Source organism: Oreochromis aureus, linkage group 3 (assembly GCF_013358895.1).
Source record: "Oreochromis aureus strain Israel breed Guangdong linkage group 3, ZZ_aureus, whole genome shotgun sequence".
NCBI classification, from domain to species: domain Eukaryota; kingdom Metazoa; phylum Chordata; class Actinopteri; order Cichliformes; family Cichlidae; genus Oreochromis; species Oreochromis aureus.
Window position 1 is genome coordinate 12,425,553 of NC_052944.1, and position 144,179 is coordinate 12,569,731.

The window sequence follows — 144,179 nt, forward strand, 5'->3', positions numbered from 1 at the left end:
CTCTGCTGCACTCGGCTACAGATGGTGGAACAGGAGGTCATGCATGGACCAGGGTGAATTCTTCATGCAGATGTCATGTCATGTGTGTAGGCGTGAAACAAACAAAGAATATTGATCCATTCTTGTCACTTTATTCCAGTAAAAGCTGGCATTCCAAACTACTGCAATAACCGTGCTTTTTAATTCTTTCTTTATTTTCAAAGAATGCAATAGAGAGCGGGATAGTGTGATTTTTTTTTTATCATCTACTCTTTGTCAAACACCAAAATCCAATAATGCTTTACAATGCACTGCTAAAGGGGCTGTAACATTGTAGGATTAAAGAATTAGTCTGTCTTCCCCTAAGGCGCATGCGCTCTATCTACCACTTGGTGGCAGCACAGGCACAGCTTTGACAGTCCTCTAGTCACAGGCTTGTTGCCGTGGATGAGTGGGGAGGCTGAGGGCCTCACCGTAAACACTGGTGTGTGTGTGTGTGTGTGTGTGGCCCTCAGCGGGTCCTGCCACCCGGCTCGTCCTGCAACCCATCAAGCTCAGCTGCCCGCTTTGAAGCTGCTGAGACTCTGCGCTGTCCTCCCACACAAGGAGAGCGGATTCTTTTCCCTTACACTGCGCAGATGTAGCGAGGTGATGCCGGCCCAGTGGTCATGCGCGATATCATAATTCTCTTTAAGGAGACATTTCGGTAGGAATGCAAGTTCCTGTTTTCAACTTCATCCCTGAAACTGTGCCATAACTTTGCTTTATGTATCCACGAGGCCTCATAGCGCGAGCTCCTGCTGTTCTGTGAGGCGCTTTGCGTCTGGAGTAATCACTCCTTTAGGAAGTAGCTTTGCGGGGAGATTTGAATGAAAAATCCTTGTAAAACTGCATCTGGATTGTGTTTTTCCAATACAATCCTGCCTCAGTGCCACATGTGATGCTTAGTCAATACATTGAGGGCGCTCTTGCTCTTTCATCACTTTCAGGGGCGCACGTTGGTGAGCATTTAGAGAGCTAGTGGTGGTGGAGGGGGTTCTTGTTCGGCGTTTGAAAGGAGGCAGAATAGAGTGCCAGGGAGTCCAAAGGTCCGAGTTAGAGAGGGGAGAAGGGGGGCTGAGACTCTAAAAGGAGGAGGAAAGAGGAGGTGCTGAAAGGGACTCGATACCGCCCCCACCGAAAAAGCCTGGAAGAATTGCGCTCCGTCAGTGCGCCCTGCCTGCCAGTCGGAGGATGGGGATTTTTTTTCTCCTTTCCATTCATCCATGCCCCTTTTTTCCCTCCTCCTCCTCCTCTCAAACAAGCCAGTCGGTCTGTCAATGTGCTGCGAGCGTTAGGACAAGTCAAAGCAGTGGGATTTTGAGGCAGAGAGACGGAGGAGATAACGAATGAAGCGCTTTTCCATGACCGAGAAGCGACGCGTCCTGCTCTCCAAATGATGCGCCGCATCAGATAATTTCCAGCCGGGACTGATGCTCACAACTCGCATCTTATTATTATTAATATTATTTTTTCCTTTCTATCACTTCACAACTTTCACGTTGGCCTGTGTGTGACATTATTAGAGTGGAGATGCTTTTGTAGCGCTTTGATTTATTCCTCTCAGTTTCTTTGAATTAATTCTTGGATTTACCGTCGATTTCGGATCTTTTTTATGATTATTATTTTTCAGCGTGTCTATTAAGGATTTACAACCAGTGTGTTTGTTTTTGATTCCATAAAGAGGCCACTAAGGATTGTAACGCGCACTGACTGAACCCGCCGAGCATCAACACGTCTTTATGAGGATGGAGCTGTGGACACGAGTAACATCTTTTCCATTTTAAACGTTTCACCCTCACACTTTTGACCTGGTTTTGATTGCGCCCTTCTGCCACACTGACAGTATTTCTTTCCCCCGGTTCCTCTCTGATATGCTGGAAGCGAGATATTCTTGCGAGGAAACAAGGTAATGGGAGAGAAATCGCACAGAGTCTGCACAGAGAACAAGGGAACATTGTTCGGGGAAAAAAGACAATCAGGGCGCACCGAAAGGCTACAGAGTTAGAGGCTGGGTGGCAATCATTTTTTCTTTTAAATATTTTTGATTCCGTGGAGTTACCTTTGAGCCGAGGAGCGCTGTTTTTGGAGAAATAAAAGGGAAGGACAGATTAACGAGGAAAGCCATGGGATTGGCACAGAATTAGTGCAACTGTGGACGCGCAGAAATCGTTTTTTGGACACCCAGACGCGCGGATTGAACAAGTTTCTTTTTTCCCCTCGCACATTTCAGTGCGTGTGCTGTGATCGCTTACAATCTGCCACATTTCGGATCCATGAGGTTGTGCAGAGCGGGCTTTGGCTTCACACTTTGACTGTCTCCTACCTATAGCCTGATCGGCTGTAGCCGCACATCTATTGTTTTGAGAGAGTCCCCCCTCGTGTGCAACAGCATCGAAACCGCAGAAAAGATCGCGCTTTTAAATGGGGCCGCATATGCTGGGTGTCAGGGTTGAGATGGCGTGTCGAAGAAGTGGGAATGGATTGGGGATCCTGCTGGTATTCTTACTGGATTTACTGGGGACGACAGCCAGCAACCTGGAGCCCATCTACTGGAATTCCCTGAACGAAAGGTAAGAGCGCTCGCAGACCTCACAGTTTCACTGGCTGACTTAATTGTAGGGTTGATCTCGAAGTTCTCCAAGCCATGCTTGGGGGAAACTGATTTTTTTGTGGTTTCATTGCATGGGACGGGAGACTCATGAAACATTTTATGAATGCAAGAAACTGAGTGCACTGCTGAGCGGTAATGCGACATGACACAGGCGATAAAGAAGAAAATAAAGTTGGATAAAGGCAGAAATTCACCTCAAAGTGCAGGCCTAACTCGGAATATTGATTTTTTTTTTTTCTGTGAAGGCTCCCATTCTGACAGCTTGTTGGAGTGTCTTTAAAAAAGCACCTTCATCACTGTCTGTTGGATAAGGTCAGAAATTCGTTACAGAGTGCAGGCCTACAGCAGACTGCCCCTCTTACCGACACTGCTGATTTTTGTCAGTCAGGGTTCTTTTTGGACAGTTTTTTGCGGCAACTAAAGAAGAAAAAAATAAGACTATTCCGTCATTGTTGCATTCACTCTCAGTATTGTTTGCTCAGTCTAAACTGTGATCTGATAAATGCTGCTGCTCTGCATTTGTCACACTGATTATTGTTCCTGGTCCAGCTGCAGCTCCTCTAAAAGTCCCCGTGAGCTCTAAGGCCGTAGATGGAAGCTGTGTGTTTAGGATGATAAAGACTTGTGTGATGCTCTAATTGCTGTTGCTGGATGACCTTGATTAAAGTCCAGGGTAGCACTCCCTTCCTCCTCTTGGACCTCAGGCCTGTCAAACACCCAGTCTGCACACTTTGCCCGAGCTCATTTGCATTTTCTTTCCTCCTCCTTTTCCTCACGGAGAAGGTGTCAGGCATTAGCTGAGGAAATGCCATTTTAAACACCTCTCTGCTGTCCAGCCTTAATGACTGACACCACTTTTCTCACACCTCTGCCAATTTCCCTGTGTCTGAATGGACCTGCTGGCTGTGAGGAGGAGGAGGTGGTGGTGGAAGAGGGGAGGTGGAGAATAACAAGGCGGCTTGTATGGAAGGGAAAAGAGGGGAGTTTTTTTTTTCCTTCAGTGACACAAGGATTCATTTCTGCAAATCCTAGCTACATTTCTGTTGGCAAATTGGAACAATGATATTTTGCAGCTTGATAAACACTTCTGTGCAGGCTATCAGCATGGAGCACCGCTCCAGAATAGCTCCCATTTCTTCTAAGTACACTTTATAGAAGGGAGAAAAAAAAAACACAAGAGAAAATTGACTCACTTATGCCAACCGGGCCCCCCCGAGACAGCTTTAACTCACACCCGTGCCAGGGGCTTTTTCAGAGACTAACAGGTTTTTAATGCGTCCGTGTGCTGGAGGCTACGTCCTGCCCAGTTTCTCCACCTCTCCACAGATGTGACTGTGCGTGGGCCCCTGCTGTGGAGCCAGGCATGAAGCCCTTAATGAGGGCTTTTTGTCAGCAGTGGGTGGATTCGCCCAACAGGGAGTAGAGTTGGACACGGGAGGGTAATTTCCACAGAGAAGCTAACAGCCTGGGCTTTTCAAGCCTTACAGGTGATTCCACGCTATTGTCTCCTAATGGAGTTTAGTGTTAGGTGGGTGTCAGGGCTCAGTGAATGGGCCCGGCTCGCAATTAGACGGGCGGTGGCTTTGACGCCACACTCTGCTGTCATTTCCACAGATTTGCTCGCTCATATATCCATCCAAAATACAAAAAGCCCTTTTCTTTGTATACTATGAAGCTTATTCACGAAGCTTACTATTCATAGTTAATCAGCTTAGTCATTCCTCCAGTTTATTTTCTTGGCCCTTTTTCATGCTGTCGTGTACTTGTTTCTCCTTGCTCTCTACGTGACATGAGCAGTACTCTAGTATCAGCTGCCTCGGGGCAGAATAGGTTTTGGCCCTGGGCTGAAATATGTTAAGAGCCCACTGCTTGTCTAAATAGTCTGCTTCTTCCAAGGACACGCTTCTGGAAGCCACACACACTCACACACACACACACAGGTGGTTTCAGAAATGAGGTGAAAAGTAAGCAGAAGCTGCAGCAATCAGAGCACACGTATGGTTCACATCTTGTCTGTGTAGTAAATGGGGTGTCACATTGTTAACCTCTGGACCTTTGCTGCGTATGCCGCTTTGAAGTTTGGACCATCCACTTGCAGCTTCCCCTCCACCTCTCCTCCCATCTTTTCTTCCATCCTCTTATATTCTCTCCTTCTCACGCCTCAATATCCACTGCTTCTCTTTTTTTCTGCAGGGATGCATAAATTCTAATATCGGCCTAAAATCAGTATTGCAGGTATGGACTGATACCAGCCTAGCGAACTGTGATATTGGCACATTGTTTTTTTGCAATTATCATCTGTGCCACATCATTTGTGAGCTGGCTAAGTGTTCCAGCTGAAAGCTTTAAAGCAGGGCAGTTATTTTCTGCCGGTGCAATTTTGGTGTTTCCCTTGGAATAAACAACGAGGTAAACTAACAGGGAAAAACATGGTGGATTGTTTTAAACATCCATATTGGCCTGGAATTTTACAATCAAAGCATCTCTTCTTATTTCCCCCTCCTCTGTCCCTCTATTATTCTCTCCCTCTTTTCCCTACTGTCACTCTCCGTCTGTCTCTATCTCTTGCACCCCCGCCCCACCACCACCACCTCGGTGCAGTGACCAGACGTAGCAAATTGGAAACATGTGTCACATCCAGCCGCTAATTATGACGCTACAGCAGCCACAGACGCACCCAAAAAATGTGTGAGGGATGACAGAGGTGAGGAGGAAAAGCAGGCATCTGTGGGTGCTTTTGAGGGAGGATGGGAGGGGGGTGGGTGCTCAGCTGCCAGATTAATTCCTTAAATATAATATCAGAATGCACCAGGACATCCACCTTTTTTTTTTATAGACCCCTCCACGGGTTGATGGTACCACAGCCTGACAAGAAGCGTTCGCGGAGGAATATATACAGAGACAGGTGCTGGGAGGTGAAAGAGAAACACCGAGCGGCGGGGAGAGCAGAGCGGGGGGTGGAGACGGTCCTAACCCTAAGTAAATCAATACCAGTTAAGTCTCAAGTGCCAATACAGGTTCTGCTCGAGGAAGAGGGAACTGAACCAGAACGATCACCTTGGGAAGAGCTCCTCCTCAGACATATATTATCCTTATCTCAGCATCTCGTATTATCGGCCTTACACGGCCACACTAATGAAAGATCGAAACTTACATTACTGCTTGGGAGTTTGGGTGGGGGGAGGGGCGAAGATGGCGTGGGTGGCAGGAGGGTGGCAGGTGACCCACGCACACACAAACAGAGAGAGAGAGAGAAGAGGATGCTGGCTTCGGTCACTCGTCTGATCATGACATATGGACTTTTGTAGTTTCTGGAACCTTTTTGCAAGTCTGATTTCAGCGTCTGTTCTTAATGCCAAAAAAAAAAGGCGCTCATTCACCCCTCCTTTGCTCGCACTCTCTCCCTTTTTTCCTCTCCTCTTTCCACGCTTTCGTAAACGGCTGTAGATTATTGTAAACGGCTGCTGAGGGTGGGCGTCTCCCGGTTTGCTGCTTGCGGTGACTTGTAATACAACTATTCCCCCTAAGATCCACATTAAAATTTAATCCCCCTCCACCCCACCACCGCCACCCTTCCCGTTTCTCAATAATTCATTAATCGTTGGCTAATTGGCGCCGGATAAAAGACTAGCTAACTAGGCTAAGTGTTTCAACTGCAAAAAAAAAAAAAGCCGCCAGAGAGCGAGAGACTGGTGGAGTCACCACCACAAATGTGTTTTTGGTTGAGGAGGTTATTCTTATTATGGAATAGGTGTTAGTGGGTCATATCACAGGAGCAGCATTCCAGCACCCGTTTACAGATTGTTTGTATATTTAAAAGCCCACACCCGTTTACACCCATCCTGTAGGTTTTGACTTCATGAATAATTCATGCTCGGAGGCTTTTTTCCAGGCTGTGTGGGTAAGGAAGCAGGAGCCTGGTAAGCCTACACGTATCCTTGGGCGAAATGATTAGACAGTATCCACTGGGTATAGCGTTTTTTTATTTTTCTTATTTTTAGGAAGAAGTGCAGAAAAAAAAGGAATGTGGCAGAGAGAAGAGGCGAGATTAAAATAATATGGACCGTATTGCTCGAGCCGCCTGTTAAAGCAACGGGGCAGCAGCCCCCTTTCCCCCCCACCTCCTTGTTTCCTCCCTCCCTTGCTCTCTCTCTCTCTCTCTCTCTCTCTTCCTACCGTCACTCTTCCCCCTCAGTGAAAAAGAGGAGTGTGTGTAAGTTTACGAGCTGAGAGCAACAGGAGCTGTGAAAAGAGCTTTCAGCTGATGTGGCAGAATGGAAAGGCCAGGGGAAGGAGAAAAAGGAGGCAGCCAATCCGACCAGAGGCAGCAATCTTTTCTCCTTTTTCTTCTTTCCTTCTTCCTTTGTTCGGGCAGATGGACACACAGGTAAGGGGTTTGACTATGAAAACACAGACATGCAAACATACGGATCTATTGCGTCTGCATGCACACACACACACACACACACACACACACACACACACACACACACACACACACACACAAATGAGCCTCGGGAGGCTCGACCTCCTCCTCCCCCCATCACTGTTGGACACATGTGTAAAGAGTGTGTGGTCCTAATCTATCTCCTTTGTAGCGTGTGCTAGTGAGCAATAAACACACACCTTTACCACTAGATAGTAGACAGGAGGGCAGATGTGCGCACACACACACAGAGTAGAGGTGAGGAAATTGGCACGCGTCACGGGCTGTTGTTCCACTCGGAATTCATTCATTATTTTATCACTCGATTATAAGTTTATTTGGCAGGGGCAGTGCACATTCATCAACATCATAACAGCTATAAAGCGCTGTTGTAAATATGCTGGGGTTAGCTAAAGAACTAATTTACTTCCCCGGTCCCTTGGGCTTTTCGAAGTGACTTTGGGATTTTTGGTAATTGTTAAAAGTGCTGATGATTGGGATGAAGGAGATTAAAAGCGTGTGGCTGGCTGGGCTGGTTGAAAAATGTTGGAACACATGAGAAAACAAGCAACTTTCTTCCCTGCAAGCATGCACCAAAACACACAGACATACACACACACACACACAGGCATAGTGGTGGTAACAGTAATCCAGGCCGGAGGTCTGATGGGGTCACATGTGTCCCCAACATCACCGGGCAGAGTGCCCTGGGTGGCTGAACCCAGAACCCCTGAGCGAGGCCCGCCAACACACACACACACACACACACACACACAGGCCTTCTCATTAGCTTGCTTCACAGCACACCCTTCTAAGCAGGATCATCCAATCCTCCTGGCAGCATTTGGACTGGGCCAGGTCAATCCCCCTCTCCCTCCCCCGGGTGACACAGAGGGAGCAGGCTGGTGGATTGGGAAGCCAGTACCAAAGTGTGTGTGGATTTTAGACGCCAGAGGGGTGTGCAGTATAAGGGCAACCTCTGTCACTGTGTTGAGCAACTCCTATATCCTGCCTTTTTCTTGCCCTTGAGTCTTCCTCGAGCCCCTGTCTTCTCTTTACTCCGCCTCCCCCCCCCAACTCCTTTGCTCTTCAGTTTAGAGTCTTCCAGCTCTGCGGCTGCATCCTCACAACATTTGGGTTGGGCTCACGTTGCTGCAGCTACAGCTAGCTAAACACTATAGCGGCAGAGAGGCAGCTGACACTTGTCATTTTGTGTGCCGGGATTCTGCCGTGTGACAGAGAGGATGTGGTGGCATGTGTGCGTTTGTGCCCTGAATACTAAACTGTGTGTTGAGATTCCCGAGCTCTAGGCTGCTCTGTGGATGGCATGTACAAATCCGCTTCCTATCAAGCGGATTACGGTGGTGCTGAAATCTTTGTTTCCTCAAAAAATAATTTCTAGATACTAGTGTAGTCTTAAATTAGTGTCGGCTATGTCACACTAGCTACACGTGTGTGTGGTTTTACCTGAAAAAGATATGTTACTCTGTTAGCTGGTTAACTAGCTAACTAGCTGGCTAGCTAGCTACCATTTGAATCGCTGTAGGAGCTGACAATACTTCCTCTTTCTATTTTTGGCTAGTCTCTGCTTTTTAACAGTTAAGAGTAGCCCATCCAGGTAATTGATGTAGCTACACCTGCCACCCACAAAATACCACAGCATTGTTTACAACATGTTTCAAGTCTTGATTTCTGTTGACACCAAACTGAGTTATTCTCAGCGCGCTGGCTGACTTCATTTCCATGTTTTAAGGCTAGATTGTTAGCACTAAAATTAACTGGTAGGAAAAACATTTTTGCAACACCCGTTTGGTGCTTTTACAACTGTTCTCCCCTCAGGCAGTTGAGGTGGAGTCCTCTTTTGCATAGACCTATACAGTTACGCAGAGCTTGTAAAATGCAAAGCAAAAGACAAATGTTTTCTTTTCCCTTATCTTGCTCTCTCAACAGCCAGAATGCATTCCAGTTTCGGGCTTTACATCCTGTCACTTTCATCAACGCCGCAACTCCATCACTCTGCCCTCGCCATCTCCCGGTGGACGTCAGCGCGGCGCTTTGATTGGTCGCAGGCTCAAAATGGTTTTGTAACTGAATGCTAAGAGAGAGCGCGCGTGTGTGCTCCTGCACACAAGAGAGACAAATGAGCGGGGTTTGTCAGCGGACAGCTGTGCCTTGTCACAGCTGAGGTTTTGCCAAACATCTTCGACCGATATGAGCAGGAGGGCAAAAATAGAAGAAGTGGGTGTTGTCAGGGTGAGATGAGGCAAAGATAGAGGAGACAGGACGAGAGCAGAGAGCTGACAGGCTCGGAGAGGGAAACAAAAAAAAACAAAAAACAGGCATGAAAGACAGTGAAGAGGGAGATGGATTATTTGGCAGCACGACCAGGTCTGACAGAGGTACTGGATGATGTGACATGTCCCAGCTAGCGAGAGTGACTGATGATCTATAGGTCACCACCATGACTAGCTGCTTCCTGCTCAACTTCAACCGAGCCAGGCCCTCATTTCTCATTACTGACACGTCCCATAATATTTATCCCTGTGAAGTCCAGCGTGAAACCTGGTAAGCTTTAAAGGAATTCATTGACTTTTTGAGCAGAATAAGCTCTTTGATCAACTTAGCACGGAGCGATTAAGAGACTGGCAGCTGTTTCCCCTCCTGGTATTTACTTCTACAGTTTATATGATAAGATGCAAACACACGCAGTGGTTAAACTTCACATAAAGCATGCTCACGGAGGCAGAGATGATGCCAAATGCTTCGTAGCAGAACAACGTGTTGATGGAGTTAATTTGCCAAAAGCTAAATCAATTCCTTTTAAAATAAAGCTACTTTTCCACCGTACAATCAATACTTGAAGTTCACTTTACTCCAGGATAAAGCGCTGTAATTTACATTTAGTGGTGAACCCGCTTTGTCTCATCTTCTTTCGCCGACTTTCTGATTTTCACCATTTTACACACACGCGTTGCTTTCAGTGCCGTGTGTGGGCGAAAACAGGGATAATAATACGGCAAAGATTTTCTTAGCCGTTGTAAGAGTCATGCTTCGTATTCAAAAGTCAACTTGCATTCTGGTCTTTTGAGGCTTCAGTCAAATGATGTCTCTGCCTCGTCTTTGATGGATTTCATCCCCCACAATCGTTCCCATTCTTTGATTGAGTGAACTGTACTCGGAAACCTGACATTTACCGGGACCCTTTCCTTTTCATTGTACTCCAGGATAGCTTAGGTGGAACGCAATCTCGCCAAATCATGTCGGGGGATAACAAAAAGTACACAGTCGAACGGCGAAATGGACCCAGAAATGCGATACAGCCAGCCAGTAGCTGCAGTTGTAAATGATGAAGTGGCTACAGGTGGAGTTTTCTTTAAATATCTCATTTTACATTTATATTTTTGGCATAAGAAGCTGTTATCCGGAGATTTGCAGAAAGCACACGGAGCCGCAAAAGTAAGCAGACATGAATCACTCTGCCTGCAAGGAGCCCGGTTACAAAGCAGAACAGCTATTCAGTGCTGAGCTACAAAATGATGCATGGCTTTTATTTGTGTGTGTGTGTGTGTAGGGAGGAGGGCGATGACGGGGGTGTGGAGAGATGTTTGGTCTCTTGTGTGAGAGATGTAGGGACTTGTTACTCCAAAGCATCTTAGCTTTAAGATAATCTTTACCCTCTTCACTCACAATAGGTCAGAGATGATCTTCATGCTAAGAGGCTTTGGTGGGGGAACCCTGCGTGCTGGTATGGCCCTCTGCAATAACAGCCAGTCATCTTGAAACCCGGCCCAGTAATAAACGGCCACATTTATTACTCCACATATGCACAGTCCTGCTTCTCCTACCTCAGATCTTTTGCAATATTCTCCACGGCTGACTCCCACCACCTTGATGATTTTTCCAGCCTTCACGCTTTCTTCCTCCTCGGATGCTTGTGCGTGTGTGCGCACATATGCATACTTCTAATTAGGAGTTAAAAGACCGTACAGTAAGCGTAGTCCATCTGGCTTTGGCATTAGCCCATTGTTGCTATAGTCTATGGGGAAACTGACCTTGGCGAGCAGCGCGAGGGGGAAAAAATCACGCTCCATTTCCTGGGTTCTGTAGAACATTTAATTTAAGTGGGACTGACATTAAAAATGCATCGTTATGATGGAAATGTAAGATTAGGTTGAACTCCTCTGCTTTCAGATGCACACGGGCCTCACGTGAGGGAAGCTTAGCAGCCACTGAATGTTATCAGTGTATCTCAGTTTATAGAAATCACATGCTGAGATGGAAGTCCATATAGGCATGTCTCAGCTCTCAGGGGCCATCCTGCTGACCCCGTCCTTTGGGCTGTTACTTCATATAAATATATAAAGAGAGGCTGAGCTGTAACTTCAGTGGTCATCAGACATAAAACCTGTGTGTACAGAGTCATAATTGGAAACCTCTTAAAACTTGCTGCTGTTTTCTTCATTCTGCACATGTGTAGCAGTCTGCTGCCACTTGGGGGCAGCGTCAAAAATATGTGGATTAACCGGTAACGTGAGCTACTCTCTGCTTGTTTGTGTTGCTTTTCTTTAGTTATCCTCCTGCCATGGGAAAAAGCAAGGAGTCAGAGGTACAAAAGCTTCTTTGCAGCAGAGCGAAGCAGAGTGTTCGACAAATAAGTGTCCACTGCAACCTTTGTCTGCGCTTCTCATCTGTGCTTCTTTGATCTTTGCTGATCTTTTGCGCTTTCTGTGGCGAACTCTGATGCTCATTATTTTTTTTCCCCGCTCGAGCCACTCAGCATTGAGCCGATGCAACAAAGTTATCATAGCTTTGTTTTGTCTTTTCATTAGTTTTAAATGAACTCATTTAACTAACTTCAATGTGTTTCCAGAAAGGGGTTTACTCAGTTTTTATCTAAAAATGCAAAGTTTTAGTTGAGACGTTACTTTACTTTTAGTTTTAAAGCAATATGATTTGGTTTGTCAGGGGCAAAAATGTAAAACGTTATAAATAGTTAACACAAACACAAACAGACTGCTTTGTTAAGTCAGTTGACACAGTTGTGCAGACGTCCCAGTCTTAACAGAAAACAGACATGCTAAATCTCCTTTGTTGACACATTAGACCAAATGGTCAAAGAGCAAAACTGAAGACAGTTCACGCACATGTGCACAATGTTGAGTTCATTTGCTAGCTATTTTTTTTAGTGTTTTGTCCCAGCTAATTTTGTTTTATTTAACTAAAACAACCACACTCCCCATAACGTATCACAGGCCACGTACTTGGATGTTGTAGGGCAACGTTTTTCCCATAATCCTTTTCCCTGCGTAGTCGGAGAGGTACGCAAAGGGATATTAAAGAGAAGCAATAAGTCTGTGTCGACTTCCTGCTAAATCCTCCAAAAGCTCAGTAATTCACACCACGGATCCTGTTTGTGTGATTCAGAAGACTGGAACAATTAGTTGCAGTCATAACTGGTTATACCAGATCTAGAAAAGCTGTAGCAGCAAAATCCCAAAGTGTATTTAGCCGTGCAACGGTTCATATAATTGCTTATATGTTCTAGTTTTAATTTGCAAAAGGAAGAATGTGTTACCTTTTTTTTTTTTGGTTTGTCATCAGTTGAAGCGCTGCATTGTTCACTGAGACTGAAAAAAAAAAAATGATTCAGAGTCTCAGGTTTATGAACCCCTTTCAGACCTGCAATGAATAAACTCAAAAATGCATGGCTGTCAAACGAAAACAAGGTGGCTTCTCCCACTTCCTGAAAAGCAGACATTTTCCCGATAGAAGTATTCCACCCTGAAGCAATGATTTAAGGCCGTGTACTAAAGTAAACTAGCTGACTGCCTCCAAATGCTCTTTTTTCTTTTTTGCAGCAGCGGCATATGGAGTGCACTGCGGCGCTTTGTTGTCTAGGACAAGTAACTCTAACAAGATCCATCTTGTTACAGACAGAGTGGTGAAGTGGATTGTTGTTGCCCCTTCCACATCCCATCATCTGATACCCCAGCTCTGGCTTTAATACACCGCTGTGTGTGCGAGCTGCTTTCTAGCGTTTTTTAACTCCCTCTCTCTCGTCTTGCTTTTGTCCTCATGTCTCGCAGTCAACCTTAACACACTCCGGCATTCATTTATATACACTGGCTTACACACATCCAGGCATGCACAGTGGCGAGCTTGTACACACACACACAAACTCATGTATGCACAGATGAAAAATGTTATTGCTCCCAGTCCTGGAAAAAGTCCAAGTGGAGGGGTTGAGTTTCTTCTGAGGTACACTCCACCGCCCCTCCTCTTTCTATCAGTGGCATATCCCTCACTCCCTTCTTCTTCCAGTCCTCCTTCTCTCTCTCTCCCTCACTTCTTCCACCTCCCTCTGCTCCTCTGTGAACAAAAGAGCTCCCCTCGCAGAGCTCCCCACTGAAAGCCCTCACACACACTCTGGCTTCGCACTCTCCCACACGCACTCTCAGCCCTCTCGTCGTCTGCGAAAACCAGTCCACTTCTCCGCGCTAATCCCCCTTTCATTTCTTTTGTCTTTCCTTTTTTTTTTTTTTTTTTTTACTTTTTACTCGTTGCTTGGCTCGCCATCAGTGTAAGTTCCCTCCGCTACATATCCAAGCCGTTATCATGTTACAGCCGGTTGGCAGACAGTAAAATTTATTCCCCCTTTCCCTTTTTTTGTTTTAAATTGCTCTCATTTCTTCCTCCTCTTATTTCTCTTTTTCCTCCCAACAGCTCCTTTTGTGTCTCTTCTTCTTTGTGGGTGGTTTTTTTGATCTGTAGTCTCTGCTTCTCCTCATTCGCTCATCATTGTCCGGCAGTAAATAGGCCCTCTGTAGTAAAGACAGAATGAGTGATCATGATTGCCTATCACTGCAGTGTCAGAGTAATTCGGGGGTGACTGTGAACCAACCAGAGCGTGGCTAGCACACACACACACACACACACACACACACACACACACACACACACACACACACACACATGATGTACAACTCCCTTAAAATTCATTGCAAATCAGGAAGCCATTCCCTCATTAGCAACCCTATCTTGAAACCTCCCCTTCTAAAAATCTTTCCTCTTCTTTATCAGCCTTGCTCTCCTTTGGAGTGCAGCTGTACTGCAGGTCCCCAGCCACAGGAGGGGGAAAAACAGATGGAACGCCCTCCTTTCTATTTTTTTTTTTTTTACCCTTTCTTGATTCTTCCCTCTCTCCCTCCTTCCCTACAAAGAAAATCAAGCCAGAAGAATGCTAGTGCACAATGGTGGTGGGGGGGCGAAAGCCTCTCTCTTCCACAATCTCTCTTTTAGCCGAGCGGGTCATCGTGTCCGTACCTTGGGTGCACGCATGCTTACACGTACGGGCTCCTTATTTCGGTTACGTGGCGCCGATAACCCCCTGGCTGTGTGGTCTTGGGTTTTGCTGGCTAACGCACACAGCTGCTGTGGTGTTTGTGTTTGGTTCCCTATTTTGTGAGCTTCAGCAAAGCCACCAGTCCCAGTTAGGCCTAGCCCATCTGGAGCCTTAGTCCTGGGTGGCCGTTATATATATATATGTGTGTGTGTGTGTGTGTGTGTGCAGTGTGTGTACACAGCTGAATATTGCAACACGTCCAGTCTATGAGGTGTATTCTGGCACTTGGTAAATCGTACACATTATCTGATTTCCCAAATCCTTAATGCAGCTGCTGTAGAGCAGCCAAACATCGGCGCTATCATGCATAAGTGGCGCACTTCAACTGTATTTTTAATGTTATCTCTTTTTAATCAAAACCTTTGCTTTCTCCTTATGTTTCCTCTTAAATTTAATCACTCTTGTGACGGGCAAGCTAACTCTATTATGGCGGTACTTAGCTAGAACAAAAGAATTCACTCAAGGTCTCGTTTAAGTGCTTCTGTACCCTCATGATGCCCTTGCATGCTGAACAGAGGGAGGGTTTTTTTTTTAAAATGTGTGTGTGCGTGCGTTTCTGCCTGTGTGCAGAATGTGTGATTGTGTGGATGTCAGGCATGCGTCATGCGTAGGTGTGTATGCGCGCTTGTGTACATGCCCTGCGTGGGTTTGTGTACAACCCCCCCCTCCTCTTCCCCAAACCCCCGTGATGCTCGGTACCCCCCCTTCCCCTCCATCACCACATTAAGCATTATTTGCAAAACAACACAATCATGTGAGACAAAGCGAGGCTTCTGGGCGAGCATTAAAGAGAGAGCAGGGAAACAACAGAAACTGGCCTGTACCACTTGACCCAATGGAAAGGGAGGGGGGTGGGGGGTGTGATGAGGTGGTGATGAGGTGGTGTGGGAGGGGATTTGTAAGCCAAGGGGAGCGATAATCCCTCCAGTCATTGCGGGCCCCCTCTGCGCTTACTCTATAACGTGGCGTGCTGGGCTGTCAATCACTCAACAAAGCTGTCTGTAAGGGGATTATGAACCCACGGACCCTCCCTCCTCCTCCTCATCACCCCTTTCTTTTTTTCCTCCTTTTTGCCCCCCCTTCATTCATTTATTCCTCTTTCTCCCATCGCCATCTCTTGCATCCTGCCCCTCTCGTTCCCTACCTTCAAACCTGCCTGTCAGTTTGCTTGTCCGGTGTCCTCTCACAACAAAGTGCGCCTTTCTCCCAACACACGTTTTGCTTTGCTGTGTGAAGCTTAGTTTATCTCCAGCTTTCCATCCGGTCCTCCTCTGTCCTCCATAAGCCCCATTTCTCTCCTCTCCAAAGCCCTTTGCACTCTTTCTCTATCTCTTCGTCCCACCCGTGTTTTATTTCTCACCTGGACAAGTGACAGGTGCTTGTTAGTGTGTTATATGGATGTGTGTCTGCTGCGCACCTGCGCAAGAATAGCAAGTTTGGCAGCACAAACTGCAGAGGAAAAAGTTGCAAAAGATCAGTGCACGTGCTGTCACTGGTGGGCGATCGTTCTGAAAATGAACAAAGTTTCAATCCTAATGAGAGAAAAATTTAAATTAAGCCTCCTGTAAAGTGTTTCAGAAAGTGTTTTTTTTTTTTTTCTTGGCTCTGTATGACATCACTAAGAGTGGATGTCCCTAATATGGTCATATCAGGTCAAGCATCCAAGAGCAAAAATATTTCATACTTAAAAATGAGCTTTAAGAACATGAATCCATTCACATGTAAGCCCATTTTCACACCTTTTCATAAGTTTTTTGTGGCCTGTGCACCCTCATAATATAGACACACCAAGCTGTCGTCTGGCTAAATGTCACCTTTCCTATAAATGTGATGAATGGCTCGCAGTCCTATCTTATCTCTCTGTCCTTAACGGTGCCGTTTTAAACCCAAGCGCCGCTTCCATCGGCTGCTGCAGGTGGTGACAGCCTCTCCTCCCACAGTCACCCTCCATTAATCCATCGCTTTTCCCCGCCGACTATCTCCCCCATCTACCCGTCTGTTAAAAATGTCTGTTTAGTTTAAACGGCTGTCTGCGCCCAGATGAGCTTTCACTCCTCACCTCTTTTAACCGGTTCGACCACCTCTGTTGTCCTGTTTTATTTCCTGCTGTCTCCTTTAGTTTTTTTTTTTTTTTTTTAAAGGGGCTCTGTGTTTTGCAAGCACTGTCTCCTGTTTGCTTCTCTGATAATCTCTGAGGTTTGGCAAGCAGCGGGTCATGGTGAGTTTCTGGATCTCTTCTGGTTAATCTGCCTCAATCCTGCGAGTAATCTTGCAGCTTTAATGAAGATCGGGGTGGGGACAGCGGTGCATGGGAGAAATGAAGGTTTGTCCTTCTGCTAGCTGTGCAAAAGGGCTTTTTCAATTTCACTGAAATGAATTTAAAAATTCAATTTAATTACAGGATGGTATCTTAACCTGGTATCATCTGTTTAATGTAAGTTTAGTTTTTTTCACAGGGTAACCATGCTTGTTTCCAGCAGCCATCTTTGACTCTACGAGAGTAACTTTGCTTAATCACAGTTCAAAAAAATTTCACGCAGTTAAAGGTTACCTTTGAGCTAACTTTTACTCTGATTGGCTGCCCGTTATAAACAGAAAGTTTGAAAAGTAGGTGGGCGGGGCTTCTGTGCTCACTGTATTGACATCATGCAGATTCCACTATAGAAAAAAACCTCTCTGAAACTAAAGGTTTAAGCAAAGCAGTTTAAGCCTAAACTTTTGCCTCACAGAGATTACTTTTAGTTTTCCCGTGTTGATTTCTCTGTAACGTGATTTATATCTCATTTCAGCTGATCTGAAAGTGATTTTATTCCATGGCTAGATTTTGACTTCTTGTTAACAACAATGACCCCGAAGGAGACTATGATGCAAAGAGACTTCAATTTAGGAAAAAAAAAAAGAAATGATGAAGCGATGGAGAGAAGCTGAGATTTAACAACCATTCATTTTGCCATTAAGACAGAGAGATTAGACAACGACAGGGAGTGAAAGTCAGGGAGAGGAGACTTAATGCAGGCGACAGGGTTGTTATCTAGCAGGCAGCTGATGGTTTTAACAGCTCTGTTATCTTGTGTATCTCATATTGGATTTAACTTCATTCTCTTACACATGTCGTTCTTTGATTGACGCTCTGATTAAAGACTTCCACTGACAGAGGAACTGAAAGAAAGGAGAGAGACAAAAGATGGGTGAGGAAGAGGGTGAGGAGCGGTGCTTGAACTGGGCTGGTGCCCACTTATACTGTGCACTAGCGAAAGTCACTACTTATCAGTAAAAACAACCAATTTCCCAATTTCTGCTGGGCGAATGTGGTATTTTTTCACCTTGTTGCATTGCAAGTAGAAAAAGAAGAAAAAAAAAGGTGTTGGACATGTGCTGGTTTGCACAAGCTGCCATCGAGCCTGTTGCCTGCAGCCTAACATCTCAATTTGGCAGTTTCTGCTTGTACCATTGCTCCCTACAATATAAAAATGGTTCTGATCACACAGCACAGAATATGTCCATATCTTGTTTTGTAGACTTGTTTTTTTATTCCTTTTTATCAAAGAGTAGAGCCAACTCCAGCCCGATTTCACCACTGTGTCGAAAAAACATCCAATTAAATAGAGCTGACAATGCAGCAGGGGTGCCACTTCCACAGGAGCTCCAGATAAAAAACCCAAACCAAATAATAATAATAAAAAAAATCAGGTTTAAACAGGTGTCTCGCTACCTTGTGACAAATACAAATAGCATTACATTGTATCTCCTGCCGCTGCTTCAGCCTCCCGTTGGTTTGCGGTTATCAAACGTTTAGTGTGAAAAAACAGTAGGAAGACTGTTTGCACAGTCTTGTGAGGTATTTACACTAATGCATCTGTGCACATGTTTGCCTACACAGAGGGGTTTGCAACCTACGCAACCGTACTCGTGAGTAGTTGTTGCAGTGACTCCTATGACACTATAGGTAGGTCGTGTTGAGATTGGTTGATAAGTGGGCCAAAACAGGAAACAGAGTGACAGTGGGGTTCATCACGAACAAGAGAAGAAGTGCCAAAAAAAAAAGCACAAACAGTGACTGCAGTGGATACTTCATTGTTTTTAACACTTCAGCTCCTTGTATTTTAAAACTTTGCTCTTCTCCACGGCTGGATGACGGACCAACAACAGCACACCGCCTCAATCTGGCAACAGAGCTCACTGCAGGCAGACAGGCCATCCCCGGGATGCCAGCAGACAGCGAACGCACCACCCACACTGAACCTTAAATTCCACTTAATGGTCAGCAGGGTGTGATTCCACTGGTTATAAAAACAAGTCTGATTGTGAAGAAGTGTCTGTCTCATCTACCAGCTTTAAGTAATCTTCAGTAAAATGTGAGATTCAAAATCATATTTCCATGTAGAGTAAAAGATAATCCCGGGTATGATTTAGGACGTGGCTACTTTAATGGAAACGCTAACGTGTAGGCGTGCAGCGTCCTCGGTTTCTCGGTCGGATCCACCATTTATGCATCGTTTCTGGTTTCAAAACACCAAGACTACAAAAACTAAAGGCAATTTCCATTAGCGCTTTAAATGCGCTGCTGGAAATGAAACGTTCCATGTGGTTTAAGTGAGGGTCACATTACACCCACTTGCTAGCCTGCGCTAACGGCTCGTCTGCACATTTTACCAATACTCATGCTTTGCACTGGCAGGCTAAAGACCAGCTAACGTCCAATTTGACTCCACTGAACGTAATCACGGTTTATAGTACAGAGTAAAGTTTTATATCTGGCAAAAACACATGAAAGTGATGATGAAACTGAAATTTAGTTAGAATGGAGAGGCTTTCACTTTTTCAGCGGATTTTCACAGCTTGACCGCAACAATATGGCTCGGGGCAGCTATCCGCTGCTGCAGAAAGCCAGAGTTGAAACACGCTCACAGCTTGGCGTGCTTCGGCCCAATTAAAATGCCACAATACAAATACCGCTTGCTTAAACAGACCGCAACAGGTTAAAGGTCAGAGGAGGTGTGAGGTCCTCGAAAATCCATAAATAACCTGTACAGAAGCAGCTGGATTTGTGCACACGAGCGAGCGCTGCTTGTTAATTTGCGCACTCATGTGAAATAAATAATTCTCCTGCGTTATATATGCACGCATTATTTTTTTTGCTCCTGTTTAAGTCTGCATGAAAAACAAAGGCAGGGGAGAGATGTAGGAACAAAGGGAAGGTGGGGGAGAAAGAGGGAAGAAATAGGGTTACGAATAAAAAAGGGAAAGAAGAAGAAAAGGTAAAAGTTGAGAATGTGTCATAGCCCTTATTAGAAACTGTGACTCTGATCTGTTCAGTCTCATCTCACACCTCCGCCTTTGCACGTCGCTCTTCTCTCTCTCCCCCCCAACTCAGCGTTCCCTTTGTCGTATCTACCTCTCGCCATTTCTCACTCTTTTCCTCTTTCATACCCTGCAGTCTCTCACCAGCACAAAAACTTCTCATGCTCAGTTTGGTGCGGAGCCTGTCAAGCTTGCTTTGAATACACATGCACGCCAGCAGATACTTCTGTAACTCCAAGGGAATAATAGAATCAAGGAATACTCGGAGATAAAGCAGCGAGGGGGGGCAATAGAGGGATAAAGCAGACTGAGAGGGATAGAGAGCCTCATATTATTAATTTAGCTGGAGAAAGAGTAGGAATTTCAGCCCCCCCCTCCAACACACACACACATTCACACACCCCGCTGCCTCCATAAAGCTCTATAGTGGTGCACAATGGAGAGACTGAAACAGGAGGGGGGAGAAACAGAGGTATAGATAATCCATCCAGCTGTATAAGCCGTGGAGTTTACTGTTTCACAGCACCAACTTGGCCTGCCTTTATTCCTCCGCCATCATGACTATGGGCCTAATTTCCTCATATTGTTCCCTTGATCTAAAAATGTATTAATTCACATTTTTATTATCATCTTCTTCTTCTTCTTTATTTATTTCGGAGTTCCTCCATTTACCTCTTTGCGATCGCCCCCCCCTACATCTCTCCCAGACCTACAGATGAGAATAAACCTGCCCACACCCGGGAACAGTGTGTGTTTGTATCTCAGCACACACACCCAACGCGCACATGCACAAGACATACAGAAACTCTTTGTGTCCCATATGCGTGCGTCGCATGCCAGTGTATGATTTTGCCGTGCGGTTGCGAGTGTATGTTTGCGGTTGGCAGCCCACTCGCCCGTCGGATTTGGCAGAATATCTCCTCATCTGGCACAGGAAGAAGAGAGGGCGTCCCATAGCGAGGGATTACACTGACTTACACGAGCATACACGCGCACATGCCCGCATTTGTTGGCATGTATTTTGCACATTAAGAAATCCAAAAAACAAAAAAAAAAAACATGCTTTCCGCCACACACAGACTCATTCGAGGTGGTCTCGCTCATTCAGACATCGGGATATCGGTTTCCGTGAATTGATTAGCAAGTATTATGAGCTGGAAAAGTTTGGAGAGGAGTCCAGGGCCTTGAAGGGAGAACATATAAATGCACTGTGCACGACTCCTGGAGGCTTAATGTTTTGAAGGGAGAGTAAATATTTTTACCCACATGCAGAGAGATCTTGACGCTTCTTTATGTTGCTATAAACCAAGCTGTCTCTGCAGGGATGTGTCTGGTGTTGTGAAGCAGCCTTTCTAGCCTCCCTGCCCGACAAGAAGTGAAATGCCAATGGAATGCATTTCTGTAATGGGCCTGCTGACAGTGCAGCAGCTACGAGCGCAGAGAGGAAATAGTCTCCAGAAGCCTGTTACTGTAAAGTGTTTCTTTGTCTCGGTATAGAGATGGAGGGGGGAAACTGGGAGAGAGGGGATGGAGGGGAGCAGGCCGGGCTCTTTGTATGAACCTGATTGATAGGTGTGTGTGACCTTTAGCACCTCTTGAGAAATCCAACAAGTCATTCTCTCACCTTATATTTAGTCCCCTACGTATCTGCTCCCCCCACACACACACTAACACGCACGCACACAGACAGGCCCCTGGACAGAAACCTAATTCTGTCTTTTTCTTTCTCTTCTTTTCAAAAACCTCCCAATTATAGCCACTCCATTTTCCACCTCCCATCCGCTCTCCTTCTACACCCCCCCACTCCCTTTCTTAACGAGCAATCTCGTTAATGTCAGAGCGCCTCGTTCCTTTTCTCATTCTGTCTCTCATTCAGGCTTTTTTGGCCCATAGAGGGAGGAAAAGAGAAGGGCGATATGAAGAAGTGGAGATAGAGAAATCAGAGGCGAGCTGAAAAGAACAAGCTGCAGATGAGAGAGAGAGGCTGAGAGAAGGCACGAGGTGTGGGCAGAGCGGAGCCAGAGCCCGGCGTAATAATGGCCAGACAAGTGTGTGAGATTACTGCCCTGGTTTCAGGGGGACATAATTATATGCTGCACAGCCTGTCAGAAAGAATGAGATGAGGGGGCTGTATTTAGTGATGCACCAGTGAGAGATCGGTGAGGTGAGGGCGACGACTAAATCTGTGCCACAGCCCGGGCAGTTGCAGACCTGTGTGTGTGTGTGTGTGTGTGCACGCAGGGATGAGTAATGCTAAGCCATTGAATGCTGTAAATTATTCAGAGGCTTCATGCATGGAAACATTATAATTCCATGTCTGAGTGTGAATTACCCTCCATTTTACCCCCAGGCACATATCTCACTCTTGCCCAAGGCCTCATGGGAGATTAAAGGGAGGAAATACTGTGAAAGCTGGACCAGCATATAAAGCCACATGGAGTGGCCAGATATCCCAGCGGGATGTGGCACTTCTCCTGTACGCTCAATGAAGTTGGTTTGAATCAATCTGTCTGCTTGTTATCTCTTTATGCTTCTGCGTATCCTTAACGAGAAGAAACGCGCCAAAAACAAAAATCGTCAGGTGTTTAAAACTTTAACTTAACTACAAGGTCAAGACTGCAAAAGTTTCACTTTCTGCTGTTTTGTGTGCTATGCAGCCTTCTCCCCACTGAGATCTTATTTGTGCTTTAGTGGTAAATTAACCATTTATTATTTATGCAGGAAAATTGAGCAGGTATTAGATCAATTCTGAGACATTTCAGTATTTATTTTTGCTTCACAGTGTATCTCTGAGCATACAGCAAGACTTTATGCACTGTTGAATTTGAGAAGTTACATTGTCTCAAAATAGGGTGCCACAGTAAATGATTGCTATGTGATTTGAGGGTAAATGCACTCCAGTTGCACCTTTTTTATTAGATTTTATTTTAGTATATAAAATTTATAAAATGTACCTTTCCTGTTGAGCTATATTAAGAGTTTGCAGGACACAGCGTGTGTGTGCCCCATACACCGCACTTTTTTAGAGAAACAGAAATTTTATCAACTTTTGAACATCACAAAGTCTAAACACAAAATAACTGAAACAAGATCACAATACTACTAAATTGTGGATTTGAACTGGTAGTGTTTGCAATACAGTAGTGTTCTGCAGACAATGAAAATACCAATAACTATACTACTTAATATTTAAGTGAGACAGTATATGTAGTTAAGCTTCAGGAAATTATGCAAATTAAGCAGTTAAATGCACTGCTTTAAATTAGGTATCGACATTGTTTTCATTTACAGAGTGTAACTGTAATCTTTAATCTAAAAGGATCTGTTTGTTTTTTTATTTTAGATGATAAACTGCATATATTTGGGTTTTGGACTACAAATTAGGCAGAAACTCTTCAGTGTATTTAAAGAGAAGTTGACCTTTTGATTCAAACTCTAATGCGCTTGAGCCTCACTTACATTTTGTGACAAATTCAGTTTCTGGTTATTCATTTCTGGATGTTTGCAACTGAGATTTAGACCAGAATCTGCTGTTGGGGTTAAATCGTAGCTGTCACATAGATGCCACAATCTACTAATTGGTCAAAAAAGTTTGCGATAGTGAGATGGTTGAGATTTTTGGCTAGATGTTGTAGGCATAGACAGAATTTGTCAGGTTAATACAGACTAAGCAAAAAAAAGTTAAAAACAAAACAAAAACAAGGGCAACTGAATTCATCCATCCAGCACTTTCAAATAATAAATAGTAACTGAATGTCTGCATGCAACTTATTTCCATGTCTCATCACGGTGAGCTTGGTGAACCCAGAGCCTAAAATTTGCATGCCTTTGCATTTGTATTTGAATTTATAGCTGCTCCTAACGCATATCTTTGTCTCCACCAAAGCTTTATGTTGAACCAAATTTAATCAGATTTGAGCCCAGCCCGTGTGCCATCGACACATCTTTTACACTTCTAACCAATGCAAAACTGGCAAACGTGTAAGTGAACTGCAACAGACCACTAAAAAGACAAGAAGAGCATTACCAGAAATTTAAATCACAACATCAGACATTAAACGTGAGAGCCTCAGCATAATTAACAAAAATGTTCCTTTAATTTGCAGCTGGTGGTTCATGTTGATGCCCTCCTCCTCGCCCCGAACCGTGCTGTCAGATTAAAGCTTTCTTGTGTGTCCTGTCTCCTCCTTGCAGTGGACACAAACTAAAACAGAGTAGTACTGTTTATCGGGTGTGTCTGTATATATACATATATGTGTGTGTGTGTTTGGGAGTGTTGGGTGAGAGTGGGAGGTGAACTAGCATGCAGCATTAGTTCTGCTTGAGCTGATGTGTTAATTAGCCAGCCGGGTGCATAGATAATTAATGAGAATCATGATTAATGACTGTACAGTATGCATGGCTAAGGCGGAACGCGACTCACTGATAAGGCGGAAGGAGGAGGAGGAGGATCACTGGCTATTCACCCTCTGCTGAGTGCCCGTCAGGTTTGTGTGCCTGCGTGTGCGGGAAACATGTTTGCTTCTAAGTGTTTGCACATGTGAGTTTGTGTATCTGACCGATTTGTGTGCGCTGCCAGGCGTGGGCACTGATGCCAGTATGAGTTAGCAGGCCTGGCAGTGGGTAGGCCTAATAACAGACTGCAGCAGGTCAGGGGGGCATTTAACACTTCTAAACACACTGGCAGAGCTGACCACTGATGCCAGATCAGAAGGAGGACCTCACACTCAGATCAACTCTGAAATGAAGGACATCAAAATTGATCTGGTGTTTTACTTTTTTTTTTTTTGAGTTGACAATTGTTTTGTTTGCAAAAACCTCTCCATCAAATCCTTTTGTGTCTGCAGTCAATTCTTTAAAATTTGCCAGTGCTGCAGAAATATTCCACGCTGTTTCCAATACAGATCAGCTTGTTTGAATTATTTCCTCCAAATCAAGTCATTTTTGTTGATTTCAAACATATACCAACTCATGGAAAAGTAGTTTATTACCCCTGGAAAGGAGCTGAATTTGCTTTTGGTGCACTGGCAGATGTTCAGCCTTTGAGACAATAAGATTTTTCTGCACTAATGCAGACAGAAATTACTGTGTCTGATTCAGATTGCATGGGGATTTGTGGAGTTTCCACAACAACCTCAAACAGTAACTGAAGGACAAAAAAAATAGTCTAGTTTTTAAGCCCATGTGGACCAGAAGTCCTTGAAATATCCAGAAATGGAAATTTGAACATCCGCTTTTGCTTGACAACTGGGTTTTGCTACGATCAAAAGCCTCAGAACAGCGACTAATTTGTCTCAATAGTCAACAATAAAAAAAGAAAGGAAAAAAAGATGTTTGCAAATGAACTAATAACACATCAGAACATTTCTGAGGAACAACACTGATTCCTCACGGCAACAGAAACTATCCTCGTGCTGAGGAGATCACAGGTTGGTGAGGAGAAACAACTAATGTAACCTCTAAATTTGTCACCAGAGAGGAAGCGTATTAGACGAGTAGATCAAACACTTTCTTAGACGACATACTTCAGATTATTGCCAAGTTTAGAAGCAGAAGCAAGTTGATCTTCAGTGAAGGACAAGAGTTGTGCAATTCAGTAAACATGTCCGTCTGGGAAAAACGCACGACAAACCAAAGTATCCTTGTGCAATTTGTTTGCAATGAATACAAACCTGACAGGCGAGAGGTGGATGACCACTGACCGCAAGGACAATCAGGGTTTTGACCTCCCATTGGTGCAACCGGCAACATATGATACTATGTCACCCAATGAGAGGGGAGGCTTGTTCCCCAGCTTCCCAGAGGGGTGACATACCACAGCTCGCCCCGTATGTGTGCGTGTTAATCTGCTTTGTCTGGCTGCATGCACCATCAGCACTCAAGCATGACCCTTAACCTCCAACCTCAAATAAAGGGGGGAGGGTGAGAGTTGGAGCGATATAGGATCCGAGGGAAACGGCGTTTGAGGGTGTTTGCGTGTCTGTGCGCCGGAGAAAGAAATGTGTTGGGGAAGGAAGGGAGGCTGGGAGGGAGGGGGGGTGGAAGCGAGAGTAAGGAGGCCGGCGATAAGAAGCGAATGAGGAGAAACAGACATGAAGAACAGTATGTTCTGCACTTTCTTCTCTCTCCTTTCTCTGATGAGGAGACAAATAGCTATTGTCATCTAAGAGATGCTGGAAAAAGCGACTCGCGCTCACGCTTCCTTTGTCTCCCAGCTCTGCGCTTGAGAAGGGATGACAAAGGCCATTTTCATGCTCAAGCGTCTGTCTCTGTCACCTCCTCCTCCTCTTCTTTCTCCTCTTTTTCCTCCTCTCGCTTTTAAACCTCTGTCCTCCTTTTCCTTTCTTCCTTCTTTCTCTCACGCTGAGCCTGCCACCTCTTTAGTCATGCCTTAACCCTTCCTTTCTTCTTCGCCTTTCCCCCCTCTCCTATGTCGCCCGTCACCGCCTTCAACTCTTCCATCCATCTTTCCCCCCGCCCTGCCATTCGTCCTCTCACCTGCCACACTTCTCTGCTGGGGGTCGGCCTAATTATTCCTCATCTTTCCCATCGTTTTACTCAACCACCGTCTCCTCGACTCACACACCTGTAGCCCAGCACGCGTCTTTTCCTTTTCATCCATCCTATCTCCTTGCTAGATTTTCACCCCCCCTCCATTTTTCAATCTTGCGCAAACTTATGTAAGTTCGAGCTCTCTGCTTCTCTTGTCTAATTCCATGTTTGCTCTTCTTTTCCTGTTCCCGTTCTGTTTTCCCCCCTCTCTCCTTTCCTCTTCTCTGATTTTGCACCTGTTTATGCACCGGCTGCTCTCCTTTTCTCACCATCTTACCACTTTTAGCTGTCAATCAACAAGTCGCTAAGGCTTCTCTCTCCCTCTTTTTTTTTGGTTGCCAAGAACATAAACATGTACTCAATTTGAACCAGTTGCACTCAATCCAATTTTTGTCTTTGAAGCTAAAGCAGAGTGTTGCAATCCAGAGATTTGGGTGGCTGTGCAGGGAGATGTGCATAGAAAAGCAAAAAAAACCCCCAAAACTCTTTTTCCTTCTCACTCTTCTCCTTTTCATTGTCAGCCAGTGGTCTCTCTGGAGTTCCCACAAAACAAAGGGAGAAATAAAACAGTATTTTTAGACCCCTTTCATTTTTCATTACCATAATGATTCAGGCTTTGTAGAATCTTTTCATTTATATTTGACTGTGTGTTTGTGTGTGTGTGTGTTCAACAGGGTGTGCAGGGTGTTTCTTTTTTGCTGCACTACCGCTCTCCCCACTCGGGAGCCCAGAGGTTGAAAAAGAGAGCACACACACTCTCTCTCTCCCTCTCACACACACACACACACACACACTCTGCAAATCAGTCATACTCATCCCCAGCCGTGCCTCCTGTCTATTTATTCCTCGATTCATCCGATTCTTTATTTATTTTACACGCTGCTTCCTAATGCAAATAGGTTTGTCTGCTCCCCGCTGAACTGTGGGAGCAGCATGGGACTGGGAGTGTGTGTTTCTGTGTGTGTGTGTGTGTGTGTGTGTGTGTGTGTGTGTGTACGCTTGCAAGAGAGTTAAGTGAATCCGTGTGTGCGCGGGAAGGATGGGTGAGAGTTTGTATGTGTGTGTGTGTCTGTGGGACCCAGTGAGTAATAGAGCCAAAGTCCTTATCTGTCACCAGAGAGCTGCCTGGCTCTCTCTCAGCTGTCAATCATCCAGCCCCAGAGACAAACACTCTGCTTCAAACACTATGAGAGGCAGAGAGAGAGAGAGAGGATGAGGGATGGAGGAGGTAAAAACGGGAGGCAGGAGGGGAGGGTGGGAAGCGAAGGAGCAAAGAAGAGAACGAGGGATAAGAAAAAAGATGGAAAGAAAGTGAAGGAGGAGGCAGGTGTGGAGGGATGGGGGGAAAGTGAAGGACAAAAGGATAGAAGTTGTGATAAAAGTGGAGGGAGAAGGAGGGGAGGTGACGGTTTCAACACCTCTGTTGTGTGTGTTTTTCGGGCCCCGCAGGTAAACGGGGAATGGAACTTTTAAAACACTTCACCCGCATGAATTAGACAGGCCCCTTGAAAATACCCGGGTGACTTTTTGAAAAAGGCACTCTTTAGAAAGTAAAGAGGAGGAGAAGTGGCGAGGTACGCACACGGACGTGCTCAAGCACACGCCCACATGCAGCCACTGACACACACACACACACACACACATACACACACACACTCTCGCAGAGCTATCAGCACTGAAATATTGGCATAACAGTCTTCAATATCCCGACGGCAGTGAATGGTATTTTTTTTTTTTTGATGACCCGGAGGCTTTCTCTTTCAGTTGGTGTGCGGGCATGTGTACGCATCTTCTTGCACTCATGTGCGCCTGTTTGCAATTCAGCCAGTCATCAGCTATCCCTACGCCCATGCCTGTCCTACTTTCATCCCTCCCTGACTGCTCAGAGTCTCGCCTCTTGCAGCAGGCTAACTGTTGATTTTACCGCGGGGCTCTACAACCCCTGGGTCGAGCCGGGACTGCCGCTCCAGCGCTTTCCCCTAAGCCCTTAAATCTTCCTTCAGCTGAGAACGGGGGGAGGGAATGATGGCGAGGTTAGGAGAGCCAAGGATGAGGGTGAGAAAAGAGAGAGAGAGAGGGAGCAACAGAAGGGTTTGAGCCCCAAATCGCTTCAAGATGCGTTCCAGTGGAGTCGGAGTAGCTGAGAATCTGGGAGTTGGGGTAGCGCTGCTCGTAGCCTTTGGGGAAAACCGACTGGAAGCCAGGTTCCCATTTCCAATGGTGGATTAAGCACTGCTGCAGATACACAAGGCCCCTTTGGGGTGCACACAACAAACACACATATCCTTGGGGCACTCCTTTAGAATATTAGAGTCTACATACCATAACTACTTCCCTTGACCTTATTTCTATTATTTTAAGATTTTATGCCAAATTGTGAAACTGAAATGTCAAAATGTCACACTGTGGTTTTACAAGAGGTAACCAGATGACTTCTTGATCTGGGCCATGGGTTTTTCAGGGTCTCTGCTGACAGCCTCGCAATCTCCCAGTGACAACAAAACTCCAGGAAGTCAACGCTCTGCCAAATCAAATCAAAAGATCGGATTTCGGCCTTTTTTTTTTCTTTTCTTTTTTTTGTTCACTCATTATGTTACAGTACAAAACCTGGGGACTCCAAATGTATTAATCCAAACCTAAAAAAAATAGTCCTGTGTAAATGAAATATACTACTATTGAGTTGGGCACATGCATTATTTCCATTCCTTTGCTCGTTTTGTGAAGAAAAGACTTGGGGGTGGGGGTGAGGGGGATATGTCCCATGAGGCTTTGCATGCTTGGTGGCCCCTCGGGGGCCCCTATGGATTACCATGCACTCCTGACACTATGGCCTGACTGAGCTTAAGTTGAGTCGCCTTTAGCTAAAGTTTCAGACTCCCTGCACCCTGTGGCCTCTTTGGAGTAAAGTCGAACCTCGACACACACACAGGCACACAGAGGCACGCACACACAGAAGAGTGGCCTCACAGGTCACAGATGGGGAGAAGGGACCCTCGGGAGAATGGCTACATGCATGAGTGCATGTGGATGCGCTCAGACACATACACACACACACACACACACACGCATGCAGGGAGCTCTGGATATTTGGGCGACTGCAGCAGGTCGTGGTGTGCGCTTCTCTTTCTCTGTGTGTGCGAAGCAAAGAGAATGTGAATGAGAGCCACTGCATGCATTATAACCTTCATTCCTCCAGAGCACCGATTGACCTAATTAAATTAGTGAGGTGGATGGAGTGAAAGAGTTGAAGCTCAAAGACTGCTTCACCTCCAGCTGCTGCTGTCCACGTATATGTGTGTGTAGATATCGTCATAAGCTTTACACTTAAACACAACAAGACTTCACTGGGAAGTATCAGCTTCTGTAGTGTCGGTGTGTGCGTGTCTCAAGGGTACTCTCCAGCCTCGTCGAGGGGTAGGCGTAGGTGTATCCATTTGTGGACTATAGGGGCACTCGCGATCGCTTCCTCTCTCACACTCTTTTTCTCTCTTTCTGATACACTCGTGTGCGCGCACACAGAGCTGTCAGGGCCCGCAGCACTCTGTCACCGCACACCTCCACTAGACCACCTTAATGGGACCAATCCAGACTGCTGCAAATCATCCGGAGTATACGCTGAAAATGGAAGAGAAAGGGGAAGTGGGGAGGGGAGGTGAGAGGAAAAGAGATATAGGAGCGGGAAGAAATGGTGGTTTGAGACAGTTTAGCAGGGCGGAGACAGAAAAAAGCCAAGAAGATGGAGAATATCTGAGGAAGGAAGTAAAAAAAAGGAGTAGAGTATGATTTTAGGCTCACATGATCACCCACAGGGATGGTTAGGTTTCTTTGTGGAACAGTTCGAAAGCTTTTGGACCCCCCAAAAAAAACCTGTCTGTGGCTTTACGGTTGCTGGTTAGTCATCGAGTTCATTTTCAGAGAGAAACGAAACACTTGGGGGGAAATTGCGCCTTTCTTTATGGGATGAGAATAATCTCCAGTTTCTTAAACCAAACAAACCGTTTTATAACCTGTTAGATTTTCTCAAGCAATCGTAAAGCTGAAACTGAGCCTGTTTTTATAGAGTTAATGCTTGAGAGATAGGCGACTTTTACAGGTCGGTCAGTGCCTCGATTGGGTCTCGGTGATTTCACAGACTGTAGTGAGGAATCTTGAATGATATTAGGAAAACACGGTTTATTAAAAACACACACACACACACACATGCAATGAAATTAAATGTAAATCTAACAAAAATTAGCATGACATGTTAGTGTTTTAAAGAGGAACCATGTTTTTACTCTTGGGCACCACTAGACTAGCTTTGCATGATTCACGGCTCAAAATCATCCTTATTTGTGTTACACTGGGTCTCATACAACCTCAGTTCTTGCATTTTCTGAAACAAGGTATCGTAACTCCATTACCCTCCTCTTAAAGCAACTTTCTTCTGATTGGCTGCCCCTCAAAAACAGAAAACTTGGCCTGAAACAGCGCTGATAGATGTGGTTTAGTTTTGATTTACAAAAAGTTTTTGCAAACACAGGCGCAGCTGCTTCATTTAAATATCAACTGCAAAACAATTAGGTCAATTTTGTTTTTTTGGCATTAAATATCATCACAGTTAGCAGTAAACTGAGTGATGCAAAAGTTATTGAATCAGTTTGCGCGTTTGATTTAATTATTCTTCTCCCGGTATTTTGCACCTTGAGAAAGGAACTTCTAGAGATACATACGCAGCCGCAGTAAGTTACCGCCTCTTACACGTAATCTTGCCACTGTGTTCTCTTTGAAAACGCCAACAGTACTTTTTTTACGCCAAAACCCAGTTTGTGTTGGCGTAACGAGTTGATAAATCTGGCCCTAGAAGAGCAGCAGCTTTAGCTTTTGGCTAATCTTTCCCCGTCTCCTTCCCGTCTTGTACATGCGTAGAAATCTAATATAAAGCTTTGGCCATGTGTAATATTTACATCCACCACCAAGTGACATTTTTCTTGGTTGATAATTATGTGTGGATGTTTTTCATTGTTCCATTTTTGTTCTAGGGAGACACTTTAGAGGAAACAGCAATCGTTGTAAAGCTGCAAACGTATTAGGTGATATATACCTGGGTGAAGAGAGGGAGAGAGAAAACAAGATTTTAATGAAGAAAGGTATAGAGAGGTGGAGAGGCAGAGCAAGGAGGGGAGGCTCTTTGAGGCATGAGAGATGGAGTGCAGTACGGCGTCTAGAGCTCACTTTTAGCGAATGTTTGGAGGAGTCAAAAGACGCCACGAACAAAAGTTCTGAGCCAAAGATGCGGGAGCAGAAACATAAAAAATACAGGAACAAGGATGCAAATGAGAGGGAGAGATGACGAAGGAGAAGGGAAGGAGATGTTTGCCTGAGAAAAGTTTCTGTTGACCTGGATATGGCTGCGTTGTTCAGCTCTGTTCAAAGAGGGAAAAGAATCTTTTTCCATAGCTGCTTAGTTAGTTCTCGCTTCTCTTTATGATGCAGCTACAAGTTTCAACTTAATGCGATACGCTCATCTGCTGCATTGTATCGTATGGGATGGTATTGAGCGCAGCAGGAGCACAGCAGCATGGGAGATGAAGGGGGTGTGTGTGTGTGTGTTTATGAGGGAGACAAACATAGCGAGCGCCTCTGTGTGTGTGTACGTGCTCTTTGCAAATGCCAAGGCATCCAGCGTGCCTCCATCCTGTGTCTCTGTGGTTATCCGGGTTGTGATATGTACTGGATGTGACACCGACGCTGCAGCATTCTGGACCGCCTCCGGACAGCAGAATGAGTGTGTATGAGTGCGCGCGCGCGTGTGTAAGAGATGACAAGGACGGAGTTACCTTCAAAGTCCCACGATGCCAGCTAACTATTCAAACAAGGCTCTGCATCTCTACCTGCCTACTGCCACCTCCCGCCTCCCTCTGCCTCTCTTTTCTCTCCCCTGTAAGCCTCCTCGGTGCTGCTTTACCTTTCCCTTCACCACCTCTTCTTCTCTCGTCCCCTCCCGTTTCGCCCTCCCTCCCTCTCTTGCCATATGGAACCCATTACAACCGTTGTCGTTTCTCACCACCGACATTCCTGAGGGCTTTCCACCACTCACTGACTTTACATCAACCTTGTGCTCCTCTTTCCTTGTTCACGCTGTTCTTCATAGTCGGCTTATCTTTTGTCATTTCTCTCCTCGTTTTCTTTTTAACCTTTCAATATCCAGTTCCCCTCTTTTATTTCCCTACGTGTAGGTAAAATGTATGTGATTTTCCACTTCTGGCCCAAGAAAACATTCACTGTGCCCCGGTGTTGACACATTTTTTTTTAAATTTTACAGATTTACACGTTTAAGTTAAAACCTGCCCTTTTAGCTCTGTTTTGGCCTCCTCCAATTCCTAAAGGAATACCGGCCTTCTGTCATGCGCTCCTCTCACACTGGTGGCTCGATGTGGCAGTGTTTAACGGTACGCTTTTCAGGAGTGATGAAGTCAAGTTGGATTAATTTTGATTTGCTGATGAAGCTCATTTGGACTCACAAGGCTTTGGCACTTAAAATCTTCCGTCTGGCGGGAGAATCCTTTCAAAAGTTGCATTCACAAGCTCAGAGTGTGCGGTGGAGGCCCCAGAGGTGAGCGCAGACAGGAGATCCGTGAGCGAGGTTGTTTTGCTGGAGAGTGGGCAGGCAGGAAAACCAGATCGGACAGCAAGAGTCTGAGCTGCTGGCTGGCACGCGTAGGGAATCTGGAGCAGAACAAGAATCGGGGTTAGTAACTTGGAAAACATATTTAGAGAGAAGGCAAGTTTCACTAGAGAGCCTGAACAATATCACCGGCTATAAAGACAGCGGTCTGTAGGAGAGTGGGCGGGAGAGCTGGTCCTCATATACTGCAGGTAAGTGATGAGTGGATCGATGCACCGGCTTACAGAGGAGTGGAAATCACAGGGTAGCCACACCTGTAGGGAGGCACCATAGAGATTAACAACAAAAGTACTTGCTTATAAAAGGATGCTTACCCATATAAATTTTAATTTGGTGCAAAGAAGTCGTTTACAAGCGTTTTCGTGTGACAAGTTGGTAGCGAGAGCCTTTCCCTGTTGCCGTAAACACATTGCATCACAGCCCCGACCTTTAAGCGTACCTTCTTTGAGACGCCGGCGACTTTGACAGCGCTGCCGTATTTGATGCCCACGTTCAATCGTCGGTTTGATCTACAGAAAGCAGCCTCTTGCTGTGGCTGAAAATGACTAACATAAAGCATCCTCATTGGTGCTTCTTTGTACGACACTCAGAGCTCAAAGATGCAGTATTTTTTCCAGCATTTCTCATGTTTCTTTTGTAAAATATATTCCCAAATCAAACTCTGTCAGACGTGTTTGCTATCTTTGGAAACTTTGCGACGTCCACTAGAATTAAAGAAAGAAATGCGTTATTTTGCCGACTTGATTTACTGCCCATCATAAATCTTCGGCCATCCTGTGGGACGCTGCGAGATGAAGACGATGAGCTCGTTTTACAATGTTGAAATTACTCCCTGCTATGTATGTGATATATACCGCTAAAGATAAAACACAAGTTCTTGGAAGGAAAGCGAGCATGGGAGATTCATTCTCCCTCTCCTCCCCCCGCCTCCCCCCCTACTCCCCCGTCAAACTCACATCCATTTCACCATTTCATCCATAATAGAAATGTTCAGAGGTATCTGGGCCATGCCTTCTAGAGAGACTCAAACTCTCATCAATTTACATTATAGCTCTCTCTTCTCCCCCTCTGTCTCTTCCGAACCCTTCTCTGTCTCCCTCCACCTCGTACAAATGCGTCTCTATCTCTCTCCAGCTCTATACACACAGTCAAAGACCACTTTCTGCAGCTCTTCTCCAGGGTATATGGTTCTTTAATGAAGACAGTAATAATGATTATGGATATTTTAAAACCGTCTGTCTGCCCCGCGCACTGATGGGAGCAGAAGCTGCAGTGTCTGCATGCAAAAGGTCCTGTCAGATGATGCAGAATTTCAAACAGCTAAATCATAATCATCGGCCATTATTTCCTAACAACAGCTTAAGATGACAAATAACGTGTCAAAAGTTCAGGAATTCAATGATTTCCTTTACTTGAGAAGCTACAGCCACTGGGGTTTTTTTTTTTGCTTTAATATAAACGTGTCAGGCTGATGTTTGTGTCTGTGTGAAAACCACGAGCACGGTATTAATATATCATAAGATGACTCTGCACACGGGTGCCGCTGAAGATGATAATAGCAATTTTTTGAAGCAAGGCCTCGAGTTCAACCTGCAAAACGGTTTTCAGACATGCTCTGAAAAAGCCCCCTTTTCAGTTGCAGAAGTGATCAAAGATGAGGTCAAGATAAAAGAGCACAACACGAGTAACATTTAAAAGCTCCTGAATCATTTATCGCACGCCTATCAGACGGAGCGGCGGGCAAAAGGGATGTAGGTGAGACGTGAAGAGGACAACAGGTCAATTGGACGAAGGCGCGGCTCCCGCGAACAAGTATAAAAGAAAGATTGCGCATTGGGCCGAATTCATGTTCCATATACTCCCGACCATGTGTTTTACATTACGTGTTGTTGGTGTTTCTGGGGTTCTGATTGCTGCAGCAGAAGAGTGGAAAATGATAGCTGATCCTACTCTGTGTGGGTTCTCTGCAGAGCAGGAAAAAAAAGAAGAAGAAGAAAAAATCGCTTCACCGTAGCAAGTGATTTAATCCAGCATTGAGGCTTGAAATAATATTTTCCCTAAAGTGGGTAATGCAGTCTGTCAGCGGAGTGAGATAATTTTGCATTTCCAAATCTTTTAAATCATTTTATTCATACCTGAGGAGTAATTATTTATTCTTTCAAGACTTTAATGCTTATTTGATAGAAAATTCATTAAAGTGCACTGGAAGAAAATTAATTATGGCGCGGGATTCACCGCGCGAAGCTCCACGTGTTTTCATCGGGTTTAAAGATTCCGTGAAGGCTCGAGTGACATGTTCAAAATGGACGTTTTCCGCTCTGTGTGTGTGTGTGTGTGTGTGTGTGTTTGCTCATTGTGGCATACTTTGGAAAGCACCTCTCCAGCAAATGAGACCCAGTGGATTTACTTTAGACAGCTACTAGATGGCCTGCAGGTGTTGCAGCAGCTCAGCGGGCCTGTGTACGTGTGCGCTCGTCCTGTAGAGTGTATATTCCTCCCGTAGCTGATCGGTTTGCTACTCTTTAGTGTGCGTGCCCCCCCGCCGTGCGTCTGACAGCGTGTGTACATTAATGGTGGGTTTAGGTGCGGGGGGCTGCACTGAGGGCCCCTGTGTGTGTGATTACACTGTGTATACCATGAGATTAGTGCAGACAGCTTTATGCGCAGGGGCCGCCATAAATCTTCCCCCCTCTCCAACTCTCCAACGCCACAGAACCCAATACCGCCGTCGTTTATTATTCTCTAATAGATCGGTCCTTTGCTGTCTCTCCTTGGCTTCCCGCTCACACCAGGTTGTGGTTAGCTCAAGGACAAAACCGCCTCAGAGGACGGTAGGAGGTTAAAGTTTAGAAGAGTTTCGAGTAAATCCTCCAGACTGATTTCATTTTGGTGTGTTTTGTGTTCTCCGCCAACTCCAGTGTCCGCTCCCATTTCTTTTCTTCTCCTTCTTTTTTTTTCGCCCTAGCCTTTTATTTTTCCACATTTGTTGCAGTTGCAATCTGTCCAACTCCCTTGCTTTCTCTTTGTCCTTATGTGTTTGCTCTGATGCTTTATCACTTGGAATCCCACCTCTCTCTTTTGTCTCTCGCCTTGTTTTTTTCTGGTTTTTTCCAGCATCCAGTCTGATTTTTTTCCCCTCTCGTGGACTCGGCGCTCACACTCCTATGCCCTTCCAACATCCCCCAAACCTCACCTCCCCTAGCATATTCCTCAAGTTCACACAGACATACATTTCAAACACGTCCCATCCCTCCCCCTCCTCCGACTGCACCTGTGCGCCCGGCTTTGGTCTGGACACGGCTCAGGTTGCCTCTGTGGAATCTGGGAAATGTTCGAGCTGTCCGATATGCCACCTAGAGCAGGCAGATAGACGGAGGCGGGGAGGCCGCTCAAAAGTCCTTTTTGGTTGATTTTGAACCATCTCCTCTCGGTTTAAAATGTAAAAAAAAAGTGGCTACTGCATTAAAATAGTGGTAGAGAGTGGGACAGGGAGGAGTGGGAGAATGGGAAGCAGGAGGTGTGAGAGGTCGGAGCAGTTGGGAGGGAGGGAGGGAGGGAGGGGTCAGGGAGACTGACACTTGAGTCTTCTCAGCTCGACTCGGGAGTCGTGGCAGGGGGACGCTTGGGTTGAGAAAATGATGTTTCTGCCCTCATAAAAGAGCTCCAAAGAAGAAAAGATTGTAATGCTCACATCCCCCTCCTCCCTCCCCTCCTCTCCATCTCCTCTACTCACGGCCTTCTCCTTTCTCCTCCCCCACCCCCCTCGGTGTCACCTCTGGCCCCCTCCAACCTCCCACGCCATGTTTCAAAGTGTGGCCACATGAATGGCTCTATTGTTAATGGCCGAGAGAAAGGGGAAGGAGAGAGACTGGACGGCAAAAGAGATGAGAGCGAGCGAGAGAGGATTTAAAAAAATAGAAGCAGACAGAGAGAGAGAGAGAGAGAGAGAGGGAGAGTCTCTGTCAGAGCGAAATGTGGCCAAAAAGAAAAGAGTAAAGGGAAAACGTAATGTTGCTCAGGGCTGTCTCTGAATGGGATGATTTATTTAGATGTGGTCACAGATGAACTCTATAAAGTTGTTTATGAGTTCACCTCACTTCACTTTTCCCTCTCCGGCTCTCCATCCTCCCCTCTTGTGCCTGCTTCCCTTTTTTTCCTCTGGAAGTTTAACAGCCTTGTGGCACCTCGGAGATTCTGAGGGCTCTAAAAATTAAATGGCACTCTCTGGCTAGACGTTTTTTTTCTTCAAAGGCGGATTTAAACACATCCACCTTATAAAAAAAGAAAAAAGAAAAAAAAAGCAGAGTTTAAGTGATGTTTGAATGCAGCCCAGGTTTGTTGACACTGAAGGCCTCACACGGAGGGCATGGAAAGCATGCCTCTGAGATAAATACACAGTATTTTTCCCCTTACCACATGATTAGATTGGGACAAGGTCTCCCTAACTCCATCCTGTTTACACTGCACATAGACACTATCATTCACTCACAAACGCAGGGTTAACCCGGGTTAACTCGGCAAATCTGACACCCTGAGCATGGAGCCTATCAGAAAATTGAGTTCTGTTGGAGGAATGGGCTGGAATTCACCATCACTCTCCATCTTTCTGCCCTCCTTTCCTCCACCCTTTCTATTTTCCCCCATTTGTTTTGGCCTCCTCTTCCAGGTTATATTTTAGGACCTTGTTCTCATCCTCTGTGGGCTGTTTGTGGCCGTGTTTCCTTTCTGCTTGTTCTCCACGTCTCTTTGTTGTCGCTACATACCTCGCCTAACGTGTTCGATATTTTTTTTTATTTTTTTGTCCGCACTCCTTCCTCTCTATCGTTCACTTCACTGATTTCTCCGTCTTTCTTCCTGCCGTTCTTTTAAAGCACCGCACCTGCCCGGTGGCATTTTACCTCTCAGAGCATTCTGTGTGTGTCTGTGTGCGTTTTCCCAGCCACTCTGCAATGCAGCTCAGCTCTGACTCAGGGTACCATCAGGTAGCACTCAAAGAATGCGTCACGCAGGATGCTAAAGGTGCTTGTTGCTGTTAAGGTGTGTTCATGTGTGTGCTAGTGTTCATGTCTAGGAAAAAACAAGCCCAAGTGTGTCTGTGTGTGTTTGGATGTGGGTGGATGTGCTTGGGCAAACCTTTTGTGTTGAGCAGAAGGGCATTTGTATGGGTTTGTGTATGTGTTGAATAGATTTTTCTGATTAGGCTGTGCTACACAAGCCTCAGGAACTAACACCATGTTTACAGTTCTCGCTCTATAAATGGCATGAGTACATGTGCTCACCAGTCTAAAGCCGACAGGAAGGTGAAATAAATGTGTGCGTGTACGCGTTGAGTGAAGCTGAGTGCCTGCCTCTCCTGTCTAAGTATTGCCTGATAACCCCGAGTGACCTGGGTAATGAGAAGTGGAACAGTGGCTTCCCAGCAGGCCTCTGGGCCCGCCTCAGCTAAAGCTCCTCCGCCGCTCAGCCTGCATTATGAAGCTTCCCTCCAGTGTACGCCCGCTAGCCAAATACACCGACAGACAGAAGAGCTTACATCTCAATTTTTAGAAAGTCTAAGGCTGTTTAGATCACATTGCTAAGAGGTAGCTGTAGCCTGCTAGCTTGCATTGTGTGATTGTGAAAGAAAAACCATACAACCAAATAAAAGAAATCCTTATCGTTTGGAAAGTATAATAATTTGCATGTACACCCATGTTTTTTTTACTTTGTTAGATAGCTGCGTGTCATGAATTTTATCGGAACAACTCGTTGCTCAAAACAGCCAGCAGGACTGTGTAACATGTTTTATCTTTTCTTCACTATCTCTGTTTAGCTGTGCTAACATCACAATGTTATCTGTTGGTCATACTTACTTGACAACGACAGTGAAACACTCTTCAATTACAGCTAACAGTGTTAGCATGCTAAAATGCTAACCTCAAATGGTGAAAACATTAAACATTAGCATACCGATGCAAACATTGTGTAGTGGTCTCACTTGTGGAAGCTAGTTTTAGGGTCCATTTGTAGTTTAGTGGCGAAGGAACTACTTATCCCATAATGCATTACACATCCTAGATTACACAGCATGTGACTTCTATGTATGTAGAATTTAATACATTTTTGTATTTTTGCATGATAATAATGGTTTGTTCCTGACTGCAGTCACCACTCTTGTGGTTTCTGAAGTTTGGCGCTAACTCAGTCACCTGACATTTGCAGGTTTAATCACTTTTTGTTAGTACTATAGACATTCACCAATCAGAGATGTTTCAGTTTGGGATTGTTTGCAGAGTAGTTTGTTGAAGCTTTTCTCTTTAAACAAAGATATCATACAGGGTTGTGGTTTCTAAAGAAGCACATGTCAACATTTCTTGGTGCCAGAGCTTGTAATAAGTCTTCTTTGCATGGTGCAGCTTATGGCTCATAATCAAAACCCTTATAGAAAACATAAATGGGATTTTTGCTTTTTCAGCAGGTAGTGTCCAATGTAGAGACCAGATAATCTTAAAGCTAAGAAAACTCAGATTAGCAACAATACTTGTTTATTTTCAAGGTTCCTGGAAAAATATCAGGAAAGCCACCGCTTTACTTGTTTTGTCTCAACAGAAATCAAGGTTAGGCCATCTGAGCCTTGGTGTAGCCTCGGAAATATGTAGCTCTAACAACACTTCAACCAAATCGCGTGAGATGCGTAGACTTGAGCGTTTTTCGGAGCTTAACCCACAATTGACACTAAAAATCATTATACTTTCTCTATAGTCTTTACTGCGACTGGATTTCATTAGTATGACTTTAGCGAGCCCACAGCTGCAGAACAACAGGCAGTATTAATTTGCTGGGATACTCATTTAATCCCTACAACTGAGCTAATAAGAAGCATATTGTAAGTGAAAAAAAAGTCATGCTAGATAATTTTATTACCAAAAGTCAAACCATTTTCAGTCCTACCTAATATCATTATGGACTGGTATGATCTCTTTGTTGTCTTTTAAAGGAGGCTATGAAAGGAAAATCCTTGATAAGCAAACGATTTATGCGTTAGTGAAAAGTGTGAACAATATTTTTTTTTAATTAACAAACGAAACTGTCACTTGATGTTTATGTGAGAGCAGCAGTATGTAGCCTGTCTCCCTTTGACAGAGCAGTTATGTAACATGCTTCATTGTCTTTGTGTGCTTTGTGATCCTGTATTGTTTATTTTTAATACTCAAACGGTTGTCTGACAGCAGAACAGAGAGAATAATTAAGCAGGTTTTAGTGCTGTGACTCCCCAATGTTCTTGTGGATTTGTTGGAAACAGAAAACAGCGTTTGAGTCAGAGGTAACAGAAAATGGGCTCTTTAACATTACACGCATTTGCTTCCTCCCACATCCACATCAAAGTGACACGTAAGATTCTGTGAGAATGCTAACAGTAGAATAAATCCAGCAAATCCCCCCCCCCACCCCTCCATTTGAACTTTTACTACTATAAACACTTTCCTTCTTCCTGTCAGTGGTGACATTTATTTTAACCCGAGGTAGATGGTGCATAGTTCTGTTTTCCCACTGTTAGCCAGTCATGCTAGCATGGTGCGTTAAAGTCATCGCAGGCCTCGGGCCGAGGGGCTAAGTTGATAACTCATAGTATTTGGCCTTATCAGCAAGAGATGGCCCTGTGCTTTGAGGGGGGGATGACACAGACTTAGTCATTTGTTAAGTTTATGCCCTTGTGACTGCTGCGTTTCATGTTCTCTGCTCCGCAAAGACCTCTGGAAGCTATGCAGTCACAGTAAGCCCACCAGCCTTCAAACTGCAGCAGCTCTTTTCATGTAGGCTGAATTAATTTCAATTTTCGTTTATAAATCTTTCCTCAAAACCTGGTCAGCGTTTACCCCAGGAAAACTATTTAACTAAATTAAACACATAGCTGCACACAGAAAGCCACAAAAGTGTCATGGTAGTGATAATCAACCTCACCCGCTTCTACTTTGGTGGAATTTAGTCAGCCTGCTGGATTAGAATCGCATCAGGCTGAAGGTTTTCCATAGATGACAGGTGTCAACTCATCAGACGAAGAAGAAGCGGCACGCCGTTCATACCAAAGCAGATGAGGGAGTGATACAGAAACAGCTAATTAGCAAACTAATTAACTGTACATACCTGAGAACTGGCTTTGGCAGCTTTGTTGATCTACAGTGAAAGTTGTCTGCCTGGTTCTTCCTCAGTGGACATGCCTCAGTTCTCACATCAAGAGCTGTGGAAAAATGAAGTCGGAGAGAAAATGTGCATTGCAGATGAAGAGGGAAACAAAAATCTAAATGTTTTTCTACAGTTTTGATAGTAACATTATGCTTGTACTACATTTTTCATGCGTAGTTTCACACGCCGTGCATAGAGTGAAAAATCTTCTAGTACACATGCTCTCTCTTAAATGAATAATTAAGTAATTCAGTTCATGAGCGTTTCCTCTTCAAATATTTTACTCGTACTTTGTCACAGATAAATAACAGCAATATAGCCATCTGTCTCTGCAGTGAGTTCCACATCCTGTGGATGTTTTTTCTGCTCTGCAGAATCTGTGACCTTAAGGTAGTGGTGCATAAACTCTCTGCCTGCTGCAAGTTCTGGCTAAAAAAACCACCATTGTCAACTGCAGTATAATTCAGTTCAGTTTTATTTATATAGCACCAAATCACAGCAGCAATTGCCTCAAGGTGCTTTATATTGTAAGGTAAATACCCTATAATAATATGGAAATAAACTCCAACAACCAGGCGACCCTCTATGAGCAAGTACTTGATGAAATGGGAAGGAAGAACTCCCTTTTAACAGGAAGAAAGCTCCAGCAGAACCAGGGGGTGAGAGGGGCAGCCATCTGCTGGGACTGGCTGGGGGTGAGGGGAGGAAGACGGGACAAAAAACACACTGTGGAAGAGAGCCAGAGATTAATAATAACTAATGATTAAGTGCAGAGTGGTGTGTAAGCACACACTGAGTGGAGAATAAACACTCAGTGCATCATGGGAATCCCCAGCAGCCTAGGCGTATGACAGCACATCTAAGGGACCGATGGAGAAAGCATGAGATCAACTCTAGGCAGCCATTAATATACCTGATCAGCACATGCTAATATTAGTGACAAGGTTAGCAAGAATAATTAGCTAAAGGAACAACCGCCCCTCTATGAGAAAGTATAAAAGAATATAATATTTATTATATAAAGCTTAAAATAGAGCCACATATGAATAAAGTCATGCTACAAATGATCAGAAAAAGCACACTTCCTGTTAAAAAGATGTGTAAGAATCAAGGACATGTTTCTTTTCTCTGTCACAGCTTGCCCATTCAAGTAGATGAGATAACTTTGGCCAAAATAAGTAATTTTTTTAAGTGAAAAAGCTTCCTTTTTAATACTTTTGATTATTTTAATATCTGCTTAGTCTCAAAGGCACCAGATTTTGATTAGTTACAAATATCTGTGAACTCATGGGGATTAGTTTACAAAAGAAAATGAGTGGTTTTCTAATAACTGAATCCTTTTTGGCTTTAGCGGTGGTTATTTTCCCCGCGTGAATCATCAATTTGTGGTTATATTTCCTGCGTTTTTCTCCACCACCTTATGGGGTCAGCGGGGGATTGCGTGAGCTTGTGTGGTAAAAATTTATTTGTGCAGTTGACTGCACAGCAGTTCCTCTGCAAAGGCACCTGTTCCCTGTGAAGGACACAAAAAGCAGGATAGAAGAAGGAGAAACGGGAGCGCTAAAGGACCCATCTGTTGCTCATTCAGCAGCAAGGACAGGTGGCTCTGAACTGTTTATAAAGACTTTAATTAATGATTCTCTGCCTTTCTCTCCCTCCGTTGCCTCCTTTCTGTTTTTTCATCTTCGCCTCTCCTTCCTTTAGATTCAGAGACGACAAGGGCTACGTTCTGTACCCTCAGATCGGGGACCGGCTGGACCTCATCTGCCCTCCTCTGGACACCGCCAGGTCCACGCCGGAGTACGAGTTCTACAAGCTCTACCTCGTGTCGACGCGGGAGCAGGCGGACCGCTGCGAAGTGATGGGACCCCCCAACATCGTGCTCACTTGCGACGAGCCCACCCGCGAACGCCGCTTCACCATCAAGTTCCAGGAGTTCTCGCCCAACCTCTGGGGCCACGAGTTCAAGAGCATGCAAGACTACTACATCATCGGTGAGTGAAGGACCCTGACCAAACGCTGGGTCGATGTGTGTACGTGCGCTTACGGCCGTGTGTGTTGAGCTTATTTGCAGTGTGCGGTTGGTGTCGGTTGGAGGGCGGGGGGTTGTTATGATTGCATGGTTGATTTCTGATTGTGCCTGAGTGTGTTTGTTTATTTCAGAGATGATAGCGCTGATTGGGCGGGTGTGTTTACAATAATTAGGTTTGAGAATTGCGTGTGATCCAGCCCACAGGCGGAGATACAGTACAGGACATGCACTGCACTAAAAACAAGAAACACAATAAAACAAAACATTCATGACATTTGAGGTTTTTTTCCCCCAAATAAAGTAAGATGTTGATTTTTTAACTAATTATTTACGTCACCTAAAGTTTCACCTCTGTGGGATTAACCACGCTTCAAATGCAATCTGGGTTTTCTTGTCTCCTCTTGCAGCGGCCCTAGGTTTGCCGCATGTGTGGGATTTTGTGCTTAGCGGTTAGATTCGTATCGAGATGCTGTCGGCCATTGCGACGCCCTCTTTGTCCCACTGCGCCGGGCTCGGGCCTGTTTATTGTAACTGCCAGCCTTAGACGGTGACCACAGATGCTGAGGCGCAGTTTGTTTTGGTTTATTCAAAAGGTTTGTTTGGAGTTTAGCCGTGCGGATGACCCGATGAGGTCACCGAGGCGAGCGAGGCCAAGTGTCTGTATCAGACGGAACGATCGGCGGGTAAAGTTTGCGTCAACTGAAACGTGGGTTGTTTTTAAATGCGGACCTGGGGCCAACTGGAGCAATGCACGCACCACATAGGGATCACGCTCAAGTGCATGTACACACACACACACACACACACACACACGCCCACGAGTTTCCAGTACAAACACAGGCGCTGTAAAAACACCTCGGGAGTGAGACAGCGAGCAGGATAGACAAAGAAAGAGTGAGCGAGAGAGCGAGAGAGACCCTGATTCCCATAGCTCCCCTCCCACGCACCTGCGAGGTCTATTCACTCAGGTGTGCAAATGCTCTTTTCATTTCTTTTCGTCTGCCGGTGGAAAATAAAAACCTAAAAACGACAGAACGAGGAGAGCCAGGAGGAGGAGGAGGAAGCTGGGACAGAGCTAGAAAGGCAGACAGGGAGAGAGAGAGAGAGAGAGAGTACGGAAGAGACAAAGAGAATGTAAGATTTTTCCAAGTCTGTGAAGTCCCTCGTGCCTTTTGGTGTTCCATATTTGTTCACCTGTTTCAGGTGTGCTCGGTTTTTTACTATCAGTCCACAAAAGCGGCGTGTTTGTGAAGAGAGGCGAGGCTCTGGGCACATTTCTCCTTTACCCTGCGTCGATATCAGCTCACAAGTGTCTCTCTCTGATTAGATGTGAGGGAGCGAGATAGCGTGTCGTGGTGCAGTAAGCCATCGTGTACTGTATGTACTGTAGGGACGTGTGTATTGGCGTATGTGCGCCCAGAATCTCGCCCTGATAAGTAGGGAGGAAAATGAATGCAAGCCTCACTTCCTGTTAGATGAATCAGTAACGGACACAATATTGAGAGAACCCGAGCAGCCATCAAGTATCACAGGAATGCTGCCCTGTGGTTTCACTAATCCGGTTTTGAAGCCTCGAGTTTGGTATTCCGACTCGCAGCATCTTTGTTTTTGTAGCCACAAGTGACCATATTTGTAGAAGAAGGCGCACGCTAAGTTATTAGCTAACCTTAGAAAGCCTTAATAGGAAAAACACAATTCAAAGACTGTATGGATGCATTGCATGGCGAGTTAGTGCCAAGTAACAAACAAATGCAACAGTAGAACGTCACTAACGCCACAATGATCTGGCCAGAGCCATCCATATGGATTCTTGTGACTCCGGCCTCTTTGAAATGGTGCAGTAGGTGGTGACTTCTGACTGCAGATAAAGAAATCAAATGCAGTAACTAGTAGACAGATACTGATATCCACCTGATAGTCAAAGTGGGCGTGTCCTATGTAATACATAACTTTACAAGGGGCACGCCTTTTATAATACAATTTAAACAGATCAGTCATATAAAAAAATCCCCTCTTGCTGTTGTCCTGACGGGGGTTTATTTATAGAGACTCTCATACTTACACGACTGAACAGTTAAAGATGTCGAAAACGCCCAGTTCCCGCCACATAAGAAGAGTCAAAGTAGAATTTAGTTGTTGCCATGAAACATTTCGCGGGGCCGCGTAGGTGTAGGGTCCACATCTTTTCCTCCGACCTTTTATTTCGCTCCCCCTCTCTTCTGTACCCCAACCTGACAACCAGGTGTCCAGAGATAGAAACACCTTTATCTCCACTCACAGCCCAGACTGATCGATTGACAGCTCCAGCCCGATCGATGACGGCTGCAGCACAAGGTCACGCGTGCACTCTCGCTCTCATACGCACACGCAGAGGTTTACTCCCAGATTCGTAGAGACACTCGGATGGGTGAGGAGGAAGGGGAGTAGCCGATCGTAGAGAGCATTCGGTCCTGATAACTTATTGACGACATCGAGAGATCGCTTGTGTTTAGTGAGCAACCGGGCTTTGATCATGTGTCCTTAATGAAGAATCGCACCGAGTCTCTTACCAGAGCTTGTGTGTACTTAATGAGGTTGTGAGATAATTAATAACTGCTAATCCTGCTGCTAATTTAGTGCCACATATCTGCTGTCGCCTGTGTGCTAACCCTATAGGGAGGATATTGCACACACTGAACACAGCGTGAACTATGGCTTGTCCCTGAATTTAGTTAAATGTATGTTTGCGGGCGTGTGTAAAGGCACCGATGTATGCAGAAGCCTCAGGGAAATCTGGTTTTAATTAACCTATAGCATAGTGTGATTTAATTTGCACACTGCAGACTGGGCACAAGCGAAAAGCGTATGCGTGGTAATGCGGAGTTGCTGGCTGGTGGAACAGCAGGAGGAAACACGGCAGCAGAGGTTAATTTAAAGTTAAACCTATTACAGATTACCTGTAACTTGCTTAAAGCCCACTGGGTGATTAGTTTCCCCTGCAGTTTGGCTCTCGAGTAAACACGCGGTAAATCAAAGCAGAAGCTCCGTGATTTGATTTTCACATTGCAGTCGTCGACAAGTGCCGTCACTGATCGCCGCACGGGAAAATAACCCTTACGTGTCGACGGAAATCTCACAAGGAATCTCGAAAAAGGGGAAACTTTTCTTTGTTTTTGCAGTGTCTAACTGCTGCTTTGTAATCAAATTACTTGAATCCTATTAAATGTTATTCTTCACTTCCGTATCCTGGGGAGAGGAGCGAAGCAGCGGGGAAATTGATTTGTCATACTTATTGATTGATGTTTGCATTCGTAACATGAGGTCAGAGTTTATGTAAGCCCATTTCTCTGTCACGCTCTCCTGTCTTGTGTTTTGCCGCTTGCTCGTCTTCTCCACCGTTTCAGCTTGTCTTAACCCCTTTTACACACACACACACACACACACACACACACACACACACACACACACACAATGACAGACGTACTCAGTGCATCAACCCCAGACTGCAGATCAAGCCTTTCACTGCTTTTAATGAATCCTTTGAAATCAGGCGCCAAAGCCTTGTGTAACGCACACTTTATGCATGCATGCATGAGCAGACATAGAAAGTCTGCAGTTAAAGTGCGGTCTGGATGACGTGTATCCTAATGAGAACTTCAGGAGGAAGCCATCTCCACACAGCTCATTGGATTTACAACTTAAAAGACACTTTAGGGAAATTATTAAGAAACTTCCTTTTTTTCACTTCACTCTGGCGAACCCAAGTTATGTTGATTGTTCCTCTTTTATTTATCTGCATTTGGAATTTTCTGTTTAAAAATAAATCAACATGATCTCCAGACCGGTTGCTGTGCTTTGCTGGATAATCCGCAGACCTCACTGTGAACTGCTTTTATCTGAAGCGACAGTCCCAATAAAATCTGAGGACAGTGTGTATTATGGATTAGCCAGAGCTTTTTGTAATTTTGGCGAACATATCCTTAAGCACCCGGCTTCTTACAGATTAATTCAAAGTGACAAAGGTGCACGCTGTATTATCTTGGGATTGTTTGTTTACAGATAAGCCTTATGCGATATTGAAATGCATTTGCAGAAGGAGGACGAGGACGGAAAATGATCATGGGCTGTATATCAAAGAAGGATGAGCCCGATGCTTTGACCTGTTGGTTTTTAAACTTGAGAACATTTGAGCTTCTAGTTTAGCTTCATTTTCTGGAACCAGAAGTCACAATGAGATTGAGTGGATCGTCAATCCATCAGCTAATGCTAGCAAATATTATGTGACTTAGATCTCAGATCAGTGGAGGTAAAGCGCCCCCTGTCTTAGTACACCTCTCAATTGACTTTATCCCTTAACAAAATTCAAAAGGATTAATTATTTAAAAATTCAATCAGTCAATCAATCAACCCCAGTGCAGTTGTTATGAGTTTTTTGTATCAGGCTGTAAACATAGAAGTCTTTAAGGACTCACTCACCTTTAGAGGAAGCCTTAAGTGGTCACTGGAAGAAATGCAGTTTTTGGTATGTCTGCATTAGCTGTATTTCTAATCTGAGGTTGGCACTTGTCAAAAATGTTCACTTTCAAAACTTGTACATTGATCTCACTTAAATGTGCTTTCCTGTAATTCTTTATTGTCTTGTAATTCAATATGGCCCTGGTCCTGGGACCGCTCTCTGTCCTCTCACACGGATAAATGGAACGCCAGAAGCGAGGACAGCCACAGTAAGATCAAAAAATAGAACAGAGCAGGCGTCAGCCACAACAGACACAGCGTGAAAGAAGAGGCTGAGGCTGAAGTGGATTGCAAAGCAGCTTGCAGCACGCAAAATGACATCACCAGTATGAGTATTTGCCAACTGGATGTGTTGAAAGGTATCAGATGAGCCATCAGCTGATGTGGGCTGGCATTCAGATAACCTGATCTTCAGGCCCAGCTTGACTTTTGTGGCCAGCCTGAAGTAATGCTGTGCTTGATTTTATATCAAAACGGGCACCGCCCTTCTTCACAATAAAGCTGGCTAGAGCTCATTTCAAGTACCAGGCATGACTGGTGAGTGATGAAAGCGACTGGGAAAGATAGCTAACTCAGAACAAGGGAGACAAAAGAGGGATGGTGTCGGAAGAGACTTTGAAAGAGTATGAATATGTTGTGCATGCTGAGGGATCAAAGCTGAAGGGACAGAGCAAATAGTAAGAAGATGTCAGACAGATGTGGGCCGGTCCTGATGTGCGTGCCGTATGTGAATGGGATGTGAGTGTCAGCTGATACACCACCAGAGCACAACACTCATCTGGTGTGCGACACTGAAACAGCTCGGTCACTTCCAATCACTGCTGCTGCTGTCAAGGACATGGCAACACACGCGCGCGCACACGCATGCATGTTTGAACACACACTGACTTACAGTGAATAATCGCACTCATGCAGTTGATATGCATATGACCTTGCATGCGAGCGAACTCTTTCTGTCTCGCGCCGTCTAACACACCCACCCACACGCACGCACAGACACCCACAAATGCCAGTGATCCTCCTCGGTACCCACTCTAACATATGCACGTTCACATCAGCGTACACAGGGGCTTTTTCAGAAATGTATGCAGTCACACACTTCGGCACTACGCGCAAAGCCATGGTCATAAACACACACGAAATAGCTCAAAATAGCTCCCGCGCACCCACCCACACCCGAAGAGACACAGGAACATATGCACAAGTACGCACAAAGTTTAGTCAGATCCGCGGTGGGGAACGGGTCAGTCGCCGTGGGACTGCGGTGTTGTTGTTGCACGCCGAGACAGATGGCAGATCGTGTATGAGTGTGCGCACATTCGTGGCAGGTACAGGTATGAAAGCATGTGGACGTTTTGTGTGTGTGTGACTGTGCGGTTAGCAGGTGCATGTATGGATATGTAGCATAGGCATATTTTTCTGTGTTTGTGCAAGAGCATGAATGACTCCCAGTGGTGTGGTTACGGAGCAGGGCCCCCAGAGCACGGTGCTTGCATTTGCACAATGGCCGAGATAAACAACCTCACCCCACTAATATGAATAATAGAAGAGCTGACTGGAGCCTGCAAACCGAGAAAAAAATGTGTTTGTGCATATTTGTGTGTGTGTGTGTGTGCGCCGCGTGTCGGTTCTGATTTTTTTTTTGTGGGAAGTTTACTGATATGTTGGTGCATGTGTTTATTTGGTAGCTATTTAAATGTCACAGCTTCTCACTCTGCAAATTTGAGTTTCTCTCTCCCGCTCTCTGTTGTATTCCTTTTCTCTATCCATCGGTCATGGTTTCTGCTCTCTATCATTTTGTGATTTTTTTATATGTTCTTAAGCATATGTCAGACTTTTAGCCTTTAATGGAAAGTTTTGGACAGGGTGGGGCAGTGTGTGTGTGTTTGTGTGGTCTAATTGTTGGACAGCACTGGGTAGCGTGTGCAGACAAGAACGTCAAAGTGTTCAATAATGCAGACGTACTCGCTGGTTTATTTATCAGGGTTAAGCTGAAATAAATGACACAGAATCCAGATGGGGAAGGGAGGGGCGACAGAAAAAAGGGGGGACGTGGGGCAGGGTTGGGGAGGAGGGGGGGTTAAAGTGGAAGAGTGAGAGACAGATGAAGAGAGAGAAAGATGGAGAGTGACAGCGAAGTGGAGAGTGAAATAGAGAGGAGAGAAGAGACAACGGAGGGGAGAGGAAGCAGAGAGAAACGCTGCACTGCAGCCTAAATGAGCTGCACCTCTCTGCCACTCGACATTACTTTATGATTCCCCGTGTGCATACGTGCGTGGCTGTGCGTGGCTGCGCGAGTGTGCGGCGCACAAGTTTGTTTGTGACTGCAGTCGGGAGAGTGAAAGATTCAAGGAAAATAATGGAAGGATGGAACGCAGCTGGGTGGAAGAGGTGGGGAATCCAGGGACTGTGAGAAATCTATATCTGTTGAATATTTGATCAAGTTTAAGCCCTCTGATTTGAGCCTCCTGCCAGGCACTAAAGCAACCAAAGACATGGGGGAGAGGAGAGGAAGAGCTGCAGGAAGGAGCGAGAAACAAGATGACCACAGTGAGGGGCTTTCGGCTAGGGTAGGGGTTGTTTTTATACAGATATCCCGCTGGCATGCAAATACAGCTCTGTATATGCCGTCTTTACTTCTGTCAAAGGGCAGAAGAAGGAATAAACTTAGAGAGGACCTACCGTCATCATTTCCAGTAGTTCTAGGCGATGCTGCAAATTTTGGTACGGGGCTAGTATTGCTGATACAGATATTAATGCCAATACTTTTATCATATACAGGCAGGTTATGCCGGGGAGAACAGTGCTCAAGACTGCAAATTCTGAAAATGTTTTAATGACCACTAAATCGCTATTATTTTTACTTTCCACAGTAATTAGTTAACACAACTGAACACCCCTTTCACCTTTTCATGATTTTTGAAACTAGGTTTTTTTTGGAGACCTGGAATGTAAATGTGTTTCTCTCTAAAGGATGTGTATTCCCCGAGTTGGCGAGTGGTTGCTGGCTGTTGTTGGGTGGAATCAGCAACAAAGAGGGTGCTGTACATTTTGTCACCCATCAGACTGCTAGTAGTTCCAGTACACTCACTATCTCACCACCATTCAGTAGTTCAACTTCAAAAAGTTTGATGCAAACGGGAAATAGAGAGAATTTGCCTTTAAACAATAGTGGTGCCTTACTGATGAAGCACATTTCAAAACCACGACTGTGTGCACAACAACTGTCTCTATTTTTGGTTTGCGTTGCACTCTTTCACACGAGTTTTCCATGCAGGCTTTAGGCAACTCAGTAATCTGGTGACCAAAGCAGTTTTAATTAGGTTTTCAGTGCAGCGCTGTATACTGTACCAGTTTCACCTAACAACAGCAACCAACCTCTGCAACCACTTGCCAACCAATCAAGGAATGCACATTTTTCCATAGCAACCAGCGGTTACCAGGGGCCACTGACTGGTCTCTAGGTCTGCGTGAATGTAGTTTGAGCAATCGATTTCACAGCCTTTAGCAGCGATGTCCGGTAACCTGTTGGGCATAGTCTGCTCATTTTGCCATAGTGGGCAGTGTTTGCCACGTGGTTGATAACCAACCAACCTGTGTGACTGAGGTCTAAGTAGAAAACATTAAGCAATTAAAGCCCTCTGAGCTCCATTATTCAAAAATTTGACCATTTAATATAAGCGTCCACCATTGGAACAGTATCATGTCTTGATGATAAAACAAATTGAAAAGCATCATAGGTCTACTTTACCGACCTGCTGAGAAACTAGTCATGTATATATTGTTACATTTACGGTAACAATCAAACTTTCAACCCCAATTTGTTACACAGTTTCTTTTTAAAAGAGTAATCTTCGATAGTTTAGTAGAAAAACTGAATCGGCTTAGCTGAGAACTGAAGCAGAGTCACAGAAACGGTATGATGTCTGTTTGTCAAAGCCCCATTTGGCTTAAAACAGGTGACATCTGACCTGGTGTCCATCTCATCCCATTCAGGCCTTGAGCAGCGTGTAAGTAGATGTTTCCCATCTCTGATCAGCACTTACTTTATTTAGTTATGGCTGTCAGAGCTTCACCGAGTCGAATTCCTCATGAATCCTAATGTATATGAAGCTTTATAAAAGACGGTAAGCAAATAAAGTGAGTAAAGAGGATATCTGGTTCATTCTCAGTTAATTGCATTTTTCGACTTAAGTCCTGCGACTCGCTGGTGTGCGAAAACTCAGCTGAACTCTTCACCTATTTAATTTTTTTCCTTAGAAATTAAAAATAGGAACCTGCACACAAGCGCTCTCTGCCATTCCGACCACACAGAATAAAACCGTGTTGTACATTTTTCAACCTCAAGTGTGTTTATGCTTTCACATCTTTTGTGGCCCTCGGGGGACATGCCTCCAGTTCGCTCCGAGCCAGCCCTCGACAACTATTTTGAGGTGGACCCGAGACTGCTTTTCTAGCCTGCAACACATTTTTCACACTCTACTAAACACGTCGAATTCTTGGGGCGAACAGCCTCAGTTAAACTCTCATGTGTGAAAATAGCCTCAAATAAAGTGCAAAAGTGGAAAATGGAATAGAATAGGCCAGCAGGGGTTTGGTGCAATGGATCCAACTAATTTCCGCCCAAGAGATAAAGTTTATCTGCATCTCTAAATGGATAAGAGAAAGTGGATAGAAGGAAGAATGACTTTATTAAAAATAATAGCAGTCAACTCAAGTGTTTTAAAGGATTATGCTTGATATTCCTCGGAGGTTCTCTGCATGGGTCTTTAGTGTATTCATGGAAATATCTAAACACAATTAAATACAGTGTGCACAGTGTGTCGGGGTGCACAAAACCACTGTAAACATGCACCATATGCTGACACCTATACCGGTGGTACAAATAGGACAAAGACATTTCTGGTAAAGTAAAACGAGGAGAGGGACCAGAATGAGCTGATGTGAAGTGACACTGGGAGAGAGCGAGGGATATTTGGGCAAGAAAAAAAGAGGAGAGACAGAAGAGAAAGGGGAGGGAAAAAAAGAGAAAAAAAGATGTGTGCTGAGTGTGAGTAAGAGAAAGTGACAGATCGCCTGGCCGATTTAGGTCAGCAATCAGAGCTGCGCTACTGTCTGCGAGATTGGCTCTGCGTGTGTGTTTTGGTATGTGTGTGACGTTGGTTCAGAGCTTATGTGTGTGTGGGCGGCGGGTGCATTTGTGGGTGTTTGTGTGGGATTGCGTGATTTTGTGCGGAGGGCTGATGCTGCTGTGTGTGTACGTTTGTGTACTGGGGTAGGGGTTGATTGCATGAGTGAGTGTGAATACGTCTTTCCTGTTAAAGGTCAGACAAGAAAAATCCTTCCCTAATTGGACCGGGCCTGGTTAACGTTGTATGATTCATTTAACCTTCCTACACTGTATGTCTCAGACATACACAAATACACACACAAATACGCATACATTTCTCGTTCCCCGTCGCGACTTGATGAACAAAGGCATCATTGTGCTGCTACCTTCTGCTGAGGCAGAAGGATGTGTTTCCTGGCAATCAGGCACTGCGGAGGTGGTGAAGGGGGGTTTAAACAAGCACACCTCTCAGCTGACCTCTGCCATCAGTAGAACGTATTACCCCGCTAATATAGCCTTGATTTAGTGCCTAGGTTCACGCAAACATGACCTCTGATCAACATAATGAACATGTTCACAGAGACAGATGTGTAGCCGCGTACACAAACGTGTGTGTGTGTGTGTGTGCATTTGCTTGCACACACGCTAATGACATTTGTGTTGAAACGTTTTACGATAACCCGTCTGTCCTCCCCTTGAATGGCTCACCGTTTTGGGAACATACAGTTATTCTTTTTCTCAGTGTGGGCTAAAAATTGCCTTGAGCAAGGGCACGGTTGACCTAGCTTAACATAACAACTACAAACAGTAAAAAGCTGCTTGGTTGACTCTACTCAAAGCAGAAAGAAAGGACCTCTAATTGTTTGTTTTAATTGAATTTTTAAAAAAGTCAAATTTAAATCAATTTTGTAATTAAATGTTTAAATTCTTGCCTGGCGTTAGCATGTGTTTAGCCTAGCTTTGCATAACGGAAGGAAGTGTGGGTGTGATGACATTTTGACAATAACCATGACATTTTAAAGGCAACTGAATAACCATATGATGTCATTAATACATATTCAATAACATGTATATAAAATATCCAGCACCTTAACCTTCCAGTTAACAAGTTAGCTATAAGGTAGTAGCTAAAAAGCCAGCTAGCTAGACAAAACATGACGGAGAGATGTTTTTTTTTTTTTACTTAAAAAACTCTTTCTGAGCCTTAATTTGTATTTTGAGTGTAATTAATTTGCTAAAAATGTACAAAACACTCATCAAATAAAGTTAAAGATTTGGCTAGTAGCATTATTTTTTTTCTCAGCGTTTCTATATATTATACATTTTTCATACAGTGGTTACATCAGATCATTTTTTCACAATATTCATTAAAAACTTGTTTTGACAGACCTGACTGGAAGCTTATACACAGACAAATTTAAAAAATAAATCAAATAGAGTTGGAATTGGAATTAGAGGTCAAAGGTGTTTAATGGTGTTCGTTTAAGCTAAGGTTAACGCAAAGTTGCCTTGTCTGGACTTCAGCAATATATTTACTCTACACAGACGGAATTTTGAGGTTAATCTCTCATCAAAGTCTAAGGAAAGAAAAACTTATATTCGTGTTTCCCCAAAATATCCAATCATTCCTTTAAAAGAACAAAAGAGCGCAGACACACTGCCGGTGCTGTTTTTGAGGAGAGGAGTTTGTCTCTGGCACGTGTGAAGCAGATTACCGTGTTCTTGGAGCGTGATCGGACCCAGCAGCTGTTCAGTTGAAGAAGATGAAGAGGAAGACGTAGAGAGGGAGGAGAAAAAGTAAGGGAGCGAGGGAGAGCGAGAGAGCAAATTATAGGGAAACAGACAAGCAAGAAGAATTTGAGCACACACAAGAAGAAAGGGAGGGACTGGGAGAAGCAGAGGAAGGGTCTGCGGCGGACGGCGTGGTGAAAGAAGGGATTTTTTGTGCTCTGTGACGAGACAGTTGAAGAAGACTTTGTTGACACTCAGAGGAGCAAGAGCGCCCACGGCTCAAAGACACAAGGACAAACAATCAGCTGCAAATCCTTTTTAACCACCATTTAAGCAGCCCTAATTACCCCAAAAACTCCACAAAGAACATCATTATCATGCTGCGCTCGTGCGTGTGCGCGTTGTGTGCGTGCATGCATGTGTTCTCCACTTGTTTATTGAAGAGAGATTCATTAGCGGACTGGATGTTTACTTGTTCTCGACTAATCGTCATTGTTGTGAGATACTTTGGGTGAATTTCACAAATACAACAAGCCATTTGCTGCAGATTTTTTTTGTTTTTGCACCCCCCCCCCGCCTCTTACCATCAGAGCCCCCACCAGATCCCCAGTCAGAAACCCTCCACCTTTATTGGTCAGAGGATCTCTCTCTCTCTCGCTTGCTCTCTCTCGCCCTCAGGGTGGCTTATACTTTACTCGAGGTTCAACCGAAGCCAAAAAACAGCTTAATTTGATGCATGTTGTCCGCTCTGGAGAGCCAAGGGTTTGATAATTGTTTAGAATGCGCCGAACGTGCGAGCCAAAAAAGCCGGGGTATTGGAACGGGCGGTGGAACTAATGGTCCTGATGTTGTCATGGTCCGTGTAAGTCTTTGTGATGTGCCGCGAGGCCAGACAGGGCGAGGCGCAGTGGTCGCAAATCAGCAGCAGGGTTTGGCATCTTGAATGTCACAGGCAGCAGAGCACTGAGTAAGCGATACAGTGGAGAGTTTGAGATGAAGACGACTTGATGTAGTCCCCGTAGTTCCAGTATTAATCCTCTCTATTCCCTCTGGGAGGGTGTGTGTGTGGGGGGGCTTATCTTCCATATTAGTACCACACATCTGCTCCTGCAGTATGTGCTGATTATATATTGATGTTGAGGGGGTGGGGGGTGGATAATTGAATACCCTCGTCATTTCTCCACTTCAGACTATCTCAAGTAGATGGGGGGAGCTAGTTTTTTACCTCTGTGTGTGCACACATATATGTGTGTGTGTGTGTGTGTGCCCATTTGTCTGCACCCTTTTGTCCGCCTGCAACCCCCCCGGCTCCAGCTTCAGATCCGGGCCCTAACCACGGCTCCAGCCCTGCTAACCACTGGTTTAATATATGCAATTAAGAAGCTAATTAGAGTAATTAATTCAGCCAGGGCCAAGGCCCAGCCTGGCCCCTATTCACAGCTTTGGAACTGCCATAATCCTCCTCCCTCTGCACACACACACACACACACAGACATACTAACCACACAAAGAATAACACACACTCAGACGCTGCTATGCCCTCATTATGAGCGGGGTCTTTGTTAGCTGTGTGTGTGCGGTGCCAGAGAAGTCGGAGATGAAGAAAAGGGCGTAAATAAAGACAGAGGAAAAGTGAGGCAGTCAGTCCGCTGTAATGAGTGAAAACAGTGAACTAATTCATTGGCACCTCCAGCCGTGCTCGGCTGCTCTCTTGGTGGCGCTGCGAGGGAAGAGGGCCCCGTTGTGACAGAATAGCGTCTTACCTCATCATTTAGCAACAGTTCCGCTGCCGCCGCCACTTCAGGAGGTCGGCTCGCCTTAACGGAGAATACCCCGGCCTGTTTTTTATTGGTTTAACCTTTATTTATCCGGGTTTGTCCGTCTGAAGATTTAAGCACTGCTTTTACTACCCTGACCTCGCCAAGAAAGCACCATTACATTATTACAGATCCTGTTCAAATTATTTCAAGCCTTAATTAAGAGAAAAGACCTATTTATTTTATTTTATTTTATTTTACTGTATAACAAGGCAGGCGGGGTGGTTTGTTAGTCTTCGGTGATTCATATGCACGCCATAAACCTTTGATAGCTTGCATTTGGCTCGGCTCTCGCTGTACAGAAAGAAGAGGCAAAGTAATTCCAGGTTTGTTATTTTTGGAGTGTGATTAGGAAATGTGTGATGAATTGAAGATTAGAGGAGCGGGACAGATTTACAGCACTTGGAGCGCGCTGTTTTAAATGGATTACTGATAAAGTAATCGAAGAAGTTCTGGCGACAGCGCTCGGGAAGAAAAAGGTCGCTCAACCCACAAATATGACACCGAGTGACAAATTAGTCATAGTTTATTTAGGGTTTGCGCTTTATATGAAATGCTTACACCATTCTGCGCATTTGCTGGGATTTGGGTTGCCTGTTTTTTTCTTTTTTAACCACTTAGCAGTCCTGTGGAACTGATATTTTTAGCTAAGTACCCCTCGTTTGAAGACATTGATGTTGAAGTGCACTCTCTTTGCTCCCTGACTGCAGAGAGTACATCCCACTTATATCAATCCTTATACCAGCTAATCAGTTCTTGTTATGTGAGGTTTTTTGTCAGTCACTTGGTGAGTGGAAAATATCTTCCATCTGTCATGTTTTGGCATACTTTGGCAGCTTAAAAAAAAAATACAGGCCTTTAAAAGAGCTGCTAGCAGTCCTTGGAGGTAAGAGTAGTGGGCTTGTGATCCTGCGGGAGCTTGGTGTTCTGTGCTGTCAGTGCTGTGTGTGTGAATGGCGCGTTTAAAATATGAATTAGCCTTAGCCGTTTTTACACTAGAACCTGGCACTTGACCCCGTTAAAAGTTTAACTCAGGTGGGAAACTCTTTCTCTGCTCAGTCTTCTCTAGCTCTGTCATTTTGTATGTCTGTCACTCTGTCGCCAGCTCTTTTTCTGCACGAAACCCCCATTACTCTTTTAGACGCTCCCTCTCCCCGTCTTTCAGGTCTCTGCAGCAAGTCGAAAAGCTGCACGAAAAAGCGAGCAGAGCAGAGACATGTGCATTTTTTTGTCTCCATGAGAAAATCCAAATCTTTTCTATAGGTTGGATAGACTGAGCTCTTTGAAAAGTACACAAAGTACATGTTGTGCTAATTTTAGTGTTGCACTCTACTCGAGTAGCTTTGCATGATTCAAATTCAAGTTCAAACTGGTTATCTTGTTCAGATCTTCAGTTCAGACACTAAAAAAAAGCTGATCGGAGGCCCCAGGATTGAATGGCAGGTGGGCGGGGCTTCTCTGCTCTCACTGAGAGCACTGTCAAAGGGGTTAGTTGTACATGGCCTGATCTTATCACTATGAAACTCTGGGCCATTTCAGAATGCACGAGTCACAAAATAAAAAGCAGCACAAACTCCAAAAGGGAAACTAAATGCAAGCATCCGTCCTGCAAAAGAGCACTTAAGCAAGACGGCGAGTCTTTACTAACAAAATAAAAGCACGATAACCAGTTTGATATCATATCATATATTTTCAGGGATGTTTTTTTTTATCCTCATAGTGAGTGGGTACAGTACAGCATTTCCCTTAAGGGCACTTTGACTGAACAATGGATCCATCCCGCGACCCTTCATTTTAAGGGTCAGCGACAGATATCGATTTTTATCGAGGTCTTTAATATCTCTCTGCAACTCTGGAGCAATTTTTTAACAATCACATCTCCGTGAAATTGTTTTGGCATGTAGGAATGTTCTGAGGTGGTTCTCTTACAGCTACAGTTGCCACACGGGTTTATTTTGCACACTTGTTTTTAATCCACCTCAACGAACCTGGCGTTGTGTACTTTATTTCTGCAGCATGAGCGCGATCTTATCGGGTTAATAAAGCTTGTTGAACTTGAAAACTAAGGTGACAGGAAGAGGCAGACGGCTATCTTTCAGCTGTCAGATAAAATAAACCGTGCACCAAACAGGCAAGAATGCAAACAAACCTTAGGACAGCACTGAGTACTAATGAGCACACACACACACACACACACACACGTACTGGTTTTTCCAGCCCTACAGCAGACAACCGTGGATGATTTCACTTAAGTAAACTAGACCTGGAGACTAGATGCTAAAACATGCATTTGAGGGGAAGGGTGGGGAAGGGTGGTGGTGGTGTGGATGCACCATCTCACACACACACACAATGTTAAGCATCCACCCCAGGACATGCTCGTGACGTGCAAATAAGATTAAATGCACAAATGTAAACACACTTAAACTGAGGACAGAGTGACACATGCAGAGTGCAAATACACCCACGTTTCTGCAAAAAAAGCAGAGACAAGCACAAGCGGGAATTTGCACACGCAAACACACACAGACACAAACACACACACACATTCAGTTTTAAAGAAAAAGACAACAACAAAAAAACCAGACAGACTGCTGTACAGCTAAACACACACTTTTTAGCAGGCTGCTTTAATCACAGAGGAGCTAAACAAACCCAACTGTCATCATGCTCTTCCTCACATTGTTACACACATATCGAAACCCACTCACACACACACACACACATGCACGCAAACAGTATATAATTGCCCTATGCTTTCTGCTGTCCATCATCTTCCCCTTCATATCTCACCCTTCTTTCCACTTTCTCTCTGTCCAATCTCTCCCTCGAGCGGCACGCAGGCACAGATGTCAAGATGTATTATTTCTGGCTGGTCGGCTCTCATGTTTTGTATAAGTGTGTGTGTCTTTTTCCTGCTTTCCTCTTTTGGAAACGGGAATAATGTCGGTGGTGGTGGTGAGGGGGGAGACGGCCTGGCGAGAAAGAGGAAGGGTACCGTACTGGTAAAGATTATTTCAGAATTCCAGCAAAATGCGCTAAAGTTTACATTACCAAAAGAGCACGCACACACGCGCAGATGCACATCTCACTGTTCTGGTATTGCAGTCATGGTTCAAGGACATTTAAGGCAAGCACACACTGGCGCTTTGTATTGAATCTGTGTCGATCCATTAGAAGGACCTCCCTGCTCGTCGGGATTGCGTTATGGCCGAGTCTTGGCTGGTGCATTTAAACACTAAAGCTGAGCCAGGTTTGAAGTGCTTCTGTGTGTGTGTGTAGACAGTGTCTACAGTGCATGACATAGCCAGCCTGGTTGAAAGAATGGCATGCAATGAGAAAAGAAAACTTGAGGGAGAAAAGAAAAGAATGTTTTTCTTTGTCCTGCAAGCTTACCTATGAGTTGAGGCATTAAAATGGAGAGTCACGGTGGCCCCTCAAATGAAAAGAAATCTTAATAGTAATGCAAAAATAAATGGAATAATGTAGGGATAGTCAAACTATGGCTTTTATGTGAAGAAAATCGAGTTGTAGCTAAGCAGCAAAGCCCATTAATCAGCGGCAGACTGGTCCTGAAGCTACGACACTGCGCGCTGAAAGCAGAGAAGTCAAAACTAAGTGAGTAAGTCAGAAAAAGCAGCCTAATGCACTGATTCTGGGGCTGCCCTTTGTGGCCTAAGGGTTAATATGCCAATCATGATCATTATCATTCCTCATCTCTCTCTAACCTCATTCTCTGTGCTGTTGCTATCTAATAAAGGCACAATATGCCCCTAATAATTCCCATGGTTTCTAAGCATTTTTTTTTCTCTAGAAAATAAAATGCAGCAATATAGCATTTGGTTGCATAACCCATTTACTGAGTTTAATAAACAGCTTGCTACTGGAAATAGAATGGCCAAATTGGCCCGGGTACTCCAGAGCTACTAGAAGATGCATTAAGTGGAGGAATCTGTGGACAAAACAGTTCTGAGGATGCCCTGGAGGTAAGTCGGTAGCTATAAGGGCATTTCTGTTTGCATTTGCACACCAATAGGAAAACTAATGTAATGTTTTAAACAGTTGGGTGGTTGGCATAACAGCAACTTGACTATACCAACAACAAGTTGAAGGTTACCGGGATTAGACCTTTGAGTTTGTTATGTGTCCAACTGTTAGTGGTGAAAGCACCCATTGTATGCTATTTGAAGTTAGATAACATACCATTGCAACACACTGTTCTCTTTATATGTTGTTAGGTAGAACAGGAGTCACTGACCTTAGACCGAAGCTTATGCCAGCGTCCTGCAGATCCTGCAGAGCAGGTGATGATAACCTCAAAGAGCCGGACTAACCTATCCTTCTGTGGCAAAGCATAGAAAACAGTAAAAGTCCAGATCCACTTTGGCGCGTGTGGGCTTTGACTTTCTTGTAATTCAGCTTCATCATCAGTCTCACCACTTTGCTTTGCTGCGTGGGAGGCCTGAGGGAGCAAATTGATATATTTGACTTGATGAGTAAAAATCGGGTTATATTTCCTCCGTTGCACGTAGGCTTTATAAAGCGTGGACGTTAATGTCAGTCCAGTTCTCTGTTTGGTGTTTCATTTTTAGAACTAGCTCTGGTTTGCACAGCTGTTGCCAAAGTACCTCTGCAATGTCTCAGCTAATACATTTTTAGTTATTTTTTAATTCCTTTTTTAAATAAGGGGGTTGCTGGTGATGCTTATGTCCCTCAAAGGTTCCTTATGTGCTGGAGAGTACCAAAGCTAACAGGAAACAGCTAATAGCAAACATGTATCTGTAGCTTTATATGAATTATTTATATGAGCCTATTAACTTGCATCTTTTCATACCTTACAGCACCAATGAATCCTCTGCTTCTTTTAACCGTTCGTCAGTGCGATCCTTAACGTTTTTTTTACTTCTGTCATGTCTGGTCCATCACGTTGTTGTCTCCCCAAAAGCACTTTTGTTGTCTTTTGTGTGCTTTCTCTTGTTTTCTTTAGTTGCAGTTTGTTTGGCCAGGTGAGCTAACGTGCTAACGTGACCACATTTGTAAATTTACAGGTTGGACAGCACTGTAAATTACTGCGATTAAATAATGCGAGGCGCACAAATCCTCCAAAAAGCAGATCATATCCACAGATCTTCAAATTAAAAACCAAAACAATCTTAAGTGGCTCCGTTTTAATCACCGGAGAACACAGTAGGCATTTAACTCCAGTTTTCCTCCTTGACCAGCAACACTTCACATGAATTCCAGGGAACAGAAAAAAAACTCAATTATCTTTTGTCAGGGGAACACTGGTGACTGCATGTTCTGCATTTTCCATTTACTGAGATGAGATGTAACTGTTTAATTTTTCAGATCCAACTTTTAATGCTGCGAGCACAACAAAATCCTGCACGCTGACTTTGTATCGAGATGTTGGCAGCAACCTCAGGAACGCTGTTTCCAAACTTGGGCAAAGAAAACAGAAAACTACCCATGACATGGCATAAATAATACGTTTTACTTAAATATATTTTAACAGCTCCTTTAACAACTTCAAAGATGGAACAAGCTAAACTGGTGAACTCTACGCCATCATTACATGTAATTGAGCTTGCCCACCCACAAGCAAATGCTGTTTGATTTTTGTTATTGCTCTCTATCTGACGCTAAATCAAGACGTGGCGTTTTTCTGGTCTGCGACGGCGCTCTATTTTCTAGCGGTGGGCCGGCCAACGAGAGACTGCACCCGGGAGTTTTAGCAGCCGAGCTTAATGATGTATAATGTAGATTAAACCTCTGTTGTGAGGCACTTTAGCTAAAGCCTAAATAAAGTTTTCCTTAATGGCAAATCCAATCGTTTCAAAGGTCTTTCCTATAGGTTCAGTCACGCTTCGGCAGTGGGCCGGACTTGAACAGTTTATCAGTGTAGGAAGAGATGGGAATAATTAGTGCTGTGTGTTTGTGAGAGAGAGAGAGAGTGTGTGTGTGTTTCGGTAGATTTTGGAGAGATGAGAGAATCTTAAAGGTATGCGTGTTTATTAGATGGTGGACTTCAAAGTTGCACTCGGGCTCATTAAAATGTTTGATTGCGTTGGTGTTTATGTGCATGTTCTTCCTGGAGCGCATCATTTATCACACACACACACACACACACACAAACAAACAGTGTTGTGTTCCAGTGGCTGGCGGCTTTTGTCCTTTCCGAGCTCTCGTGGAGTTCATTAAAAGCCTTAATTAGACTGACAGTTATGTGTAATTACAGTCTTTAAGATGTACAGCTCCTCTGCAGGCCCACTCTGTCACTGCCTCCTTTCAAAAGTCATTGTTTGAAAGGAGAAACTCTGAGAAAGTGTTGGTGCGTGTTTCCGAACCCTAACCTCTGAGTTCTTAGGCTCTGGTTTGCCATTAAAAATCACCCCAGCGACATTTCTGAGGCCCCTCCCAGCCTCCTTCCACCCCACAGATTCGGTCGTTTTCCTCTCCCTTCTCTCTCACATTTTCGCCCTCACTCCTTTCTCCTCTTCGTTCACACCCTTCTGCTTCCCTTCTTCTTAATTTAGAAACCCCTCCCTTCCCTCCGCCGCCATCTTCCCACTTGCTCGCACTTTCTTTCTCTCCTGCTACATGTCACAGATCGCTGTCACATTCCTCCCTTCAGACCGTTGACCCACTTCCCTCTTTTCAGCATCATTCCGAGCTTCGTGTTTTACCAGACGTTTGTCCTTCACTCGAACAACTTCGCTTCCTATCTGCCCCCCCCCCCAAAAATCTATTTTATCAAAAAGTCTCATAACCTACATAACGAGCCCAAAAGCAAAGACAAAAAAAAAAATAGGCCCGGCATTATTTGACTGTCTGTTCCTCAGAATTTCTAAATGATCTTGGCTGGTAGTGTTTCATCATTGTGATTTTTTTTGAGTTTTTTTCTATATTTTTTTATGATTGATGTTATTAAAAGTGAACATCAGCTATTGAGTTGGATAGAAAGGAAGCAGTTCAAAGTGCTGTTTCAAATGGCTGTCACAGCCACAAGATTTCAAGGGAAAACCTGAAAAGAAATAGAAAATACATGCAGTAGTCTCATAAAAACATGGCCCAAATATACTCCAAAATAGTCATATATATGTCTTTAATAATCATGAGGATGAAGCTCTGTTCTCAGCACTCCCAGCAGTGTCTATGAGTGCAGTCAGCACCAGCTACAAAGTTGAGTCAAAGTCACTTACAATAAGGAAATCTGACTGCTGAGTGTCCCAGAGGGAAGTTTTGGCTTCAGATTCTTACACTGTTTCAAGAGTTGTTTTTTTTTTTTATTGTCGTAGGCTTTGCACCCCGTGGCAGAGCAGAAGCCACGCGGCGAGGGTCGCCTCCTTCGCGTCTTCGGCGTATTTGTGGCAAGGCGCCAAACGCTGTAATCCTCCAATGACAAACAATGTCACAGCTAGGTTCTGCCTGAGAGGATGCTCCCTACAAAGGAGGGGACGGCAGGGAGGCTGCAAACACAGAGAGGCAGTAATTGAAAGGAGAGGGGAAACGTTATGAGGGGGGTGCGGTCGTCGTCGGCCGTGTTTCTGAAAATATGACGAAAATACGACAAAGTGACAGGAGACGTGGAAGGGACGAGTTAGCTGCAGTTGTATCTTGTTTTCCTCTTCGCTGCACAGAATTCATGCTTAAATTGAGCCAGTAAATCAGACTAATGTGAGACTGCGGGCTTTTATGTGGCGATTGTGTTCTTACGCAGGTGTGCGAATGTGCAATCTCCTGCATTTATGTGGCTCTGAGAGTGGAGAGCGAAGGGGGAGGGCTAAGAGGGTGACTTGGTGTACCCAAAAAAAGATAACACGATGAATGATGGAGGTGTTAATCTAAGGAGGGGAAGAGGGACGCGCCGCTCTGCTTCAACACAATCTCGTTGCCTGTGTTGTGTCTTACTGCTTCTTAGTGCTGCTTGATAATGATTGTTTTTGTCGGTAAATAGAAGAAACTTCATCCATTTATTTACTCTTTTAAAAACTCTATCCTTCTGCTCTGGTTTGCCTTGAACTTTAAATACAGTTCAAATGAAAATGAAGTGTTAAATAGAGAAAGAAAAAGAGTCAGAGGTGTTGCCCAGAAGGGATTAAGGCCCTGATTGGTAGGTGCTTTTATTTTGAAGTCCAGTCCCTGCCTGCCTGGAGTGTCCATTATGGAAAGAGGCTCAGACAGCAATGCAAGCCCAGAGACACCTGGGGAGAGCGATGGACACCTGCAGCCAGTGGCTAAACTGGCACATGAGTTTTGTGTAGGTGGAAATGGACCAGGTGACCCTCAGAGGCTTTTAGATACAGGCTCACCTAAGAGTGGCCTGATGTGACTTTTACTTCCTCCTGCTTCCACATTCTGGCTCGAGTTCAGCTAAGATGTGAGTTAAATTTGGGTTTTACAAAGGGGCGTAAAGCATTGATTTATAACATAAGAACTGATTACCTCGTTTCCATGGCTTCAATTAATCGCCCAGCCCTACTCTCTGCAACAGGTGCGTGCGAACAAAACCACCCTGACGCGCCGCTTCATCCTGCTCGAGCCCCCTGTGAGCCTGGCCTAGAAAAAAACAAAAATTACAAGATCCAGAAGGAAAAGAGCGCTAACACTTTCAGTGTGTCTCGTTTTTAGTGCATTGCAAAGAAGCTGAAACAAAGAGGTCTGCTCAGCAATGAGATGAGGAGATTTGTTTTAATCAGAGCCTTTGTTGATCATCAGATCTTGCAGATTTGCTCGTGCTCAAACCGCTTGCGCCCACGACCTCTGTGATGTAAATGTCAGGAGACGGCGAGTGTCTCACCGCACGCCGAAGCTCGGCTTGTTTGCTTCGCAAATTGGCCGTCTTATTTTGTGTTCAGAAGCCTCTGTATCATTACGCTGTGAGGATGTCTTTATCCTCAGACAAGATACTTGAATGAAGACTTGCTCGAGTCCAAAGAAGAGAGAAAGACGCAGGAAGAAGGGAAAGAGGGGAAAATGGAGGTGGGCGGATCAATCCAAGTATCTATAGTATCGATAAAATGCTGGTACTGATATCAGATTGATAGTAGTGTGATAGGATAGGATAGGATAGGAATACTCTAGCTATGTCCAAATTCAGGGTTAGCATGCTTTGAAGGACCCGACCTACCCGGTCCACGTAGGGCGGGTCCTTCGAAGGCCGGGTAGGCCAAAAGTGGGCGGCTGTGAAATTGGACGGTCTAGACTTCAGATTTGCGTCACCGCTGTCTCAGTGGAGTTGAATAAACTCGATAGAATATAACAGGACACTGGAGTAAATTCTCGACCATCTCAAACTTCTGTTTAATCAGTTTTCTGTTTGACGTTTATTCAGCTGTGTGAAAACTATAACTGAAATCTCAGCCAAACCGATTTACTCAGGAACAAATAAAACACTGAAAAAAGCCAAAATATAACATTTTTAAGTTATCTAAGTGACTCATATATCATGTTTAACCTGAGCAGCGAAAGACCGCGGCGGGTTTGAAAATGCGTGCCCAGAGTTTGCTGTTCTCGCCGTCTCTAGTGAGCCGCGACCTTCCAGTCAGCTATCAAGCTGGTGGGTAACAGACGTCTCCACAAACGTTGGAGCACTTTTGCAAATATGTGATGTTTTAATAAATCGAACAGATATTTGAAGTTTACACAGCTACATTCTCGCCTGAAAAGATCGAAAAAGTTTATTTTGTCACCCAGAAAGAGTAATAAGAGTCATATTAAAACTAAGTAGCTGCTGCCATTGTTGGAAACTGGAATTGGCTGAGCTGTGCTATGAATTCTGGGATAGGTTGGGCCAAGAAGGATACACCCGACCCATCCTTCAAATCTGGGGAAAAGGAGGATGCATCTGTCGGCCACATTTGGAGGAGTCTTAGAATTTGGCCTTCGTCGTGTCGCTGTGACGTAATTGCCTACTAATTCAGTGTGTAGCCCATACTGTAAATTAATTATTTTTAAAACGATACCTCAAACATGCTCTATGGAAACTGTCTGAACCTTTTTGTGTTGACTTTGACGTCTATTTATTTATAGCCTACAGCACATTTAAACAACAGAAGCTGACCCACAGAGCTTTAGAGACAGCTGAAATGTGTTTTTGTTGTGTTATCTATTTATGTGGAAAGTAAAAATCTCAGTGATTAGAGGTCATCAAAATGTGTTCAAAACTTCATAAACCATGACACGCTGCTCTCCCCTACATAAGCCGCCTTTATGAGGTAAAAGTATCATTTATTGATATCGACAGTACTCGCGCTGTATTTACTTGGTATCCGATTGATACCAAAATTTGCAGTATCACACAGCACCAGGAGAAGGAAGAAGTGAGTGATGGACTTCACTTGTTTAACCCAGATCCAAGCAGCCGCAAAGGAGGAGTGGACAACCGGAGGTGTTTCGTTTTTATTCTGGGAGCGACTTGGGAATAAGAGAGGCTGGGAAAAAAAAAAACACGAGCAAAGAGCAGAAGAGACAGTGAGAAGAAACGACAAGGCTGGCGCTGACCCATTTCTCCAGGCCTCCAATCTTGTGGCTGATATAATAGAAAAACGGCTACCCACACGCACACGAGAACCTTAAAGACGGACACACGCCGCCAGACGCACCAGCAGACAAGGACACGCAGAGGCAGACATATACACCCACACCGGTGTCCGGCTAGATTTCCCCCACGATAGCTTCGAGTGTTGCTTCTTATTTATTTATTTTTTCTGTGTGACTGCAGCAAATCCAGCATCACCTCAGTCGGCACTGGAAAATATCACATTCAGACTTTCAAACGTGACCGTGAACCCGCCGGCCCGCTCTGCCAGCTCAGCCTCTTCTCTTCTGGCTCGGCAGCGGCGGAGCGTGTTACATACTGAGCCGCATCTAAAAAAAGGGGTCTCTGCGTGCCTTTTAAAGAGCTTTAAAAAAATCAGTGCTGTAGAAGTCACTCAGGGATTCACTGATAAGTATTCATTAAGTATTGATAAGTAGTCATTGAAGTATTCATTCAATATGCATGGAGGTCCACTCAGAGGTGCACTTGACTGGGATTGCAGGGATGGCAGTTTCTAGCAGCTTGGTGGAAGTTTAGCAGATAGATAGTCACACATACAGAGAGCCACACAGGATGCCCTCGCTGCCCCGGGACGGGAACATTGACCCAGTTGTAAGGAACATTGGTCGTGACTGTCCTACATGGCTAGCACTTTACTGACGTTACACAAGGCTCATCCAACCCAGTCTTTCAGCCTCTCTTTTTTTAATGACCCTGCTCTCTCTTTTCTTTTTGCTTTAGCTTTCCGCCCCCCCTCCCTCTCTGGCTTTGTCCCCTGCCTGTCTTTCCTTTGGTCCATTATGCACGTCTATGCTCTGGCGGTCACATTTATTTGGCGCTGATTATTTTCTGAACTGGGCAGACAGACTTATTACGTTTGCTCGGCCACGATTTGTTTCCCGTCATTTAATTAACGTGAGAAAGAATTGGAAGAAATCAACTTCTGCGTTTATGCCCGCTGATGACCTTATTTATGCCCGCGCCCCCGCCCCTCCTCACACCCTTATATATCTCTCTAAGCGGCTTTGAGAGGCCGTGTATTGATTGTTTTTCGACGCACGCTGATGTCGGTAAACACGTCTGACCTTTGCACACATGACGCGCGTTACGCACACATCCGGCGTGACAATACCCAACTGGATTATCAGTATGGCTCAGGCCGTACTGTCTAATAAATTCTGATGTGCGTTTAGTCAAAGGCGAGCTACAGTGTGACAGCAGACAGCGGTATTTTCAGGCCTCCGACTTTGCTTTTCCCCCCCTGAGTCCCTCAGAAGTAAGACATAAAAATGGCAGCGGGTCTGTCACAAGTAATCAGCCTTTCCCTGTCAGCGCCGCGTGTGCATGCGTGTGTTTGTCAGATGTAGCGATCAGGTGCTCTCCTCACTTTTAGTCCTCCATTTTTGGAACTATGATGGGCAATAGGAGGGAGACTTTTGAGGATGGACGCCGCTGTGCCGTGGCCCAGTTTGTTGCTTGTGTGTGTGTGTTTTGGTGCTGGAGGTTAATACGATGTGATTCTAAGTCGCCCACCCTCTGAGCGCACAGGACATTGAAAGGCACAGACGCAGAGGGAGAGAGGGGTAGAGGAGAGAGAGGGCGAATACCAAGGTGGGTGTGTGTGGGGGGGGGGTATGTGATTGTAATAGAACGGGATGGATGGGAAGAGAATAACCGCTGAGAATTAAAATGTCACACAGCACAGAGGAGAGATCAACCGCACGCAAGGGAAGACACTGAGATCATATTCCCTTGGTGGACTGCATGTGTGTGCATGAACAGATACCTGCATGTGCATTCCCATGAATTCTTAAAAACAGGGGGGCGGGGTTAGTATTGCAGACTTATTATGTGAAAAGTGGAGCTGCATGAGAATTTTAAAAAAAATCTTGTGATAGTTGCTTTGCAAAGTGCAAAGAAGTATTTTTACTATTTAATAACATGAAAGACTTTTTAGTTAGTAACTGTATATTATATATAGTTATACATTTTATTTTTAGTAAGCAAAAGTTATAGTAAGTAGCTTGATAGTTTACATATTTTACATTCAGATATATTTAAGTACCTAATGTAAATGTACTCATTTGTAACTACACTTCAGAATCATATACTTGATATTAGTGGATTATAATTATTGAATTATTGATGTGTGTATCTCTTCAATGTTGCAGCTGTTGATGAATTTAATTAGTTGTATGTTGCTCAGTAGCTTGAGCTATAATAAAACAATTAATCTGCAAAATGATAAGTAACTAATTCTGTAAAATAAGTACCAAATGCAGTAATTGCATTCACAATATAGCGAACCAAAATCAGAAAGCAGCACAGTACTAGTAAAAGTACTTGAGTAAATGTATTCTTCCTACTACTCATACCCGTGCACTCATGCAAAGTGCATGATTGTGATTTTAATAGTACACAAAGGGGGGGCAATCATATTTTAAGAGGGGGGCTAGTGCCACCCCATGCCACCCTTCTGGACACGCCCCTGGATCCCTGTGCTTTGAGGCATGTGTGTGAAACTGAGTTTGGTTTGAGTCCCTTTTTTGAGCTCATAAGCCCCTCCCACCTGCTGTTGTTTACAAGGGCAGAACATCAGAAGAAATTTGACTTAAGAGGAGGGTGGCCATAACTCAGACGATGACCCGGGGGCCTGCAGCCAGGCCCAGAATGATAAGTAAGGATTATTTTGAGCTATGAATCATGCAGAGCTACTCTAGTGGCGTTCAGGAATAAAAAAAATATGGAGCTGAAAATGAGCAAATTATGTAGGTCCACTTTAAATTTTTCATGCACTGGTAAAGTAATTTGATTTATCTTATCCAATATGGCATGGGTCATGTAAGGTCTTCTCTAATAGGAGTAGAAGATTTACTTTTTAGTCATAATAGTACTTTCCACTTCAGCTAGCATCATGCATCAGAGAGGAACATCACTCATGACAGAATACAGAGTTTCAGAGCCAAGATTTTTTTGCAATGCAAGTTTTTATCAGCACAAATCTCTTCCTTTTCTCAAAATACCTCATGTGACACAGACATATACTTATCCCGTCTCCACACCACTCACATACCATCATGTCACTGTGCGACTGAGGCGCCAAACATGCAGACGTCTTTGTGTTGTCCTTGTTTGTAGCTGATCCCATTTGTGGATCAAGCGCTACACCGCAACACAACAACGGCGCCTTTGTGTGCAACAATAAGAACAAGAAAGCTTGCACCCTTTGCAGGGAAACAAGTTTGGAAAAACCTTGCGCCGTATTGGAAGTAATGGCATGTTTTGTGTTTGGAGGTGGAATGCGAGTGAAAGTAATACGGGCCCTGCGTGTGTTTTTTTAAGGGGGAGCTAAAATAATGACTGTTCTGTTTCAGTACGCAAATTAATGCTTTTGCCACCGCAGCGGGGTAATGGTTTGCGATGGCTTTGTTAATGTGTCATAGCCAGGTTGTAAAAGTGCCATTGGAGATTTATGAAGGAGTTTTTAGTTACAGGAAATTTTCACGGCGAGATCCAAGATATTTTTTCTTTTGGGGGGGGGGACGACTTGACTCCACAGCTCCACAACATGGCATGTTCTCCATCATTTAGCTGAGACACATGAAGCTCACAGAGTATTTAGAGGTGCAGAAGTACAAATTTAAACGGGAAGCTATCAGTAAATCCCACCCCCGAGACCTTTATGCACCCACACACACACACTTGCCAGTCCACCCGAGTGACAAACTTAGTTTCATGGCTCTTTGCAGAGAGCATGGTCCAAAAGCTAAACAAGTGGAACTAAAAGGAGGATTTTAAAGCCAAAGCTGCTGTGAAGCAACACATTGGTTTTAAGTTGATTTGCACAGATGGCAACACTTTGTGCACACAAACGCGCACGGATACGTTTACACACTCGTGCCACTCCAGCCTCAGCGCGCGCCCGTGTGCCCGGGGCAGAGAATCTCCCACTTTGATTCGTGTCTTTCATGTTGCATTTGCATTTGTGATGACTGTCAATGTGACACACGCATGACGCTGCAAACACACCAGAAGCTAACGGGGGGAGAAGCTGCTTTGCCCGTGGACTGTGCGGCAACGCGGAACCAGTGAGCTTTGTTCCTCGTGGCTCTTGTTTTCTTGCTTATTTATTCCGTTTGTTGTGTAATCTGCTCTTTGGCCCGGCACCACATTCCCAGTTTTGCTCCCTTTAATCTGCTGTCAGTGGAAAGCATGTAGCCACTTCATGCTCAGAGCACATGTGGAATTTCAGAGTGTGGCACACTAGCTAGGTTAGACTGTTGCAATAGCTTTGCCACATATATAATATTATTAATACACAACAGTAGCACATAAAGGACGTCACCTCAATCTATTCAGTCATAAGAAAAAAATCCCCAGAGTAACTTTATAACTTCAAGTGATGCAAGCGGTTTTCAACTGAAGGCTTACGGGAAAAACCCAACCCTGGTGACTCCGTCTTCCTCTGTGTCCTAATTCTCACATTCTCAAATGAAACCGTCTTATTTGCACGGAAGTAGATCGGCGTAGATAGAGAGGGTTTCACCCAGGGATGTTTTACATGATTATTTTTTTATTTTATTTGATGCAAATTTATGTAAAAATAATTCTTGCTATATAAAACCGCCATCACTCGGTTGAGAGAAAAGAGCAGCTGATGAAAATGCTGCTTTGCTCATGTCTGTCATTTTAGGTGGATCACAGCTTTAAGTTTTGCAGGCAGCAGTGAACGCTTTGCAGCTTTTCTTTATCTTTCTTGTAAGAGAGAAAGCAGACACTACTCTGGACTGAAAAGGACTTGCCAACAAAAATATTTATTTTATTTCCCATCACTCCCCTCTCACTCCCCATGGGTGTTTGAGCTGCAGAGTCATTAAATTGCATCTGTTCTCTCCTGTACTTTGTGTTTTGCCCTGTGTCTTGTTCATGGTCGTTTTCATTGGTTCTGCAAGAAGAGTCTTCCTTTTAAACGGAACTTCTTCCTCCCCACCATCGCCAAGTGCTTGCTTCTTAATATAAAGCACTTTGTTGTTGTGACAGGAGATTAAGATCGTACAATGAAACTACTCTGAATCTAAAAATGCTTTCAACAGTAGCAAAGATATTTTAACATAAACAAATTAAGGTATGTCTTTGTTGTTCTGTTTGTACAATCTTTTATTAGACTAAATTCTGGGACTTTCGTGGCCTTAAAGTGGCCCCTCGTTGTCTGGTCAGTTACCCAATTTGGATTTAGGGATGCATTTTAGGTTTAAACCTAAAGTGCCAATTTGCTAGCACTGCATATTGCACATAGAGGTAGAACGCATAAAATCCTCCTAAAGTGTTAAGGTGTTGGAGCACCGTCAGTGCTCCTCCGTAGTGATCCTCCATTTCCCTGAAATTCTTCTGAGGGAAAAGATGTTCCCTCATTTGATGTTTTGGTGCTGGTCCATCTTTTCCCACAGGTGGACAAGTGGAGTGCCACCCACACTGCAACAGAGCCACTGGATCCCTTCACTGTAGAGGTCAGGGTTTTTTTCCCCTTTAATTTCCCAACCGTCAGTATGTCCTAGAGCAAAATCTAATTTCAACCAGAAATATGTGAAATCAGGCAACAAAACAGCACTTCTCATGACTTTTGAACAGGCTGAAATGCGAGACGAGTCCCGAACTAGACAGATGAACGTGATGGAAATATACATCAGCATGTGCACAAATTCACAACACTTGTGCAGAAGCAAGTGTTTTGCTGTAGAAGGCGAGCTGCCACTCAGCATGTGTGGAATATATAACCAGGACTGCAAAATGCACGAGGAGCGGGGGAGGGCAAACGCTGACATCTAATGTCTGTATTAATTCAAATAACGTAGCTTTCCATCGTCGAGCGCTGCAAGTATCGGCCGGCGCAGAGGCTGAGCGCGAGGCAGACCCGGTGTTTAAGCCCCTGAATGAATGGACAATCTGAGATATGCTTTGAGTGGAATCTCACTGTCCACTTTTCCATAACAGCGGGTAAGCTTGAGGAGCGATAATGGAGGCAGAGAAATGGCTTGGCCCTACACTGACCTTGGTAATAACAACAGAGACACTGGAAAAAGACTCTCATCTACTCTGTGATCTTCTCTATGGGCTACATACACACTCCTCCCCACCTCCCACACTCCTGCGTGGCCCCCTGCCTCCTCCTTGTGCAGGGCTACGGTGCTGTGCGGTCTGATCGAGGTTGACTGCGGGATTATTTCATTAATTAAGTTTTTCCACTCCTTCCGCCTGTCCTGCTCGTCTTCCTGTCAAACGAGGGTGGTGGAGCGACGCCCTTCCTCCATTCGGTCCTCCGGCGCTTCACATCCCCCCATCACTGCTGATCATTGTCTCAATTACTCATCTCTCCTCTCACTCCCCTTTCTCCTCTTATCTAATCCTAAATTGCGCTGTACACTCTTCACCAGTCTCTCTTTTTCTTTTTCTCTTCTCCAGATCCTCCCAAAGTGAGGTGGGAAAGATTTGTAGCACGCCAAGTCTAACATCTCCCCATCTCTCCCGCTCTCATCTGTGTCTCTCATCAGGATTTCACAGATGTTCTATGATTATTTCTGCCTTGATTTGGTGATATTTTCCTCCCATCGAGGCATTTGGAGCATTTTTAGTGTTTAGCAACCAAGATTCAGAGGGAACTATTTTCGAACCGAGGCCAAAGCGGCTGTGATCCTTCTGCTCACTTTGTTCCTGCGAAATGGAGATTCACAAAAATGGTGCCACCTGTAACATGTCTAATGGATTTAAAAGGATTTGCCATGATACAGTTCACGGTTTTAAACAAAATTGCCTTTGTGATATTTGTGACCTGTTGATTAGGAGGTTTAAAAAAAAATAGCCTGCATTTGCAAAATCACATTTGTGGAAGCTCTCCTGGTTCAATTTGGCTCTGCGGCTCTCAGTCTCTGTCTCTCTTTGTTTCTCCCTCTTCTTTGTATCCATTACTGTTCCACTTTTCCATAATGGAGACATTAGAGTCTTTTACCTCTCCGCTATCTATCATGTCATTTAAACTCTTTCCTTACTTTCTGTTTTTAACTTTTTCCCTTTCCCCTTCCCTCTTTCCTCAAATCTTGCCTCCTCCCTCTGTCCACCGCGCTCTGGGTCATCTCTGTCGTCACACAGCGTCTCTTGTCCCCATCATATCACCAACAGCTTGTCACAGGCAATCAGCCTGCCTGCCTCAACTCCCCGCACGAGCCTCTCCTCCTCCTCTTTTCTCTCCTCATCTTCCTCACCTCCCTCGTCTCCCGTCACCTTCTTTTCCTCCTTCATGTGTCAGTAGTTATTACGCTCAGAAATTTGTCGGGCCCCTCTCTCTCAGGCCAGTTAAAAGGGTATTTTCTCAATCCTTTATCCATTCCTACGGTTAGTACTGCTGCCCAGTCTTACGTCTCCCAGTGACCGCTGTAATGGGTTATACTGGAATGAGGAGAAGCTTGTGTAATCCCTTCATATGTCATGTACTTACATTTCTGTTAGAGCGTGGTTTTTTACGGTATGTTGGGAGCAAAGTTTCTAAGAAACAGTGGAAAACAAGTTTAAAAAATTTGTTCTCAACATATTTTCCCCCATTTTTGTTTTCAAGTATGTTTTATATCTTTCATTTTAATAATGAGATTTTCAGCTACAGCATGCCCCGGGGTAAGAATATGTTATTAATGATTTAAAAAAATAGATGTTGCAATGACTGTGTGTATTAAATAAACATATTATCTGTTATTCAGGACTTTATATGAATTTTTTAATTCATTATGATGTATGTCGTAATACTATAATTTTGCAGCAGTGCATAACTATTAGTTAAGGACTACTTAACTATCAGTTTGTCAGTCATGGTGTTATATATGTAAAGTTTATAAAGTATACCCATTAGGAATTTGGATGAGGTCTTAAAAGAATATTCAAAGTAAAACACACTGAAAGCAAAATTCAGTACTGACGTATTATTTTCAGTCTGCTGTTTGTTTAGGTTCAGAAGAAGATCATGCTTGGTGTTAAAATAGACTTTCACAACCTTAACCATTTCTTAGAAAGCTTTTCTGCCAGAAAGCCCTGAAGGAAAAATTCTCCCACCACCTTATTTATTTATTTCTTCTGACTTACTCCCAGTTGCAAAGCTATTACTTCACAACAAAATCACTTAAAAGTAATGCAGTCATGAGGAGACTGCTTTTTTCCATTTGCAGTAATTTATATTTGGAGGCATGGCTCCGTCCTGGGAGAGCACACCTCCATGACCTCCCCAGTGGAACGTTTGAGACAGAAAAGACCTGGTATAGAGACGGGCAGACATCAGTGACAAGAGATTTATCATAAAGCAGGAGATGGGGTGGAGGTGGGTTGCAAAGTGGCTTGCACATGCACAGCAACTGTGAGCAGGGTGAAGCATACATAAATAATGTGTTGGATGGGTATCAACTGACCAACGGATCAGCAGGGTATCAGGGGGGCTTATAATGAGATCAGCTGATCTGCTGGTAAGGCAGCTGAGCTTGATTTTAGTGCCGCCCTGAAGTAACACTTTACTAACAGCTGGTCAGTTGCAATAGTTTGTGTAGATAGACTTGAATTATTATCGTAAGAAAATCAACATAGTGATATGTGGCTCTGCATCAGAACACACCTCACGTGTTAAATCACAACCTGAACATGACGTCTGAGCAAAGGATGTAGAAAAGGAAAGACAGCCCTGATCAAAGAGCTGTACCTAATTTGGCACACTCATTCGGTTTATTTGAACCTCACTGAAATCAATGATAGTGTCTTCTTCCATTATTGCAAACGAAAAAAAATTTCACAGGTCTCAGGTGGAGAAAAAAAAAAGAATACTACGATTTAAGATGATCTCGAAAGACAGCAAATAGTGAAAACACTCGAGGAATGCTCAAAGTTTTTTCACAGCCTTTTATCTAAACCTTATTTATCCATCCCTTCATCCATCCCTGTCTCCTGGCTTCCCTACCATACTGCTGTTCGCCTTGACCTCCGCCTGCTTTCTCTCCTCCTCCTGCTTTCACACTCTGCATCCTGCAGCGATGGAGGGAAAGACAGAGGGAGGTGTTAGAAGTAAAGCTGCCTCTTTTTCACACTTTCCTCTCTCTCACTCACTCACTCTCCTGAGCCATCCGCCATTCATCCCTCTCTGCTTCGCTTCAGACTGGCTAATCTATAGCCTGAAGGGGAAGTGGCGGGGGGAATATATATATATATATATATATATATATATGTATAAATATATAAATATGTATGTATGATGTATAATTTTTATAAAGGAAGAATGATGACATCGAAGGTTAGCCAGGGAAAATGAGTGTAGACGGGTGGTGTATGCGTGGGGGAAGGAGAAAGAATATGCCTACTGTATTTTTTAGTAGCCACCACATCTGTTCCTCCATCAGCTAGCAAGTTCAAAGGCAGACATTGAACTCAGTGTCTTTTAATAGCTTTTGATTTGTTGCTGCGAGTAGGATCTGTAGGATCATCTGTGTGCTAATGATTGAGACCAGCTGCACAGCTAATGGTACACCGGCTGCAAAGGTGTGATTCTCACCAGGAGCGTCTCTCTCTTCTTTTCACCCCTCACTGCTTCTCTCTTTCCGTTCTCTCTTTTCTCACTGTGTCTGCATCTTCATGCTGATTTCCCTCTATCCTCAGTCTGCCGCTCCGCGTCCCTTAATCCTTTTCCACCTTCGGTGACCTGGAGGCTAGTCGTCGTTCACTTGCTCCTCTCTCTTTGTTTACATTCTCGGTTCCTTTCCTGCCTCCTCTTTTGCCATCTTAGCCCCTCCCACTTGTGATGCTAGTGAAGGAGGAGGAGGTAAGGACAGGACAAGAGTCAAAAGAACAGGCTTGATTAGGAACTGTCACTTTAAAGTGATGCCAGTTCAGTCTAATGTGTTATGTTAAAAGGAACTTATCTTGTTCATTTGCAGCTTTGCATTTTCAGTCTTGAACTCTACTGCAGTTCCTTGATAAGATGCACAATTAAGAATTTATTATGTTTACTTAAACTCACCCTTGGGCAGACCCTGAGTTCATTCATTGTGTCAAAGAAACCTTTTTAGCCGCCTTAAAGCCAGCTTTCTTCTGATTGGTTGCCCCTAATAAACAGACAGGCTTACAGCTGTGGGCCTGGGATGACCATATTAGGAACATCTGCTCTCACTGACATCATGCAGAGACACAAGTAGAAAAAAACTGCTGGAAACAGCATTTAGAGCAGCCTGAAAGCCGATCTTTTGGCTCATAGGGATCACATCCGCGTACACTGACCTCATTATTATGTGTTTGCAATGCTAAAACGATCTTTGACCAGCATGATGCACATAAATGAGGAATAATATGACAAAAATGTGCAGATGTCACATTTTTGTCTAGTTTTATCTAAGTATAATTGCAACAACCACAGCTTATGAATACAAAGGAACACTTTGTAGAGCCCTGTTCTCGTCGTGTTAGCAATTCAGCTGTTTGTCACATATTGTATATACATCACAGGTCCCACGAAGGGCCTTTGTTCCTGCGCATCCTTGCCTATAGCTCCTCTACTGAGTCTTTTTTTTTACCCAAAACTTGGTGTTAAAGTTTTGGTGTTGTAGTTTTAGGAACTACAAAATCCTTTGAGAGCGAGACACCAGTGAGATCAATTTCCGGGTCACAGACAGACAAGTTGGAACAGACAGTGAAGTAAAAAGAGCTCTTTGAGCAGGATTTTATACGTATGCATGCACACACACACACACAGTTCTTGTGTGCATATTTTGTCAGCACTGTTTGACCTTCTTTAGCTTCCTTTGTAGCTTCACTAGATAAAAAATGTGATTTACATGACGTTACATCGCTGATTAAAATCTGACTCTGGATCGCTGTATTGTGCTGATTGAACTGTTGCATTTTTTCCAGCGTAAGAAAAGCTTTTACATCCTGATAACACATAATAAATTCCCCCATTGCCTGTATTAACACATCCCTGCCCTCATTTTAAATGGAAAAAAATCCCCTTAATTCTATTAATTAAAACATAAGCGGTGATAGTGTTGGTGTATTGATGGGGTATTACCAACTGGAGCTTTAACACATTCCACAGTTTCTTTTCTAACCAATCACGTCCAGTTTCTGAGTCAAATCACACTGATTTGTGTCTCAAGGGCTCCCATTATTTTTCATATACGCTCTTGATTGGATTACCATCACTTTTTTTCCCCCCATCCGTCAGTCTCCGCTTCTCCAAATTGCACCCCCTCCCCACCCCCTCCAACGCTATTTCTCCAGCCCAAGCAGCAATTGCAGTTGACTGCAGTCGGTTGAGTCCATGCGCCGCAGCGGGGGTGTTAATGAATTCCAGCAGACTGCTAAATGAGGACTTATTAAAGTGCTGCCGCCTCATAGTTTGACATTTCAGAGCTTCTGGTGGAGTTTTAAATCGCTGCCTCTGCAAATGTCACTCGCTGACTCTCTGGAAGGGCTGACCATATGAATAGAAGCTAGTCTTGGCTATAGATTGTGAGAGAGTGTGAGTTTGTGTGGCTGTAATGGATGGGGGTGTTTCAGTGGGTCCGTATAGCACACTGTTCCTTTTTTTAATTGCACATTTCTGTGTTTCCATCCTTCCAGCTACGTCAGATGGGACGCGTCAAGGCCTGGACAGCATGAAGGGTGGAGTGTGTGCCACGCAAGGCATGAAGGTGGTCCTAAAAGTGGGGCAGAGTAAGTCCTCTCAACTCTCTTTCTGCTTTCTCTCACACGCATCCGCTCTACATGTGAGCTATCTCATGTGCACTGCATGTGTGATGGACTCTTACACACACACACACACACACACACACACACACAAATCACTTAACACACTGTGATATTAGCACGCATTAGCTCCACATCTCCCATCATCTCACATCTGTGTAGTACAGAGCAGCACACATTAGTGCGCCTTATCTTGCATGCAGCCTCTTCCACTTTTAAACTGTCTCTCTAATCTTCCTCTTCCTTACACACACACGTACCATATAGTCTCCACACACACACACACACACACACACACACACGTACCTTTCTTAATGCGTGTGTTCTTGCTGAGCATATTAGGTCTCGTTAAGTGGTAAGAACAGCGAAGAAGTGTGGGATCAGTCAGCTCTAATGAGCCCTGTTGACTCCCTTCTCACTCTGCCTTTTAACTGCTACTGACTCATGCTGGACACACACTTAAACACACACTGAAACTTAGACGCACATGCGCGCACGCACACACAATGCACACACCAGTCTGCATAATCATCAGCTCACACGTGCACATTAAGTGGACACGGACACGCATGTACCTGAGATGTCCACGGCCGGGAAACGAACACACACACACACACAGACATACGCACAGCAGTCCCCCCAGCTACAGCATGATAACAAAATGACTCCATTCTGTGTTAAAGCACACAGTCAGTGATTTTTAATGACTCGTAGCTGCACACACTTCTAATTTGTTTGGAAAATATTCACAGCTAATGACCCTCACACGGAGGTTGTTTTTTTTTTTTAAGCAGCAGAGGAAAAAAAGGCTAATTTAAGCATTTTCACTGGCCTGCACACTTCTACACATAATAGGCACCTGTCCTTCACACGACCCCCCTCACGTACACACGTACAAACACGGCCAGCCATTTCTATTTCCTTGATCTATGCTGTGTTATCAGGACTTGTGTATTGTAGGTGCTCTTCAGCAAAGAGCCAAGTGGCGCTGTTGTGGCTCTATCAGCCCGTAACATCAGCATAGTCAGCTTGGCTCAATAGAAATACCACCACACACACATACACACACACACACAGACACACTTTATTTCCCCTGGCTCTTTCACCACACAGGCGATGAAAAAAAACTACCTTCCTTTTGACACACATACAAACCACAGCTCTGTGAAGAAGATGCACACACACCTTTTTCTTTGTTCTTCTTCATTTTTTAAAAATAATTTTTCCCACCTCGCTCCTTTCCTCACTCAAACTACTCCCTGCAACACTCCTTGCCTCCTTTCCTTTCAATTTCCCCTTTTTCCCTGTCTTCACCACCCCATTCCGCTTTGCATGCCGGCCATCTCTCCTTACGTGCCCCCCCCCTCCTTACTTTCACTCTTTTCCTCTGTCTTCCTCATCTTATCTGCTGTGTGGCTGAAAGGTCACGTCCGTGTTGTTTGTCGTCTAAATAAGCGGCGTGCCGCCTCGTGGTGATCTCTGATGAGATATGGCGCTCTGCTCCGCTTCGAGGGACCCACACTTGCAAAAAACCACACATATACATTGAGCTGTCGCCTCGTATTTTATTCTTTATATATCTTGCTTGCTCTCTGAATCTGTCACATGCACACTTTCTCACACACACACAGCCTGAACTTCCTTCTACGAGCCCCTGCTGACCAAACAGCAGTTCCTATTGATCCAGCCGGCACCACCCCGAACCTCTGTTTGGTTGATTGTCAAGAGGGAGCCGCCAGCCAATATCCTTACCCTTCTCTAAATGTCAGCACATATGGGTTGATGGCTGTGCTTGACCACTGTACAGTCAGGACTACTATACTCAAAAGCAGGTTGTTATTTCCATCTACAGTAAAGTGGATAGCTCTCGTTGTTGTATTTCCCAGTCTCAAAGCTATGACATCACTACAGCATTATTGGACGGTTGCAATGTCATCCCAGAGCAACATTAATTATGATATTGAGACTGTGCATCAGAATTCACCACAAGTTTTTAGCAGATAGTGCAGCATGTCCTGATATGAGTTTTACACCAGATGCCCTTCTTGACGCAAGCCCAACGGGAATTTGTGTCCCTGGGTGGAATTGAATTGAATTATCAGTCTTTCCCTCGTCAATCAAATGTGTATACTTTGTGTGTTAGAGCGTGCGGGAAAGTAGACCCCCAGCTGAGAGACAATAGATACGACAATGATTAAATCAGACACAGCACAAAAGCAGGAACTGGGGTGGGGGTGGGTTGCAAAGCAGCTTGCAGATGTAATTGTGAGTAAGCTAAGGAAGCTTCAATAGCAAGCCCTACATATGACAGCCAGCTGGGCGTGTAGAAGTGTATCAGCAGAGCTATCAGCTGATGGGGGCCGGCACAATCAGCTGACCTGCTGGGATTGCAGCTGAGCTCGACTTTGTGGGGTGCCTGATTTAATGCCGCGCTTGATTAACTGTAAGTTTGTGGTCACTTTATGTTGCACGAAATGTTGAACTCAACAGCCCAGTGCAGCTCTGTTCTTGCAGCCCACTGTTGGACAGATGGCTCAGAAGCTAACAAAATTAGTATTTTCTGAACCATCTCTTTCAGCTTCGAGGAGTAGCACTTATACCCACAATGGCTGCATTAGCGTGTAGACGTGTGTGCACGCTTGTGCCCGTGTTTGCATGTGTCACATAAACTCACTTTAATGCCATCACCATTACTGAGGGCTTGCGAGACAGATGGCCTGATTTAGCGACTACAGATTACAAGCCGTTATGGCCTTGTGTAAATTCGCTCAGGCCAAAACAACAAACGACCTCTCTTTAGTTTCCCATTCAAACAAATGGAAAAGTGCTCATACGCAGCACGTCGAAGCCCAGTCAATATGTGCTCCCCTATAATGGGAAGGGAAGGGGGTCCTTTATTAAACCTCTTCTGTCTCTTATTTCTCTGGCTGGCTGTCTCTCTCTTTGCTAATGTCGCTTATTGGTTCCGAATCAGAGAGCTTTGGCTGTTGCAGAAGATGGAGGCTGTCTCGGTATTTCTGTAATTCCTCGCTTATTTTTCCTCCCAAGGCCCATATGGACTGCCTCCAAAGAAGGAGCCGGCAGCGGGACGCACCACCAGCAAAAACCCAGGTAAGCAGGAAATCAAATAGAGATAATCCACAGCAGATCCATCCACAAAATGGATGGAGGGAATAAGCAAAGACTGCTAGATAAAAAAGAAAAGCAGCAGGGAGAGGGGAGGGTGGAGGCGACAGATGGAGAATGTGCAGCGGTGACATCTGCGGATCTCTCTGTTTAATTCCATATTTCTCTCTCACTCTCTCCTTCTCCCCCCTACTCTCTGTCCCTCTCCTCCTCGTCTCTGCACCCGGCCCTTCGAGCTAAGTGCTGCGGGCGGGGAATGGATGGCTAATAGCTACCTTGGGAGAAGGACAAGAAAAAGTGAGGGAGGAAGAAAGAGGCAAGAGGAGGAAGAGAGACATCGGGAGAGAGAGCAGCGACGACATTTCAGAGTTATTATTGTCATTAGTTTGGGGGTGAGGGGGGGGTATTGTGCACTGTAGTTCTGTCTAGAAAGAATGAGAGACGGAGTGAAGAGAGAAGAGGAGGCAGGGGAGTGATAGAATGGAGTGGGTAGAAATGGGAGGCACATAAGGAGGAGAAAGAAAGGAATAATTGAAAAGCAAAGAGGAGAGGGGAACAGAACAAGGAGATGAAAATGGAGAGAGGCAAGATTCATGCTTCACCTCAAAGTTATTCAGTGAAGGGGAAAGAACACGATTCACTCTCAGCTGTGTTCATTTCTCCTTCTCTCTCTTTTTTTGCTTTTTTGGGCGAATTTGCGTACTATACCAGATGTGTGAATTGGACCATTCACACATTTCCCAATCACTTGTCCATACCTCATATAGGTGAGAACTGTATGTGTGAATCAGCAACAATAGTATGCATTGTTTGTGCTAGAATGAGAGCGGCGAAGCACGACGGCGAGGATGATTTAATCGCACACCTAAGAGGGATTTTACACATTTTTGACTTTCATGCAAGGACATATTAACACGCACTTAACCGCATATCTAAAAATGATTGTTCTGACATTCGACACAGCAGTTATGCCAGAATTTCTAATCCTCGTGTGAATACGCTCGAAATCATCTCAGCTAATAATTGGAATACTGTTGCTTATTCACAGTTTCTCATTGTGTTTGCGTGGCTCTCTTGGGATGTAAACAAATAGAAATACATTATTGGGATATGAACAAGAAATGCTCTCTGAATAGATACGAAAGGATTGTTGTTTTTTTTCTGTCACCCGCAAACTCAACTCACTCGAATCAAAACCATCACTCATTACAGATGTCCGCTGAGGATAAACGTCTATAAATGGATTCCAAGTCAGAGAACGGGAGACTTAAAATCGTTATTTTCTAGGTAGTTTGAAGAGGAACCAAATGAATCATGATTCCTATTGATGCAAAGTGCTGAAATGTTCAAAAATAAAAAAAATATATATAATATTTTGTATGTGAAAATAGTAAGAGGACAACAGATATAAAGAAAAATGCTCATTTAGAAACTGAAACCAGCAACATGTTTGGAAAAAAATTGAGGCATAAAAAACAGGAACAGTTGTGTAACAGTAAACACCTCATGGAGCAGCTACCTTGAAAAAAAAAAAGGTCAGTATCATGGTTGGTGTGAAAACAACAATCTAGTTCAGTTTTATTTATACAGCATCAAATCACAACAGCAGTCCACTGAGCGCTGACGCTACAATAGTGCAGAGTAAAACCCAACAATCAGATGACCCCCTGTGTGTAAGCAATTGGCGACAGTGGGGAGGAAAAACTCCCTGTTAACAGGAAGAAACCTGTAGAACCAGATTCAAGGAGAGGTAGCCATCTGCCACCACTGGTTGGAGGTGAGGGTGAGGAAGACAGGATAGAAGAGGGGTAAAAAATACACCTTCTCTCAGCCTGAGCCCACTTAAGGTGGATTAAGGTGTTGAGAAACTGTCCCGTGATCTGATGGCTCAAAGGGCAACCATTGTTTTTGAAGTTGATGATGCCTTTAGGCTAAAGAGGAGCACGTGTTATCAGATCCGTGATGATGTGAGGAGAATTAGTGCAAATGGACGGGGTAACTTGCACATCTGTGTAGGCTCCGTCAGTGCTGAGCAACATTACCATTTTTTTATTTTGTTTTTTTCACGACAAGGCCATCCCACATTCTGCTCATATTACACGACATTGAAAAAAGTTAAATTTACTGATTAAATATAAAGGAGGCTCAAATAATTCAATGTCGTGTGAGAATGGGAAACCTTTCGGTTGCCCAGAGGATTCCCAGACTGTGAAAAGATGTGGACAGCGTGGGGAACGTGCTCCTGTTTGACTTGTTGTAAATGTTTTACTGGCATCAAATTCACTATGAGCAATTTTTATTTTTTTAAATGAGATTAATCAGTTTCAGTATTTGATATGTTTCGCATTTCACCCCCAGTAGCTCGGATAGGCTCCTCCCCCACGACCCTGAATTACATGAGTGGAACATAATAGATGGATGGATATCATTTTCAGTCAATTATATTAATATATATTTATATAATATTATATTGTTTGACTGACTTGCAAAACAACATATTCCGTTTCTATTTACATTTAACACAGCAACCCAACTTTTTCTTTTTTTTTTTTTTACCAAATTTGTTTTGCAAAGCAGAGAGAAGCTAAGACTCACCCATTCCAGTTATTTGCACGAAATAAACAAAATACGAGTAAAGATTCAGATTATAGCTTTGCATTACAGTCCTAATGTGCACCCATCTAAGCCACTGATTATGACAAGGACATGATTTGAATTTCCGCTCCTGTTGCCAAGCCGCAAGCTTTCGCTTTTCCTTTCACCTGCTTTTCTCTTTGTTTTGTGACACCTCAAAGTTCCTGATGTGATTCTATACGAAGGGCTCTGGTGCACATCCTCCAAGTACAAATGGATCGAAAGAGACAAATTAATTCTGTTTAAAAAAAAAAAAGAAGAGCATTTTATGTGGGGAGCAGCAATGAGATGCCATAATGCATGAGTTACTGCTGCTCTAGGAATTATGTAATTTTGTCACATCCTCTTGAATGTATTCATATAAAAGGTTTCTGATGGAAGCACGCGCTCATTCACACTTTATTTTGACAAAATGCCTGAAATTTGCATTTGTGCGGCAGCCCGGTGGAAACATAACTAATGTGGCGAGTGTTCGAAAACAGCTCCAAAAAATATGTTAAAAAACCGAATATAAGACCAATTACTCCTCTCTGAAATGTGACAGCTGGCTCAGAAGCAAGGATGAGACGACACCTTGACCCGTTCTTTCATTTCTGACCTGTTGCGTGTTTCTCTCCGAGGTGGAATCCGCTAATGATATGAAATAGATGGAAGCAAAAAAGAAAAATAAGGCCTCGGAGTCTGAACTTGTGTGATTTAGAAAAAAAAAATTAACACAGAAGAAAGGAAGGAGACGCGCAAAAATAAGGGGAGTGAGAGGCGGAGAAGGAGAGGTGAAGGAAGAGGATATAATAAGGAGAGCAGGTGAGAGGCGGCAGTCATAATGGAGACGGAGAATGAGGGATGTTGGGTTAATGGTGGGAGGAAGAAAGAGGGAGGAGGAGCAGGGAGTGTAATCGACTTCTGGCATTAGTGCTCTGCTCCCAGTCAGTCCAGCGCGGCAGGGGGCCTCGCAGCAGGGGGGAGGAAAGGGGATGAGGTGTGTTTGCTTGGATGTGTACGTCAGTATCGCTTGTGTGTGCGCCTTTGTGTGTGTTTGTGCTGCAAGGTGCTGAGCTCAGAGCAAGGTGGGTCATTACAGCTACAATAACCCGAAGATAGAAAGAACCACGGAGCGAGGGGAGGGCGAGGAAACGGAGGAGACGCCGGAGAGAGACAGACGGGGAGAACAGAGAGGGATGTGTGCCAAGAATAATGATAGACCAATCCAGAGGCCCTATATAGCAGAGACTCACATTACCTGCCTTAACCAGTTCACAACTCACATACACATGTCCGGTGCCAGAGCAGTCCGTATCAGCCCTGTTTTTATAAATGCACACGCACACTCGCACACCTCCACACCATCATTCACCTGCTGAGTTCTGACCCGACCTCCCGCGGGCAAGACAGCGAGCTCCGAGGCTGTGAAGATCTTAGGTTTCAGGCGAGACGCGGGGCGGACAGAGGGAGCAACGGGACCCGAGTGTGACAGACAGTTTGATAAACAGACAGACAGATAAAAAAGACAGACGGGCGGGCAGGGAGGCCAGCGGGCAGGCCGAGTGTGTGGTCTGGTGGTGGCGGCGGAGGGGGGAGGATCTCTTTATGTGGCTGGCTGTAATGCTAAGTAAATACAGTTGTTAAGGTTAGGGAAATAGAGTGTATTACCTTGATACACACTGCGGCTCAGCCAGGCTGTCCGCAGGAGTATATACTGCTCAGTACACTCGCATTCACTGCGGACATTCCTCGCTGCTTTATAGGGACTGCTGTCCACTCCATCACATCAATAAAGAGACCACATATAAGCTTCTGTGAGAGCTGCTGCATTCCACTGGTTTATGCCTGCTAGTTTGGGCTGAACCATCGCCATTACTCATGCTATTGTGGTTCACAGCCATAAGGAATGGTATGCTTATTTAAAAGCTCGTGAAAACGCAAGTTGTGAGAGCAAGCTGTGTTATTGCTCCGGTGCATTGGTCGTGATGAATTGTGCGGCGCCGGGAGCAGCTTGTGCTACCGGAAGTAAAGATTGTTCTGTGATTCGTTTCAGGCGGCACGGGGAACTCCAGCCAGCCTCGAGGACCCTTCGGGGAAGAAGGCAGAGGTGAGAACGGGCCTCTCCAACCCTCCAACATCGCTCTCATCGCCGGCGCCGCGGGAGGCTCTGCCTTCCTCCTGCTGGTCACCGCCGTGATCTGCGTCGTGTGCTACAGGAGGCGGCACGCCAAGCACTCGGACACCCACCACCCTCCGCTGTCGCTGTCCTCCCTCACCAGCCCCAAACGGGGAGGCGGCGGGGGCATCACCAGCTCCAACAACAACGGCTCCGAGCCCAGCGACATCATCATCCCTCTGCGGACGTCAGACTCGGCCTACTGCCCGCACTACGAGAAGGTGAGCGGGGACTACGGACACCCTGTCTACATTGTCCAGGAGATGCCGCCTCAGAGCCCGGCCAACATCTACTACAAAGTATGAGGTGGCCTTTGCTCCGGCCAACTGGACGCACCCGCCTCCCTCCACCCGTTACCGACCAATCCCTCCTCCCCACATCCCTGCTCCAAATGAAGCCACAGCAAAGCTTTCCATCACAGCTCCAACCCTGATCCCCTCAATACTGCCAGTATTGCCCCTCCGACCCCCTCACACCCCCAACTCACTACCCTGTGAGCCTGCACCCCTGGCCACAGTTGTGTTTCTAGCCGAGTAAGCCTCCCCACCCCATTCTCACACAACCAAGTGTGTGTAAAGGGCAATGTCGTAACCGTGCATAGCCTTTGTTAACAAGGCCCTCGCGAATAGGCAAGAGGCTCTGAGTGCCCCCCCTTCTTGTTAACTCAGAGCTAAATGAGCCCCCCCCCCCACACATGTTGAATTGAAGAGTCCTCCCCTAAACGCCAGTGTGCATGTGCAGCACACACTGTTTTTTTTAAAGGGGTAGGGACCTGCCGCTGGGAAATGTGATGTTTTGAAGAAGTAAAAAGGAAAAAGGAGAAAGCAAAGGACAAGAACAGCAAGAAAAACTAGTCCCCTGACCCCCACTTAGCACCGCAGAACTCCATCAGCCAATCAGAGTCCGGCCCCTACCACTAACTCAATAATAGGATGCTAGTTTGTATGTGTTTGTTTCTCCTGAGAAAACGCGGGGGGAAGAGGGGGGCCTCGGACTCGCCCGATCAGCACCGTCCGAGCGGCGGTCACATGACCGAGCCAGGGCCTCTACGCAAGGTCTGACCAATCGGTGACTCTCAGAATCTTGTATATTTTAATAATGCGTGTGACTGTGAGAGCGAGCTACGAACTCGGTCAATAATCATGGCGGTGCTGCTGCTCCACATTAGACGTGTGCGTGCAGTTAGTGTGCTTCAAGTACGGCAAGTTTGCATATGCGCGCGTGGGGTTTAGTCTGTGTGCGTGCGCACGCTTTGTGCGTGAGTGACTGTGCGAATGTGTGCGTTCTTTAGACTTGTCTTAAATACCAAAACACAAAATAGTGAGCGAATATCAAAAAAAGTGAGATTTTTTATCGCTATTGACACTTATAGATTATATATATGAATATCCAGTAAATAATTTCTAGATGTTTTTTTTCCGTTTTCTATTGTTTTGTTTTACCCACTCTGTTTAAACTACACTTCTGTTGCTAGACATTTTTTTGTTTTTATCTATTTTTCTTTTTCACAACTTAGAATGACCTTGTTTACCCCCCACCCACCCCCACCTCCCCTTTGTATATTAATTTAATCCCTTTTTTGTTTTTTGTTTAATTTTTCCGGTGAACAGAGGTCGTTTCTCTCTTCCTCTCTTCCCTCTCTCATTCACGCCCTCCCTCCTTCCTCCTCCTTTCCCTCCTTCCCTCTAGGGTCTCTGAACTCTGTGTATATTTTTATAGCTCCTTGTACTATGCCGTAGTTTTGAAGTTTAGACCTCGTTTGTGGAAGTGTTGAGGTAGAACCATCTATGAAAGTTTTTTCTTTTCCTTTCAAATGTTTTTTTTTTTTCGGAAGTGAAAAGAAGTTAGGGGCGGGGTAGAGGTGGGGATGAAGAATAAAGGAAGAACAGGGGTGAGAGAGAGAGGAGAACTGTCTGGGGTGGAGGAGAAAAGCGGCGTCTGAATGCAGAATTTAAAAAAAAAAAAAGAAAGCTAGTGGGGAGGGAGGGAGGGAAAGACTGAAGGAATTGCACACTTAAGAAAAAGAGGCCGAGGGAAGAAGAGGACGGGAGAGGCAGGAGCGCGAGATGAAGGATCCCGAGGAAAGGAGGGATGGAAGAGTGGCCGGTGAAGCAGAGAAACCTCTTCTTTAAATGGAGAGTCTCCCGTATGAGGTGACGGACCTACAGCCAAAAATGGATTTTTTTGGAGGAGCTGAACTCTTAACCACGACAAAGAGAGATCTCATCACACACACACCCCCACACACACAAACACACACACCTACTGTGACTCGCATTTTGGATTTGTTCCTCTTTTCCGCCAAAATTTGTGTTGAAATGCATCTCTGTGTATCACACACGCTCACACACACACACGCAAAAGAAAATCCCACCTTGTTTCTCTCTGACACACTCTGACGCCCTCCCAACACAACCTAACGCAAATTTCACACCTTTTAATGACTGTCACAAATGCCTCTTGATTGCATTGAATGGCGTACATTGTCTCTCACACCCGCTTGCACTCCCAACACACACACTTGCACACACACACGCTCAACAAAAATGCTGATTACTTTCATATGACTCTGTGTTTCTGTGATTAAGACTGACCCAACGGACACGGAGGGATGAACAGAGCGACTGTGTGTGTTTTCTCCTCCTCTGCTTTTAGATGCTCCCACGCTTTCACAAGCACACACATACACACTCACACTGTCTCTCTCTCTCTCTCTCGCGCGCGCACAAACACAATAGTGCCCAGCACCTCGACCTCAGAGGGCAATAACATCGCTGTGTTCAGAGGTGCAATGTGTTCACATGTGCATACTAATAAAGCTATTTTGTGTTGCTCAAACATGCTTATGGCTTATGTGTAAACTGGATGGCAGTGGAGAGCTTTTCCCAAACACACACACACACACATACACGCAAAGCCTCCAATGCTGTAGCCATGTTTTTCTGTGTGAAGCCAGTGTTTAATCTGGACCTTCTGACATTTCTCAGCCGTGTTTTTGTACCTGACGTCATACAATGAGATACGTTTCACGCTTAAGTGTCACACTCGTCTTAAACTGACTTTGTTGGGCACACGATGATATTCGGATATGTTTTGTTTTTTCGTTTTTGTTTTTTTTAACCCAGTGGAGGAGTTTGTATTTGACTGTATGAAAATTGATGACAAAGATGAAATGACTCAAGTTCTTCTTTTTGTACAACTGCCAACATGTGTTGTGTTTTTCTTTATGTACGCTGTTAAGTCAATGTCTGTTTAAAGTTGAAACATGCTCAGAATACCTAAAAGTATCCTCCAAGCCAAATGAAGTGTCTGTTACTCTCCCTTCAGCAGCTTCTGCGACTCATTGTTTTATTTTTTTGTGTCAACGAGGGCGGGGCGGGGTGGGGGGGGGGAAAGTAAACTTTGCGGACTTTCACGCCGTCGACTCCGACGAGGAAGCCGCTGGCCTGTTTTCAGCCCGCTGCGCTCCCTCTCCCGCTCCCTCTCAGCAGAATGTCAAGTATCTCTTGGACTTTTTCCTTCTTCTCCTTTTTTTTTTATTATTATTGTTTGGTTTTCATGTCGATGTTATTTCAAAGTTGTGTCTCTGGCTCTCACCATTTGTGTTTGACTGGTCGACTCGACGTGTTGGCTTTTCTAAAAAAAAAAACGAAAGAAAAGAGGAGAAAAAAACAACACGGACACAGCCGCCATTGTTTGCTTTGAAAAGAGAAAGAAGAAAACGCTGTTTCTATGGAACCGGGGTGAGAAGGGGGGGAAAATAATAATAATAATAATAATAAAAAAATAAGCAGCCACTGCCTAGCTCCCTCACCTCTCCGCTGGTGAAAGTGTACGTATGTGTGTGTGTGTGTGTGTGTGTAAATGTGTGTGAGTATGTGTGTTTCTTTGTGCCAATAGCCAGCGAGCGGAGGCCACGGAGCAAAGGTGGCTCTCATATGTGACGTGTTGAGACTTTGTATTTGGGACACCTCCATGTGAGAAGGGTTTTTTTGTGTGTGTGCGTGTCCTCTCCTCCTCCTCTTCCTCTCTCCTCCTTTGCTCTCCTTGTCTTACTCATCACGGCGACCCCTGAGCCCTGCTCCCTTTCCTTCCACGTTCCCCTCGCCCCCCCCCTCCAACACACCTCTAAAGAGAGGAAAAAACTAGTACATTCCTGGTTTGGAAAAAAAAAAGGTTGAATAAAAAAACAAAAAAAAAACAAAAATGTTTAAGCACCACTCTTTTTGTCCCGTTGTGTGATTCATTATTGTGTGAGGGTCTGGCTGAGAGCTTTTGTTCTGCCTGTGTGTGTGAGAGAGAGAGAGTTCCTGAGGCCTGCTAACCCTGCCTGTAATAGAAGGTCTCTCCCCTTATCTCTGCTCTGGGCTCGTCTCAGCAGGGGCTCTTTCACTGCCTCTGCTAATAACACACACACACACGCACATGTTCTCCCATCGGTGTTATCAACAAGTTATCAAACCCAGCTTCGTTAGTGTTGAGCGTTGCTTGGCAACGTATTGACAGAGCTGATTCCATTCTCCATCACCCCTCTCTATACCCCTCTTCCTCCTCCTCCTCCTCTATTTCCCCTGGCTCCTTGTAGCCCCGTGGAACATTTCTATGGCAACCGTTAGCGTCTTTCTCTGTCGTACAAAATTCATCCGGATGTGGGTTTGTGTCAGTGTGTGCGTTTTTAAAGCCCCTACAGGGCTCGATGTGCCACCAGGGTGGCCTAAGTCTAGGTGACCAGGCAGCTGCCTTTGCCCTTTGATCTGTGATGTGTGTGAGTAGATTACAAGCAACACACACACACACACACACACACTGAGCCCACCTACACAAACACAACCTCACTGTCACACACCGGCATTGATCCTGAAAGACACTTGTCATTGCCTCTGCCATGACAACCTGTCAGCGTAACTGAGGCCAAGTACAAAGAAGGTTTGGCAAAAAGTAAACATTCAGTCGGGGGCGATCTGCTAAGACTTCTTATCGATGGCACAGCAGCAGTCGGCGCCGCATTTTGTCACTTTCACTTCGCTCCGTTCATATGCAGTCCAGCAGGTAGTAATCTTATAAACCTTGAGCATAACCTGCTTGGAAACACAAATGGTGTTTGCTGGGACTGATAAACAAAATTTTGAAGTGTTTTCAAATGAGACCTGGTTCAGCAGTTTCAGGGGTTGTTTTCTTTGCTTTTTTTTAAATCCCCAAAATTCTTGTCGAAGCACATTTTAGCAATAAGTCAGTGTTTTAGTAGGCCACACTGCATAATACCTGAAAACTATGACAGAGGAATGATGCTCTTACAAATAACCTATGACGGGGATTTCACTTATGCTGATAAACCAAAACATTACAGTCACCTTTCTAAGATTGTCATGGTCCCTCTTAGACCAGAACCACTTACTGGAGTGTCTAGCTAACCTGCTGAGGGAGGCTGCTGCCATCAGTGATAGCCATAGTGTCCACAACGATGTTCAGATACATGTCAAAGTAACATCCAGGACCCGATGATCATTATCCAATACACCTGCCAGGGGTTTTAATGTTGTGGCTGACTGGACTATGTTGCCTGATTTCACCTCAGCTCAGGAACCAGACAACATTCTTAAAAACAGGTTTGATCTACTTGTTAGGAAGAGCCAGCACCTGAGCTCAACTCAGAGCAATGCTGTCTAAAAGGCCACGGTAAGTGAATACACCAGTGTGAGGGTTTATCGAACCAATTTGTACTTGGAATCAATTACGGAACATACAAAACCTAACAAGAGAGACACATTTGCTATTTTATCTACTGTAAGTGACCATAAGCAAGTTTAGTTCACCGTAGGGACACAAAATGAGAATATAGCATAAAACTCATGTTACTCTAGTTATTTGTTAAAAATGAATTTGACTTCACACAAACAGAAATTAAAAAGAGATGTATTTAGAGTATACTGTAGGGACACGCTGCTGTGTTTGAAGCTTCGTAGCAAGGCTGTTACTTAGAGCTTAGACCACTTATATATACCACATGTAGCACCATTACAGCTGTGCTGTTATGTTGCCATAGCCTTAAAATCAGAAATTATGCCGCTGGTTTAGTCGATTAGTTCCACATGTAGCCTTCGTGGATGGTTAGTAGGTATTTCTCATCTGAAGGAACCGGCCAGGAAATGGCTAACACTAAAGAACACAGCAGCTGCCAACATATTGCTAACTTTAATACCAAACCAGTAGTAATAGCGCTGCGTGAATAGCTTACTGTTGTTGCTAATGCAGGGGAAACCAGCAGCAATATTCTCTTCAAAGAGGAACTAATGCTAATCTAATGGCTGTTAAGCTGTAATGAGTTTGCTCGCTTCTTTCCAGTCTGGTTTAAAGGAAGCCTGTTTAGACTATCGAGACTGCTATGGTCTCCTTATCATTACATGCTCATCATTACTCCTGCTAATCTGTTCTGCTCAATGCACACACAGATGAATATTAATGCCATGGAGGATGATAGCCGTGTGCGTGTGTGCTGCATGAACACACACAGACAGATGCAGACAGGCACCAAAAGTTCGAACGACTCAGGCGCGCGTACAGAAACGGCGAACACGCGCAGTCTTGCGTGCTCTCCGTGTGTTGCCAAGTGAGACGGCTGAGCCTCCTCTTCGGCTCCGTGCAGGGAAGAAAGCTGCAAGCGTTGCACACACAGAAACACACAAGCCTCCTTGCCTGGCACTTTATCAGAGCAGCAGAAGGAAGGAAAGAGAAAAGAATCAGTTTTAAGTGAAATCAATAGAGAGATAATCCCCTAAATTAGATTTTGAAAAGCTTCGCTGCTGATGCACAACTTAAAACCCAAGGATTGGCCCACTTGACTTACCAACGAAACAATCCTCGAGTAAGACGCATTTACCATGGGAATGAGTGAAGGTCAAGGATAAGAGTAGAGTCTGAGAGAAGTGGGGATAGAGGAATACTTTAAATCAAAGAAATATACCGAGGAATCTGCATACCGAATCAGGGTAAAAAAAAAAAGTGCTGTGATTACAATGTCACTGTGATTAATGTAGTGTAGCACCTTAGCACCCGGAGGAGGAGAGCTGCACAGAGTGCAGGGATGGTTTGCACCTGACAGACCCGAAATGTCACGTCATGATTAGAAAAGAGATGAAGGGTTAAAAGGTCAAGCTGTTTGATTGGATGCAAAAGCTTTTCTCTGTGTGGCCTGATCTGGAGGCGGATAGAAAGCTCCAGTGGAGAGTAATTAAACCTCAGCCGAAGAGGAATTATCAGTAGAAAATCCATGATTTTACAGTACTGATGCCGGCAGTTTCTCCTCGGTGCCTCGGGATTCCTCGCAGTGCCCCTCTCCCTCCTTCCACAGCTCTCTGTCTGACTCAGTCTCGCTCCCCTTTTGCCACCTGAATCCCACTCATCTTTTGTCCCCCCCCCCTCGGTCTGCCCCTACCTCCTCCTATCTTTCACTTTCTATAACATTCCCGGCGTCTCAGAGTGAGAAAAATGTTACAGTTAATAACAGGCCTGATGACAAGTGCAGCTGCAATCTGCAAATGCAGAGCTGATGGAAAGAATGAGAGAGGGAAGCAGGGAAACGGTTAGAAAATAGCTTGGTTGCACAGTGGGGGGACGTGTTGTACACATTATGTGTTTGGCTGGAGGATATAACAGCATTAATTTCAGATGATTAACTTGTTAATATTCCTGAGTGGATAGAGCCACTGCAGCCTTTGTTGTCGCAGACGAGCTAAAGTTTTGTAATGCCTCCGCTTGTCACGCAAACAGCTCCCCCGATGTCCCCCACCACCTCCGCTACAGACACACACCATTATGCATACACACAACCGAAGGCCGCAGGAAATAAAGTAGGTTGTGTTCAATTAAAAAAGCTTTGCCTCTAAATTTGATCCCCAGCTGCTTTAGAAGGATCCCATCATTATGTCTGAATACTTATTATTTTTCTCTCTCCGTGCAAATTGTTTTAAGACAAGCGTAATCTTCTGTTCTGCAGAGTAATGGTATCAAAGTGACAGTTTGGTAAACATCTCGCATGAGCAGCAATTGTCCAGTTATAATTTGCGGGTACTCAGCATGGTATGCTTGTCAAGCTTAGTATTCCTTTGATGTGCACGAGGCTGTAGTAAGAAAGCTACGGAGTTTCAAAAAGGATTGGATTACTTCCAAATTTTACTTAAAAAGAGTGAAAAAAATAAGAATGGCAACATTTGAAAAGCATCCAAACTACATCCATAAACTGCAAATCTCTGTGGCCTTCAGCTTTTCCTCCTGTCTTACCGGTCAGAATCCCTACCGTACTTTTCGGACCGCAAGGTGCACCGGATTATAAGGTGTGTTAAGCGAAACAAAACAGTCAGATAAGTCAAACTTTACTCCACTAATTCTTCTTGCTTCCTCCACTTCCGTACCATTGATTCATTAATGTTGAATTCTCTCACAGCTGCTCTATTCCCATGTTGTTGCAGTATAATAATGACTAACCTCGTATTGTGGATGGATTATCTCAGTTGTTCTCCTGACTGAAGTTTGGTCCATTTACAGCATCCTGCCATGCGATTGCATTTGTCTCTAACCATCAGGAATCCTCAGGTTAACTTTTATCGAGTGGAAAAAAGTTAGCATTCATCCTCCAGCTTCACTGTTTATTATGCTAACATAGCTGTGTCGCTAGCAATCACGTAGCACATCATTATACACCAGCTAGCCAAACTTCAGTAACCCTACAAACGTCATTGCTGTTTAGTTTTCTGTCTTCATTTATGTTGGAAGAGATAGCAGAGCTGTACGTTTTCATTTTTTCAGAACTCTCTTAGTCAGAACATGCTATATCATGTTTAGGAGGAAACTAGCGAGCTAACTTCCTGCTAACTTCTAACTCTGTTAAATTGAATAAATTCTGTTTTCATGGATAGCTGGTTAAACTTAATTGTTACATCTGGTGAAGCAGCAACACTGATCATTTTATTAAAAATGAAAGAATTTAGACAGTTTTTAACTCTCTGTGATGCCGCAGTGTTCGTTTGACTTTGGAACCTCAAGCAGAGTTTGGACCCGGATTACTCCACGAGGCTCCTGACTACGGTAGCCGTAATGCTCTGACAATCCATCAAGTCCCTCCTCTCATCCACACTCCAACCTTTTCTTCTCTCTCACTACATCCGCCCCCCGTCTTTTGTCTTCACTAGGGAGGTGCACATCAATATAAGGACTCATGAATGCCAGCTGGAAATTGCTGGAAATAAATTGCTGAAGCTGTTGGAATGGACCTGAGGAAATCCACAAAAACTATAAAATGTTTACCCCTGAAAAAACATGACAACAAAAAAAAAAATCCCAGCATTTTATCTGTTTCTACCGGCTGGCATTGCATATAAAACACAGGGACACAACCACAAGGTAATTAATACGTAATGCATCACACACAACTATAAATGCCAGCAACGATGTTGGTCTCTTTCATAGCCTCTACAAAGGTTCACTGCAGAAGTCTAGATGAGGCCTAACAGTAGACCAGTTTCCACCGGCACCTTGCTGGTCAACAGCACCAGCATCATTGTTAACTTGATTTGGCATAGATTTTACGTTGAATGCCCTTCCTGAAGCAACCCATTTATCTGGGTTTGAGACTGACACTAAGAGTACACTGGCTTGTGAACCCCTAGTGGTTGGATTCAGCCCATTGTGGCTTTGTTAAACACTTCCTTTTGTCTACCTTCATAAAAAGTGTTAAAGTTTTTGTTAAAATCCTTCTTTATAACTGTAATTTGTACTGAAAGCCTAATCAGCTTCTTAACTCTCCAAAGTAACATTAAATTGCTGTTTTTTTTAATTGATTGCAACAAATGATAGTAATTCACAACGCCCTCTTTAAATGAGTTTCATGTCTTTAAAAAGGAGATATTACTGATTGTGTTTTAATTCAACAAATGATACTGTAAAAGTGCCTCACAAATGTGACTTAGAGGCTTTTATGCACATACGCTCGCACAAGAACAGTACACCATTCTAGCAAAGCAACATACTGTAAGCAAATACATTCCACTCTTTCATCTAGACACTCAGAGCAGACAAACACCACAGAAACCGCATTCTCAAAGAAATTCCGATCTCGAAAAACAGCCCTTACATACTGGTGAATCACGGCCAAAGTTTATTTCCTAAACACCTTTCCGTTGTTTCATCTCCTGCTTTCTGTATTTCAGCAGTCTTATTCCTATATTTCAATTCAAATAAAACTACTGGCATTTGAAGTTCAGGGCAAAACTGAAGAAATGCCCTTGCTGTCTGACAAAGAAGCTGTGTTACTGGCATCAGGGTGGTCTTGTGGTCAGAGAGCCCCACAGCTGAAGGATTGAGAGCTCTTTGTTCACAAACATCTACCCTGGTGAAGTGTCCTCGAGCAAGACACTGGAACCTGGAGAGACTTAGAGCGTGTGCATGTAGGAAACTACACAAAATGATCAAATCTGGAGGTATATAGGTATTTGTATGAGTTGTGACAGCTGGTTTCTTTCACAGTGTTACATGACTATTGCACAATCCTATGAGCTGTTAGTTGGTCTAACAGCCTCACACACTGCTGCTGTTGTACTCTTTAAAAGGAGGAAATTTATAAGAAAGGACACAACGCCCAAGGTGCTGCCAGTCAAGTAGTGATGAAACAATCACTGTGTGTTGAGCACAGTTAAGATTTAATGTACAAAAATAAACATTTCTATTGCTAGAGGCACGTTATCATAAAACAATGACTATAACTGGAGAGTATCTTATTAAAATAAAAGTCCTTTAAAGCTAACACAACTGATCGCCTTGCTGTCGTTCTTCCGCCACACCAATAATGTTTCATATAAGTTATTTCACTGGCAGATTAATAATACGGTGGCCCTGAGAGTTCAAATATATTGCAACTGAAGAAAACACCAGCAAATAGAAAAGTGCTGCAAAAGCACATAAAACAACAATGGAAGCTCAAACAATAGTGCGGTGCTGGTGTTTTTTTAAGTTGCAGTAAACTTGACCTCTCAGGGTCGCCTTACAGAAAAATGCACTAACGTAAACTAAAGAACTAAAGAAATACTACTTCACTTTAGTATGGACATGCTATGTGACCCACAACCCATCCACATGGCCGCCTTTCGCCGAGCCTGGTTCAACTGGAGGTTTCTTCCTGTCAAAGGGAGTTTTTCCTTCCCACTGCTGAATTGAATGGAAATGTTGGTGGTAAATATCATAGGACTCAGTACAGGGCAATTTAGAACAAAAGTTGCACTTCCCTATTTCTGTGTATTTGTTACCAAAATGCCCAGCACCCACCTACCCAAAGAATAAATGGCAACAAGAATCATAATTAATCGTTCATTTCACTGTAAGACCTACATCAGTGACAGCCTGAGAAGCAATGGAAAAAGGTTTTCCATCTTAGAATCTTTAATCAGATCAGAGCAAGCTCCAGTTATGTCGAGGCTTTAGGGTGTACGGGTGCCAGACTTGCTGGATTAGTCTTAACAGCTGAAGCACGCAATTTGCTCTTGCGATTGGTGATGAAGGGGGCTTTTTGGATGAGCTGTGCTCATCATCTAGGGCTTGTTTGTGCTACAACTTGCATAAATTTTGAAGATTGAGATGGAGAAAAAAAAGGCCTTCAAGTACAGTTCAACCAACTGAAGCAGAGAAAATATGCGGATAGCCCTCACAAAGCATTCTTGGTGATTCTGGATGTGAATCTTTACCAGCTGGGTTCAGCGTTCTGTAGCGCAAACTGACGTCTTCCTACAGAGGAGGAAGAAAAGACAGTTTCCCTACTAGGATCATTAGCTGACTCTGTAGTCACTGTATTTCAGCTTGAATATCTCTGGAATTTATTGGGAATGTGCTGGAACTTTACGCACTGTAAAGCCAAACTAATTAACAATGAAAGACTCGCTGTGTTTTTGCAAAGAAGGGGGCAACAGGCAAGATACAGAACGGTTTTCATCACACCAATTTGTGCATGTCACACCTATTTCAAGTCTTTAATGCATCATCATTGCCGCGAGGAAGTGTGTGCATAACAAGATGAGAGGTTGCATGAAGAGCTGGGAAGTTTTTCATGTTAAGTTCAAAGTTTAGGACTAACCACAGGGAGGCGGATTTCTACCTGCACACATTTCCACGATCAAATTGTGTCATGAGACCTTTCTCTAAATGATGCCTGGGCAGAGTTCAAAGCAAATCCTGTTCAAAGGAAATCTGATTTAATTTTCACTCAGTCAAGTCTAAATGTGATCATGCCAAAGTCATCCTGGTTAGCACCACACCCTTTGAGATGCTCAAGCAGGCGAGCTTTTGGATCCCTAAAGACACTTTTCAATCCATCAAGAAGGATTTCACACCACTTGTGCCGTGGCAGCCTCCCATTTGCTTTTGCAGGTAGCAGCAGTCAGTGAGAGTTGAATATTTTTTTTGCAAAATCTCTCTCTCCTCTCTCTCTCTCTGTCTTCACAGTTCTCTGACTCATTCCCTGATTTTGGAGCTTACAGTCTTTGGACACCAACTGTAATCCAGCGGCAGGTGTTTTGAAAGATGTTAAATCTAATATACTTTACTTCCAGCAACATCCCACTGGTTTTTCGATATTAAAGATATCAATCATCCTCTGACACTTTGTGGCAATTTAAAGAAGGTTAATGTGACATCCTCGAATGACCGCAGTCAATATCAGTAGGAATACCACAATCCTGCCTTTCTGTGACTAAAAAAACGCACATTCAAGAGTTTCTGATGAAAACTGATGAACAGATCCCAGATGACAGCACCTAAATCTGAGAATTAAGTGGAGATTACTTTTCTTGAATCTTGGAAGAAACTTTTAGTTTGGTTAAAAACGTGTGTATAAGAGATTGAAAGGCCTCGCTCGTGGGTATGGATGTGATTCTTGACTAGCCACCGATGTGACGCACCTGGGGGAGACAGACAGGCAGCAGTCAGGCTGCTGAGTCATAGTAAGAGGATCCCAAAGGAATGAATAGCTTGATTTGCTGTTTTAAAATGTAGAACCATTTGAACACTAGGCTATCTAACCTTTCACCCATGACAAATTCTAAACAAAGAGCAGACTGGACAAAGGCAGAACAGTCCAAACAGGCGAAACTGCTACCGTCACCACAGGGGGAAAATCCAACCCCGTTCTCAAGGAAGAAGCAGGAACCATCACGAGGCAGTCTGTGGTCGAAACTTCCCAAAGCGTCTCATGTTTCATTGCAGAACTGGCAAGAAAACTTGTTTGGTTTCTTAATAAAACAGTCATGTGCAAAAGTCTTGACCTCATTTCTTGACCTCAAGTTTCATTTCTTTATATTTTGCTTGGAAAATGCGAAATAAGTGCAAAGACTTACTGAAACATGTTTACATAAATCGAAATACATCATGTGAGGAAGGAACAGAGTTTGCACAGTTCTGATGAGTGAAAGTCACCACCTTTATTCATCAACACTGTCTTACGAAGCTTTATTGTCATTTCTTTAAGCAGCCTTCAGGAATGGTTCTCCAGGATTCTTGAAGGGCATTCAAAGCTCTTCTTTGCTTGTTGGTTTCCTTTTGTTCTATTATCTGTCAAGATGATCCCACACTAGTTCAATAATGTCAGTCTGGAAACCTGAAAATCTGGAAAGGATTAAAGCAGTTCTGAATGTCGTCCAACTCAGTATTGCTAAGGTGTACCTAATAATCTCATAACGTTCCTCTTATATTTAGGTTCATATTTTGACATGACAGCATCACAGTTACAGATCTGTTACATGATGTGAATCTTTCAGTCATGACAAAGGTGCTCTGTTGGACAGAGATCAGGTGAATGTGGAGGTCACTTGAGTACATTGAACTCCTGGTCATGTTCAAGAAGCCAGTTTGAGATGATATGAGTTTTATGATGTGGTGTGTGTTCCTGCTGAAGATGTGCACGCTGTGGCTATTTAACATGGACATCAGAGACTGGCAGTCAGTGGTCTTCTGTTGCTGTAGCGCTGTTTCCAGGTTTGACATGTTTTTATCACAGATGCTCTACTTTACACCTTGTTTGCAACTATTGGTTATTTGAGCTGCTGTTGCCTTCCTATCAGCTCTATGCAGTCTGGCCTCTCTCCTCTAACCTCTGTCATAAATGAGGCTTTTTCTCCCAGAGAACCTCAGTGTATTTAATGTGTTGTGGTAGCTGAAAAAGTTCAAATATAACAATAATAAGTCCAGTTTGATTCTGGCAGTAAATCTTTGTTGTAAGTTAAATGGCTAAAGGTGTCTTTTTACTGTCTACACCTGTAACAGGCTGAATTGTTATTTTTTAAATTGTGTTGTATCTTCAGTTTTTGGACAGTTTTTAACACCTTGACTAAAGATGTGCAAATTCGTTATGTGGCCTGCAACATCCAAAAAATACAACTTTACACTAATGAATGTCAATATGAATAACCGAGTCTTTTTTTAATATATGAAACTACAGCATGTTACAGATCTCAATGGACAGACATCCATCCTATTCCAAAGACGGGTGACCATCAAAATGAACCAATTACTAATGCATTTGTGCAAGATAATGTAAATTATAAGTAATAATCTTTTCTTCATGCAACAGAATAGAAATGGATCTACTTGATATCCACGAATATGAACATGTGTTTATTCATAGTTATGTGTGAATATTAATCATTTCTTTATTCACTGATGTAGGTTCACTCTTATGGTAAATATTACACTCTGGTGATTGTAAAAGAGACAGAATATGATCACCAGTGACCGCCGAAGATTTCGGTTAGTTCAGAAGTTGATACAGTGTTCACCAAACTGAAACACAAATGTCTTTTTGTTGGAACAACGACTCTGTGCTGACAAACAGCCTATTGTAAAATCTGCCATGTTTACCGAATCCAGAGTCTGTATATGTGTCATGCTTCAATTAAGCCATCCAATGTGTGGCCCTTTATCACGGGTGTCTTTGTCGAAGGACCACACACGTCGCAAAAAATCAAATCAAATCAAATAAATGTTAAAACAATAAATAAATAAGAGAAGAGTGTCCGCTACTGCTCTCATGCCTGGTGTAGCCAATGTCATTCATTATAATGAAATTATAGTGTTGTGTTACGTGTTCATGCATGTATAGGGTGCAGTATTTTCTTCTAAGAAATTGAACTCAGTTAGTCCCGGTGAGCTGTAACCCTGTGACAGTGAGTCTGTATGCACCATGTGAGGATAATTTGAATATGCTCTTTTTTAAAAAAAATTGTGTGTGTGTGTGTGTGTGTGTGTGTGTGTGTGTGTGTGTTTGGGGGGGTTTCCAGTTGCGGCACGTCAAAATATTTGCTGTAGAAGAAACTGCATCGGTGCGAGTTACACCATGGTGGTTTCCTGCTGAAGCTCCTGACCATTTTCCGGTGGTCGGCCAAACCTTTGGAAAAAATCTTCCCACCTCTCCTTATTTATCCGCTCGAGTTGCAATCAGACAGAAATCTCCATCTCATCTTATCAGAAGCAGATGACAAGGCTGCTATCTGTTCTTCAACAAAAAGGCCAGTATTATCAGACGCACGTAAAACACACACCCAGAGGTGGAGGATTTTGTCCGGTGGCCAAGAGCAGATCCAGCATGTTGGTCATCATAAATACAAAGAAGGCTCCTTTCTGGTAAATGGCTGTAACCAACCGTTTGTGTTTACATCTGCTGCAGCCAAAGAGAGTAAACAGAGTGTGAGAAAGAAGTACAACAACTGCTATTCCAAACGGTGTAAGACAAGCCAAAAAAACGAGCCATCACCCCCCTTCCTCAAACCCTGACTAAACCATCAAAATACCCCCCGCACCCCAAACTCGAACTCCCTCTGCCCACTGCAAAAAGGGAGGCAAGTGAATGAGTCACCCGCCTCCCTCTCCATCTCTCCCCCTTTCTCCCTCCCCCATCTCTTTATTGAGGCAGCTGCACCCTTTGACCTTTACGCCTGTGGAATGTGTGTGCGTGGACCAGCGGCTGTGAGGGCCGATGGTGAAGGGGGGAGTAAAAGGGTGAAGGCGGGCGGGGAGGAGAGGAGGGGCCAGAGTTGGTGAATTTAAGAGATGGAGGGAGAGGGGAGGAGGGGAGAAGTCGCTTTTTCTCCCCACTACAAAAGCTGTCAGGGGGAACAATAAGCATGGAGAATGGTGTGTGTCCAGGGAGGCACTGAGCCGTGTTAGTGTGTGAACCGGGCAGAGAGAGGGCATAAGAAAGAGGGAGATAGAGAGGAAGATGGAAGAAGGGGAAGACAAATGATAGAAATTGAAATTGCGCAAGGGGAGCATGGAGGGGAAGGGAAGACGATGAAGGATGGAAAGACACGCGGGGGTGAAAGAGTCTGGGAGCGAGAACGATGGGAGAGAGCGACACAAGAGTGGAGAGGGGTATTTGTTTTGTCTACCAGCGCGCTTAAATACTGAACTTCCGTTGCCAAAGGAAACAGAACACAAGGCCCAGTACTGGGACGTGTGTGTGCATTTCAGTGTGTGTGTGGTCAGCATACCAAAGGCCCCCTGCTCCGCCTCACTGTACCAATGACATCTTATGGTTAGCGCTTTACATTTACCGAGGCCTCATTAAGTTTATCTCAGCGAGTGTGTCATCGTGCATGCGTGCCCTGCATTCAAACCGCTCACATTTCAGACTACACACCGTGCAGCTGGCTGCAGACAAAGGTGTTCGCCGTGCTTTGTTTCAAAGATGCGGGTGTACGTGAGTGCGTGTGAGTGTTTGAACAGTTGCAGGGGCGGAAGAGAGCGGGGGTGTGGGTAGTTGAGTGGAGATTTTGAATGTGTTGTGTGTGTGTGTGTGTGGATCGGGTGGCGGTGGTGGTGGGAGTTCCATGATAGGGTGTTTTGCTTTGAAAGCAAACTAGGGGGACGGTGAGCCCCCACCACTGCTAACACACACACACACACACACACACACACGGTAAAAGTATTGATTTTCTCGCTGGTGTGTGAGGTGTGGTAAGTGGTCGGTAATAGCAGGAGAAGAGTGTTGTGAAGTGGTGCAGGTTAAGAAGTTTGGCTGCTGGGTAGACTTTTTATCTCTGGGATGGGGGCAGCGTTGATGGGATGAGATGGGTGGGGGTCAAAAAACACTCCAATGTCTCTAAATGGAGAAGAGAGGTGTGAAAATCACTAAAACCACTGAAATAAAGCATCTACAAAGGCACCGTTTATTATACACACACACACACACAAACACACACACAGACAAAGTGCATGTATGACTGATGCCGGAAAAACAAGGAATTTCATGCGTGTACTGTTAACCCTCACTTTGAGTAATCTGTATGCTCATATTCCACACACACACACTTGTGCGTGCAGTCCAGATGGATATACATACATTCAGATATGCAGAACATTATGCACCAACACGCACAAGCACACTTGTAAACTAATACATGCCTCCACAAAGTACTTATGCATACTTTAGCTCAAAACGCACATGCAAGTACACTTGGATGAGAGTGAACACACGGGCATACACTTAAGTAAAAATGCACGCATGCTACACAACGGATGCAGCAAAATATTGTGATGTTGTGCAATGAAACGCATTATGCAAACCTGAGCACGTTATACAGACCCTTAAAAACTTACATAATTACGTAGACCTACACATGCTGTCTACACACAGACATTTGTAGATAAATTAAAACATGGTGGCAAAGTGTGCTCAAACTCAAACACTTGATGTGCAAGATGCTATAGGCACACACAGGACCAGATACATTTTACACCCTTGGAATGGATTTTAAAGTGAGACATACTCCACATACCTTTTTGAATCAATAAAGATGTGACTGAAGCGCACATGTTTAGATGAAAGTTTAGATGAAACTGTTTAGGAATTACAGCCATTTTTATGCACAGTTCTTCACTTTCTGAGGGTCAAAAGTAACGGACAAACTAACAAGATTTTAAATGTAATAACTTTAGATTTGGATGAAAATCCTTTGCAGTCAATAACTGAAGTGTGGAAGCTATCACCAAAAAGCTGTGTTTCCTTTCTTTAGTTTCTGCTTAGAAGAATATCCAGATGTTTTGTATGTTTTCCACTGTCCAATCAGTTTTTCCAAGTGTGGCTGAATCTGAGCAGCGATACACTTCAGAAGTCTTCCTGCTGCTTCTATCAGCAGTCACATTATCAATAAACACTAGCATCCTGGTTCCACTGGCGTCCACACATGCCCATGCCATAACATTGCCTCTGCCAACTGACAGACAATGTTTGACAGCTCCAGACCATGAGCGGTTCTGCTCCTTCTTCATACTTCTCTCTTCTCATTCTGGTACAAGTTAATTTTGGTTTCATCTGTCTGTCTCATCTGATTTCATCAGAACTGTGGGGATTCTTTTATGTGTTGTTTTAGCATTTGCACTTTGCTTTAAACTTTGTATCTCCATTCATGAAGGGATCTCTTCACTGTAAAATAAACTTTTACTCCATGTTAAATGTCATGAAATTGCTTTTCTTTGCTTGCCTTTAATTATTGCTGGTCAGCCCATTCATTTTTATATGCATGAATGTACCAGATTTGGCCTCACCTGGCTATGAAACTGGTTATCAGTCAGCTGTCCTGTAATTTTGAGCCTCTGAAAAAGTGTAAACACATAGTCCCTACACAGTTATTGCAATACTTGACTCTGGAATCGTCTTGAATTAGCGCTGAAAGTCTGCACTTCAATTACAGTTTGACTGTTTCATTTAAAATCCACTATGGTGGTGTACAAAGGAAAACCATCAAAAGTTGTCGTACTATAGGTCAAACAAATGATGGACCTAACTGTATATGCCCTAATCAAGTGTAGAGTTCCTGATCTATCTATATATCTAGCTAGCTAGCTAGTTAGATTGTTGCTAGCTAGCTAGCTAGCTAACTATCTAATGACTAATTTGGGTTCCAGAGTGTCATCATTCATTGATTAGCTAAATCTGCTAACACTTTGGCAAGAAGAACTCAACTTAATATTCTTTAAAAATATAAAATCATATGAGGAAAGCCAGCATAAGGTATTTAAGATGCATTTTAAGTCTTAGCCTCACTTGTGAAATAACAGTTTCTTTTTTAAATCAACTCTGAAGATATAGAAACAGTGAAGCTGCTCTTACAATAACTTGCTCATGCTACATCTGCTGTGTGGAAAAATTCATGAGCTTGAAGTTTCTTATACTTTCAAAACAGCATATAGTAGTATGGAATGATTTTACTACAGTAAGTCGTTTAATATTTCATGGCGATGAGCCAGATAAACAGAAATGCTTTGTAATCTATGCAGCATGCGTGTGATGCGAGTGGCTACCTCAAAAGACAGAGCTGTAAAAGCTGCGCCGCTTTCATTTTTTTGCTTAACAAATTTGCTTTTGTTTGTTTTGTTTCAGAGTCAAACCTGACTATTCAAATAAATGAGGGGCTGCACTTTTTATTCAGAGGCCAGTGCTGGTTTGAACACCGTCTAATGGTGCTTCCAGTGTTGCTGCGTCGAGACGCCGCGATTGCCGTTATTGATATACAAAACGAGCAATCATGGAGAGAGTTGGAGGCGAAGGAAACCACAAGTGCCTAATCACGTCTGTGAAATTTTACAGCTGCACGGAGCTTCAGAAAGCTTTGTTTTCTTCAGTCCCCCTAAAATGTGCAGTGTGGAGAGCGTTTTAGGAAACAGCAATGTTTCAGGAGCTGGAAAATGTCAAGTGAGTGCGTATGGAAGGCCTCATTCAACATGTCAGGGCGCACGGAGGAATAACATCCTTCAGACCTGTGAAGTTCTCTGATGCTTCTGTGCTTGTTTGCTGACACGCTCCAGCTCGTGTTTGTGTTTTTTCCTCTGATGAAACAGGTGGTCTCCGTGTAGATCCCACAGCCCGCTCCTCCCCGCTTTACACACAGGCTCCTGCTCCCCATAGGTTTTCTCCAGAATAGCTAAAAGAAGGCTTTTCCTCCCCAATGCCTCGACGGCATTCCCTCTTCCCCCCCACCCCATTCCTCTTTCTCCTGTCCCTTCAGCAGCCACCCCCAATTACACACAACAGCTGCCAGTGTCCTTTGGAGGAAAAATGATGCGTGTCCAACAAAACTGATCTCTTTCACCTCCTCCTGTACCTCCTCTCCTCTATCAACCAGTTAACCCCCACCACACACTGCTCCGCCCCAGTTCGATCCCCCTTGCACCTGAAGCATGTACCACATTACATTCAGACAGGCAGCCAGAGAGCAGTGATGATGGCAGATTTCCTGTCTACCAGGCATGCACATGTGAAAGCCCCGGGTTGCCTTTAGTACCTCGCCTGACAGATACGCTGTTGCCGCTGTGGCGCACCAAAGCGCAGACTGTCTCTCACTCACGTGCACACAGATCAGCAGACATGACTGGGCCACGTCGACCGACCTAGCACCGAACAACTGCGCGAGCGGCTGATTTTACTTGCCTGTTTGGGCTCTGAAAGAATGAAACACGCTCATGCTCTTTATGAAAGCCGTACAGACGCAGTGCTACAGAGGAAGGGAAATACATCCATCAAGTGTACCTATAGTAACGGAGTCCCAAAGCTCCTCGCCAGGCTCGAGGTCCAATCGGAGACCGAAAGTTAAGTGAGTGTGTGTATGTGTGTGTACTTTTGTTGTATTCACCTAAGTGTTTAAAGGGTTTGTTAAGGGTCTTGTTTTATTTTGTCCTCTGCGGCAGCGCGATAGAGGGAATTTCATTATGCAAATCTATGTCTCTCTGCTGATGAGCATGCCCTCAGGCTTCTGTTTCACACACAATGGCACTTACTCACACTCACACACACACACAAACACTCTGTCTCACACCCTTTTGCATGTAAATACTCTCATCTATGCAGACTGTGTGTATTTTCACCCATGCACACACACACAAACGCGCACACACACATGCTACACATGCGTGACCGTGCCACACAGACACAGTCACGCATATCATGTCTGAGACTGGAGGCACAGCGGGTGAGTGTGTGTGTGTGTGTGTGTGGTGAGGGTAAAAGGGGATGCTTAAGGTTACAACAGTTTCAGGGTTTATGTGACTGTGTCTGATACCTTAACACACAGACACACACATGCACACCCTCATGGAGACGTGCACAACTGCACTGCATCTACAGTGACACATGCAAAAATACTAAACAACACACCCACGGAAAAATACAACAAACGCACATTAAAGTACACCTTAGCATGCACACATACACACACACACACACACACACACCAACAAATACATGTGTGTACACGAAAGGTCAAATTACACACACACACACAAAGGAGACCCCTACCCCATGTGGATGTGACCCGATGACCCTGCTGTCACACACAGTGCCCATCTGCCACAGAGAGGCACAGAGGGAGGGGACGGGGTGGGGAGAGAGGTTGTCTTGAGGGAGGGGGAGGTTGGATTTTGGAGGGGGGGAGGCAGGGCTGTGAGGAAATGAAATGGGGGTGTGTTGAAGCACAGGAGAAACCTGGAACAGAGAGAGGGGGAAAGAAAGAAACAGTCTTCACGGTAAATTTTCAGTTCACTTTTGCACAGATGTGCTGTTTGAAGCCCCAAGAAGTTTTAGTGGGTTTGACCCTTTTCTATTCTTTGTGTGTGTGTGTGGAACCCCGCCACCCATCTTTTTTTCTCTCTTAACATTACAACACACACAGACACAATCACCTCAGAATATTCCTGTTGCCTGGGGACGGTATATCCAGAACCTCCTGCCTGCTTGTCTCTTTTAAACCGGAGCTGTCTCAGGCCTCCTATGGTAAATAAAGAAAATAAAGGGAGCAGACTGACTACTGAGTACTGCTGACTGACTGAATGTAGAACAGATGACGAGCAGAGAGGCACAGGATGGCTGATGGGGGGGAAGGAAAAAGTTCAAAATATAGGGAAAAAGTGCACCTGCACTTGTGGTGTGGGATTAGAACGGCTTAATTCTGCAAGCTTATGAAAACTGAACAAACAGTTCTTATGCTTTTAATGTGAAACGAATGCTCTGACTCTTAGTTAGAGATACGAGGTTGATAGAGTGGAAACTTGTAAATATTAATAGAGAAATCTGTTCCAGTCAAAAGGAAATTTGGATTCATGGAAGTTTTATGGGAAGTTCGGGCGCGCACGCGCAGCTCGCAAATGGAAACCAAGACAGAGTCGATGGGTCTGTTAGGCAGATATATCGTCCGCAGTTACATCGAGCCGTTACTGCCTTTTTATTACATATCATATATTGGCATCCACTGCCAATATGATGGCAGTTCCACTCTGACCACAGCTGCCTGAAAACAGCCTGTAAAACCTGCAATAAAGTTTTATTTTCTGCGCAGGCTATGTTTCATTATTTTACTGTTCAGTTATAGTTTTTGTGAATTAATTTTTTGCATTAAATGCCAGCTATAACCATGCAAAATATTGGGCAGGAACATCTTTGGTCTCAAAGTGCCAGCTTTTGAAATTCATGCAGAATCAGGTTTAGAGATGAAGGAAAATAGATCAGGGGCTCGCAATAAAAAATGAGAGGGAGAAGAAGGGAAAAAAAGTTGGATAAGGCACACAAACCATCCTTGTGGAAGAAAGGAGGGAGGAGGGAAGGCAGGTTGTGGAACAGGAGAGCAGGGGGGGTGCAGAGGATATCCAGAGGGGACCAACTGTAGTGGTGTCAGACGGGGGGTTCTGCCAGCGCACATCCTGCCAACGCACCAGGAGCCAGACACACACACACACACACACACACACACACCCTCAGGCCTGGCCTTAAGTGTGTGAACAGCCTTGCCAACTGTATTCTCACCACCACCACCACTCATCAACCCACAATACCCCCGCAACCCCCGAAGACCCAATCTGGAATCGGTCTACAGCGACAACCCCGATGCCAACTTTGCCCTGCTGCCGCCCTCCCCTCGATTATTTTAGCGTGTCAGAGACACGGGATGACTGAGCTCTCGACACAAAGACTGAGCGCACATCACAGCGCTCAGAGGTTTAAAAACATTTGGAAGCCGTGAACTGTTTGAGAATATTTGTATTCTTCTGAAACACTGGCGCAAAATCAATCTGGATGTTGTATAATGCTGGGAGCAGGAAGCGGCGAAGAGATTGTTTTCCATGAGCAAGCATTAGCTCGGAGAACCTTTGTGTACACACCTGCAATTCTTTCACTCCCAAAGGTGAAGTGGTGGATTCAGCAGACACATGTACCATTTGCAGCTGATGTCGGGGATTTTTTTTATTCCGCTCACAACCTTTGCTGCGTGCCATCTTCCACTCATGTTTTCTGCTTTGTATCAAATGCATGCTGTCTTGGAAGAAATGCTTCAAAAGCACATTGTTAGAAATCCCATAATACAACTGTAAATATATCTTCAGCCCAACCCCCCCAGCTCCAAGTGACACTTACCCCTAACCGTCTTAATTCCCTAACCACGTTTATGTAAATTCCATTTGTGTGTAGTATGTGTACATAATAGTTGCTGCTATCACGTATGGGCCAGACATGACGTACGGATTTCTCTATTACAGGGAGGCTGATAAAGCTTATATAGAGTCTGGAGATAGGAGAAATTTAAATTGTTCTATTTATATAGTAAAAGATGAATTTAAGTTGGAAAAAATAATAATAATTTAAAAAATCCCTAATTTAAAAAAACAAATTTTTCCATGGTTATCAAATGACTTTTCAAAAATTTCTCCACTGGTGGTTTGTCAGAAAAACAAGTGTGTGGAGCCATAAATTAAAAACAGGCAACACCAGACAAAGCTTCTGTAGCAGGGGTGTCGAATGTATTTTACACCGAGTTTCACATGTAGCCCACTTTGATCTTAAGTGGGCGGGCCTGGTGAAAAAACCTTTTGGCACATTTAATCCCCGAGATATCATAATATAAGAACAGTATGTCTTAGTTTTCTACATGATAATGAAATTATGCCGCAGTAATGAAAGAAATCTGTCAGTGTGACTCTTTGGGTTTAAATTGTAAGAAATGAATGTATAAAATTACATTATTGCAAAGTTTATGTTAATTCATTGAAAATATCCTATTTTTTCTTCTTCTTCTTCTTTTTTTTTTTACTAATTACCCCCAAAGAAACACATTTCTTTAGACTTTCTCTCATTTGTTTATTACTTTGTTACCGCAGTATGATTTGCTGAAGGGAAAGTATTTATCAGTAGGACAAGCTGTGAAACTCCAAAATGAATGCCGTCCTTCATATTTTCCAAAGATGTCCAGTAGTCCGGATTGGAGTCTTTGCCAGACCGGTTCTGGCCCCTGGATTTGATTCCTTGTTCTACAGCTATTCTTGTGGCTTCATGAGTAGCTGAAACGCAGAAATGTCAAAAACTACACTTGAGACTGGATCCAAAAGCAACTATCCCCATAGACCGCTGTGCTGAAATGCCCAACCTAACAGCATTTTTACAGCCTGGTGCAGAAACTATTTTGGTCACTTTAGCCAATTTATTCCTTCATGACAACTACAAGATGGTACTCATCTATTAAAATTCCTAAAAATATATATATATCATTAGTTGTAGGGCTGCTGTGAGTGACAGGTGCTGGCTAGGACAGTAGCTGTCTGCTAGGATTTACTTCAGCTAATTATGTGGTGTTACTGCATTTTGGAGCATTTTTAAGGAAGTCAAACAATACGTCTTGCTGTGGTTACTTCTACGGACAGCACTTCCAAGAAATCTGTGCTCTAGTTTTGCTGAGTGAAACACTAATAGTTAGTTTATCTGTGTTTTTGCAGCGCATCGTTACATTCCTAGCTTATTAATCGCGATTGCTAGCTTAAGCTCCTCTGAATGTTGTCCAAAAATCCAAAATGCCAGAATGGGATTTCAAAAACCAGTGGCTATCAAGTATCACGGGGCTACATCCATCTTGTATATAAAGGTTGTGGGCTATAAGATGCTTTGACTGCAAATGATACTTGGGCATTATGAGCATGGTAACATCTGCTAACTAGCATGACGAGAGCAAAAATCCCTGCACAACTAAGCCAGAGCAGTTACAAATGATTTTTAAAGGTGATGTAAATATGCAGATCCAACCTTCAAATGGATAATTGAGTCCTTTGATGTGCTTTTGGCATGAGGTGAAAACTCAGGGCGGCATAAATACACCCGGATCCCTCTTTAGGGGAATATCCAGTGCAATGCATTTGGTAGCAGTGAGCAGAAAAACGTATTACCTTACGTACAGCCGTGTAGCTCATTAGATGAAACATGAAAAGAGGAATCTAAATGGGTTTTTCCTGAATACTGTACAGTTCACAGTGGAGTGAAGCCTAAAAATAAATTACTAAATACTCAGTCATAATGTTTGTATTACTGGTGCATGTTAGTCTACTGAAGCAAACATGAATTTTTGTATGTTCCATAAATTTGTGGTTTGTCTTGTTGTAGCTTGTATCCACTCATCTGGTTAGCTTTACAATGTATAATGCGTCGGATAGCAGCAAACCGTTGACGGTTTTGTTCTTGCGCCAGTTTTAAAATGTATACGCTGAGACGTCTCAACAGCGAGACAAACAAAAACCGTAATTGCTTTACCTCTGAGGCTAACATCGGAGCAGGCATCCTACAATTTGCTAAACAAACTCCATCCCTTTGGCCTGTAAACGATTTCCTATTATAAACACATGTTGGAGATGAATCACTCTTTAGTTCAACTCCGAGAGAGGACATTTCAGACAAGTTCCCCCTCCTGTTTTCCATTTGGCTGTTTAATTGTCTCAGCGCTGTCAACAGACTATCAAGGTAATTAGCCATGACTGCACAACAACAAAATCAGACAGACAGGAATGAACTGCAGCCTCTGAACATGATACTTACAGAGGGAACGGGTGGGAACGTCTTAATGCGGGTGCACATATGCCCTCACGCATCCGGGCACGGATGTGCAACTGCCACACGAAGCCTCTCGTGCACAGTCATTACCGTGCCCTGAGTACATAGTTCCATGCCACACATTATATTTCCTCCACCAACCATAACCCTCCACCCACCTCCTCCTTAATCCTTCTACCTCTTACAACTCACTCTCTCTCTCACATACACACACAGTTACAAAACCAAAACCTCATTTCCTCTGTGCCTCAAGCTATAGGAGCAGTGTTAATTGCGCGAAGGTGGGGAGTGAACATGGGTGTGCGTGTGCTTATATATATATATATATGTGTGCGTATGTCAGTCTTCAGGAACATGAGCTTTATAGGTGTGCGCGGGCCTTTGCAACTGTATGCGTGGCTATATGTGTGAGTGTGAGTGCGTATATGTGAGATCATTTATTTTAAGTGTGTAGGCAGTCTCTCCTATGCCAGTCTGGGCGTAGCTCCAGGGTTTCCTGCACCACCTGGGCATCTGCGAGTCCTATTGCCTGTCACTGGGTACCGTCCCAGCTGGAGTGTGTGTTTCGCTGCGTGTACGGGCTTGTGTTTGTGCGCGTCAGCAGAGGATCCTGCCAGAAGCAAACACCATTGTCTTATCCTCTTTGAGCCACGGGGGCTCATACACAAACACACACAAACTCGCAGACTGTACATCTGGTTCCGACCCCCGAACTCTTCGCCAGTGGATTCTTCCTTTTTGGGAAAAAAACAGAAAAACATTATCAATCAAAAAAAGACAAAAGGAATTAAGAAGTGATGGCAAAGAGGGGAGGGCAGCGGAGGCAGAAGGTGGAGGGGGGTTCGTTTAAATAGCCACCATTAAGTCGCCAATGAAGCTCTTTGTGCCAGCTTGCTTAGACTGTACATACACCATTAGTTGTACAGGCCGTGGTAGACTTAAAAGTACCCCTGACTTAAAGGTCATCTACCTCCATCGAGCAGAGCTAATATTAAATTAGGTCCGCAGCAGTATGTGAGTTTGAAAAGAAGGAGAAAAAAAGCATTCTGGAGAGACAGAGGAAGATATTATATTGACTTTGGAGAGGCTGCTGGGTTTTTTTTGCTCGGCTTGAAACACAACTGAATTTAGAGCTTTGATTTATGTTTTTCAGAGAACATTTCAGTTTTAAAAAATGCAACAATAAAGGATTTCAGGACTGTAAAGCCCTGCAAAAGCCTGGTTAATCCACTATTACAGTTGCAGAAAAATGTAATGGCATATTTTGGCTGAAATACAATCTATTTTGATGGATTTACTGTGATCTGTAATATTGTAAAAATCTACAGAGCACTGAAGCTTTTTTTGTTTTTGGGAAGGTGGGGGCATATTAGTTTGAAACTGTGTGTTTTTTTTGTCCTTGTGATTCTAAACTAAAGGTTGTTCATTATCTCTCCTTTTATTTACCATTCTGTTACTGGGAGTAGGTAATAAAGTTAAGAGATGATAGAGGTAATTGGCAGTTAAGTTAACGTTTAAAATAAATAACGGCGACAATAAAGGCGACACGCTACAGAGCGCCAACGCTGCTGTCAGCCGGCTCAGGTAATGCTAACGGCGACGAAAATTAATGACAACAACAAAGGGGGCAGAAGAGAAATAAAAGTGCAATAAAAGAATGTCCTTGATCGTCTCTGTTGGTGAAATTGCCCTCAAACTGACGCATTTTCTCTGGGTGATTACTGGAAAGTGTGTCAAAGCTTCGGCTGTGAAAACAATTTTAGGAGCATTCACGCAGGGGTCAGCAGATCGCTGTGTACCGAAACACTTCAGGGTTGAAACAACACACCCAGCCCTGATACAATAATGCTTCTGGCCTCAGGCAGCCCCGTACCCCAGCCCAACACACACACTGACATAAACACACACAAACATACACTCCTGTGTTCCCTGCCTCCTGATGCCCCAAGGTTGAAACGCTAAACCTAATCACCAGGTACTCACTGGAGGCAACACTCCTGCACTCAGCCAGCTAATCTCTCCACACTTTTCTTTCTTGTGTGTGTGTGTGTGTGTGTGTGTGTGTGTGTGTGGAGGGTTGTGTTTGTGTGGATGTTTGCATATAAGCAGATGCCCTGCACCTTTGTATGCACAGTAGGGTTGCATGTGTTTTTCATTTCTTTTTCAACTCCCACTCTTGTGTGAAGATATTAATCCTGTGGTGTAGAGCAGCATCAAAGTAAACTGCCGGAGTGGGTGTTAGTGCATGTGTTTTTCCTGTGGGTAAAACTTGCAGTGTTTGTCTCTGTTTACGGCGCGCATCTCTGTTTATACGGTACATAAGTGCCGGGCTGGAGTTGAGCACAGGCCAATCTGAGATGTGCCCAATGTGCCCCGGGATGTTATCCACATTTTTAAACAGAAAACCATTAATCATAAAATAATCATTATCCAACCGTTAAAGCCATTCTTTTGCTAAATGTTGTTATCAGAGCAAACGGCGCGGCATGTTGATGTGAAATTTACATATCTGATGAAGATGAAAATAATATGCATATGTTTGCGCAGTACATGATAAATTAAAGCTAAAAAAAAATATTAAAAATGACAAAAACTGATTTCACTCCATTAATTAAACTTTTACTAACAGGGCCGCTGCTGTTTTACAAACTCATTAAGTGCACGGCTGGCTTTGAGTGTGACAGCTCACCTGTCTGTGGTTTAGGAGTGTGGTTTACCAGTACTGATCAATGCTGTCTCCTGTAGTGTGTTGGGAATAATTAATAGATCGTCTTCTTATTTCAGTTGCTTTGCCTCAGTGGATCATCTGCCTCCATCTCACCCTATCCCTAGCATCCTCCTTTGTCCAACTATCCTGCTTTACTACATCCATGAGTCTTCTCTGAAAACTTCCCGTTGTCCTCCAGCCTGGCAGCTCCATCTTCAGCACCCTTTGTCCAGTATACCCACTATCCCTGCCCTAACTTGTCTCTCAAAATTAGTCTCCAAACTGCTCAACTGGAGCTGTACCTCTGATGCACTCAATGCATTCCCCCAAAAGTTGAGATTTTGTGTAAAATGAAAATATGGAAAACATATCAAATGTTTAAATGCAGATGGTTCACTATTAAATCACAATGATTAGTTCATTTTCAATTTGACTGCAGCAACAAGTCTGAAAAAAGTTCGGATGGGCGCAACAAAAGGCTGGAAACAGAAACAGCTTGAGGAACATTTTGTAGGTAAGTTAAGTGGCAACAGGTCAGTGATTGGGTGTAAAAAAGAGCATCTTAGAGAGGCAGGGTTTCTCACATGTAAAGATGGGAAGAGGTCCACCGGTCTGCAAACAAACCAATGTCTACTAACCGTCGACATGATTCAGAATATTGTTCCTCAGTGTAAAACTGGTAACACTTTGAATCATAACCATCAATATTAATAAAAATAATCAGATTACATCCTTTTTTCCCCATCAAGACGATCTTAAACTGCATCTATTCCAACAGCATGTCTGTATAATGGAACAGTCTGGGTGAAAAACTGGCCTGTGTGCAGGTCAGACCTTTCACCATCTGAAAACATTTGGCGCATGATGGAATTAAAGTTATGACAAAGGCGGCCCAGGACTGTTGAACAGCACTGTGATGCAGTGGTTAGCACTATTACCTCACAGCAAAAAGGTCCTGGGTTCAACTCCACCATTTAGCTGTGCTTCTGTGTTTAGTTTGTATGTTCTCTCCAGGTCCAATGGCTTTCTCCCAAAAAGGTTAATTGGTGTTTCTAAATTGTCCATAGGTGTTGGTGGTTATTGGTCTGGTGACCTTTCCAGGTTGTACCCTACCTCTGACCCTATGGCAGCTGGCACAGGCTACAGCAACTGTAAGTGGACAAGTGGCGAGAATAGATGGAGATTTGAAAATCATCTGTTTTTATTTAGATTTTAAAAAGCCTCCCAACTTTTTTTCAGATTGTGCTTGTAGATTAAGCCACAGCTGATATGATAAATGCTTATATACACCCAAATTTCTCATTTAGGGGACACTCATATGGATCATGCTGTTTTAAGTAAACCCAAGAAGCTGTAGGTATTTAATAGATTCACGAGAAAGTGTCAGACAGAGAAATATATAAAGAACAAACAGAACTTTAGTGCTTATGATTGATTTTTTTTTACTAAATAATAATAATGTATACTTTATTGATGCCCATGGGGAAATTACTCTCTCTGCATTTGACCCATTCACTCAGTGGGCAGCCACTAATCAGGTGCCAGGGGAGCAGTGTGTAGGGACGGTACGTTGCTCAGGGGTACCTCACGGGAGTCGTTCAATGGATTCGAACCCCCGACCTTCTGATCGGGGGGGGCGAACACGCTACCTACTAAGCTATCCTTGCCCTTAACCTGCGTTAGGTAAGTCTAATTAATAACCCCTTTAAGACAGGCGTCCCCTTCCTCTCTGTTTAGAAAGAAATTGGGTTCAAAATGTGAAACAAGGCCTTTGATTAAGACTTACAGACTTGCCTGTTGATCTAATAAACATTGGTCTAGTAAACTTTCCTTTACTGTGAGATTTGTTTGGGTGTAAGAGTGAAGGTGAAACTATACACAGAAGTGTGATTTTTGCAACCCTGTTAAAAACACTGCCTTCTGAAGAGTTTTTCACACTTGTCCCATCCACTCTTTCCACTTGTGTGGTGGACTGTTAATGACTGAGAGTTTGTCTGTATGGTTACACATATAGATTTTGCAAATTTCTCTTTGGCATGACATTTATTCTACGGAGGAGTTATAAAGTAGCATCCCATGGTTGAAACAGTGCTGTTAGGGTGTGAATAATGACATCTTTGACCATTAAAATGTCTTGTACATTTCCAGCTAACTACATAAATATATGTTTTACAGTGCATGCGCAATGTAAATGCTTCAATTGCCTGTCCTAATGTGTGCACAAAGTATAGGCTCTGGTGGCAAATCTTTAAGTATATGCCTGTCTGTGCAGCAATATAAATATATGTGTGTATGAGCATGTGTAATATCTTTGGGGATTCAGCAGGGATCCCGCGAGGCTGATTAGCGGACCCTACAAAATGTCATTAGGATGTAATGAAAAAGCAGCCCTGGTGCTAATGCATAATAAAGTGAATGGGCTGTTACATTACCGCAGCGTCCAGACCACGCCTGTTGGCACATCAGCACTTCATTGGTTTGCTGGCGAATGTGTGCGCAGGAAGCCCACATCAAATATCTGAGGAAAAGATGACGGAAACAGAGTGAGCGCTGAAAGCACGCCAACATTAGCATGAGCGAGAGAGAGGGGAAGAAAACGAGAGAGAAGGGAAAGGCTGAGTCGGGCCTTCACAGTACAGCCACACTAATGTGGTTTTTTGTAAAGTCTCCAGCCATATTACCGGGCTTGAAGATTCATGCATGACCATGTCAATGCAGGTACACGCAGGTGGAGGTTTGGTGGCTCAGATGAACTGTAGAATTTACTGCACAACAGCTGCTGTTATACACAAGACGGCACAAAAAACCTGCAATTCTTTAGCCGTGTTTAACTAACCACCACTATTCAAAACTTAGTCTTTGTTTTGCTCAGGAACACCACAGTGAAGGACACCCAGTGTCTGATAAGATCAAATACAAACTAAAACACAACCCCGCAGTTTTCCAGCTAAACAGGGTCAGCGGCATATCCAGAATTCCCAGTTAGTCTGAGCTTTTAATGCAAATCTATGTTGAATGAACTTGCGGTTTTTCGACTGAAAACTTGGTGAATCTGCTAAAAGGTTTGTGCGTTCGTCTTTGCCTTTATTCGTGTGCATGTGTACGTGCAGCTGTGCTCGGATATGCGTCTGTGTCTCAGCTTCATGACTCCGTCCGCGTTTTCCACGAGTGATATCAGTAGCAGAGCCAAAGAAAGTGCTTTGGTTCAGTGGTTGATACAGTAATCATAGAGAGGGAGAAGTAATAACTGTTGAATATGGCACCATTTAACTACTGCGGCCTTGACTTCACTATTGACTGCATTAGAAGTGTTGCATTTAGCTTCCTTATGCTCTTGTGTGTGTGTGTGTGTGTGTGTGTGTGTTTGTGTGTGTTATGAGCCGTTCTGTGGAGAGCTGTGAGTAGTTGCTTATTGTGGCAGCTGTTAAATGTAAGAAGTGTATGAAAAAATATCCCCATCGCACGTTAAACGGCTGTCTGTCTTCCTTTTCCTTGACGGAGCCCCCAGTGAAGGGCAAACGAGGATGCGTTTGTAATCCCCCCCTTCCCCCTTTTTTTCTGTCACAGCATCATCTCTCTCTTTCTAAGTCCCGGAATGATTGAATATTTACTCTCATTTAATGTTACTGTCCAAAAGACAACAGGCAGCCGAGACACATATACACAAACTCGCGAATCTTCACACACGCACACACACACGCAGTCTAGTCTACCCATTTAATTAAGCACTCTATGAATAATTCAGTTTGAGCCTCTGGGCTGAAGATAATTATAACGATCAGGATAATAATGTTTATTTTGCTTTTTATTGTATTAAGACATCAATATCTCTGCAGTGCAGTGTGGACAGTTTGCAGCTACACTTCTAATGCCTGAAGCACCACCTCTAATATCTGAGTGGCAGAGTGTCTGTCTTTGCGCGTGTGTAAACTTTGTGCACGTGTGTGTGTGTGCTTGACGCAGAGGGTGGTGCTTGAATATATGCGAGAGCGTGATTCTGAAGCTATTAGAATTAGCTCTCCTTTCAACAGGACACAGAGACCAATGCAGATGCCTTTTACATTTGGTTTCTCGATTGCAACTTTGATTGGTGTCAATAGTCCCGAAGGTCACGGGTACAGTCCTGGCGCGACGCAACCTTGAAAGCCACGACTGTTCTCATTCCCGGCAGAAGTATCAGGACCCATAATCCTCGGTTTAGCAGATCAATAACATATAATGTGATTACAGTTGAGCTCACTGGGCACAGCAGCTGGTCTCCACCCTATGTGGCTTCTGTCAGGTTCTGATTAGTCAATGATTGTCTATTCTTTGCCGGGTATATGGAATCAGCACTCTATTCGCTGTCACTGTATAGTCATTGATTAACCCCAGGAACAAATGTGGGAACAGTGATTGTGCCGCATTGTTGGTCTGCACTCTGGATTATTGCGACACACTGGGTAGCCTTTACCCAATGGGTGCAATTTGCTATTCTTTCTGTGGATTATTGTGAATCTTTTCTTCTTCATTCTGCAGCCGAGAGGCTGGAAGAAATGGAATGACACCAAAACGAGTCCTGATATAAATTCGATCTTGCGATGTACTTATGTTTGGAATGTACTGTAGTTTTCTGCTATTCTGTTAGCTACTGTTTATTGTTGCCTTTATCGCCATAGGCTTAACCTGCTGAATTTAAAGTCACGCTAATCTTTGCGTCTGATAGATTTGCTGTCAGAATTATACTTATCTGTCTATCCGTCTGACCTCCGATCCATAATACATTCACATTTATCATCAGCTGTCTGTCACAAACACAAACACACACACATAAATCCACAAATGCACATCGCATTTATTCTGTTTGGCCCGAGATCCTTAGAGTCTGCAATTGATCCTTCTCGCTGTCACCCTCCAAAGCTCCAGGGTGTCTGTCCAGACTCTCAGCCTCTTTAAGAGGCCTGGCCCAGTGACGGCCTCTCCCTCTGGGCTTCAGCAGAGGGAAAAGTCCATCTGCAGAGCTGGACCTACCAGAGTTAACCCATCAGTCACTGTGGCTGATGGATGGGCCAGACAGACAGAGAGGTTGTTGGGGTACATGTAGACACACACAAACCCACACAGGCAAGCGTGTACGAAAGCAAACTGAAGAACAGATTGACAGACTACAGACTGTCCCTGTGTGCGTGCATGTGTGTGTGTGTGTGCGAGACTGTGTGTGTGTGTGCGGGTGATGTAAGTCTAGGAAACTTGAGAAACTTTCAAGTGCCTCTTGTGTCCCCTCACTATCTACCTCATTTGATTAGTGGCCTTAAGGGGTCCTGTGGATCAATAACATACTTTGGTAGCCCCCTTAAGCTCTGCACACGAGCACACTCAAACACACACACACACACACACACACATGCACATGCACAGCGCTCTGCAGCAGTTCATTTAGGCCGAGCCGTCAATCATCATAGTGTGGAAGGGTCCACTCTGGCCTTGCCTATCTAGGACGCTGGATGAGGGTTAGGTTGGTGTGCATATTATGTGTCTGCCTCATCCATCTGTCTCATCCATGCACCTATCAATTAATTCATGCTTCTAGTTGTGCCTGTCAATAATGGCAAGTCAATTTGAGCTGGTGGGTCAATATTAATAAGTCTGACATCAGAAAGGTTTTTCTTGACCATTCAAATCTCATTTAACTGGGAAATAAAACCCAAAAAACATCTATCAGGGTTTGTACATAGGTCAACCACTGCGATAGACTGGATAATGTCACTATCCAGTGGAACTATACAATCCCTCACCAGTGAATTGTAGGCTAACTGCTGTGCTCAAGGGCACTTTGACATTAATTGTGGAGGGAAGTTGGAGCATTTTATCATCCAGATTTTCCCATGTGGTCCAGTAATTGGAATGGTTGGAACAAAGGAACCATTAGGCGACCACCTGCAGCTTGATGAAGTGTATAAAAAATATTAAATAATAAAAAAACAGCAGCTTTTTACACGTTGCGTACTTAAATAAACACAACAAAGGCTTGTGTTTTAATTATTCCACGCTGTCCGCTTTTAGAGTAGTTTGCAATACAAAGTCTAATATTTTACCCTAAAATAACTAATTGAGACACATTTTGTGACAAGTTGCAAAATAAAAAAAATGATCCCACTTTTTGATTTCCGCTGGGACCATGTTGACTTCATATTCATTATTAGCGGTTGCAGAGCTGTTATTGTCTCCAGTCCTTATTTTGGCTCTTCAAAATAAGGTCAGGGTTGAGCAACAGTGAGGCAGATAAGCAGTACCTTCATGTTTTGTGACGGAAAGTATCAATGTTAGTGTAAAACGGGAGCTGAATGAAAGGTTACTAGGTATTTGTACCCAAACGACTAAATATGTGACAATTAAAAGGAGCTTTTACTGTCATGTCAGAAAGAAATTTCTTCAGGGCTGTGAAAAACTACCCATGATCTCATAGCTTGGAAAAACTTCACACAGTCGCTGAGTAATTTTAGTCCACGCTTCCATGCAATATTGCTTCGTTCACTGAGATTTGCTTGCATTCATTTATGCGCAGCTCTTTCCAGGTCACACCACAGTATCTGAACCAGGTTGAGGTCTTTTGTTACCTAGTTTTAACCAAATGTGGCCTCTTATTTGACTCTTTTTTCTTTTTGACTCCTTACTGATTGCAAGGTACCCAAGTATCCTGGTTGAAAAACAAGCCCAAATCATGATCCCTCCACCACTGTGCTTGACAGTTGGCTTGAGATGTTTGTGCTACGCTGGCTTTCTCTTTGCAACACTTCAAAACAAACCATAATTTTTCAGTCTTTTTCTTATTGTGTTATCATGAAATTTAACAAATTTAACATACTAACAGGGGCCTGTAGAGTGTGAGATGTAGCTCTTAGATTTTTTGCAGTATTGCAGGGGTGAAATTACTGAGATCACTCCTGGTAAAGTTGTGGCATTGTGTAACACAACTGAATGCTGCAGTCCCGCAAAAAGTCAAAACTTCTTCTGTTACAGTGGTGCTCGCTCTGGCTGATGATCAATTACTCAAATGCATTTGATTAGTTAGCACTTGACTGCTACTTACCTGAAGCAATAAGGGTGTTTTTCACACGACTGCAGGCTTTTTCCTTTGAAAAATGTATTTTTCACATCACTGTCACTTTAATAATATCTACCCATTTAAGGTCTATAATTTCAACAAAATGAATTGTATGGTAAAGAAGTTCTGCTTAGAGAGAAAGAGCCTAAGGAAAAGGATCCTTTACAAAGCCAAATCTAACAGGAGAAATTGGATAATATCTGGGAATCGTTAAAGACTGATTTTCATAACCAGTGACAAATTTGTGTTTGTGACAGTTTGCAGCAGTTTGGGACAATCGGCGTCACACACATTTTATTTATTTATTTTTTTCAATACAGTCAGATTCAAATTCAAACTAAAACGTCATCCCAACGGAAACCCACATCAGGCCTAAGCATGTCACAGGGGTGGGCATCATTCCTAATTGCCCTTTTGCTGCTCTGTGTGGCCTTCCTGTCCAAGCTAAATAGAAATAGAGTGTTCGACAAACAGCCTGTCCACCCACGGGCGTTTGTACCAACAACCTCGTGGCAGACGCCGCAGCAGCTGGACTAAACCCTGCACACTCAATTTCACACAAGACACACAGTTAAACGTACGTTGTCACCTTCTCCAGGGTGCTCTTCAGCCAACGTGCCCCGATACGGAAACACAGCCCACCGCCTACGCCGCTGTCACTCACTTGTAGCTCCGCCCGGCTACTTTTCATTCCCACGCGCACACAAACACAGTCATTGGCCACCCACACGTGCCAGTTAACCCTCTAATGAGGCGGCACGGGTGGTGTTGTGTTCTGCTGTCCCCCCTACATCCACCCACCCGTTCCTTAGGGATGGTCAACCTGTCGGCGCGTTGGCTTTATGCCCGCCCACGCTGACTGCCCGATGGACCTCTTCACCTAATTGTCGGCCTGAATTACCGACTGACTGATCGTCTGGATGACTGACTGGGTAAACATGTAGCATGCTGGGATGGCGTGGGCGTGGGAACTTTAAGCAAAGCATGGGGGATGTAGACCGGAGTGTGAATGGATGGATAGCACAATCGCTAAAAGACTGGGCAAACACACATCACTAAAACATTTACATTTTTATATGCAGAATCATTTGTTTTTCTGCATCTTCTAACAACTGCTGAGTACTTTGTGGCTGCTGCGTATGCATTCTTCAACACCCTGTTTGCGTTTCTTCCACACTCCTTTGGCGGTTTGGTGCGAAAATGTCTGATTTATTCTGTTCAACAGGTTTCAAAGATCTTTTTTTTGTTTGTTTTCAGAAAATAATGATTACAAAACCAAAGAAAAGCAGCGTTTGCTCCGTTTCCCTGCTCTTTAATTATCTATAGGAGATGTTGGCATAGCAGTGTTTTTAAGTGTGATGGTGAATGCTAACACTGGCAGAATGTAACACATCTGTCTGCTCACTTAATTTTCCTCGCAATAACAATGCTACCCACTTCCTGCTCTCACACTGTCAGAATAACAGCGGGGAGTTATCAGACCTAGAAGCAACAATTAAAACCAAATGAAACTTCACTGCTTCCTACGCAAAGCTGATGGACAGTCACTGCAGCACCGGCTGATATGCATCGCCTGCCTTCCTCTCGCTTTGAGCGACTCCGTGGTGTCATGTTTGTGTTTGCGCGAGTGTGAGACCGAGGCCGGTCCGTCGCTGATGATCTTCCATCGCGAACACGGCAGCAGCCCGAACACTCAACTGCACAACTGTTAATTTCTCTCTCAGTGAATAAATTAATAGTTCATAAATAAGCGAATAAATTAAAGAATGGATGGGAGGAGAGAATGGGAGGAGAGGAATGGGGGCAGGAAAAACTTTCTCATCAGAAAAATTTAATTTCTCACTCCAACACCCACGAGAATGGGGGGAGGGAGGACTGGGTGGCGGGTAATGGATGTGAGTGCTCGTGTTCACGTATGTGTGTGTGAGAGAGAGAGGGAGCAAAAGGATTCATTTTAAGGGTTTTTTTTATATCACACCCTTCTGAGCGCTGACATGTTTGCATGTTTTTTTTTTTCTTTTTCCAAGATCAACATCTGCGCCTGTTATTGACAACACACAGCTATAGATACCCGACAGAGGCGGTTTCGTCATTAATTATGATGAACCACGATGTTGGTGCATGTAAATTTTCTTTAATTCAGTTTGTGTTGATAACAATAAGTTAATATGAAGTTAAGCTGATGTAGCCACTCCTCCAGTTCACCTCAAAGACCTCCGGTGAATATAAAGCAGAAGAAGCAGGTAGAAAACAGCGGAGACCGTCCGCCGCCGCTTCAAACCACTTCAGAACGCACATATGCACAAATGATAAAGGTCAGACGTCCAGAAGAGCAAAGATTTCTTCTCTGAGCAGTAATAAGCCCAAGGAGTCTGCTGTAGGAGATTTCATTTTGTGATAACAAACAATACAATCTTTACGAACAATATTTAGAGAAGCCGTTGTGCACGTGGACGAGTGAGCCCGCTATGCTTCAAGTTTTCAAAAACCTTAGAAAAAATAAGTTAAATTTGGGTGCAACACAAGTATTAATGAGAAAAAGTTTAGACTGTCTTTGCTTTAACTCAGTATACTTACCCTCTTTGCATAACATAGGTCTGTTCTAGTTCCCCGTTACCACCTACTCGGCTTGACATGACTCGACTCGACGCAGTTTTGGTCGTTTTCCATTACAATTAAATAGCAAGTCCCATGACTTCTCTTGCATGTGACACAAAGACAACACAACAATGGAGGACAGCGAGGCGATGTTATACCTGCTGCTGGACTGATGGTAAATGTGTGCGTTTCGTTGGACCGCGGTGTTGTTGTGTGTGTGGCCATTTCCCTCTTTGCTGGGTTTCAAAACTGACAGGTTTGATTCTTGTGAAGGAGTCGCTCTCACGACTCATCCAGTGATGTCACTCCCGGGCCAATCGGTGGCACGTAGTCTGCTGATGTCACACTTCCGTCAGCTTTTTTGGAGCCTGGTACCGGGAACTAAAACCTAATGGAAAACAGCCGAAACTAAGTGTAGTCGAGTCAAGTCGAGTGGGTGCTAGTGGAAAAGAGATTTAACAGGTTCCAGGGTGTTAGCCCTGCGATAGACTGGCGACCTGTCCAGGGTGTACCCTGACTCTTGTTGTATGACAGCTGGGATAGGCTCCACCGCCCTCTGCGACCCTGAAAAGGACCCTGAAAAGGATAAGTGGATGCGAATGGATGGACGGAGTCGACTAACGTTGAGCTTTTGATATATTTTTTACTTTGTATCTTGTTTGGGTTTTGTTGTAATTCCAACTTTGAGTTTTCATCCATATCATATTATTGATATTGAGCTTGTGCTTTGATTTTATTGTTATGCCTTCTTCTGCCCTATTTCGTGTGCAGGGTAAGAACAAGTCTACTCGGATAGCAGTGAATGAGGCCCAATAAATGTGCTTCAGAGCATCCTAGTATCCATCTGAATGTCGCAGCTTGTCGTAAGACAACATAGAAGATGGAGAAGTGATAAGTGCAAAACAGAATTCAAATGATTATTAGCTACACCTATTTATCTATATGTGTATATAGAAAGTGAACTGCATTGTGCACTGTGATGTGATAGAGCACTGGAGCTTCTTCTGTGCTAACATGCTGCTCATCATAGTAGTTGATGAAATATTCCTCCACATGTCTGGAATATAAAATCTACTGATAAGGTCAGACAGAGTTATGTGAATCAGCTTTCGGTGCACTGCTGAAAGAAGGTTGGCAACAACAATAACAGCTAGCAAGAGCGGCGCTGCCATAAATTGAATACGATGACTCGAGGTTTGGGTGGTGGCTGGATTTTTCTCCACTTTCAGTGCGGGGCAGCTATGTTTTCTAGCCGGTGGCTAGCGTGTATTTATCAGCAAACGTGATTTGCAGCAGTAATACTTTAAACTGAGTAATATGCAGTATGACTAAAGTCCTGGATGATGGATAGTGTGTTTCAGCTTATAGCGCCGTGGCAGCCACTGGTGAATAACTGCGGTTAGCAGCATCAATAGGTCATACTAACGGCAGTAGCGAACGGTGTATGCACAGAGATTAATGTGTAAAATACATCACTCTGTTTTGCTAATGTGTGTGTGTATTGTAGGTGCATAGTTGGCCCTGTACAAAGAGTGAAGCTAATGATGAACAGCTGTTGATCAACTCCTGTGAGTGGCACTAATGGCCTCATGTTCCTGCCCGACTGTGTTATGAGCTCCATTTTTAGCAGCTTGTCTACTTAGAATGCAAACAAGTTTAGCTGCATAAAGTGCTCTCAACTTTTTGGCTACTAGCTTTCTTTTGTTCTTTTGGACTCTTGACCTCTCTGTTCTGTATCAAATGTCACAGAAGACCCGTCATTAAATTCTGATGAATTGAACTTTAACTGTGGTCAATAGCTGCTAAACATGACCTGAGTTTTATGCCCTGAGCGTGAGCGTGGTCGCAGAAGGTTAATATGCCTCGGTGGGCTCTCAAGATCCGATGCCAAGAAGCAGGTAAAAGTCCGCCTGCAGTTTACAACGCTGTAGCCAAAAAGTTTGGGTAAAAATCTTAATAAAACAGAATGCGGTAGCTAGTGAACAATTCAAAGCCCGTGTTTAGGAGAAAATGGCACAAAGATAATATATCAGATTTGGAAAGTGACACATTTTATTGTTGGCTGAAAGATACATGCACGATTTGAATTTGAGTCAACTGTGTCGGGTCAGAGCTCTGAAAACAAGGCAGGAAGGCCAGTTCAGCATCAGAAGGGTGATGTTCAGTGCTAGCTGGCTCGAGAAAAACCGCACAGTTTGCGCTGGTATAACTTTACTGCAGGGCTTCGTTTTGCAGTATTAGTATAAAATGCAGAGACTTGATAGCCCACTTTGAGCATGTCTGAGAGCATTCTTATAGATTATTTTAACCTCTAATGTCTGATCTATGCTGGACACATTAACCTTGTGTAGAGCAGGTTGTGTGTTCAGCATAAGTAACCTTGGTGATCTAGCCGGGTAAAAAGAAAGCTATCTTCATGACATTGACAACTCTAGCTTTAGGCTCAGCATACCTGACTTACCTGACATATCCATTAATCACGCTTCGTAGTACGACCCTCAGGGCTGTTACACTACATTGGTCTGCTGAAATAAGCAAAGCCTTCCCTGGAAAAGACATCGTACCGATGGAAGCCGCGTGAGTTTCATGATCACCTGCTAGAGAACTTTATAAGAGAAGGATTGGTACGATCCAAAACACAAAGCGTTTTGGTTTATTGATCCTGATCTTTCAATTAACTTAGAAGGTGTAGAAATTGACTAAAGATCATCATTATGTGTCCCTTATATCTACTTGTAACAAAGCTAAATCCCCATCTTGTTCCGCAGGCAGGTATGGTGAATCAAAGAAGCGAGACGCTACTAAAATGCAGTTTGTTTATGACTTTAACGAGAATATGTCCTCATTTTTGATTAGCTACATATCAAATAATAATGTGCCGGCATCCACAATGTGTGATAATGTGTGTGGTTGAGAATTTGTAATATGCAAAAGCTGATTTCCCTTGCTAGTCATTAGCGTTTCCAATAAAGCGCGGATTGGCCCAGTGCTGATACTTGGCCAGCCATTTGGGCTTAAGGATGACTCCTTTGGGTTGGAACATGGCCACGCTGGTGAACAGCTATGTTGGTTTGTTTGTTTTGATCCACTCCTTTGCACAGCATGCTGTTTGGAAGACTTTCCCCAGGATTACATATACCATGAAAAGTAGATTACTACACTCACTGGATTCCAACCAAAGACTGCTGAGAGATGAGGTCTGCTGAGGTCTGCTAAGACTACTCTGATTCAATTATTTATTCTGGCGCTGCTTTTGGATGTGGGCTGTGCGACTGAGAGAAATCCCGAGAAGACGAGCCTCTTTTAGTTTTCATTGTCCTTAAGCACAAATGATTATATGAAGAGAAAAGCACCTTGAACGAGCTACAGTCAAAATACAGGAGTTGGATTACCCAGTTAGCCAGATAGCTGTGGAGAAAAAAGCCACAAATAGTGTTTTTTGGGGGATGATTTGTAGCCTTGCCCAGTGATGACCCTTTTTTTTTGTTTTTTTTAGAACACTGCTATCTTTGGCTTTTTTTTCCCTCCTTTGCAACGTTTCCAAACTTTTTCTCTGTGTGATTGTCCCGAATGTGCCCTTGAAGAGAGCAGCCGACAACAGACGCTGCAGCAGAAATCCTCCCTGTAAAAGTGTTTTTAATTATTAATGCTGGCCCTCCAAACTGGCACAACTCCAGGCTGCCAGCGGACAGCCACCACATTTCACTCACTCACTGCCATGAATTATTCTCACACTCACATACACGTCTGTACACAGGCACATGCATGCAAGAACAATGTGAAAGCCACAGTAGGCATATGGAAGTACATGCACTCGCCGGCCTGAGGAAATATGACCATTGCACATGCATTAAAAAAATATCATAACGCATTGCACACCGCTAAAATAAATCCTAATGGAGTATTTATTATGTAAGCATGCGTGCATGAATGTACAGAAGCAAGTGCGCGCGTTGACACGTTTTCACTCCTGCTGTACGTTATCTGACGTATCGCGCGCACACACGTGCACGCGCTCACACTTCACCAGACGCACAATGGCTCTCCAAGCACACACGGGCCATTTGCAGTATTTCTTCTATTCAGTGTATTCTGTCCAGCTGTCAGCGGGCTGTCAGTGTGTTCAGTTGCCAGGCAAACAGCCCCACCTCCTCCCAATAATAAAATATGCCTTTAAAATGTCACTCGCTCCCGAAAGAGCAAAAGCAGAGGCAACAAATCGATTCACATTAGTTGTTCAATTGACTTTGGCTTGAACTTAGCTCCAACTCTCCCTTTGCCTCCATTTCCCTTTTCTTACTTTCCTTCTTGCCTGCTTTCTGGCCCTTGCTCTGTCCCCTCCATGACACTTGCTTTTTTAAATTTTTTTTCTTTTTTTCTTTTTCCCCCGGTTTACAGCTTCACAGATCTCTCCACCTCCTCTCTCCTCCTTCTCACTCCATTCTCACCTCTCCTCTATTTTCTCCCCCAGCTAATCTAAACGAATGAATGCAGCGGCGGGCGCCGGCAGCGGCTTCGGGCGCAACTCCTATTCACTCTTCCCGCCGACCACCACCGTGGCAGCACTCATTTCAATTTTCACCTCGTTTTAGACTTATCACATTGACATCATTAAGGCTCCCTCTCAGCGGCGCACTCATTCGTTATCCTCTCCATTTTACACCTTTCTATCTGTCTCTCTCTCTCTGTCTGTTTGTGTGCGTCTCCCTTTCTCCCCCCTCTCTTCTCCCTCTCCTTATCTGTCCCGCTCATTGTCAGAGGATTTAAAAGGCTCTCTATTTGAGAGCAGCGAGTGTCTGAGCTTTGGTTTTTCATCCCAGTGACAGAAACCTGTTGGAGCCTCCTTATTCAGAATGAAAGAGTGGGACGTTTTTGCCTTTTTAAAGGGGATAGCTGGAAGCCGCGTCGGGCTTGTAAAGCTGAAAAAGTGACACACGACTCGTTCTGTTTGTTCATTTCAGCGGGGATAATATTTCTTTCCACAACGCAACATAGCAGCAATATTTCTATTATAACTTAAAGGCTGCGGTAGGCAGAAATCTAGACAAGGTAAGCAAACAAAATGAGACATTTGAAAGGAGAGAAGCCTCCCCTCCCAGCCCCTCCACCAAATAAGCATGGGTGTGAAGTGCTGAGCACTGGCAGGGTTCGAAGGTCACTTAATGCATCATATCAACGCATTTTCTCACATCCCGCACACCTGATTGGCTTCATATCACAGGTTAGTTTCTAAAGCCTGAAACCAGGACCAGGACTTTCTCTTTGCAGCACTCAGAGTATAATATGTTGAAAGGTTACCATGGACTCTTAATGAAATGACACTCTAATACCACACTGCCCGACCCAGAGGAGTTTGATTTGTATTTAAGCCTCGGTCTGATATCTAATATTAGTTCAGTGAAAGTAATCCTGTATCAGCGAACAGCTGAGACGCATTACCAGTGCCCAAAGAGTCTGTTAGGAGATTAGCAGATCAATCGGAGATTGATCGAAAGAGTTTTAAGGTATTAATCATTTTAAGCGTTTAACAAGCCGGAGCGTCAGATCCTCTTATTTCAGCTTCTCAAATGTAAAGATGTGCCGCTTTTCCTCATAATTATTTCTGAATATTTTTTGGAATTTGGTCCTTGAGCATTTTGAGGCCATTGCCTTGGGTTTCTCGGAATTTGTGATGAGCATTTTCACAACATTTTCTGATATCTTGAGGACTAAATTATTATCAAAAGACCATCTCTGAGGGGAGATTGGATGCCCTTGGGATGCTCAAGAGAACAGAAGCCCTCACAAATGGGCAAACGTCTCCTACGGAGGAAGAGAGCTTTAACAGTTTAGTGCTGCACAACCACAACGAGAGCGTTTTATGATGGCACTTTGCAACGCTATAGCCAACAGCGGGCAACATTTCCACATCCCATTTTGGCAAAATTCAGATTAGGAGAGTAAAATTGAAAGCATTAATTAATCCCTGTAATGAAGCGTATCGTGTCATGTGACTGGCCCAGAGCTCCTCCTGCAGTTGTACTCCGCTCGTATTGCGCACACGCTCAGAGCTATATGTTTGCCTGACTACTTGCACTAGCTTATCTTCCAGCCAGCAGCATCTTGTTATCTCCAACGTGAAAATAAAGTCATAATGTGTTGTACATTATTCCTCTTATCTTACTGCAGTGTTTTCTCAACATCGGATCGGTTTTGCCGCAGCGTTATCTCACGCTGCTGTCCGCAGCAAAAAAAGGCTGTTGGGTCTCTGAACCCAGTGTCTTGTTTGGCCCAGCTCTGTCTTCAGCTTATCTGAACAGCAGTGTTTTCACAGACAGTGTTTGACACGGAGGACCCCGTGGTTGGCTTGGTCGGAGCTGATAGGTCAGAGGTCGAGTGAAGTGAAACGGGCAGAGGGCGAGGTCAGGAGAGAGGAGAGAAGGGAATACGCGCCACGGAGAAAGGAGGTGGAGGTAGGTTAATACCCCTCTGGAAAGGAGGCCAGAGTTAATATCCCCCCATCATCCCCTGTGCTTTAACCCTGGGCTAAGCTAATATGGCCTTTCCTAATGAACAACAGTGGCCCACATCTGCATTGTTAGCGAGGAATCTGTGCTGCCATCTTGGATCAATTTGAGGGCAAATAAAATCTGAGTGCCAGGGCCATTTCTGGGTCCCCGGTGTCCTATTTGCCACACCGCAGGCTTTCACAAGCAGGGAGTCAGAGTGTAAGACTATGCCTTAAGGGGACAAAGTGAAAGCTTTTATAAACACACACACACACACACACACACACGCAGCGCTTGGAATAGGGTGCGGTCCTGCGGTCAGTGCCGGGTGGTGCGTGGAGCGAGAGAAGGTACAGGTTACAGGCCGGTGGCGACAGTGGCAGCGCCGTGGTGAGCCTTACGAGCTTGGCGTCGTGCACCCAGCGTGTCGTACCTCCCTGCCACGAGAGCCCGTAAAGACGCTTTAAAAATCCAACAGCCTTTCGCAACAGGAAACTGAGGTTTGGTGATGGATTTTTTTTCCTTCTTTTTATAAACATCAAAACCAGCGAGTCCTAATTAGCATCCACCCCGCGCGTATCCGAGCGCCCGTGCTTACGTAGACGCTCGTGCGCAGCTGTCTGTCCGCACGTGCACGCGTTCACACTTTCTCAGACACACAAACTGACTTCTGTAATAGTGGCTGTGTGTTTGTGTGCGCATGTGTGAGCGTGGTGCTGTGATAAAAGTCAAAATAAGGCTGCCACATGGGATCGTTTATCTCGCGACAGACCACTTCTGTCTAATTAGTGTGAAACACAGTAGAAAAATATAGGCAACTGTAATTAAAGTAAGGGATCAAGATGTGTGTATTGCACATGGTACACATGGATGGGTTTTTCTCACAGTATGTATATCTGAATCCCCGCGGTGTTTCAGGTAAAGCTATCACTGCTGTCAGAGTGTGCCGCACATGTTTTATCCACACCTCACATCTCCGAAATAAACTAAAAGATTTCCTGTGCATGCGTAAGCCTAAAGCCTTCTTTTCAGGTGCAGTGAATCACAGGGATGATTTCAGCACACATCGAGTATGTGTGCAAAAGTTTAGCTGAACTCTTGAACTCGCTCATGCATTATTCATCTGTCCAGGTGAGACCGAGCTTTGCAGAAATACCTCAAAATGCGGCTCCCTGCGTCCCAGACAACTGCAGCGTGTTGTGGTAGGAGTGAGAACATAATCTGAACAGGAAATTGCTTCGGAACGCAAGGGTTTATGGGAATATGGAGACAGATTATAACGTCTTAAAGCCAAGTCACTGATGCTTGGAAAGCATAACAGAAAAAAAAATAACCAAGGGCAGATTGCAGTCTGGGCTGATCCTTAGATTCTATTTTTTGTATGTACTTTTTAACCAGTTTGTACACCAAAGGAGGCTAATACACCAGAGCACAAAACCATTATGCTAAGCTGTTTATTGGGCTAGAATCACATTTGTTTTGTGTTCCCTTAGGGACAAATATACAACCCAGTCTGAAGGGCCAAATGCCAAAAGCACAGTGCAATTGGTCTGTTTTGAATTTTCTGGTTTCACCAATCTCATTCTCCGCCTAAAAGCGCACTCACACGACTTTCCACAAGTAAAGCAATTAAAACAATTATTAGGTCATAGCTTAGTAGTATGCACAGCGGCACTGTGGTAGTGGTCAACACATTCGCCTTAAATGCAAAAGATCCCAAATTTGAGATGTGGAGGAGACACAAACCCAGCCTCCTAGTATTGGTCCCATGCCCAGGTGCATCAGGGAGGACATCTGGTGTAAAATCGTTGTCGAATTAACATCTGCAGCAAATCCATCTAGAGAAAAAAAAATGGGAGCAGCCAAAAGTATCTTTTGCTTAGCTGTATATATAAATTCAAGCTTGAGAAACTTTAAAAGGGCACCTGCTCTGATTATTTCCAGTTTAGTTTCATTTATATAGCTCAAGATCACAGCAACGGTTGCCTAAAGATGCTTTATATTGTAATGTAAAGACCCTAAAATAATACAGAGAAAACCCCAGCAATCAAACTATGAGCCAATACTTGGTGACAGTGGGAAGGAAAAGCTCACTTCTAACAGGAAGAAATGTCAGTTAGGTGCAGCCATCTCCTGAGATCAGGTGGAAGGAGGAAAATGGGACAAAGGACACACTGTGGAAGAGAGAGGGTTAGGGTTAAATGTAATAGTGGTGTATAAACAGACGGAGAGTGGAAAAAAAGCTGAGTGAAGAAGATATGCTCAGTGCAGGATGAGAAGTGCCCAGCAGCCTAGACCTATCACAGCATAACTAAGGAGGATTCAGAGTCACCTGACCCAGCCCTAACTATGAGCTTTATCAAAAAGGAAAGTTTTAAGTCTAATCTTAAGTGTGTCCCAAATCCAAACTGGTTCCACAGAAGAGGGGCCTGAAAGCTAAAGGCTCTGCCTCCCATTCTACTTTTAATGCTCTAGGAACCACAAGTAAGCCTGCAGCCTGAGAGCAAAGTGTTGTACTGGGGTAATACGGTAAATATGAGATCTTTAAGATGAGATGAGACCTTGCATGTGGGGAAAAGGGCTTTAAATTTGATTCTGGATCCAACAAGGAGCCAATTAAGAAAATCTCAAATCAGAGAAATTTGCTCTTTCTTTCTAGTCCCCGTCGGTATTCTCACTGCAGCATTTTGAATCAGCTGAAGACTTAGTCTTCAGTCTTAATAGCTGCTACCCCCCCCCACCCCCCACTTCAAGCAGAGCCACTGTGTCACTATGATCATCAAAACATGCTTAAACATGCTTAAATAAGTACCTGGAGCTGTTTCAAGATGGCTAACAAGTTGCTATGAACCATCATATCAGAGACATGCGTCCTCACCAACAACACATAGAGCCAACTGTAGGAAAAGAAACTGTGAAACTGGGTGTTAGATATCACTAAAACACTCACTGACCTCATTATTTGAAACTCTGACCACATTTAATTTGATCATCTAGCATAATAACAGCAAACACATGACAGCAACTATGGAAAAGCATAACAGACCCCCTTTAAACACAACATTAAGAAGGTACCTGAGGTATTGATCTGCCAACCCTGACTTTGCTCGCCATTCTGCTTTCCATTGTTTTGACATTTGTCCTTTAGCTCATCTTTACCATTCTTGTTGTGTTGCACATCGAGGGTTTGGGAAAACAATTTGTCTCAGCATAGAATGTGATAAATGAAAGCCATATGTCATTGCGAGAACAGATTGAGGCCCGTGTGCGTCGACAGTACATTTTGTCCCAGTGGGGCTCCCATCTAAGCCTTGACATTTTCAGACAATATTGCAGTGTTGAGCCACAGTTAGGATTTCATAAGTCAAGCTAACACTAGAGACGTGTGTGTGTGTGTGTGTGTGTGTGTGTGTGTGTGTGTGTGTGTGTGTGTGGGAGTATATCTACTAACATAACGATCATCTCTCTGCCTGTCTCAGTCTTTCAGTGCCTGTGTCGCAACACTTATTACTTTCTTGCAGCATGTGTGTACATGTTTGAGTGTGTGTGTGTTTGCATGCATCTGTCACACAGTATACTTCAAGCCTCTTAATATGTGTTCTTTTGAATTCCTCTCTCCGTCGCTCTGTTTGTCCTTTGTTTCTTAAGCCTGCTGCTTTTTTCTTGTTTTGTGTGTGTCTGGAGTGAGATGACATGTGATTTTACCATATTTATCAGCCTATCTTTCCCCATTTTGCTCTTTTATCCAGGTGTTTTTCTTGTTTGTTATTTGTGCCATTAGGGTTCACAGTCTCTACGGTCTTGATGCTATCTGCTGCATTACATCTGAGCTAATGCAACACTTTTTGTGCCATCCTCGCGAGTAACTGCTGCCTGAAAGCAGGCAGGCTTTCCTCTTTTCAGCTGTCGGAAGTCACAAGGAACGGTCTGATAGGAGGCTGACAGAAACTTCTGTTTTATATCTCGCTATAGCTTTATGTTACTAACACATTACTGATTTTCCTTTGCGCCTTTTTATGTATATATTCCAGTCTGACTGAACCTGTATGTGTTTTTTTCATCCATTAAAATCAACACAAAACCTCAGCATTTTTGATGAGAATCATTTAGTCTGTTTTGGAGCGTTTTACGTTCAAAGACTCATTAAATTAAACCATATAAAAGGTGATAGTATCTCAAGCACACCATTTAGCATCTCTGTATGGTGATTAGAAGATTTCAACATGGCACCGAGCACCTTAATAGCCTCGTTATGCTGCCACGCGTGGTTAAGCTTAATAATAAATCTTGACATATGTGTAGTTCCCTGCGAATATGGCAAATGCCATTAGGGGCTGCCTTCCTGTCCAGAAATTTTAAAAGCTTTCACAGTAGAAAAATCATAGGTGGAAACGCAGCACTTGTAATTTTAGGCAAATTCCATTTTGCAGCTTTAGTTTCAAAGGCATAATACTCCAAATCCTGCCAGACTGTGACTGGGACACTTGATTGGTTTTAAAAACTCTGTGCTTTTATAAACATAAGAAATATTTGTTGTACCTATGCACAAAAATGGCTTGCATTACCGCAAGATATATGTTGAGTGGCTGGGCACTTTGCTTCTGAAAAATGGATCCAGTGTTAAAAACAGCAACAAAAACAGTGAGTTAGTGCTTAGCCAGGGTTAGATTTCTGGGGTGAATGCTGATTTTGTTTTATTGAGAAAAAAAGTCCAGTATCAGTAAATCAGTTGCTATATTTTAAGGAGTAAATTTACCGTACATATTTAAATATTGCAATTGTTCATTAACTTTCCAGAAATGTCGCTTGTTTCTCCAAAACACAGGCTGACTCTGCCGTACGTGCTGCAGACAGCAAAAACAATAGAATTAATAGAATTAACAATAGAACTAGAGCCGCTTTGCTGCATAAACTTTTTGAAGTCAACATTCATGAATTATTAGTGCTCTTTTCCACAACATGCTACACCAGCATTATATATTGGAAAGCCCTCTTTTATATGAAGCGCAACTGTAAGCCCGTTCTCGGTGAATGCTACTCCCACATCTACAAACCAACGTGATGTTTGAGATCAAATTTTAACGAACGTTATCCCCCTTTTGGTATTTCTAGCACCTAACACTGAGTGGTAGTATATAGTAGAGATGGACCGATCCGATATTAGGTATCGGTATCGGTCCGATACTGACGTAAATTGCTGGATCGGATATCGGTGAGAAATAAAAAATGTAATCCGATCCATTAAATATCAAAAAAGCACCTCACAAAACTTGCGACACGGCGTAACTCGGCTCATAACCGTAGCACGTTGGAGCAGTGCGCTCACGTCATAGAGCTGCTGTGTGTATTTGTAGCCTCGCTAGCAATCCAGCATTTCATCTCCGAGGAAGTTATCCCAGAGAGAAGTAAAGCAAGTGTGTAAGTTCATCTCTGAATGTTTGTAAAGCGTTCCCACGTTAAGCTTAACAACCGATATATGGAGCGACTGCCTCTCTCTCTCTCTCTCTCTCCTGCCGCTACTTCAATCGTGAAACTGCTTAATGATCAGCTGATCGGCTTTTCTGTCCGTCTCTCTTGTTTGTTTTTGGCCCACTTTGCACCAGAAAGAGGAAACCAGCGGCTGAACAACAGCAGCACGTTTAAGCTTCACAAGCTGTTGTTAGAATTTATTTAATATTACTTTCTACACCAGGATCCTTTTCTACGTAGCTGACGGCTGGTAACTGTGCAGGGGCGGATCTAGCAAAGTGTAGCCAGGGGGGCCGATAGGGCATGAACAGGGAAAAGGGGGCACAAAGACATACTTTTCTTTCTTATTCTCATTTAAAATGTCTAGCTTTTAATAAATAATTATCTGAATCTTACACCCAAAGTTTTAATCTGATGTAAAATGTATAGAAGTCCATTACTGTATATAGTAACTGTTAAGTCTAATATACCCTAGTAAGCTATAGTACTTTTTCCTTTGGGAAGATACCATCTGTGCAGTCTGCAATTCTGTTGAAGAAAGATGTTGAATCTATTTAATTATTCTTGAAAAATAATTTAATTCTGTGCATTTTTTTTCACACTGCATCAAATTAAAGTTGATTACGTTGATTAAGCATCATGAGATGGAGGGTGGGGGGTGGTTCCCTATTTTTTTTTTGCTGGGAGTTTGCAACCCTATTAGTTAGGTTGCTTAATATTTCTGCTAAGTACTCTTTAAAATACCAGAATAGGGAGGATGGTGCAGGTTTAAGTTTATTAGATTGATCAGTGTTGCTGAACTATGAAATATTTTGGGTGCAGTGTATTTTTTACATACAGGTATAACAGAATAGCTTTAGTGTTGTTGTTTATTTAAACTTGAGTATGAACTTATACAAAATGCAGCAAGATATTAAAAAAACAGTTTTATTGATTAAAAAAACACACTATATCGGATTAATATCGGTATCGGCAGATATCCAAATTTATGATATCGGTATCGGTATCGGACATAAAAAAGTGGTATCGTGCCATCTCTAGTATATAGTAGACAGAATCTATGAAAGCAGCCAGAGATGTGACAGTATTTGTTCGTTCTGGAAGTACAACAGAAGGAGAAAGAAGGGAATTCTGCACTTTATCCTCCTTTTGATACATAATGCTCACTCGGGGAATTCTTTGAGGCACAGCCACAGTCAGTGCCTCCCTCTGCCCTCTCTCTCGCCTCCTGTCTTTGTTTCTCTTCCTTCTCTGCCCATCATACGGCACTGCTCGCTTTATTTCACCTCTTACACTTCAGTGTGTGCCATTGGTCTCTTTGCTATCCATCTATGCTAACGCCTGTGTTTATGTATGCTTTCCACTGTATCTGTTAAGAATCTGAAGCGTATGTCTCAACACTGTAAAACATCTGTTTTCCATCCATCTGATTCCTGGGATGGTCTTCACAGTCTGTTTGTGTGTGTGTGCGTGCATGCCAGACAATTTCTTATGAACGTAGAAGTATTGGTGCTAAATCCACTGCATGCCTTTCCATCTCTCTTATGCTTTTCGGATTTTTTTCATACACCTTTACAGCATGTGTGTGCAGGTGTGTGTGCAGCATAACTGTCATGAGGCAGCCCGCATGCGTCTCTATTGTAAATATTTCGCATGACTTTCATGTTTAATGTAGTAGATTTTTCTTTTTTTTTTTTTTGCATGTCTCGCTAGCATGAGTTTGCATGATTGCGGGCATGTGTACATGTAAATGTGTGTGTGTTTGCCTGCCTGCTTGCTTGTGCATTAATATGCAAGGGAAACAGCTGGCGTGGCTAATGGCTGTCCCTCCCCGCGTTCCTCCCAGATCCTGTCCTCTCCTCTATACCATGCTCATTCAACTGAACACTGCTTCTTCTTCATCTTTTTCTTCTGCTGCTGCTGTTGCTCTTCTCCTCGAGGCTTCAAACAGAAGCAGGTGTGTGTGTGTGTGTGTGTGTGTGTGTGTGTCTGCATGCATGTGTGTGTCACATAGTAAGTCACATAGAAAGGAGGGAGCAAATGATGAAAACAAGAGAAGGTTAAAAATAGGCGAATATGGGATTAGTGTTGTGGAATTATTTACGGTAATGATGAAAGAACGGAGATTGCATTAGTCTGTGGAACAGTAATGTAATCACCATGCAAATTTAAATTAAAGCTAACAGCATGGTCTTGAAGTCCAGAGAGAATGAAAGAGGAGTGGAGGAGTAGGAGGAAGAGAGAGGTTCAGCATAAGCGAGTTCAATTAGCAGAATTTAGCCTATTAATTAGTGCTATTAGCAACATCACGCTGGGGTGTTAGTGACTGAGTGTGTGTGTGTGTGTGTCTGTGTGTTTGACCGTTTGAGATTTGATTTGAAAGTAAATTGTTAAGAGCCGTAAACAAGGAGCTTTGAAATGCCAGAAACGAGCACGCACAAATGCAGGCTATGGGGATGTGGTTTGAATTAGCATTTTTGAGTGCATTCCTGCTCCCAGTTCTGCAAAACACGCACACATGCACACAGCCACACCGGCAGTCTGTGCAGTGGTGCAGGCCATGTGTGTGTGTGTGCCAGGCTGTTGTGAAGTAGGCGCAGTTCGGCGTCCTGCCTTTTGCGGCTTTTCTTCATAAAAATGCCACTCAGCTCCTCCAGCCGAAGAATCGGGAGCAGCTGGCGGCATTTTCTCTCCTTTTCCTTTTTCTTCTCTCCTTTTCAGGCCACTCTCGATGCCTCTTCACGAGTCTCTTCCTCTATTTTTAGTTTCCTGCAGTCATTTGTGCATTTCTCAGTTTATATCCTCACTGTCTGCCTGTCTTGTGCTCTATCCATGACTTTCGCTTTCTTCGTCTTGTTCTTTTCTGTTTTCCCAGGTTTGAAAAATTCACCCACTTGTCTGAATTCCAAGGCCAGGCGTTTCACTTTCTTCCCCCCCTCTTTAACCATTCCCAAAAAAACAAATGAATCATTTTTATTCATGATCAGGCAGGCCTATGAATGATGCTGCTGGGGGCCCAAGAGTCCAACTGCGCATTTGAGCTCTATGCAGTGATCGATGGTGAGAAACCGGCCTGTGTTTTTGTGTGTAGAGGATGTTCTCTAACTATCTTCAAGTTCAGACGAAAATAATTTGAGAGAGTGAGGTCACCATCGAGCCAAAGCACTGCCAGTGCACGTACAAGAATATTTCTCTATAGTCACGCTTGCATTTCAAGGAATGAGGAGAATGATGAAGAACTAACAAAGGAAACATTACACCACCCTCCTCACTCCCTCCACCGAGGCTGAGAAGCTCATCGGCTCCCTCTGCTGGTGGGAAGCATCACTTCAGCGGGCCACTTGTTGCCTTCCACTCAATTGGTTTAATTGTGTTCTTATTTATATATTTCACCATTGATTTCTCTGTTGAGGCTGATGTGGCTGTAATCCACAGTGACTGGCTGTCATGGTGTGATGGATGGAACAAAGCCAGCAAGCAAACACAATGCGAGATAAGTGTGACACCCTTGTGTGTGTCTGTGTGAGTCACCGTGCATGTGTCTGTTTGTTCAGTTGGGTGTCTGTGTTTGTGTCTGCACTTGCTCTTTGTTCTCTGCCGAAATGCGTCTGTACACAGATTTGCATGTATGTGTGCGCAACGCGATGTGCATGCGGTCGCTGCTGGGAAAAAAAATGGCACGAGATGCAGGACGATGCGTCACGATTGCGCTCTGCGTGTCGCTGTGAACAGCACTAAAGTCAGATGAGGTGATGTTTTTGCCACATTGGCCAGACATATTGGTAGCAGCTCACTGCCTCTTCTTTTCCCTCTCGCTCTCCCTTGCACAGTCACACACACACCTCTCTCTCCCTATCCCTTGTGGCCATGCCTCCCTTGTCTGTCACTTCCTGTGTGTATTTATGGTTGTGTGCCAGAGCAGTAAATGTATGCAGTGTCTGCCCCATTTCTTCCCCTTGCTGCCGATATGATAGAGTGGAACAGAAGGTAGTGAGGTAAGTCCCGCAATAGACCCAGGCCTGGAAAGAAGGTCAGTGTATTACGTATGGAGAGGAGAGGAAGAGGAACCAGAAATAAAGAAAGAAGTGAAAAAGAGAGGAGGCTAATTTGGGGTGGAGAAGATGGTAAGCCTGCTACCCACCCAGCAAAAACCTTTTCAAGATGGACGCTGTATTGATAGATATCATTAACCCATCCAAATCATCGAATTCGGGTGCTTCAATCACTTCTATAGCCAAAGGTTTATAAAATCAAGCAATTCCACAATCAACCGTTGGTGGTATTAGAACAGAGTGGGAGAGTTTGGGAACAGTTGGTAGGTCACGTAAAATCACAGAGCGGATGCTGAGCGTGAAAGGCACTCTTAATGCTTTAGCATTTTGTTCCCAACTTTGTGGGAACAGTTTGGGGATGGCCTCCTTCCTGTTCCAACATGACTGCACTTGTGCACAAAGCAAGGTCAATATAGACATAGTTAAGCAAGTTTGGTGTGGAAGAACTTGACTGACCTACACAGAGTGCTGACCTCAACCCGACAGAACACCTTTGGAATGAATTAGAGCGGAGACTGTGAGCCAGACGTTCTCACAGTCAGTGTCTGACCTCACAAATGTGCTAATGGAAGAATGGTCAGTCTTCTTAGAACACTTGGAAGGGTGGCCAACATCATATTAAACCCTGTGCATTAAGAATGGCTGATATCCATGTGAAGGCAGATGAGCAAATACTATTGGGAATATAGTGCATCTAAAAAAGATTGAGATTTGTTAAAAAATCATGGACATGCAACTCTTTATGTCCAAATTTGGTTGAAAGCGAGCAGATATCTCTTCTTCCTCAACACCTCAGCAAATCCCTCAGACAATCAGCACCTTTAAAATCAAACTAAACGCTTCTGCTAACCACGGCACCACTTACATATTGCCCTGGTATGTACATTTACACTGTCCAGAGTCCTGTACTGATAAGCTCACCATGCAACAGAGCGAGACAGAAAAAATACACATGTAGATGTCTATAAATGGCACAAATGGGGTTTGAAGAGCTGCCCTCTGGTAATACTTGTCTAACTAGAGTGGACATTGCGTGACTGCCTCATCACAAGCGCTCCACAACCAAATAAAATGTAAATCAAATTTTGTATAAGGGAAAAACAAAGACACGTGGTTGCATTTTTTGGAGCAAGAAATAAGTGTGACCCTCTGACTTTCACTTTTCAATCACATTTGATCTGATTTTGAGCTTTGATGGCATATCATTTTCTGAGTAGCTGTCCTCGTGTTTGTTTCTAGTTTGGATTTTTATTTCTTTTCCTAGCTAACACATACTGTTTGACCTTTTGCTTGTATTTGGACGGTTGCCTTCATTCTTGCTCCTCGCCAGTTTGGCTCACCTGTCTCTGCATGTGTGAAAGTAGCCTTGTATTAAAGCTACAGAATTTGGGCTTTTTACCCATCTGTGCTGTCCTGCGTTTGGGTCCTCTCTCCTCCCTCCATCACGAACCTGAAAGTCAGATGAACAACAGATGTAACGTGGTAATTAAATATGACTTTGACTCATTGGATGAATAAGCATAGCCCACTTCATTTTGCACACCATGTTTCATGGGCTACATGGTTTTAACGCTGCATATGATTCAGAAGTTGATCAGCTTAACATTCAGATGTTTCAGAGTCATAACTCTCCCTCTTCTGCAAAACAGGCACACACTGCTCCTGGTATAACAGTGCCGTTTGATGCGCTAATAAATTCTCAGTGCTGACTTTCAGTGCAAATGTGGGAATTACTCTTTCCATATAGTAAAGCAGACAGTAGGAATTTGGAAGTCCATGTGATGAGCGGTTGTGTAGAGAATATGATTTACCTGCAGAAGACCAGGAGACTTCAGGAGATGCAGACGTGTACGTTTAAAACACAAGAAGAAGAGAGATGAGCTAGTGCTACAGAAACACCGTTGAGGTTGTTCCTCCAAACACATATTGTATTACACATCACTCATTACTTTTAAGAAAAGTAATGCAGTATGTTATGTAATTACTCACTGAAAAGTTTCTTCCATTGCTTGTTACATTTCTTTCTTATTACTCTGAACATGATCTGAAATTCATTTACTCATAATTACCAGTTAACAATATAAACTAAAGTTGAAAACCACCTGTTGAAGATCAGGCTCTGGCTGCTGGGCTGGAGTCAGCACACACTCCTCATTAACATCACTCAGGGTTCTCGGCCAGCTTTGCGTTAGCATGCTGTCTGTGCAGATTGTTGCAAAGAGCCAGCTGTGTTAGCAGCATAATGCAGCTGTTTCTGTCCTGGATGCAATTTCCACATTACCATTGTGCATCTGTCCTTTTGTGTAATAAAATTAAAACTCTTGTCTGTATCCCCTTTCCTGAAAATCTGTAGAACATTCATTTGAACTGAAATCAGCTCACTTTAGCACAAATGTACAGAAATAGAAAAAAATATGTTTGATTTATGCCCCACCCCTTTTCTATCCCCCTGGTGTGCAGATAAGTGAACGACCTTTGCAAAACCAGTAACAAAATAATTTTAACTGTAACGTTATTACTGAATTTAGGACAGTAACTAAATTAAAGTAATTTAGTGACTGTACTGTGTTACTGAAGAAGGTAAAAATTACAGTAACACTTTACTTTGTAACCCATCACACCTGTTATACCACTGTACAGCACCCATGTTCTGAAGTTTATCTGATCCAATCCCTACAGATAAAGGAACACGAGGAGTATATTACATATATACTCCATGTTCATCTGGACACATTGTATACTATAAATTTGTGTAGTGCATGAATTTTGACAGGATAGTGTTGCCTGAAATCGAATATAGTTACATTATAAGTTACATTTGACTGTGACTGTCCTGCTATCTACTGCATTTTGGAAACATTTGGAATCATTTGTATTTTTGACCATTAAATTCTTCTCGTGGGGAAGATTAAAATGTAACACATAAGCCTGCAATGTGTGATTTTTACCCACAATTCCTCAAAACATTGGCATCTGTCAGCTGGTGAGCACTGGCATCACTAGCTGATGATCTGAACTGGAAATGTGTCCTTCTTCTGCTAACTTTCCCATCAGTGGTAAGTAATTTGGGGGTAAATTTGTAGTTTATCATTAACAGGATCACAGTGGAAAGTAAATATATTACTGGGACCGTCTAAATGATTAGTAGGAACAACTTTTTCAACCTGTCATGAAGGTAATGGCTGATCGTAAGCAAAGTGTGTGTGGAGCCATTTATAAAATGACACAAACAGCTTGTGACACATGTTGTAAGGCCACAAAACTTGTCAAACACAAATAAAAGTAACTCGTAACACTGAATGTGATGATGGTTTCATGACCAAGACAGATGTCTCACCAAGTCCTTTGGTG

At 43.9% G+C, this 144,179-nt stretch overlaps 1 protein-coding gene and 1 long non-coding RNA gene across 2 annotated transcripts; one reads left to right on the forward strand and one right to left on the reverse strand.

Annotated features, from left to right (window-relative positions):
• The first annotated feature begins 1,152 nt into the window (after positions 1-1,152).
• On the forward strand, positions 1,153-89,871 carry efnb3b (ephrin-B3b). Its single transcript, XM_039609464.1, has 5 exons — positions 1,153-2,591; positions 42,848-43,137; positions 78,502-78,594; positions 81,676-81,738; positions 86,423-89,871. Exons 1-5 carry the CDS (start codon positions 2,443-2,445, stop codon positions 86,848-86,850), a joined length of 1,023 nt encoding a protein of 340 aa, XP_039465398.1. The 5' UTR covers positions 1,153-2,442; the 3' UTR covers positions 86,851-89,871.
• LOC120438894 lies at positions 33,145-45,599 on the reverse strand. The gene is made up of 3 exons (XR_005612236.1): positions 45,238-45,599; positions 41,105-41,198; positions 33,145-33,234 (listed from the first exon to the last, which is right to left on the reverse strand). It is a non-coding gene; the product is annotated as an uncharacterized LOC120438894 (long non-coding RNA).
• Positions 89,872-144,179: the final 54,308 nt, after the last annotated feature.

What these genes read in the sequence shown, in the direction of transcription:
- efnb3b (XM_039609464.1), top strand. Translation starts at nt 2,443, where the DNA reads ATGGGGCCGCATATGCTGGGTGTCAGGGTTGAGATGGCGTGTCGAAGA. An exon ending in TGGAATTCCCTGAACGAAAG is followed by an intron (nt 2,592 to 42,847) that starts GTAAGAGCGCTC and finishes TCCTTCCTTTAG; the next exon opens with ATTCAGAGACGACAAGGGCT. An exon ending in GCAAGACTACTACATCATCG is followed by an intron (nt 43,138 to 78,501) that starts GTGAGTGAAGGA and finishes CCATCCTTCCAG; the next exon opens with CTACGTCAGATGGGACGCGT.